Source organism: Myxocyprinus asiaticus, chromosome 7 (assembly GCF_019703515.2).
Source record: "Myxocyprinus asiaticus isolate MX2 ecotype Aquarium Trade chromosome 7, UBuf_Myxa_2, whole genome shotgun sequence".
Classification (NCBI taxonomy): Eukaryota; Metazoa; Chordata; class Actinopteri; order Cypriniformes; family Catostomidae; genus Myxocyprinus; species Myxocyprinus asiaticus.
Window position 1 is genome coordinate 44,135,254 of NC_059350.1, and position 144,179 is coordinate 44,279,432.

Below are 144,179 nucleotides of genomic sequence, written 5' to 3' on the forward strand. Positions count from 1 at the left end.
ACCCACAAATTTGTGCTGTCTAAATTATGTTTAGCACAGATTTTGTGGATGCATTTGCACCGTTGCCTGATCATCATTACTTTAGTGAATTGGGCGCTAAACCAACGCAAACAGCATTCGCAAATAAACTGCGCTTTTACCTGCCGCAATTCATTCTTAGTGAATTCTCCCCTGTATCCCTAACTTTGTAAACTTTTATTCACTTTCTTTACTGTGGCTAGTTGTATAACCAATATTATTAGTTAGTAGTTAGTTTTACTCAATCAATTTAGTGTATTGTATTGATAAACTATGCATGGTGAAACTGTACTGTTTGTAGTAACCTCTTCAGAATAATATGATGTTGTCTTCCTCCCCTTTTCCTTGTTTTTTTCACCCTTTTTTGCAGTACACCTCCAGCATGAGGGCCAAATATCTGGCAACCAGTCGCCCAGACCAGCCCAGGCCAACAGAATCCCAGAATGGTCTGGACCCCAACATGCGACTAGACCTAACCAGCCGATCAGCTCCCAATAGCCGACCAAATTCTGCTATCCACCGACCTCACTCTGCTATACATTAACCATCTTCAAATATGGAAACCAATAGTCATCTACCTGTTTTCAACCATTTAAGTCTCAATCACTGCAACAGTCAGCGCTTATGAAATGAATGAATTATGTCATTAAAGAAATTCCCCAATGTATGTTCAGCTTAAAGGGATAGTTCACCCAAAAATATTTGGGTGAACTATACCTTTAACATGTAACGGATTGGAATCAGCCGTCCAATCCTCTGTGATCTGGTTTAAGCATCACTGCATACTTGATCTAGCCCTGCTTTGGCTTTTTAAAGACTCCATTCTGCCAAACCTCTAATCAAACTGCCATTTTTACCCCCCTAGTTTCATACAGTGCATCACAGCAACTACACTGCCCTCTTCTGGAGGACTCCTCTCAGTTGTCTGCACAGTAACAGAAAATCTAAAGCACTCCCATACTGTACTACAGAGAGTCTCTCAGGGCAGCCATATTGGCAAGGACTGCAGGACCACATTAACACAGCAGGATAATGGGTTATACCACTGCCATTTTACCATGCAATAAATGTCATTATGACATTTGATTTTATGATGGATTTATATTTTTAAATGTTTTTCAAAATACACTGTTGATTATGTAGTTAAAAAAGGCTTTAAAGATGCAGCTTTTGTGCTTTATCTGCAGTTCCTGGCAATATGGCAGCATTATGGACAGTCACAATTCTATGTATCCATCACTGCTATTTGATGTTAAAGGAGATATTAACTAGTTTACAAATTTTCATGAATTAGGTGCACAGAGTGATTTTTTTTTTTTTTTTTTGCAATTGTTAAATTTTTAAACTGAAAGAAATGAAAAGCATTAGATGAAGACTCTAGTCATATCAGTCTCTGTTTGATACTACAAATGGTGCTGAGTGACATTCATGAGAGCCACCATGTTGAGATCAAATTACTAACCTTATATTTCTCGCTTTAACTCGATAGTCCCCTGTAATTGGACGCTTTTACGTGTGGAATTAATAAATCATTGCCGACTGCGAATAGCCTACTTCAATAATCGCATCAGTTAATGAGATCTTTTCAGTCTGATCTCATGAAAAGTATGTGACTGTGGCAATATTTTTGCATAATGATATTACATGGTTCGTTACATGTATCGCAGCATTTTCTAGATGAAACGTCCACTGAGTGGCGCTAAAAGTGAGTAAAATGTTCTCCCAAACAGAAGATGTTTTTAAGGTTAATGCTCTATCGAGTTTTAAATTAACAAAATCGACCTCCCTACCTTAAACCTAAACCTAACCAGTAGTGTTGTAAAAGAAACTTACTTGTTCATCAGTACATGTATCCTGCACTTTTGCAATGCAAATGCAACACCCTATCATTTGAGCTACCGTTCAATTTGATTGCGCTCAAACAAGCTTGTAAATGTACTTGGCTATGTAACGCAAACGTTAAAATGTATCGCCTTACATGTTATGCGTTGTGTTTTGTGCTAAGTGATTTGATGTCATAAGATAGCATTGTGTGCGGAACAGTGAAAAGTAAATGTTTATGAAATTATTTGTATAAATGGGAATAAGTCATTGTGCTTGTAGCGCCTCTTGTGTTCATTTCACCAGGAAACTGCCACGGTACATACAATGAGCCAAGTAAAAATAATTTTGCGAAAATGTTGGTATAGTAATGTGTGACCAGATTGGAACTTTTACTCTTGCGTAATGCTGAATCTAAGTCACTAGGTGTCAACTTAAACAAAAACAAAAATCACTGAGTGCATCTTTAACTAAATCGCACACTTGTAATTTTGTGGATTAACAGATTTACCTGTCACATAAGGCCATTTTTTGTATTGTACAGTGTAATCTATGGTGTACCACAGTGTGAATTGACAGCCATCAAGCCTTTGAGCGCTTATGCACATTCTGTATCTTACTCTTGAAGGGAAACAATCGCACAACGCACTACCAGTGTGTGTTTGTGTATATGTTGTGCTTGACTTGTGCTTTAGTGAGTTTGTTTTAAAATGGCACAACTCACAAGCTCTGCTCTTTGTAAATAGTCAGTGTTTTTGTACTACAAAATGTCTAAATGATCAACTCTGCAAACTCAGTTGACTAACTAATACGTCTGTGTAACAGTGCATTGCGACTTTTGCCGTGGCTTAGAGCAGCTGTGAAGAATACCTGTATGAAACCTGAAAAAAATGGTTAATGAACTCTGTTATAAAATAATAGTACATGTTTTGTAGACGTATCACTTGAATTGTGAATATCACTCGTGGGTGCTTGTGTGTACGTGCACACTTTAAATGTGAATATTTCTAATGGAGGAAAATTCGCTCAGAGGATAAGAAGATTAATGGATACTTGGACAAAAAGAGAAATGCCTCCCCACATGTAAATCTTTTTTCTGTGCTATTCAGGCATGTTGTTCAGTCTTCTTTACCGGGTAAATTTTTTTATTTTATTTTTAAGGCATATACTTTTTTGATTAATTCAGAATCTGACTTGATTTTCACCACAGTCAGCCTTTTTCTCATTTCTATTTCTACTTTTATGGGGAAACACTTCTCAGTGGAGTTTATGGATCTCCAATATGGACAAAGACATGTCACCAAGATCTGGACATTGGACGTCTCGCACTAACAGGACTTTTGCAGCTTGCTTCCGAGACGCTCTTTCCCATAAGAAAAAGTACAAAAGGGGAGACAAAATGGAAGAAAAATTGAATTTGAAGGAAGTTCCTCCTTGTCATGCGGTCACTCAATAAGACTTGTATGGATGTAGTGTAAGATAACCTAGCTGTCTTTAACAAGTGCAGTATTGTTGGTTTTATTTACTTGCATCCAGTGTCATAAGGCTGTTAGACGTTATCATAACACCTGTCATAAGCAGCAAAAACAACTGATGTTAGCATACAAAAGATGTGATATCTAATGCCATTATCAAAACATCCCACACTTTGATTCATAAACGTAGGAATTTATAGATTAATTTGTATTAATCAGTATTATGAATATCATCATAAATTGCAGTAGCAGGTAGAAATGTCATTTTAAACTGGAAAATCATGTAAGATCTTTTGTGAAATCTTTTATGACTTTGTGACACCCTCAGCTGACTGAGGTTGTGTGTTGTTTGAATCTTTTTGTGTAACAAATGTGGATGATGTGTTTGGATGCCAACAGGAAAGGGCTTGTATTCCTAACCCTTAAAACTTACATGCACAGACAGGGCCGTAGCAAGGTAATCTGGGCCCCCTGACTGTGTATTGCTCTGAGCCCCTTTCCTATTAAAAAATACAGTTTAGAATTTTTCTGTGGGGTCCCCTGAACCTTTGGGCCCCAAGAGTCATTACCACCTTTCACCCCACTAGCTACGGCCCTGCACACACATGCTTTGACCATGTAGTGTAAGAAAACCACCTAAATTACAATCCTAGTTAATACTCATGCACAAAAGCAACACCACGAGTTTCACACAAACACAAAAAACACAGAAAAAGATCTGTTTCACACACTCAAAAGGAAAATACTTAAAGGGATAGTTTACCAATAAATATTTTTTTCTCCAAACCCGTATGGCTTTCTTTCTGCTGTGGAACACAAAAGATGTTAGGCAGAATATTACCATTCACTTTCATTGCATCCTTTTTCCACAGAAAGTGAATAAATTATGACAAAATCTTCCTTTTGTGTGAACCATCCCTTTAAGTGAGTAAAAAAAAAAATGCACCTTTCCACTCTAAATACACAGTGTAAAACTGCACTAAAATGTGTACGTCTTTTACAGTATTTACATGTTAAAAACCACTAACCATCATATAGAGTCAATACAAATGTTTGGGTCTGTAATACAGTTGCATGACTGAAGGGACTATGAGGACAAATTATTTTCCGCCTTTAACATTTTCATACAGTAACCTTTCTTTCTGTAAATGTAGGCCTACACAATTTTATTTTCTAGCTAATCTTGTTAGCTTTCTATTGTATAGACCATAACAAATGAGCCTACTCACTAAATGTGAATAAGAACGATTTGTCATAAATTGATGTTTTGATAACAATTCTAATGATTTTTATTATTATTATTATTATTATTATTTTTTATGTTTTTTTCTTCTCATTTGTGATTAAGATGTTGTACATGTCAGAAAACTGATTTTCTGAGCCTGGATTCAATGTTTTAATAATATATTAAAATGAATTCATCTGCTGTAGGGTGGTGAGTATTAGTGCCTGAAGACAGTAAAAAAGAAAAACACTTCAAGGTATGCATGGCGTTGTGATGGCTCTACACAAAAAGTTGTCCCTGGAATTTTATAGCTTAAAATGGCAAGAAATAAGCTATAAAAGTATGCCAAAGTTCTTGAAAAATAATCTTTAGGCCTACACTTGTTTTTTTTAATGCATGAAATCTAAGAGCAGGCTTACTAGAAAAAACAAAACCAAAAAAATCAGTATGTTGTAGTGTATGAAAATCCCATGGAAACCAATAATTGGGGGTTGATTTGGTTTAGGGCATATGGTAAATAAAATATGCTTTCCTGTTCACTGTATTACGTAATTTACAACTAACAACAACTCACTTTTGGCGCCACCCTATGGACATTTCTCCTGAACATCACTTCCAGATTCGGCCACTGGGAGCTGTTCACCCTCTAATGTATTTCAAAGTCTAAACTGTTAAGCATTTCCTGCACTGTAAAAATTAGCTGCCACAACAGTTGACTCTCTGACTCTCAAAAGTTTGACCTCTTAATCAACAACCTTTGTCAAGTCTCAAATTTAGTTCAGCTGTCAGGTAGGATTGCTTTAAGGCAAGGGTCTTCAACAGGGGGTCCGCAAATTATTGTTTGATCCACCATTGGCATTTGTAAAAATCACTCACTTGCATGCGAGAGAGAGGAGTATGATTTTTAGACTATCCACATGTTGAAATCCTTCGCAGCTGCATGCCAAATCTTAAAGTGTGACTAAAGGGCACAGCTCGGACAAACATTCACACAGGCACTACTCATCACGAGCCCCTCAAAGCGCGACACACATCAGGTTTAGCAGTGCTGCAGTGGAGGGTCGCGTGAGTAAACGCGTCTGCTTTGAGTGTGTCGCGCTGTGTGATTGAGCTGATGACAGCCTACAGTTTTTTTTTATTATTAGTTGCTTTTTGCTTTCAGAACAATAACTTACTTGCCTGGTGTAAATAAGTAGTTACCACTGAGATTATCAAGCTGGCATACACTGTCCTTAATGTTCCACACACACACAAGATGGTGACTCCTGCATGGACAGTGTCTGTCTGTTTTTCTGTCTGTCTGTCTGTCTGTCTATCTATCTATCTGTCTTTTTCTTTCTTTTTGGAGGAGGTTTGGCACAGGGATTAACAAGGAAAATTAACAATGTCACTCCATGTCAAAAATGTTGCAGAACCCTGCTGAAAAGACCAGCTAAAACCAGCCTAAGCTGGTTGGCTGGTTTTAGCTGGTTGCCCAGCTTAGCCAGGCTGGTCAGTTAGCTGGTTTCAGAATGGGTTTGAACACTTTTTAGCTGGTCAGGCTGGGAGACCAGCTAGCCTCCCATCTTAAACCAGCTTGACCAGGCTGACCAGCCAAGACCACCCTGACCAGCTAAGACCACACTGACCAGCTAAGACCAGCCTGACCAACTAAGACCACCCTGACCAGCTAAGATCAGCATGATCAGCTTGATGAGCTAAGACCAGCCTGACCAGCTAAAAAAGTGTTCAAAACCCCTTTAAAGCCAGCCTGACCAGCTACTGTATGAACCAGCTAAAGCCAGCCAACCAGCTTATGCTGGTATTAGTTGGTCTTTTCAGCAGGGCAGCATTTAGTGATTATTTTAATGGCTTTACAATGTAAACATCATGAAGTATGTACATATAATAATATGGTATCGTAGCACCATACATGTTTTTATAGGCATAAAATGCAACACTCAATCTTATACAATATGTAACGGGGGTCCCGGCTCCGTCTCTCTACCCACAAAGGGGTCCTTGGCCTGAAAAGGTTGAAGACCCCTTAAAGTAACATCTGAGTTGGTTGTTTCGCAGAACAACAGAATGCTCAGAACAAACAAGAACTGCAGGAATGAAAGCCACATACAAATTAAATCGTGTGACATTAAAATGAACATGCAGGATCTACATATCACACAGGAAACAGTGGAGCAAACTTGTATCTGAGATGGTTGAACTTCATGATGTTTTTTTTTTTTTTGGCACCATTCTGAGTAAACTCTAGAGACTGTTGTGCGTGAAAATCCCAGGAGATCAGCAGTTAAAGAAATACTCAAACCAGCCCATCTGGCACCAACAATCATGCCATTGTCAAAATCACTGAAATCACATTTTTCCCCATTCTGATGACTGATGTGAACATTAACTGAAGCTCCTGACCCATATCTGCATGATTTTATACATTGCACTGTTGCCACACGATTGGCTGATTAGATAATCGCATGAATAAGTAAGTGTACAGATGTACCTAATAAAGTGGTCGGTGAGTGTGTCTTTGGTATGTTTTGAAGACTCCAAAACAGCACTGAGATTTATATACATCCGGAGAAACAGACATTGACTCTTCAGGTGAGAAACTCTTTTTAAATGTAAGGTTTTATGTTCCTGCTGAATAATATATAACAATTTACAGTGGTTTTAAGGTAATGTGTAATGTTACAAATATTTCAGATGGATTAGCTATTATTCTTTGTTTCACTTCAGTTTTGACCATTTTCAATGACAAAGTTCATTTTAATTAGTTCTTCGGTGTGGTGTATGCATTTTTTTTAAAAGAACAATTATTCTATGTCATCTATAATAATCTAAAATACATGTAATTTGCTAAAACCTGTTTAAAATAGTTTTAAATGGAGTAGCATGTCACACCACATTACAACTTGCCAAATTTCACGGTGTAATTTGGGTAGTTTGGGTAATCACTTTTGCTGTATTCCTCTTTTGTAAGTTGCTTTGGATACAGTTTCCAAATCTCAAGATGTTTCAACATTTTTTAGGATTTCCCATCACTGGCCATCCTCTGTATCAGTGTCTGATCTGTGTTGAGCGTTACCTGGCAGTGGTTTATCCTGTAACCTTTCTGAAGTTCAGACCTCTCAGATATAGTGTGATCTGTTTCACTTGGCTTGTGTTTGTTCTGCATGTTTAGTTTAGCCTCATTCATCATCATTGTATACAGATGGTTCTTCTTGCTGCAGCTTGCTGCTGTACTCTTCCTCTCCATTCAGTTGTTTGGCCTTTTGGCTGTTCTCAGATCTCTGAAGCAGTCAGGACCAGAAGAGAGAGGGAGAGAGAGGACATAAACCACATAAAGAGTAGAGCACTTTATCTCATTCTAATAGTGACCATGATAATCACATATCTCCCACTGGGTATTTCAGTATTCTTTAACATTCTGACAAAACACTTTAGTGATGAACTTTGGTTCACTGGTCTGATTTGTTTTGTGCTGGCAGGTTTTGTACAGCCTGCTCTTTATCTGCATTGGACTGGAAAACTCTCCTGCCTCTGTTCCCCATAAAATCTGCAATTGTAATATTTTTCTATTTTGATATTTATTGGAATTTTGAATTGCAGTTAATTAGGCTACTGTTTTCATTTTAACATGTTAGTGTTATCAAGGGTGTAGATTTGGCTTGAACATCCCCCATGGAATCTACGACCCTGGGTGTGATCCTCTGTCATGCATTGTTCTGTTTATACAAATCGCTTACAAAATACAAAATCGCTTCTCTGTTCATTTATGAGTTATTGTTGTTATATAAGTGGTTACATGTTTGTTGTTTTGTTTTTCCAATAAACACTTAATCAATGACCCAGGCTCACCTTTTCCATTTTGAGTGTTGTCACTTTCCTGTCACAATGTAGATACACTACCAGTCAAACTTGTCTAACACGATGACCTACAGTACTGTACTGTAATTGTCCAGGTTAGATAATGTAGCTTACTGTCCATATATTTTACATTGCTTCTGTGGAATTCCACTGCTGAGAAGTGCCACTGAATTCATACAGAATGTGTAATACGTACAGTGTAATATCTGATGTAATGTGGGCTGAAATAGACTAGCTGCGATGCCCACACACCGCCAGTCTCCGCATGGGCCCTACCTGGGAGCGCCTGCTCTCAAAACTGTTCTGGCGGATTCTGAGGACCCACTTTATCGACCAGCTGTGGTTTTAATGTTCAAAGAATTGTGTGCCAAGTTCAGACCTTTCGGTGGCCTAATCATATCAAGCTACCGCACACTCATATCACATGCATGAATGGTCAAAACACGTCATCGTTTTGCGAATAAACTGTTTCCATCACCTTAATGCGCATTTTAACTAATGCGAAACTCTAGAAAATCCACCTCCTCCTAGCACATTCAATTTTAAGCGAATTTAGAAATGTGTTAATTATAGAAATTATCACGTGCATCGGGAGTCAATATGTTAACCATTAGTTTTAAATTGTGCGTGCTCCTGTGGAATTTTTGCCGTTTAGCGCAAGCGCATTATGAGGCAGGAAGTGAAAGCAAGTATGTGATGAAAACGCGCTGTTTTTTTATTGTTAGATTAATAACCTTCATCTGTTCGAAGCCTCCACATGCGCTACGTCTCCGTGGCAATGCGCTCAACAAACCACGTGATACGATGTGCGGGTTGATGGTCTCAGACGCGGAGGCAACTGGGATTTGTCCTCCGCCACCCGGATTGAGGCGAATCACTACGCCACCACGAGGACTTAAAAGCGCACTGGGGATTGGGCATTCCAAATTGGGTGAAAAAAAACAAAACAAAACACACACACAATTCACTCACCGGTGCTGCGGCATTGCGTTAGTAGATTAAAAATTCGAAGTCAAAAGACTACTCGTTGTTCTGGCAGCCATGCGTATCATCACTTATTTCAGGTGGGCATACGCAAAATCCTAAGAAAGTTAGGTTACTACACTACCAGTTTCTTGACATTTAAAACTTCCACGTCACAAGAATTAGCCAGAAAATGCCGCAGTGCAATATCTGTAAACACATATGGAGCACGGAAATTAAGCAGATGGTATGCCATAAAATGAAAACACTACTGTACAATGAATTCAAAAGAACTGTATGAGCAAAATTATGCCAACAGGAAAACATAACACCATCTTCCGGATAAACAGAGTGGGAGAAAATTAAAAAGATAGCTGTAGTTGTTTTCTTAGTGATGCATGTGTAACCGGTCCTGCTTGACCTGCTCTGAACAGGATTTGAACCAGCCTCTCTGGCATGAGAGGCAGGTGCACTAATGAGGAGGCTAAAGGCTACAGCCTCTAGTGCACCTCTTGAGGCTAGGGGAGTGAGGTTTACATACTGCACAGCTACCTACCAGCTGACTACCATTACGCTCACCCCCCTAAACCTCACTCCCATTCGGGTCATGGCACCACTGTAACCGGTTCTGCTTGACCTGCTCCGAGGTGGGATTTGAACCGGTGTCTCTGGCATGACAGGCACACTAACGAGGAGGCTAAAGGCTACAGCCTCTAGCCTGTTGCTAATGCACCTCTCGTGGCCAGGGGAGTGAGGTCTACACACTGCACAGCTACCCACCAGCTGGCTACCATTACACATGTTACTGGATTTAAAACATGTCTTGAATCACATAAGGGTGAATCTCACAAAATAGGTCGGAGTCATATTTCACTTCAAAAATCACTTTGCCATGTGGGGGTGGTGGTTAGGCTCTCTGAAAATGATCTTCACTGCTGTTTCTATTTCATTCTTAAATTCAATTTATATTTACATAATTTTAAAGTGATTCAGGTAACGTAAGCATCTGGACTTTCTCTTTGCAGAGGCGCACAGGGAGCCGCAGGCATTGGACAGCAGTTTATTCAAAAAGAAAGCACATCTGGGGACCGGTGGCTGCATCAGTGCAACATTTAGGTGACGCTAGAGGGCGCTTGTGCGCAGCGATCTTACACGGATGAAAATAAAGCTGGAACCTCAACTGATAACTCTTCTCTCGTACCAGAGGTCTTGAACAGGTGACTAACGCATCGGCATCGCCGAGCTGGATTTAATGGTCCTGTAACAAATATGTGTCGATTCAGTGAGAAATCTTTCAGCTAGAAAAGACATCTTAACTTTTGACCTGCCGGAATGATCTGACCATTTTTATCAAGACAGGTAAACCAATTTCAAATTCATCTTAGTGTCAAATTAATTGTTTTGTGTCGATTGTTAAATACTGTACATGTATCATACATTAACACATCTTACTATGAATAATATTGACAGTAAATACTTGTTTGTTTCTTTAAATGGCTGCTAATTAATCACTTTCTGCTTTGAAATAATCAGAAATTACAGAGATTTCCATCAGCATACATCATTTTAAATAAAAAAAGTTCACCAATGTTCATGATTATACATTAAATGAGCACTGTAACCATTAAACAGTACTATAATAATTTCTGATGGATATTATGAAACATTTTGTATGGCATTCATTCATGTTAACTTGACTCTGATTTACAGTAGCAGGTAAATTGGTGAACATAATCCAGTCTATAGATGTAGAAACAAAGTGAGAACCTCCTGTTTTAATTATGCACTGCTGTTAGCATTTTAATTTGAGCTTGCTCTATGGTGAATCTCAGCTTTATACACAAATTTAGGTGCGTATCAGTGTGACTAAAAATATGAATAAGTGAAAGGATTTGGAAAGCTTTTTCTTGTGCTTTTTTTCTTAGTTTTTCAGGGGTCATAAGGCAGGATATGTGGAAAGATGTGAACTGTATGTGCATGCATATCTACGTGTGTATCTGTCTCTGTTTTTTTCCTCAGGTTACACATGGTACGGATGTGCTCAAGGTGTGAAATGAGAAAGTGAAGGAACTTAAAAAGACAAAGAAGATGGGCTCCTTTTCATTTGTTGACATCTATGTTGTCTGAGGAGGTAAACATGAATTCTGTCCATGATATTATGTGCAGAACAGATGCTTTGGCTTTAAGCAAGTGGGGAAAAACTAAGAAAGAAGGAAAGAGCGATGGATTTGAGATCTTTTGTATTCCTTCATGGTCTTCAAGCTTTTTGCATGCATGAATGGAAACTTTGGAATTCAAAAAGTAAAATACAGAAAATGGAAAAATAGAGAGAGTGTTACAGAATTATTTTCATGATCAACTGGGACCTGTTCAGAAATTTGATGCTCTTGAACCTGACAGCCCATTCTGTCATGGTGTCATAGTTCACTTCTCAAACCACCCACTGACCCTGGAATACCACTATGAATCTGTTCCCCGATCAGCCGCCAACCCAGCTCTTCAACCTCCCCAGTGCATTAAATCTTCAGCGTGAGTTTCAAAACCAGAGCAGGTCTGCTCCAGCCAGCTTTTTCAACAGCACCTTCTTCCAGGATAATTCTGCTTTAGAATGGCAGCTGTTCCTTACCATCCGAGAGCCTGCCACCATTATCTTGACTGTCCTTTACTCTGTTTCCTTCCTTGTGGGTTTCTTTGGAAATGTCATGTCCCTCAAAGTCTTGTTGGGTCAACATGGAAGTGTGCGTCTGTCAGGTGCATGCGCCACTCGCTGTCTGCTTATAAACTTGGCGGTGTGTGACCTGGCGGTGGTTTGCGTGTGCATGCCCATCACCCTGGGTCATCGGATCTATACACCATGGGTGTACGGGGACTTCCTGTGCCGTGCTGTGCCCTTCACGCAAGCCATGTCAGTTTCTGCCAGCGTCCTGAGCATCACAGTTATCAGTATTAGCCGGTACTATGCAGTTCACTCGCCGCTACAATCTCGCGCCTACTTCACCCGTCGACGTATCCTCATCTCCGTCACTGTTGTGTGGCTAATCTCCTCAGTGATCTGCATGCCAGTCGCCGTTGTTACCCGACGTGATGAAGTAGCTTTGATTGAAGGGCTGGCCATCATACTGCCCATCTGTGGAGAGGTGTGGCCTCAACCACGTTTGCGACAGGTGTACAATGTCCTGCTCTTCAGCGCCCTCTACTGCCTCCCTGTTGCGTTTAATCTCACCCTAGCCTTCCTCACATGTCGTCGGCTTCAGAGCACTGGCAAGGAGGTTAGGTTCACAGAGCTGGACCCCCGCTCACAGGCACTTCATAAAGCAAGACTACAGGGGCGGCGGCAAATCGCCCGTATGGTCGCAGCTTTGGTGCTGCTTTTTGCTCTGTCCTGGTTGCCCATGTATGTGGCTGATATGTGGCTGGACCGTGAGCTACACCATCCACCGGACTGGCTACTGCAGGCCAGGCCCTTTGCACAGTGGCTGGGCCTCACAAACTCTTCTCTAAACCCCTTCTGCTACTGTTTCATTGGAGACCTCCACCGCTCAGCCAAGGCTTTGCGTCTGCGCCTCATTGGCCCGTCTTCTGCCTCAGCACTGGCGCTAGCTTCGCTCCCCAAAGTCTTCCACCTGCATAATCAAGATAAAGATCCAGAGGATACCACTGACAACTCAATCAACTCCTGTGTGGAGGATGCTGGGAATCTGAGTCTGTCATTTTGGTGGACCCAAGCTAGTACGTGTGAGTCAATAAGTTTACCATACCACCTGACGGAATCAGCTACTGCACTTGATGCATAGTAAAATTGATATATTGCTGAAAATTCAGAAATAGAAATAGAAGAGTTGTGCTTTGTATTTTGTGATTCTTAAAAGCTAAAGCTAAATATCAATAATTGTGTTTCCACTCTTCAAAACAAAAAAAAGAAGGAAAAACTGGCAATCTTGTACTGTGGAATACTCAGTGGATTACTTGTCAGTTCCTAGTCTACAATCATTGTTTTTTCATACATATACTCCATTGGGAATAGTGTTTGCTGAGCACTGAGTGTAACACCATATATTGATTAAATATTTCACTTTCCAGTTGAAGTAGATGTAACTCTATGTACAGTGTTGAAATCTGATGTAATTGTACTAATGAGATGTAATAAATGTCTTAATATGGACAATTATTAGGGTCTGTGTAAGGAATCCATGTCATAGAGGAATAAAAGGGTTTAATGTAGAATGTGTACACGTGTGCGATTGTGCTGTAAAATTTCGCCAAGAGCAATGCCTTAAGATTTATCAAGTTTAACGTCATTAAATGCTGTGCTCTGGCAGCACAATTTAATTTAAATTATCATCAGAGTAAAACCCAGACATACGCTCACACCTTCTCCTACTCCATGGCGAAGAAACATATGCAAAAGTATTTCTGTGAAGGTTCACAGCTTCTCGCCTCCTTTGCTAAATGTGGAAACCATCTGCCTCTTAAGTCATCAGTGTCATCTTAATGAAGTGTGAGCAGTTTCTGAAACTCGGAATCAGATCCTAAATCATGTAGAAACTGAAATGGGTTCACTGGGACTTTCAAATTGATGTCATAAAGCTTTTTTTTTTTTTTAATTGACTGTCTATATTTTTCTTGCACCACACTATGTGATGTACTAACAATTGCCTTTGCAGTTTGCACTCATTACTACAGTGTTCTGTGAGGGGGAATGTGCAATATCCCCCAGTGCCAATGTTCAATATTTTATGGGCTTGACCGAAATATTATAGCTGGAGTTTCATAAGAAGCTGACTGAAAAGGTAATTGACTGAGGCAAAAAGTAAAAAAAAAAAAAAAGTCACTTAAGCTTTAAAGATATATCATGACTGACATCTGCCCTAAACAGCTAATATAGTCAATCAGAGTTATTGCTTCTTATTTCAAATTTAAGTTTGTTTACATTTCAGCAGTTATTATAAATATGTATTCAATATTTGCAAAGGAAGTACCATCATAAAGACTCAGACACAATAACATAGATAGAGATTCTTCCATTAATGTGTTTCAAGAGTTCTATGAATATACGTATATATATTTTAAATATAGTTAAGCCTGTGTACATTACCATGTTTACAGTATAGAGATGTCCCAGTAGATCAGCATAGCAAAATATGTATTGTTCAGTTTTAATTATAGATTCTGAGAATAAATGTAGAAAATATTGAAAAGGCTAAAATACAGATTCATCCTTTAAGGATGTGACGTCTGATCCATTAGATTTGTTGAAAAAAAAACAACAACAAAAAAATCCTACTATATCCCTCTGATATGCTTCTTCATCTCATTCTTCTGAGCAGTCAGAAGCTCTCAAGTGTCCTCGAGTGGAGTCTGGGGAAATTAGCTAATTGGATTGATAGAGTCTGACAGAGTGAATATGAACAGCTGATAATATGTTCATACAGAGATAAATTGTTGTGCTGTTTGCAAAATGGCAGGGTTGACACCAATGTATTTAGCACACCCATGTACACGTCTAAGTCACCTGATGGTTGGAGGAGTTCTTACATACTAACACACAACAAAACTAAAGTAAAACCAAAGAAAGGTTGCCAAAAATACTGGTGGTCATATGAGTGGCTGAAATGTAGAAAAGAGAAAACAGTTCCAGATTCGACTGCTGTATCAAGAGAAAATTCGATACGATACGATGATAACTATAAAAAATTAGCTCATTCTAAAAACCCAACAACAAAAGAGAACCGCGTTTACAGGACATAATGAAGGGTAGTAACGGATTACATGTAATCTTTTTTACATAATAATCAGATTACATAAATTGAGAACTTGCAATTGAATTACATTTCATTTTATAGTGTGCATAATCAGATTACTGTTACGTTTTAATAGATTACATGAAAACATTCTTGATTACATTACCAGGATGGCAGAAAATTAAGGCCACCCCTTCTCATGAATAATTATAAGGAGGTACAAATTGTACATGTCTATATAATATAGTCAAAAACATAGAAACATTCTTTTGTTGATTTCAAAGCCAGATACTGAAAAATCCAGTCCCTATTCTCAATATATATATATTTATATATATAAATTCTCTTAAAAATAAAATTCAAGCATGTTTTCATTGTCTTGGGCAACATAGTTTTATTTTTTATGTCCCATTAAGCAGCTTTGTTTTTCCCAGCAACTGACAAATAGCAAGTTTCTGTTTGATTTTATGTTTAATGAAAGGAGTGTTAATTGGTACTTCATACATTAACAATTAATTATTAGATTTTGGGAATTGGGCATTCCAAATTGATGAGAAAATGGGAGAAAAAAAAATAAACATAAAAAAAGAGTAATTATTAGATTTTAATCAAAATATGCAATGAGTAATCCAAAAGTAATCAGATTAGATAACCTAAAAGTGTAATCTAAAATATTACGTTTCTGGCTACAATTGAAGTCGTGTAATTTGTAATCAGTACCATATTACATTTCAGAAGTGCACTTGCACTGACAAGATATTTGAAATTATCATTTTTTTCCTCCCTTTTTTTCCAAAAAGGAAACAGGCATATGCACAACACATGCCTATTTGTTTATTCGCCAGAACGCTAGTAAATTTGTTTACATGAAACGCGTTATCGCGGTAATGCCCAAAAATCCATGTGTGCAGATTGTTTTTTGCTTAAAAGGTTTATGACCTTTCCCCGAAAAAAGTTCTGTTTATGTGTAAACATGCTCACTGATATTTGTCTCTATGTTATTCTGTCTTGCTTTGCTTAAAACATTATTTAAACCCAAATTGGCATCTCTGCTGCAGCAGTGGTGTAATGTTGACAGTATCTCTGTATGGTCCCATCAAGTCACATTCAATATGCTTGACACTGTTTTTCTCAGTACTGATGTGAAAAACTTGCCATTTAAGCACAGAGCATTAAGTACCAATAGTTCTAGACTGAAAATGGAGTAAAAAAGAAACATAAATGAAGCTCAGGAGTTTGTAATGTACCTGTATCAGACATGTCCATGAAGTGATCCTGAAAACTTTGCAGTTTTTTCCTCCGTTTTATTTTATTGATTTAACTTATATGGTAAAATATGAGCATGTGCATTGCACCTTGAGCTTATTGGCTGTCTGTAAATTCTGTGTTCTGCCTCTTTCATACATTATTAATGAGTCCATCTTCATCAGCACAGCCCCTGCTTAGATTTATAGTGACATTTTTCCCAAGAGACAGAGTGTGGATAATCTTTAGGATGTAGATGTATAGGCCTGTGTATGTTTATTAATACACATACCCTGTTGGTTAAACAACACATATCATAAAATGAATGTACACTGGTGGCCAAAAGTTTGGAATAATGTACAGATTTTGCTCTTATGGAAAGAAATTGGTACTTTTATTCACCAAAGTGGCATTCAACTGATCATAATGTATAGTCAGGACATTAATAACGTGAAAAATTGCTATTACAATTTAAAAAAAAATGTACTTAAACTACTTCAAAGAGTTCTCATCAATAAATCCTCCTCGTGCAGCAATGACAGCTTTGCAGATCCTTGGCATTCTAGCTGTCAGTTTGTCCAGATACTCAGGTGACATTTCACCCCACACTTCCTGTAGCACTTGCCATAGATGTGGCTGTCTTGTCGGGCACTTCTCATGCACCTTACAGTCTAGCTGATCCCACAAATGCTCAATGGGGTTAAGATCCATAACACTCATTTCCTATTATCTGTTGTCTGTGTTTCTTTGCCCACTCTTTGGAACCATTTAAAACCTGCAAGTTGCAGCAAAGTTACTGAACTCTTTATTAAAGTTTTTCTTGTTGTTTTTCTGTTTAAAAAGTGGCTATTTTTCTTTGCAATTCTTCCCATAAGGCCTGCACCCATGAGTCTTCTCTTTATTGTTGTACAGGAAACTGGTGTTGAGCAGGTAGAATTCAATGAAGCTGTCAGCTGAGGACATGTGAGGCGTCTATTTCTCAAACTAGAGACTCTGATGTACTTAACCTCTTGTTTAGTTGTACATCTGGCCTTCCACATCTCTTTCTGTCCTTGTTAGAGCCAGTTGTCCTTTGTCTTTGAAGACTGTAATGTACACCTTTGTATGAAATCTTCAGTTTTTTGGCAGTTTCAAGCATTGTATAGCCTTCATTCCTCAAAACAATGATTGACTGACGAGTTTCTAGAGAAAGCTTTTTTGCCATTTTTGACCTAATATTGACCTTAAGACATGCCAGTCTATTGCATACTGTGGCAACTCAAGAACAAAGACAATGTTAAGCTTCATTTAACGAACCAAATAGCTTTCACCTGTGTTTGATATAATGGCAAGTGATTTTCTGGTACCAAATTAGCAATTTAGCATGATTACTCAAGAATAAGGTGTTGGAGTGTTGGCAGCTGGAAATGGGGCCTGTCTAGATTTGATAAAAAATGACTTTTTTCAAATAGTGATGGTGCAGTTTTTTACATCAGTAATGTCCTGACAATACTTTGTGATCAGTTGAATGCCGCTTTGGTGAATTAAAGTACCAATTTCCTTCCGAAACAGCAAAATCTGTACATTATTCCAAACTTTTGGCCGCCAGTTTATATGTAGCCTACGGTTGCAATCAAAATTATTCAACCCCAATGACCAGCAATACATTCTGGTGATGTGAATTAAAACACATAAACTAAAACCTCAGTAAACAGTCAAAGTAAGTTTTTAATAAACATTTGAGTGATTTTGAGAACAAATAAAAAATAATGAATTCTCTCCACAAATGTCGTCAAAAATATTCAACCCCCAAATTCAGTCATTTGTGGAGCATCCTTTATCCTTAATAACAGCAAATAAATGTTTCAGGTAAGTGTTCTCAGGCTTCGGACACCTCTCTATTAGAATTTTTACACATTTCTCATGAGCAAAATCTTCCAGCTCATTGACATTCTTTGGTTTCTGTGCTGCCACTGCTTCCTTGAAATCCCAACAAAGGTTTGCAATGGGATTTTAAAGATGGACTGAAAGGGCCATTTAAGGACATTCCACGACCTATCCCTGAACCAGATTTTGGACAACTTGGATGTATCCTTGGTGTTATTGTCTTGTGCAGTGATCACCAAGCTTCAATTTACACACTGAAGGCATCACATTTTTCATGCCAAAATGGCCTGATACCTGAAAGAATCCATGGTGTCAGTCATATAGTCAGGATAGCCATTTCCTGCAGCTGCAAAACACCCCCATAACAGGACTGACCCACCTCCATGCTTGACTGTGGGGATGGTGTCATTCTTGTCATCACCATGTCATCTTACTCCAGACCTACTGCTGACCCATGGGTCTAAAACTCATTTTCAGTTTAGTGTCATACATCTATAAATTCTTCTTCCAGGACTCCACAGGTCTTTCCTAATTATTTCTTGAATATTCAGCCAACTGGAGTCAACATTTCCCTTGGTGATGTTTTGCTTTCTTCCACACCCCAAGAAGGTTGCTGTTGTACCATATTTAAAAAATGTATGAATGGTGCTGCCAACTTTGTCTATTGGAAATTGAAGTGCCATGGAAATGTACTTTTAGCCATGACCTTTCTTGTGTAATGAAATAATCTCCTCTACTAGCTTCTGAGACAGCTTATTTTAATTGCATTTTTTGCATAGAAATACAGTTTTGCTTACAACGCTAAACTTACATTTTAAAACTTAAATAAGTGCCATTGCAGATTGATAACTTAATTTAGTTTTAAAACAATTACTTAGCCTTACATATTTAAGAAACAGCTACATGCAGTAGGGGTTGAATAATTATGACATGGCTGTATTTTAAAAAAAATCCTGCTATTTAGAAATATTAGGTTACATATTCACACTATGACTTCGAATGTGTCACTCAACTGATATAGATGTAAAGTTTAAAAATTCTGGGTCATCAGAAAAGCTTATCTTTGTAAATCCTTACTGTCTTGGGGGGGATGAATAATTTAGATTGCAACTGTATACTGTATGCAAGTATTTTTTGTGTGCACATACTGTACTCTAAGTATAAAATCTGACAAAAGCCACGTGTTTATATGTATATACTGTATGTTTGTGTGTGTGTGTGTGTGTGTGTGTGTGTGTGTGTGTAGTGTACCTGCTGCAGACCTAAATCTGCCTTCCAGTCTCAGCATCAAACTGCCAGTGTTGTGTAACTTTTAGGTATGAGCAGAATCTACGATGGTTTGGTCAGGGTTGGATATTTAGAGGCTCATATGCACTGTGTATGTGCATGTATGTGTTTGATTCCAGACTTTTAAATATCTGTGGATACTGCAACACTGCAGCTCTGAAAATGATCATATTAGTTTCTAAAGTATTTTTCACAGCGAGAACAAAAGCTGCAATGTCATTGAGTGAGACCGAAATGTGCAAAATACTTCTGCACTGTCAAACAAAGGCACTTACGAAATATGCAGCAATTATATGACGCAAGTAAACAGCATCCAAAGAGAGCAAAACATTTGTTTGCAGTTTACAATGGATTGGATCATTTCAACTTGAAATACACTCACTGAGCACTTTGTTAGGAACACCTGTACACCTACTTATTCATGCAATATAATCAGCCAGTTGTGTGGCAGTAGTGCAATGCATAGAATCATGCAGATGCTGGTCAAAAAACAACCAGTGAGCGGCAGTTCTGCGGATGGAAACGCCTTGTTGATGAGAGGGGTCAACGGGAATGGCCAGAGTGGTTCAAGCTGAGAGAAAGGCTATGGTAACTCGGATAACCACTCTGTACAATTGTAGTGAGCAAAATAGCATCTCAGAATGCACAACACTTCGAACCTTGAGGCGGATGGGCTACAACAGCAGACGACCTCGTTGGGCAAATTTTTAGGACCATAGTGTTTCTATTAAAGTGCTTAGTGAGTGTCTGTTAATTGTTAACAGATTGTCTCAGGACTCTATGTGATTATGTGATTGGTTGAGTCCACCAAAAAATAAATAAATAAATAAAAACAAGAAAGAGCTGTGAAGTCTTCACAACTTTTTGTCAGGCTGCCAAGTTCACTGTACATCTGTACCGTATCTGAAAATAGATGTGAAAATCCTGCAAGTCAATTTTCAACAGCCTGATAAGATTGTAAATGAACACTGATGATGATTATGATGTGAGTGCTGAAATGACTGTGCTTATCTGTGCCAATGCCAAGTCAATAATTATAGATAATTAAGGAGCTCTCTAATTAAGGACACTGTGTTTTTCTCTTTGTACTGATTGGAGACTCAGTGTCTTGTTAGATCACAAACTAATAGTTTATCATCCTCATGATTTTACATACTTTACGCAAGTATGTGAACGCAGGCGCTTCTAGCTACGCAAGCTTGATTTCATGCGTAGTTGCATTCCAATATGTGTCAGATGGCAGTTCATAACATAGTGTAAGTACACGTTTCATTCTTAATGTTGCCACAAGGGGTGCTATGGCAATATTAGTGTGGACTGTCCGCTTCTACGGTGAGTTAATGGGTGCATCTCGTTTCTGAAATTGTGCATCCTCGTTTCTTTTCTGTGCTGCCTTTCCTCGCTTCCTAACTAATCCCTCTTAGGAAACGAGGAAAGGATGCAAGGAAGGGCAATGAGGACGGAGGAATCGAATTAAGATGGATTTGTAAAGCACCGTCTCATCTCAGCTGCATTTACTCAGAACGCTTGCTGTTATGTTGTTGAAACTTGATTAATTTATATTTTCATAATAAAACCTAATAATTCAAAATGCACTGTTAAAGTATGTGAAAAGTCTTTCACATAGGATGCTCCTGTGCTTCCTTCCTTAAGCGTCCTTGGTAAGCTTCCTCCAAGCTTGTTCCTCGCCTCCTCACGGTGCATTTAGAGAATTAATGCGTCCTTCATGATGGCAGACTTTGATCGGTTTACGGCTCACAGACTTGAGGACGGAAGAGCGTGGAAACGAGGATACACAATTAAGAAATGAGAAGCACCAAATGGGTGCATCTCAATCAGTTCCCTGCTTCAGTAGTTAGGGCACTGATCAGGGAGTCAGCCATTTCTAGCACTGTCCCAGTCGCAAAAACTTTCCAGCGCACAGTCCGGTCAAATAAAAAAACGAGATATTATTCTGTTTGCCCGCAATTCTGTGGGTATTTAGTTGCTTGACGTATAGAGAAAAAGCTTAAAGATGGTGAGTTTTTGACTGAGAAACACAGAATTAAGCATGTTTCTTAGAGAAACATTCCTCTTAAAGGTGATGCATTCCTCTTAAAGGCTATTCAGTGGACGACAGATAAGGGGTTTTCAGGTATATTTTTAAACCTGTACAATGAATGTTAATAAAAACATTTATTAAAAATGGTTATATTTATTATATTACTGTTTATTACAAAGCAGGAAATAAGAAAATGCATATTCTTTGGTGTTGGAGTTTTAGAAATGGCTATAATTTATCGTAACATGAATATTAGTTATCAAAATATGTCATTATATCAAAATGTGTTATGGATATGGGGTTGATCATTTTGCACTTCCTTATGTTTAAGTTTTTGTTCTTGTAAAACAGTAAACAGTCGCAGACAGCATTCCCATGGGTTATTCACAAAAATAAATAAATACTAAAAAATAACAACAAGCATGATGCATATTGCAGCAAAAATGTTAAAAGCTGTCAGTAATTCTTTCTGATTGTCCGGGTGCAATACAACTAGACAGAGTGGACATTTTTAATTTTTTTACCAGTTTATCAGGTAACAAAGTTTTGTTTAAAAGTTACCAGGTGGCTACAGCACCTCAGTGAGGAAGAACAAGAACAAACAAAACAACAAAAACTGTTAGATTTTTGGTTAGATTTGCCAAAGCGTGCAAAGTTTATGGCAATGAAACTTTGAAAGAAATTATGCTGTTTGAAGCAGTTATGTGATTAAGTGATAGTTGAATGAGCTACCACTTTGTTGCATGTCATTCCATAGTAATTAAGATAATTAAGTACAGTATAAAAAAGATTAGACCATCCAAAAACACTTCTGACCAATATACATTACTTCAGTCTGCGCAGGCCTACATAAACTATTTTAATGTTAACTGTGTGAACTACTCTGGAGTAAAACTCGTGTTTTCATTACTGCTCTAACATATTACATTCTTTTAGTTTCCAAATCAGAAATATATTTTGTGAGAGGAGGGGGGCCTCCAACATTAATTTTGCCTAGGGTATCTTAATGTCTAGAACTGGCCCTGACTTGCATAGAATATGTTTCAGCCTTAAGTCTTGATTTCATTTTTTTCGTTGATCACTTTATACTGATAAATCTTCATGATGTGCTGTTAAATTAAATTGAACTTTGGATATACAATTCAGCCCTTTTTTTTTTTGTTGCAGGGTTGTGTTGCTTTGAAACCATTTAAAACCTGCAAGTTGCAGCAAAGTTACTGAACTCTTTATTAAAGTTTTTATAATTCCACAGGAATGATATGTGATCACAGTTTTTCAGATGATGAAAAATGATCAGATTGGCATCCAATAGTGCTTTGATCTGGTTAAAAAAAAAACTTTTATATTTTCACCTACTTTGAGATAATTACTGATTTGTTAATTTAAAGGAATAGTTCACACAAAAATTCTGTAATTATTTAGTCACCCTCATGTTGTTCCAAAACCTTATGCTGTTATTTTTTCTATGGAACACAAAAGAAGAATTCTTAATGAATCTTCACACAGCTCTTTTCCATAAAATGAAAACTGACCCTTTGCTTAGCTCCGTCCTCTTGGTTACCATTGCTTGCTCTGATAAGCTTTGCAGAACTTCCCATAGGAATAAATAGGAGATTGAAGTGAATGGCGCTGTCTCATAAAAGGAATTGATAATATTCTTATGTGAGCTGGAATGAAGAGTGGCATTTTAAAGCATATTTATCTGACATATTTTGTGAAAGAAATTGGTCAATTACACAGTAATATGATTGAAAACTGTGGATACTGGGAATCAGAATTGAGGCAAACGATTATCACAGTCACTTGAAAAGAGAAAAGCGTAATTTGATAGCGATTACACACCTGATAACATTAGTGTAAGTGAACAGAACTGCTCATAACGTCTCATAAACACACAGCTTTATATCAGATACTGGCCATCCTGCTCTCTAGATATCGGTACAGGATTCGGCCATTGAAAAACCCATATCGGTCAACCACTAATCACATAATACAATTTAACAACAGCAAATCAGATGTAAACAAAATTTCTAAAATGAAACAAACACTTATTTTATGCAATAGTTGCCCAAATTTGCATAAACTTTAAAAGAAAAAACCTTGAAAACAAAAAATTTTGACTATCCATTTACAAATCTATTGGTAGATTTTAGAACAGACACAAGGGAATTTTAACACTCCTGTTAATCGGCCTGGCTGATATATGTCTATCACTGACTATAATGCTGTGAACTCTTTATTTACTATCACCTTTACTATGACCTGAATCAATATGAGTTAACATTAAGTTATTAGCTTTAATTTACCTTGGAGAAAATGTAGGTGTCCTTGCTGATAATATACGTGTTCATTTGGGTATTACGACTGAAACAGTTTAATCCATAGCATGCTTTTTTGAGGTGTATTTAAAGATTTAAAAAAAGAAAGAAAAAAACAATGCAAGGATCCTCTCTAGGTACTTCGGGTCACTCTTACAAGTGACCAAGCAACAAAGCTTTTTTTTTTTTTTTTTGGATCATTTCTATAAAATTCAACTTAAAACTGCTCACATTACTCCTGTAAACTCTCATTGGAAAACAGCAAGCAATTGTCAGAGAAATGGTGGATGTCCACAGTTACTAAGATAAGATTTGTCAGAAATGCTGTTAAGGCGGGGCTTAGCGAAGGGTCAATTTGTAGTGACCACGTCTGTCAAGCAGTTTGTCAAAAAAAAAAACACAAACTAACACCAAAATGCACCATATTCCAAGTCATCTTATTTGTTCTTTTGCTGGTAAACTAAAACTACAAGACAAACCTAGTTAATTTACATTAGTGCAAATTATAGTTTATTTTGTATTTTTTATTGCAAACCAAGAATATGCCCTCACAAAAAATATTTATTTCTGTATGGGCTATTTATGACCTTTTTGTTGCTGGTTATACATTTTTTGCATTGTTCTTGTATACTTCTTGCCTAATGCCATTTTAAGATTCTCTGACTGAATCCAGTTTGCAGTACTGCAGTATATTTAATGTGAGTTCTGCATTCAGGACTGTGTCTTACTTGAGTACTTAATAAACACACTCAGAAATTATAGGCATGCCATTTCCTAACCGTGAGGAGGAAGTACTGAGTGAGTCACAGGAGGCGGTCCCCGCCATCTCTCTGTCAGCATGGCCTTTTTAAGATGAGGTCACATAAGTCAGCTCTGTCTCTGTCTCCTGAGGATGTAAACTTTATCTGGATGTATGTGCCATCATGATCACAGCTCCTGCAGTGAATTCTCATGAGTTTAAAGGTGCAAGATTTGCTCATTGTTGAACACTGTTGGTGCGTCACAGGAGGAGTAACCCACAACTGTCATAGTGCTAATATTATTCTCTGTAAACTTTATCACACACTATTGTTCTTGCCATGTTTCTATCTGCATTGCAAGAGGGTGTGATATTGCACAAAGTTTGCTCTAGTCTTGATTAGCTAAATAAGGCCAGAAAAGGCCTATATGTGTGTATGCAGGTTCACGTTATCACTTTACGAGCACTTTAGGCCCTGAACAGATGACACACGTCCATTAACACACAAAGCGGGGAGATTAAAGCAAACTTTTCTGTGCAATTTCTTTGAACATTTGGTTTCCACGATTGATTGCTCATTTGTTTAATAAGTTGTGCATATGAGCTGACACCATTACTGTAACAACTGCAGTGATAATAGATAATTTACATCTGTAGATTTGCACACTCTGCAGCTAGCATATACATTTGCATAAATTCAATTGGTTTAATAAGATGTTATCAAATGCTTGCCTAAACCGTGCTGGCTCGTATTTAGGAAAGCAGTATCAATGAACTATGGCCAGAAAAGCTTAAATGCGCTCTCTGGTCTGGATAACTGATGACTGCTGTACATTGCACATGCCAAGTGTTGTTTAACTGACCACTGAATGCTGTTTTGCGTCGTCGCTGAGCATACTTAAACTCACTGATGAGTCAGCGCTCTAATGTTTCAGACTGTGAGATAATTTCATCAAAATCAGTGGGAGGGCAAGATAAAGATGACTGGTGGGTCGCAAGTTGACTAGCCCTGACCTACACTTTTACAAAAGGATTTTTACGTGACACTTTCCTGGTGAAACAACACACTGATCTCACTGTGAATTTGGAAACACTAGGGTGAATGTTTTTCAGCTGAACTCGGTCCTTGGCCGAAGCTGGTAGCATTTTTGAACGTACATTATGGGTACGTGTTAGCTCCAGTTTCTGATTGAAATGCCCACTGAGGGGCGCCAAAAGCGAGTTGTTTTTAGTTGTCAATGATGTAAAACAGTAAAGAGGAAAGCTTGTTTTATTAACTCCATGCCCACACCCCAACCCTAAACCTAACCGTCAGTGTAGTAAAAATCTAATCTTCGAGGGAAAATGGAACCTCCAAGTCGTGCTCATCATTGAATAGGTGAATGCGATTATTTCCTAGTTTCAAAACAGGATGAGAACCCAAGTCTTTGAGGCTGCTGACGCCACTTGCTACCAGTCGCACCACAGGTAAACATATTTGAACTGATGCAGAAATGTCTTATGGGAAATGGTAGTTTTCAATAACTCGGCAGAATGGGGTCGATTTTAAGGTACTGGAACATTCGGTAGCAACATGTCGACTTCCTGTGTGATCATGTTGGAAATAATCACTAGAGGTGCTACATCTTCATTTACTTTTATTAACTTTCACACAAATCACAAGTAAATGGCAGATGATCAGTTCATAAACACGTACTTTTTGCCCCGTTCCTCCTAATATAATTTTGCAAAAATGTCGCCACAGTCATAATTTTCATGAGATCAGGCTGATAAATGGACTTGTAATATTGATTTGAGTTTAAATTGTTTTATTATGTGAGAAGAACTAAGCCACAGAGTGATATGTGTAATGTTTAATGTGTGTGTTCATGTATTTCATATCTTTTTTGAAAAGTCTAGTTCCTGTTTCATGTCGTGTGTCCCTAGTCATGTGATGTCCTGTTTTCCCTCCATGTTCATGTGTCTTGTTTTCATTCGTTCATTGTTTGATTATCTTGTTTAGAGTTCTGTTTGTTCATTTTTTATGTTCTCCCATGTCCATGTATTTAAGCCCTCATGTTTTCCATTGTCTTTTGTCAAGTATTATGTTTAGTAACGTTGCCATGCCATGCCATGCCATGCCAAGCCATGTCAAGTCAAGTTTATGTCGAGTCAAGTTTACGTCAGGTCAAGTCTAGTTCATGTTTATGTTTCACATTTGTAGTTAGGGTTTTTTGGATCTCACTTTTGTTAAATAAATTGCACTTGGGTTCTTCACTCAATTCGTCTTCGTCATTGCCAGTACCAGCAGCTACGTTACAATATGAAAGACATGACACGAGCACAGCGATGTAGAAAGTCATATACCTGGGTCAATTACACAGATTAGCAGTAATAAATAATTTGACCACAGAATGCCTCAACTGACCATCAGAAATGGTGGTACCAAGATACAGTGATGGTGTCAAATGGTAATACCATGGTTTTTTGGAATCATTTTACTGTATGATTAGCATATTCATATGTCATGGCATTTACAGTACAGTACATGGTGTCTCATAGAATACCGTGGTATTACCATTGCCCAGAAACAATGGTTTTACTATATGGTACTGTTTTCAAATAACCATGGTAATACCATGGAACTCTTAAAAAAGTGATGGAGTGCTCAGTAATGACCATTCTACTATTTTAAGATTCGTAAATCTGTATCCACCTTTTTCCTGAACGCGGACGTGTCCCCTGATTCATAAGCCTGTTTTCATTTTCGGTCTCCAGTGTGTTTACTTGCATCGTTGTATGTTTTTAGCTGATAATATGATATTTAGCATATTAAATTTGCACAAACTGGTAAAAAAAAAAAAAATTAAGCATGCGGCTCCATTTATTTAGTTTTTTATTTATGTTATTGTTTTCTATTCAAATCACCTTCCAGCTTATTTCAGAAGATATCAGAATGATTAAAGTACACTAATGAGATATATGAGTGTATGTAGGCATGACCTTCATCACTGACCTTCAAACACAGTCACATCTGACTGATCTGTCACACCCCCTCCTCACACTTTAGATGAGACACTTTCCCACCTGTTCATCCATCCTTGATTCCAGGGAGACTTCAGGCTTCCTTTTCAAGCTTTGAATAGATGTGTGTGTTTGTGTGTGTGTGTGTGTGTGTGTGTGTGTGTGTGTGTGTGTGTGTGTGTGTGTTAACTGCATTGCACTATATAACCTGTAATACTAATAAACACAACTGCAACAGGGATAAGAAATTACCTTGACTAATGTGACAGATGTGCTTCCTCCCTTGCAGGACAGAATATTAAGTTACTGATTAACATATTCTTTTGGGAACACTTTATCTCCTGTCAATCATTTATTATTGGACGTTTATGTAGATTATATGTGATGTCTGAAGTGAATTCCTGGAGGAGAGAGGATGTTGAAATATTACACCTGAATACAGACTCACTCACTCACTCATTTCTTTATACTGGAATTACTGAAGAATCTGATATGTTAGAATTTTGATACATAAGAATACATGTAACTGTAAAAGAACTCAGAACTCAAAACTATAGAAAAAGTAAAAAATAAACATGAAAAATTATCTGTAAAACGGCTTGTTTGGATTGTAGGTCCTATGGCATGTAATTTAACCCAAGTTTTCCATAACTTTTTGGTCACCTAGAAAGAAATGTTTTGATGTTATGTTGGCTGAGCGATCGACATTAAGGTACACAACAATACAATGCATTAAACAAAAATTTTTGTATATGGCATACACCCTGACTAAGATCGATTTAATGCATGATCTACAGTAATTTCCTGTATTTTCTCTCCAATAATTTTTCCTTCCTGCCTCCTAAAACACAAAGATTTAACACAGTCCCCCTCTTCCTGGTCTACCTCTCCTCTTCCATTTTTTTCCCTCTCTCTTTTCTGTCCTGCTGGTTTGTTTGTGTATGAAAGCACCTTCAGCTACGAGTTTGACCATGTTAAGAGGGTGCGTGTCTAATCACAGTCTGAGGAAATTCAACAACAATCACACACAGCCATAAGACATCACTGCCCACACATTTCTACAAGATGCATGCACACTTTGCTCACAGTAACCCTCAGAGACATTCAGTCATCTGACTCACCAGTGATAACTGTTAGGGACAGGAAGCAGTGGGGACAATCCTATGATCATTTTAACAGGCACCAGAGCCCTCAGGCTTAAAATCGGATGCTGTTTTCTTATCTTCTTTGTGATTGCTTAAGCAAAACATTCCCTGGAACTCAGAACACTAAATCTTTTAAAATACTATTCAATTCCAGCATATATATTCCCAGCCATGTCTATTGTACGTTACATATCACTGCTCAGATTATATATTCATCACACAGTACTACTATATATACTTTATGAATTTGTTTGGTAGTCATCTACAAAATTGTTTAAAAATATACATATATTTGCGTTGATTTGGTCACAAATTGTTGAGTGTTTGCGACCAATAACCACATTGCAAAATGCAGTGTAAAACTTAAGAAACGTTCAAACCTTGTGATAAGACTTTGGCTATGTTCTGATGTGTAATATATATTTTATACAACAACAATTCACTTTCACACAAATCACAAGTAAAATGGCAGATTATCAGTTAATAAGCACTTACTTTTCGGCCTGTTCCTCACACTGTGCTATCTGACATCTCAGCACTTTTACGCATTGTTAGGCAATACATTTTAATGTTTGCATAACATAACCGACTACATTTACAAGCTTGTTTGGGCATGATCAAACTGCATAGTAAACTGATATAGCGGATATAAGTCCTGAAGAGTACACGTGAGCTGAAAGTATCATAAAAGCATAAAGTGATGTGGTTATTTCAGCAATTGTGTTTTTCATCTTACATTTGCTTTTTCGGACTCTATTGTTTAGGTTAAGGTTTATTTGATTCTCAGATTGATAATGCACAGTAAATATAAGATTTCTAAGGAAAAACTGCACTAAAGTACACTTTAGTGTACATTGTGTTTAGCAGTGTGGTGTTTCGCGATAAATCGCTCAAATTTTAAAAATGGCATATTGGATGAAACTTGAGACTTTAATCTTTTGACTCAAACAGGTTTCAATGTAAAAACTTAATTAGGTTTCTTACCAGATGCAGTTTTGTTGGCGTTTCTCCCAAAGACAAACTACGCTGTGGTCGGCACCATGTTGTTTTGTCACATGACTCTGTGTGTCAAAAGTTTAACCGTTTACTGACAGTACAGAGTCTCTGAACTGAGATCAGTCGATTTAAATGAATTTATATTATGCGTTGCGTATAGCGAAGCCAAAATACAACGTCCACGCATGTGTATGCGGGGTCGCATGAGGTTATAGTACAAGTATGACAATACAATGAGATGACATAAACCAGCAAAAAAAAAAAAAAAAAAGCATGCTTTTTCTAATCTGGTAGAGGAAAAATCTTAAGGCAAATTATTCAATAGTATTAGCAGGAATATACATATATGAATATTCTGTGGAAGAACACAAATGCATGCCACTGGTTTAGATGGTTGTGACACCACTGCCTTTAGCCAAGGGTTTTCTGCTTGGAATAATTATAACAAAAATGCTTCCCAGAAAAAAAGGAATGGGCCTGAGGCCATAGCTCATAGTCACACAAAACATACACACTTGTTTTAACTGTTACTGGCACTTATTGCAGGACACCACGAGAAACGTACGTCACAAGGTTAAAGAGGTTAAAGAGTGAGGTATTGATTCTGTCAGTGCACATTAAGTTGCCCTGAAATCAAGGTTGGGTGGCTTATTTCTTTAAATGGTTTAAGCAAGGCTAAAATCTCTTTAGGTCGGACTAACAAGAACTCTTATTTGACACTTCCTTCAAGAGACACAAAGAGATCTGTTTTATATTGAAAAACAATCATTTTCTTTGGTTCTCCTGTTGTGTTATAGTGGCACTTAGCTTTTAAACTATAGTTTTAATTGGCTAGTTACATGATATACTGTATATTTTGATACAAAAAGTCACTTTCCTGTAATTCATTTGAATTGGAATATGATTGAATATAAGTATTTGAAAATCAACTTAAAGGAATATTTCGGGTTCAATACAAGTTAAGCTCAATCAATAGCATTTGTGGCATAATGTTGATTACAGTGAGAGACTTACAATGGAAGTAAATGGGGCCAATTTTTGGAGCATTTAAAGGCAGAAATGTGAAACATATCATTTTATAAAAGCACTTACATTAATATTTCTGTTAAAACTCATGAATTATTTTAAAGTTGTTTAATTCGTCATTTTTACAGTCATTTTAGGGTTTGCTGACATTACATCGTCATGGCAAAACATTTGTATAATTGGTTATAACTTTACACAGAAAAGGTTAGTAAGTGATTTTATCACACCCAAATCATGTTAACATGCATATTGTTTATGTCTTGTGGCTATACTTTTGAAAAAGCGATTATTTTAATGGATTGGCCCCCATTCACTTCCATTGTAAGTGCCTCAGTGGAACCAAGATTGTAGTTTTGTTTTAAAGAAAGGACGAGTCGAAATAATTTTTTGTGGTAATCAGTATTATGCAACAAATGCTGTTGATTGAGCTTAACTTATATTGAACCCGGAATATTCCTTTAATATGAACATACAGTACATTGCATATGAATTTGAATAATCTAATGTAATTCATTTTGATTATAAATTGCCTGCCAATACAAATAATATATATATATATATATATATATATATATATATATATATATATATATATATATATATTTTATGATATTGAGCTATCCAGAAAAGTTCAGTTGAAATCCAAAAGCACAAATTTGTAGTGCAAACATTCTTTTCAGCAAATATCCACTGGATTTTGCAGATATTTGTCACTGGGCTTACTGTAACTGTCTATTTGTATATATTTTAACGTTGCTGCATGTTGAATAGATTTCCAGTGTGACCAAGATAAAATTTCAGGACCTCACCTTAGGTTCCTTATTGGCAGATAAAAGGTATTATGGTTTTAAAATGTCACGTTAATTGAGGTGTTGAGAGCACTGAACTATTTTTCTTGTTGATGGTTATTTGGAGCATGTTAACATACATTAATTCAGCTATAAAGGCCAATTTTACATTACAAAAGCTGTCCAGAGGAAGTCTTTATTGAGGCTCTGAAAAGAACCATGCTTTTTCCTACCAAGGAAATGTTTTATTAACAGAATGTGTATTAATTAGATTTGTAAATGACTTATGGCATTTATAGCAACTATTTCACTTGGCAGACTTTTTAAACAGTTTAGTGTTGGTTATGTTTGGTTGGTTAAGGTGCTTGTTAAAAGCCAAACATCACTCTGTAACCACCAGTATAATGTAATTAGATCTTTTCTGTTTTTGGCTTATCTTAGAACTACATTATTCAGCAACACGTGGGATCCCTCTTGAGGGGGTGAAAGAATGTGATGAACTGAAAGAAATAATAGACATGTGTCAGGATGGACAAGGGTCACAGAAAGGAAGAGTATGTACTTGCATCCGGTGCTTGTGGGCGACTGCAGTTGGCCATTAGTTGTGACCTTTATTCTAAAACATCTCTGACTACTTTAAAATAACCTGTCACACAACCTTTCAAGCTGTCATATAGCACAAGTGTATGCCAGCTGAAGAGCAGAGAATTCAGAAGGTTTGACTCAGCTGTGAATTTGCCCTAGACCTTCCAAACAGAGAACTAAACAGAGATGGAGAAGGAGGGAAAGACATAACTTTTTGTGCTTTGTGCAACTTACACTGACCTTTTAATCTTAATTGTAATTAATAAATATTGCGATAAGCAAAATATCAGTACTTATTATTGTATAGCTTATTTTAAATAATTTATGAACAGAATTCAATACCAAAAAAGAACTTGCATCTTTATTATAGTAAAAATTAACTTTATAAAATAAAAAATATAAAAAATATATTCGTACTTTAAGTCAATCATATGGCCAAATAAATAATAATAAAATAAACGTAATTAAAACAATATTGTATATACATAAACTTGCAATTGAAATTCCATATATATACACATATACATACATTTTATATATACACCCTTGGGTATATATATATATATACCCAAGGGTGCCAAAAATATTGGCACCCTTGGGTGACTAGGAACATGTAATTGTTCAGCCATGACTTCCTGTTTCACAGGGGTAAAAATATGAGGTAACGCACAAGCCAGATTCCCTTAGTCATCTATGACAATGGGTAAGACCAAAGAATAAAGTTATGATGTGTGGCAAAAGGTTGTTGAGCTTCACAAAATGGGAAGTGGCTATAATAAAATAGCTAAAGCATTGAATATGCCTGTTTTCAACATCAGGGCAATAATTAAGAAGTTCCAATCAAATGGAGATGTTAAGAATCGGCCTGGAAGAGGATGTGTGTCTATATTGTCTCCACGTATGGTGAGGAAGATGGTTCAAGTGGCCAAAAATTCTCCAAGGATCACAGCTGGAGAATTGCAGAAATTAGTTGGGTCTTGGGGTCAGAAAGTCTCCAAAAATACAATCAGCCGTCACATACATCACAAGAAAAAAGCCTCTGCTCTCATCCAACAACAAACTCAAGCAACTTCAGTTTGCCAGACACTACTGGAACTTCAAATGAGACTGGGTTCTATGGACAAATAAAACAAAAATAGAACTTTTTGGCAGCAAACACCAGAGATGGGTTTGGCACATACAGAGAGGTAGCCATATGGAAAAGTTCCTCATACCAATGGTTAAATATGGTGGTGGATCTTTAACACTGTGGGGCTGTCTTGGACTTCTTGTTTGGATACATGGCATCATGGACTCTATCAAAAACCAACAGATAAAAAATCTAAACCTGACTGCCTCTACCAGAAAGCTCAAAATGGGCCCTGGTTGGATCTTCCAGCAAGACAATGATCCAAAACATCAAAATCAACACAAAAATGATTCACTGACCACAAAATCAATGTTCTACCATGGCCATCCCAGTCCCCTTACCTTAACCCATAGAAAACCTGTGGGGTGAACTGAAGAGGAGAGTCCACCAGCGTGGACCTCATTTGAAGGATCTGGAGAGATTCTGTATGTAGGAATGGTCTCTGATACCTTGCCATGTGTTCTCCAACCTCATTATGCATTATAGGAGAAGACTCAGAGCTGTTATTTTGGCAAAGGGAGGTTGCACAAAGTATTGAATAAAAGGGTGCCAATAATTGTGCCACACATATATTTGACAAAAATTTTTGGTTTTTGATAAAAACTTTTGTTGTGTTTGCAATTGTTTGATTTCCTTTAGAGGATAGATTTTTGTGAATATTTTGAAGGAAAGATCAAAAGGATAAAACAATAGCTGTCATTAAAGGGTTAAACTTTTGAGCCAAGAATCTCCTGAACTGAGATCAGTCGGTTTAATGAAATTAAATTATGTATAACCTATAGCAAAACCAAAACGTAATGTTCACGCATGTGGGTGCAGGGTCTCGGGAGGTTATATTAGGAAGTGAAAGGTCCCTGGATTAAAAATATTGACAACTCCTATATGTCAGCATATTTTCATGTATGAAAGTTTAATTGGATTTCTTTTTTTTTTTTTATCAAATAAAAAACTTTTTAGTGCAATTAACAGATGTATGCACACTGGCGTACAGGTTAATGATTTTCAGGAAAGGTAATTAATTCAACTTAGAAGACTGCAGCGTTATATGCTGAAATCGTTAAATGGCCCCTACTGTCACGGTCTCGGTGAGTCTGCCGGTTTGTTCTAGTTGTGTTGATTCTCTCTCTCACGTGTCTCAGGTGCCACCGGCACACGGAATCGGTGTTTCCATGGGAACCCTGATTGTTTCCATGGGAACGCTGATCATGCCAACTTTCAGCTGGCTGATGGCACCTGTCCCTTGTTTGTTTCGTGCTAACTTAAACTCCACTCTGTTGCGTGTTCATTGCTAGATTGGTTCTGTGTGTGTTGTTTTACTCACCGCGCTCTCTCTGCCTTAGTTGGCCCTGTTACGTGTATTCAGTGTTGGTTGCCAGTCTTCGCCTTAGTGCCCGGACTGCAGTTACCTTCCTGACTGCCTCTTCGCTCACCTTGACTCTTCACCTGAGGATTCCTCATTGGTTTCCCTCTACACTGCCAAGACGCACACATGCCTACGAACACACTCTCCATCTCCACTCTGCAGTCGGTGCAGCCTGATCTCACAGTGAAATCGGAAAGAGTAGACCGACTTTTCTTTCATCACAATTGGTATACGTTGACCTAAATTTTGAAATATTGCCCACAGTGGCCAAAGCGGTAAGTGTTGTAGGGCATATGGGCACGTGTGAGCTCATTTATGTCCAGTATACAATGAAGAGAAAAGCATATATTTATAGATTCTATCCCCCTACCCAAACCTTACCTTAACTATTAGTGGAGTAAAAAAGTAATCGCGCCAGGTGGAAAGGTAAATACATTGAAACCACTGCAAACATGTTTGATAAGAATGCTGCATACAGTTGGCATACAGTCGCTGATTCTAGGGTACCGAAACTATCGGAAACATCATGCCGACTTCATGTATGATCATGTTGGTTGGTGCCGGGTTCCTCTCTGCTCATCAGCCCTGTTTGAGTCTTCCATGCCCATCAGCCTGGTTTGAGTTTGCTCTAAATAAATTATGTTAACTGTGCCTCCGCGCCTGGATCACTAGTCTCATTTCTGACACCTACTGTATTACTTATGTGCAAACAAATTCCCTCTATCTGTTCACAGATAAACACTAATTACTCAAACACTGTTGAATAATTTTGTACAATTTTAAGACCAGAATCAAAAGGTATTCCTGAGAAGAACATTTTATCATATTAAAATACCAGAATAATACATTATATTGCTAAAATGCCAGAAAAATCTAATTCAGTTTAATATTACATTTTAGATGATGTGAAATATTTCTGTCCACATTAATTTTGTTTTTTATGTTTTAATAAACCTTTGCTCAGAGACTTCTTGCTTCCCAGTGTTTCAAATCTAGAGTGTGGTCAAATGTAGCTATGCAAAGAATCTAGGTTAAAGGCATAGTTCACTCAAAAATGAAGATTCTCTCATCATTTACTATAAATTATCCTCCCTGCCCAGTAGGTGGCGATATCCACAAAGAATTAGAATCGCCAAAAATAAAAGAAGAATGTGAAAGTTAAAGTTGAGATTGATAGCAAAAAAGGACTTACTGTAAGTATTGTTCTGTTTCTCACCCAAATCTATCATATCGCATCTAAAGATATGGATTTAACCACTTGAGTCGCATAGATTACTTTTATGCTGCCTTTATGTGCTTTTCAGACCTTCAAAGTTCTGGCCACAATTCACTTGCATTGTATGGACCTACAGAGCTGAGATATTCTTCTTAAAATCATTGTTTGTGTTTAGCAGAGGATGGCCTGAGGGTGAGTAAATGATGAGAATTTTCATTTTTGGGTGAACTATCCCTTAAAAATATGAGTCATTTCATAAATTCTACATTTGCTTTTAGTTTTGTGTTTTTGTTTTTTTTAGCATCAAAGATTCATAAGATCTGTCAAATTTCAAAACTCCATCTGTGGCCTGCTCACATGGCTATTGCACTGCAGTAAATCAAATGAGACACTGCACCCTGGTGGCTAAAACAAATCTATGCACTGGCTTGGTCCAACGAGTTTACATTAACAGAAATTTGCGATTTATAAGGTATATTTCATTTAGAATACGCATATAATCCTTTTCACTGAAACAACTGGCATTGTCACTCATGTAGAAGTGTCTCAGGTTTGTCGTATCCAAATAACCTGAAGTCAGGTTCATAGAGATTGTAAAGTTTTCTCTTTCATCTAAAGAATTGTCCTATTGAGGTACCCTGGAGGAAAATGAATCAGTCTATCCATCTCGTGTTTCTTCAACAAATGTTCTGCATCCTCATCAAGTGTGTCCAGCTTCCCAGTAAAGTCATATTCAGTTTGGCACGGATGGCAGAGTCTGTAAACCTGCCACCAATGCTCATTAAATGGCTACTTCTCAGTCTGAGGATCTAACAGGTACTTAACAAAGTTTGAAAATGATAGACTGATACCTGCAGCGAAGACCTCTTGAGCAGATCCTGGGGGTGTTGAGATATTAGAATAACGCTGAAGCATTACAAAGCCAAACTGTCTATAGACATCCTCATTTGGCTGAGTAAACTTGTTCTGGAAAGCAGACATGAGCCAAAAAGGATTTGGTACAAAAAGGAACTTTTAAATGTCAGATGCATTGTAGCATTGTGGCTGAAGTCTGATGATATGGTCTGATATCTTGAGGTTTTGGCTCATTTCTAGTTGGTACATGCCACCTTGGGCACATAACAGTAAATCACATGATGGCGATCATCCACAATTAGATGATCTAGGGCTTGGTTTGGAATCTGGTCAAATGTCTTAAATTTTCCTGGGAAATTTAGGCTGCTGTTGGCCAAGCAAAGCTGTCTTAAAATACGTCTATGGTGTAATTGACACAGTTTGAGGTGTGTGGGGGAAGATTGTGAGGGGCTCAGCTTTACTTTGTAGGGTCCCTGATGCTTTAAGGGGTATTTTAAAGGAGTTTTGATGATCATTTGCTTTGGTTTGGTTTGGTTTGGACCAGCTTAACTCTTTGGACTGGTCTGAACTGAAGTTCAAGTCCTTCAAAACCTTGTTCCAGATAAATGCATATCTCTTGTTCGCACTCATCCACTGTCCAGAGGACATCATGATAGTGGGAAATGCAGGAGATCCATCTCTCACGTCATACCAGTAAACTATTATGAAGAATATGATAAACACTGTTCCCAACAGAAAGAAACACTAAAGCTGCCTCAGCATTCCCATTTTCACTGGAACCAAGTCTAAAGCAGATCCAAACTTGAATGTGCAACATTATCTTCTCTGGAATGCATCAAGTTCTGGAAATAAATAAATAAATACATTAAATGTACAATAAATCTGAACTTACAATATACTCCCACAAAATATTATCAATTCCTTACCCACTTTCTGGTCTCCCATTTCACAATGTTCTACATGTAAAACAAATGTAAGGACTCTTGACTTGCATTTGGAGGGCAGGAATCCTTTCAGTTACATACACATAATTAAAGCCACACTAGGGTGTGAACGTTGGAGTAACACTCAACCTTTCAACCAGAATGGTATGCTGCTATTCCAGAGGGTGCAGAAAAATTTACCACAACTGTCAACAGAAAACCACAGCTGAAAAAAAAAAAATGCTCAAAGTTAAAGTGTTCACTTTAGAATGACAGTAGATTACAAGTTATTCGATTTTCATTCAGTATGCTCAAATGAATGTAAAATAAACTTTGCTTTGTCAGGGACGATACATTTTAACAGTACAACAGTGTGGAAGTGTTGAACATATGCTGAACACTATAGAACACTAACAAGTTCCACAGTTCCACACTGTTGTAGCCTCTAATTATAATGACTTTTCAGCAAAATTTCAAAAGTAAAACAATAATGATACGCAAAACAATTAATTAAACAATAAAAACGGAAACCTAAAGTAGCCTACAAATATACCGAACAATTTTTTTGGACAGCAGAAATTATAACTAATGACTGTATAAAATGACAACATATAAACCCAACCTGACATTTCTGAAAAATAAAAATATTTTACTTTTTTTTTTTTTTTTTTTAAAGAACTAGGTGTTTGGAACCACTATAGACCAATGAATTCAACATTTATTTACTTGGACTTTTGACTCCTTATAGTTACTTTTAAACCTTATAGTTACTAAGATATAAATAAAATATAGCCCCTTTGACAACTTCTCCCTGATGTAACCAATTGCATTCTGAGATGCTATTCTTCTCACCACAGTTGTACAGAGTGGTTATCTGAGTTACCGTATACTTTGTCAGTTTGAACCTGTCTTGCCATTCTCTGTTGACCTCTCTCATCAACAAGACGTTTCCGTCCACAGAACTGCCGCTCACTGGATGTTTTATTTTTTATTTTTTTTTGCAACATTCGGGGTAAATTCTACAGTGAATTCTACTTTTATGCGTAAAAATTCCAGGAGATCAGCAGTTACAGAAATACTCAAACTAGCCCATCTGGCACCAACAATCATCCATGCGATTATCTAATCAGCCAATCATGTGGCAGCAGTGCAGTGCATAAAATCATGCAGATACGGGTCAGGAGCTTCAGTTAATGTTCACATCAACCATCAGAATGGGGAAAAAAATTTGATCTCAGTGACTTGGGCTGTGGCATGATTGTTGGTGCCAGACAGGCTGGTTTGAATATTTCTGTAACTGCTGATCTCCTGGGATTTTCACGCACAAAATTCTCTAGAATTTTCTCAGAATGGTGCCAAAAACAAACAAAAAAACATCCAGTGAGTGGCAGTTCTGTGGACGGAAATGCCTTGTTGATGATAGAGGTCAACAGAGAATGGCCAGACTGGTTCAAACTGACAAAGTCTATGGTAACTCAGATAACAGCTCTGTAAAATTGTGGTGAGAAGAATAGCATCTCAGAATACTATTCTGAGATGCGGGTTGGCGCTGTTTTGGTGGCACGAGGGGGACTTACACAATTTTAGGCAGGTGGTTTTAATGTTGTGGCTAATTGGTGTAAATACTTATTGTTATAAAACCTTACATACCTATTATTTATGGTTAACTATTCTTAAACTTTAATATTTGCTAAATATTTAGGTATGAAAGACGATTTGGTACCACTTTATTTTACAGTACTATTCTACATTTAGGTACTATATATTTCAACAACTATAGTAATTACTAGGTGCTAACCCTAAACCTAACCCATATTAAGAACATGTTACCTAATATTACTCAGTACTTTCTTGGGTAAGTACAATGTAAGTATACTGAAAGTACACATACTTGAAAATAAAGTGCAACCGACGATTTTACAAATTACGCTTCTAACAAACGATTTGCAGACTAAATAATTGAGTGATTTTTATGAATTATTTTCATGTATTTTCTTTCAAAACATAGTCGCATGTTACTGGAGGGTTTAAAATGACAAACAGTGCATTTAATTAATAGCACCTGTAGTGCGTGCAAATGACACAAAGCACATCACACAATAGCTGGTTAATTTAGTTTACACTTTATGCAAGTTCCATTTTCATTATCTTTAGCATAGGCTACTCTCATTTGAAGTTTGTGATGACGTTCTTTCCATTTTCCCACATTTAGCGGGCAGGTGGAGTAGAGGTTGACAGGGTAGACTCGCATACTGTAGGCCTACAGTATGTTTCAAAAATATCCAAACCAATGCGAGCAATGGGCCTCTTGCGGGATTTGAAAGGGCTTTGTGTGAAAGTAGGACATACACACAAACAGTGAGTGAGCGTAACGTGTAGTTGCTGAGATGAGACGTAGGATCTATTTGCAGGCTTTAATCACAAATGATGACAGTGAAACAACAAACAAGAACTGACAAAGAAGGAACTAAACTAGAGGGCCTAATGAGGGAATGGAAAACAGGTGAGAACAATAAGGAACAGACGGCAGTAATGAGGGCAGTGCATACTGGGTAACGTAGTCCGGGGAAAACACTTCAAAATAAGAGCCCTAGGAAACACGAGGGAGACAGACTGTGACAGTGAGTGAGTGAGTGAGTGAGTGAGTGAGAGAGAGCTCTGAACATTTGACTAATTTAATACTACACTATATTTGGTCTCTAAAATCATTTTTTATTTTGTTCACTTGGTCACTTTCTTTTATTTTTCCTTAATTTATAAAAAAACAAAAAAAACAAAACAAAATAGAAAATATAAAGGTTTACAATTATGCCAAAGTTACAAAATTACACCCAAACTCATTGTATAACCTCATAAAAGTGCAAATAGGTTTTATATTTTCATTATCATCACACATGGTGCAGCCAGTGATGTTTCCTGACTTAGAATACATATCTGATAAAATGCTGAAATAAAATGTAATGAAATGACGTCATTTTACAACGATCTCTGCAGTAACATTTTAATGCAAAATGATCAAAATAGACAAAACATTAAGAATTTTAGTTTTGCTATCTGTTCTCTTTCAGGATTACTTTTTTACAGTTTGTTTGTATTTTTGCCATGCTTCACTCTTTCTGTTGATGTCAGTCATTGCTTTTTGTCTTGCATTTTCATTGGTGGGCTTCTTGAAATTGCCTGGTTGCTGTAGGAGAGTGCTGGTGTAAGAAACATCTGCTGGACCTAAAATAAACAGTTTTGTTAACTTATGTAGGACTTATAAACAATCCACAACAATCCTGCCAATGTCAATTCATAATTATAACAAAGTAAAAATTTTGTAGTACAATCAAATATGAGACAATACTACTCGCCTCTTCGTTTATAGATGGGTTGTCCTCGTTTGACGTCTGTGTTTTTTTGATGGATGGTACTGGGTGGTGTTCCCCTGATCTCCAACTTCTGCAATTCACCTAAGGTCAAATAGTCAAAACATGAAGATTTTCTTTATTTTTACATCAGAACACTCTTACAATAAACACAATTACAAAATACAGAAACTATTCATAATCCACATCGAAAGCTATGAAAATTTCTGATAGTTTGCGGTCAAATATGTTTGTATAATGACCCCCTTGCCCCTGTTGCTACTTTAGGGTGATACAAGACCCTGCACCGTGTCAGGTTACTTTGAGATAACAGGCTGACTGCACCCTTACTGATCCAAAAAAATATTGTATCAAAATTATCTTTGATCACAAGTTACCATGCAATTGTTTACCTCAGTTGCTCCTATGAAATAAATGTTAATCGAGTTTTGAATTTGAAACGGCTTTAGTTCTCTACCTGTATGGTGAGAGACAGGGTTCTTCACTTTAGCTGCCGGGGGTGTTGAAGGGTTTCCAGCACTGCCGTTCAGTGGCTGGATTATGTTCAGTGCTGGTCGAACAAGACAGTTGTCTGAGATGCTCTCCAAAGCTGGATACCTGGAAGGGTTTTGCCTTGGTTTTTGTACCTGCTACAGCAAAATCAAAGCAGTAGTGGGTTAAAGTAGTAAGTTTAGGTTTAAATTAAGTAGTGTAAGGCTGGCACCAGAATGTCTACGCCCAAAAGGCGCTATTTCCAGTAAAAGTCAAAGAACTCTGCGAGAACCAACATCATAAAACTCTCACACAGAAGAGCATCTCAACCTGAGACAACACATCCTACTGAGCAAGGACCATAAAACACAAATCTCACTCACATCTGCCCCCTCTCTCACCTCAGGCCACTTTCTGGTCACCAAAAACTAAGTTATGACTTATCCTGTTCTGTAATGTAAAAGGTTTTCTGATCATACATGTTTGGTATCATTCAAGAGGTCTCAGTGCAACTGGTAAAATGGTCTCATTCCCTTTCAGCAAAGTCAAATCACAAGTAAGATTTAAGAACTTAGTAAAATACTGTATTCTATCCAGGACATGCCCCTCCCAAGTCTCTCACAGGGACCAGATGCTGTATGCAGATTAGGTGCATTCTTTGTAAACATCAAACAACCTACTCAATCACAAGTTTTAAAGGTCTACCTTCAAACCCCTAAATTGTAAACCAAATCCTGAATAACATCAAACACACACATCTGAAAAAACAATAGAATCGTTTGGTATTTAAGGAGAGATGACAAAGGAATCAGGGTCTCTATAGCCAGAAGACCCACACAGAAAACATTGTGTCATTTTTTATCTACCAGGTATGCAATTCGAATTTCTTATGTTTGGTAAATGTTTGAATGGAATGCAACTTTAATTATATTATTATGCTTGGTTCACTGATAGCTTTGAGTTTGATTTAATATTTTAATTGGATTGTATGAATGTATTACTATTACCTGGTAAAATAAATTGTTATAATGATTCATTCTGAAGGACTGTTTTCTAGTATATTTCTTATTAACTACAAATCTATGGTCAGAATTGGCTTAACTAAGCTACTTCAGAAGTAACCCATTAGTTAAGTATGTACTAAAAGTCTAAATGGCGAACCAAGAATCTATAATAGAACTTAGCCAAGTAGAATTAAACGGGAATACTAAGAGTAGGACAGAGAATATGTAAAACAGATTTTAATTGACTGGGGCTAAACAGTGAGTCGAGAATCTATACTGAACTTAGCCAAATAAGACTAAACGTATAAAGCGAGAACCTATAAGGACTTAGTCTAAAACATACTAATATCTGAAACTGATGAATTTGTCGTCCGGCCGGCACAGGACCCAAATAACATTGAAATAACAAATGCAGTCTAGAAGAGAGAATTACTAAAAATAATAAGATACAAAACTTAAATTCAGAGCATAGATACATCAGCGAGGTTTTTCATAATTGGAGTCAGATAAAATAAAGAAAATAATTAATGATAAGATTAATAAAACATGGAACTCAAATCAAATAATTAAAGTATTATTTAATGCACACGATAAGACAGAACACGCAGGAGACCTTCAGCCACGCCATTGGATACCGTCCTTGGGCCAGTGGGTGGCCTCCCCTTACAGTAGGAAAGCCTCATGAATGTGTTTCAGTGTTTCTATTTACACAGAAACACTGAAATTAAAAATTTCTGAAAGCTTACATTTTAAAGTTGATTTTGTTATATCGACAGCTAATTATTTTAATGTCAAGATTTAATTATATCTATGTAATAACTATTAATTTGATTGATTTATTAATTTATTCATTACAATTATTTATTATAATAATAAATAAAATAAATGAGTGAATTCAGAAACAGTTGTAGACACTACAGTGCAATGTGTTATAAATTACAGTACTGTATTATATACTGTACATAAACATCTCGTTCGGAATAATGAGAAACTACTGGAAATGCGATCTGACAGTTCAGACTCAAAAACATTTCCAAATCTTATTTGAATTAGATTTCAAAAAATGAAGTTTAGATCGGGTTTAAAAAAAAACAAAAAAAAACTTTCATGTACACTGCCTGGCCAAAAAAAAAAAAAAAAAAAAAAAGTCGCCGTTTGGATTAAAATAAGCAGATACTTAATAGCCTATGATTGGACCATTATTGCAGTGATTAATATGTTTCATCTGGCAACAATTATTTTAACCCTAACTGATGCAGTGTGTAGGTTCTCATTTCTTAAAACAACCATGTCGGAAGACGTATCCTGTGGGCGTGGAAAAGATGTTACTGTGTTTCAGAAGGGGCAAATTATTGGCCTGCATCAAGCATAGAAAACAACTAAGGAGATTGCTGAAATCACTGGAATTGGGTTAAGAACTGTCCAACGCACTATTAAAATCTGGAAGGATAGTGGTCAGACGTAGTAGAACCATCAGCTTCGCAGAAGAAATGTGGTTGGAAAAAAATTTGAATAATCGTGATCGGAGATCACTAAAACGCTTGAAGTCACGTTGTAAAAAATCCACAGCAGAACTCACGGCTATATTTTATAGTGAAAGTACGAGTATTTCCACATGCACAATACGACGAGAACGTACAGGATTGGGACTAAACAGCTGTGTGGCAACAAGAAAGGCACTTGTTAGTTTTCAGCTAATCTGAAAAAATGATTTAAATTTGCTAGGGAGCATATTGATTGGACTGTGGGGCAATGGAAAAAGGTAATGTGGTCTGATGAGTCCAGATTTACCTTATTCCAAAGCGATGGTTGCGTGTGTCAGGGTAAGAAGGGAAGCTCATGAAGCGATGCACCTGTCATGCATAGTGCCCACTGGAGGCAGTGTTATGATCTGGGGTTGCTTCAGTTGGTCAGGTCTAGGCTCAGCTACGTAATGCGGCAATAAAATGAAGTCAGCTAACTCAATGAATGTACTGATGACCAAGTTAACCCATCAATGGATTTTATTCTTCCCTGATGGCACAGGAATATTCCAGGATGACAATGCCAAGATTCACCGGACTCAAATTGTGAAAGAGTGGTTCAGCGAGCATGAGGAATCATTTTCACACATGAATTGGCCACCACAGAGTCCTGACCTTAACCTCATTGAAAGTCTTTGGGATGTGCTGGAGAAGACTTTACAGAATGGTTCGACTCTCCCATCATCAATATAAGATCTCGGCCAAAATTTAATGCAACTCTGGATGGAAATAAATGTTGTAACGTTGCATAAGGTTGTCGAAACAATGCCACGACGAATGTGCGCCGTAATCAAAGCTAAAGGCGGTCCAATGAAATATTAGAGTATGTGACTTTTTTTTTGGCCAGGCAGTGTATAATTTTTGCTGTTTAGACCACAAACAACTCAACATACAGTATTTGCTGGATATCTGAAGAAGGCCTTAGATTAGGATTTGAGATTTGGATCTGCCATTCAGGTTTAATTAGTATTTTCATTGGAGCTGTCAAATTGAATGCTTTAACACATGCGCTTAATTAAAAAAGTTTAATGCGTTAATTTTTCTTAATCGTGATTAATGTATTTACTGTTAATAAAGCATAAACCAGCATATACACTGGTCAGAAAAGGGTGAGCCATTACACTGACGCACACTCCAAAACACACACACAAAACAGCCTTTCAGTGATCAAATGATGGAGAAAGGACCTCTTACTGTTATTTGTTGTACAAAGCAAGACCAGATGGGACTTGAGACAGAAATCAAGTACTTTTCTGCCTGTGTAAGGTGCATTTTAATAACCACAGAAACACGTCAAGTATTAACTGTCACGAAATTGCAGAATGAGACGTTGTTTGGAAGAGCTTTTCATGTGGAGTTCAAAGCGGCGATTGACCCTGGCGTTGACGCCCTAACGCGAATCGTGAAGGCAGCTTCATGGTTGCTGTAGCAAACGGATTGCCAAAGTCTGTGGAGGATGAGAGTTTAAGAGATTTAATGTGCACTGCAATGAATATTTAACCTATGGTTGCATATTCTTTCAATTAGTCAACCTCCCACTTAGAATTTGCGAAACGTTACTTGAATTTAGTATATTTCTATCTTTATACTGTGGAAGGCTTTGTTTGAAAAATTTTAATAATGCATTATATTGTTACATATTGTTTTGTTTTATTTCCTAAGAAGGAAATAAGTATATACAGTATATAGAAATATTTCAGCACTTTCAAAACCTGCAATTAATCGCGATTAACTATAAAAATGTATGCGATTATTCACGATTAAAATTTGTAATCGACTGACAGCACTAATGTTCGTATTTATAAAAATCCAAACTCACTGAAACATCTAGAACTAGCAACACAGACAGAGGTACACAGAGATGGTACCCTTTTGCTCGCTTCAAAAGATCTGGAGCGCTTTTTGCGTTGGAGTCTATCAGGTGACTCCACCCTGCCCTCTTTTCTCTTTGGATCCTGCTTTGATTGAGAGCTTCTTCCATATCTTGGCGGGCTTCTTTTGACCTCAGAAGTCTCATCTGCCAAAGTAGACACTAGACTGTCCATGCTCAATGAAGACTTGAGCCCTGTGGCCAAAGTCACACTGGCTAGCCTGGAGCTGGTCTCCTTTACTCGAAGGTGGGAGCGGCGTTTTGCTGCGATGACCAAGATACTTTTGGTGTCACTGACAATTTCCCTCAGAGTGTCTGGACTTACAGGTTCAGCAAGACATATGGGAGCAGATTCCTCAACAGCACATTCCTGCTAAAAGACATTTAGCAACACATTGTACTATATGCAACTGAATTTATAGCATCATCTATGCTGTACGAATCCAAAACACCAAAGTATAGTCTAACAATCATACTATATACTGTATCTAATAGATGATGAGATAAATCTCACAGTGTCAAGACAACTCAGTGTTTCATTGCTTCTGTATCTTTACCTTCATGGCAGCAGGTGTGCTAGAAGTTAAGTGGTGCTGTCTCCATGGTTGAATTTTAAATGATGATTTGAAGACTCTGTTACTGTCACTTTCACAATAAAGATGATATGCAATACAAACAAGACGAAAACATACGTCTATTGTTAGTCTCTAGAAAAACAAAACAGTTTACTTTTCTCATTTCATTAGTTTACCTGTCATAATCTAGTCCAGATGAAGAGGAATCAGGGGGATGTTTATCTAAAGGACTGAACTTTGTGTTTTGTTGCTGTATTTTCACCTCTTGACAAAAGTTTAAATCTGAGATGACATCATCAAGTCTCAGTTGTCTGGCCATAATCATAATGGAGCTATCCTGTGAAAATAGAGAAATAATAAATTAATTTATCACCAAAAGCAAAAGAGAGATTGTTAAAAGAGAAAGAAACAGGAAGAAAAAGTAACAAAAATAAAAAAAGTGTGTCTTACAGCTCTGTGGTTTGTGGTGAAAGTAGGAAGGTTGACTATTTGGTCGATGCTTCCGTCACTCAGTTCACCAAAGTACAGTGAATATAGCTCTTGTAATTCCTCAGGGACACAAAATCCTTGTTCTGTGGACAGATTATAGAATACAAATAAGCAAGAATAAAAAATAAATAAAGAATGTTAAATAAGGGAGACCAGAGCTAGCTGTAGATCTTTTTTCCTGGGCAATAATGGTGGAAATGTTGAATAGCCTTTTTGTAGCCAAGGCTTTAAAGTATGTACCTATACAGAATGGAATTTCAAAAAATAAACCTTCTCTGAGAAATATTTATTAGAGTAAAAAGTATGACAACCAGGCCCAGTATGTCAGATACAATTACAATCACCCATTTGCCCATTTTCTTTTCACCTCCCCAAAATAGACAGTTCAGTGATCCACACCTTCAATTAGGGCCTTTTGCTGGTGTATGATGTCATCACAGAGCGCCCGTTGCTGTTCATGGCGCTGAATGATGAAGTCTTTAGTTCTGAGGGTGTTTTCCTTGCAGAGCACGGCTGACTGGATTTCAGTTTTTTCAAGCTCCAGTTCGTGGACTTTACAAAGCAGCATCAGAATCTCTCTTTGTTCATCATTACTGATCCGTTTAGGCAGCAGCTCCTCGATCTTAGATGACTTCAGTTTCATGTTCAATAATTTTTCCTCTAGTTCATGCTGAGAGAAAAGAAAGCAACAAGGAAACATTGTTAATGTGGGTTAACTGTGTGGAATGCTTAACGTGATTTACCCAAGAAGGACATGTAAATGAGTGTACATTATCTACAGGGGCATGGGGCGGCACTAGGGGTAGGAAACCGGGGTTTAAGCCCTAAATATTTCCAGTAAAGCCTAGAATGTTTTTATAATTTTGTACGGATGTCAAAAGTACCAGTGCTTCAGTGTCAAGTTGATAATAAATATAAATATATTTTTAATATTAAGTAATATATATCCATTAATGTCTTTCTACACAGCTTCGATAATGCCAATTACCGACTCAATTCAGTACCCACGCGCTGACTTGTTGGGCTGCTGCTTTGCAGCACTCATTTAGGAAGAGCACTTGCAATTACGGCTGTGTCAATGGAGTCTGTACAGTCAAAATGCTGGTATTAGATATCAGAAACTGTGTTGAGAGTTGTTCCATCCAGATGCAGTAAGTACCAAATATTAAGATATATAACCCTGAAAACAATGAATATACAGATGTGCTCGATTATTTTGCAAACTTTACGTTTTTTGCAAAACTCTTTTATTAAGACACGATGCCATGAACCTCGCAAACTTGCCAATTATTTTTTTCTCATAAGCACCTATTTTAGCCTATTTACAGCCTGCTATCTAAACTAAAATAACTTAACAAAACTAACTTAAAGGAATATTCTGGGTTCAATACAAGTTAAGCTCAATCAACAGCATTTGTGGCATAATACTGACTACCATAAAAAATGTATATATATATATATATATATATATATATATATATATATATATATATATATATATATAAAAATTCACTCATATCTCCTTTTCTTTCAAAAAAGCAAAAATCTTGGCACTTACAACGGAATTGAATGGAGCCAATTTTTGGAGGGTTTAAATGCAGAAATGTTAAGCTCACAATTTTATAAAAGCACTTACATTAATTCTTGTGTTAAAACTCATGTATTATTAGAGCTGTAAAGTTGTTTAAATTGTCATTTTTACAGTCGTTTTAGGGTTGTAGGGTTTGTTGACATTACATCATCATAGCACAAAGTTGTAAAATTGGCAATAACTTTACACAGAAAAGAATAGTAAGCGATTGTATCACACTAAAATCACGTTAACACACATATTGTTATGTCTTGTTGCTATGCTTTTGAAACAATTAGTATTTTAACAATTACGAATTGGCCCCATATTCACTTCCATTGCAGGCGACTCACTGGAACCCAGATTTTTACTTATATTAAAGGAAAGGCGGGGCAAGTCAGAATTATTTTTTGTGATAATCAATATTATGCCACAAATGCTGTCAGTTGAGCCTATAAATAAATTTATAAAAATAGAGGATGTCAAAGAGGTGAGACCGGGATCTAGAAGGCTGTATTACATGTATGACAACTAGCCACAAGGGCTACTGAAACTTTACATCACAATAAGTACTCTAACTTAAAACACTCGTTGAACTACAGAAAGCCGAAAGGGACAAAAATAGTTTATTTTTAAATCATTTTTTAAAGTGCATAGTGTTAAAAGCATGCAACTTCTGATCTTTTGGGGTATCTGGAGCTGAGACAAGAGTTAGTGGGACCTTTTAGTTTTAGTTTCAGTAATATTTAAAGATGTACCTTATAAATGACACCCCACAGATGTAACATTTTAACTTTTTTTATAAAGTGTATTAATAGTGATGCACCGAACTGAAAATTTTTGGCCAAAACCAAAAATCCTGGAGACAGGGCCGAAAACCGAAAATGCTTTATATACAGTATATATATATATATATATATATATATATATATATATATATATATATATATATATATATACACAGTGCGTCCGGAAAGTATTCAAAGCGCTTCACTTTTTCCACATTTTGTTATGTTACAGCCTTATTCCAAAATGGATTAAATTAATTATTTTCCTCAAAATTCTACAAACAATACCCCATTATGACAACGTGAAAGAAGTTTGTTTGAAATCTTTGCAAATTTATTAAAAATAAAAAATGAAAAAAATCACATGTACATAAGTATTCACAGCCTTTGCCATGACACTCAAAATTGAGCTCAGGTGCATCCTGTTTCCACTGATCATCCTTGAGATGTTTCTACAACTTGATTGGAGTCCACCTGTGGTAAATTCAGTTGATTAGACATGATTTGGAAAGGCACACACCCGTCAATATAAGGTCCCACAGTTAACAGTGCATGTCAGAGCACAAACCAAGCCATGAAGTCCAAGGAATTGTCTGTAGACCTCCGAGACAGGATTGTATCGAGGCAGATCTGGGGAAGGGTACAGAAAAATTTCTGCAGCATTGAAGGTCTCAATGAGCACAGTGGCCTCCATCATCCATAAATGGAAGAAGTTTGGAACCACTAGGACTCTTCCTAGAGCTGGCCGCCTGGCCAAACTGAGTGATCGGGGGAGAAGGGCCTTAGTTAGGGAGGTGACCAAGAACCTGATAGTCACTCTGACAGAGCTCCAGCATTTCTCTGTGGAGAGAGGAAAACCTTCCAGAAGAACAACCATCTCTGCAGCACTCCACCAATCAGGCCTGTATGGTAGAGTGGCCAGACGGAAGCCACTCCTCAGTAAAAGGCACATGACAGCCCGCCTGGAGTTTGCCAAAAGGCACCTGAAGGACTCTGAGACCATGAGAAACAAAGATTGATCTCTTTGGCCTGAATGGCAAGCGTCATGTCTGGAGGAAACCAGGCACCGCTCATCACCTGGCCAATACCATCCCTACTGTGAAGCATGGTGGTGGCAGCATCATGCTGTGGGGATGTTTTTCAGCGGCAGGAACTGGGAGACTAGTCAGGATCAAGGGAAAGATGAATGCAGCAATGTACAGAGACATCCTTGATGAAAACCTGCTCCAGAGCGCTCTGGACCTCAGACTGGGGCGAAGGTTCATCTTCCAACAGGACAACGACCCTAAGCACACAGCCAACATAGTGGCTCCGGGACAACTCCTTGACTGGCCCAGCCAGAGCCCAGACTTGAACCCGATTGAACATCTCTGGAGAGATCTGAAAATGGCTGTGCACCAACGCTTCCCATCCAACCTGATGGATCTTGAGAGGTCCTGCAAAGAAGAATGGGAGAAACTGCCCAAAAATAGGTGTGCCAAGCTTGTAGCATCATACTCAAAAAGACTTGAGGCTGTAATTGGTGCCTAAGGTGCTTCAACAAAGTATTGAGCAAAGGCTGTGAATACTTATGTACATGTGTTTTTTTTTTTCGTTTTTTATTTTTTATAAATTTGCAAAGATTTCAAAAACTTCTTTCATGTAGTCATTATGGGGTATTGTTTGTAGAATTTTGAGGAAAATAATGAATTTAATCCATTTTGGAATAAGGCTGTAACATAACAAAATGTGGAAAAAGTGAAGCGCTGTGAATACTTTCCGGATGCACTGTATATACAGTATCTGTCTATCTATCTGTCCATCTGTCCATCCATCCATCCATCCATCTTATGAATAGATAGATAGTTACTTATGAACAAATGACAAAAGCATACCTTCCTAAGTTTTTCTTGTATCTGTCCATCATCCATATTGTCAGTATTGTTGTGAGTGGGGAAAAATAAACTGAGTTTAACTGTGAGAGTGTCACTCACTGGTCCAGTTTCAAATGAAAATGGATTTTGAATTTGTCCGTTTGTGCGAGACCGCGAGCGGCAGATGCAAAGCAGGTTGAATTGGACTGTGTTTGACACAGCTGATTTAAAGTGAGGCTCGGCTCTAACTGTAGATGGGTATATTTTACCATGATTTGTGATGGTGGCTCAAGCTAAAAGGCCTCACAGTCTCTACACACAGAAAAACACTCTTTATGAATGCGCTGATATTCAAGAGAGCGATCGCTTCATTACTTTTGGGAATGTAGACTTTAGGCAACTAGGTAAGGCAAATACCAACAGAATGTGCGTTTGCATTTTAAATTTCACCATAGCGTGCTTTCATAAACTCCTTTGAGTGTTCTTGTGCTACTGCGCTCATTCATGTGGACACACACATACACAAACTGTACAGATGCGCATCTTAATTCTAAGCACAATCTTGTTAACATCAAAATATATAGTTAAACATTAGCTGTTGTTTACATCTTTTTGCATGAAACACTGCATTTTCTTCACATCAGTGTCTCTGTTACTTGATTTTAAAGTAACAGTTTTTGTTCAGATTTTCGGCCAAGATTTTCATCTTTTTTTCTCTTTCGGCTAAAAACCGAAAATAGCATTTTCGGCCGAAAATTTTCGGTGCATCCCTATTATATTTAGATGTTTCATCAAAGTGTGGCCCCAAATATCCACTGACCCTAGAACCGCCCCTGTACAGGGGCGCAATATTCAAAGTGATGCCTTGCTGTCACTTAAGGGATTGAGGAATGAAGTGACTAATCTGCTGTTAGATTACTTTCAGTGCCATTGTCTTTCTCTGTTCAGCCAGCAGGGGGCCGATCCCCTCACGAGCTGCTGCAACGTAATGCGGTTCCTCTGTTCCGCTCTCCTGCTCCTCATCTTTACCTCTGTCTCTCCCTCGCCGAGCACAGCGAGCTCGATCCTGCTCCCAACTTACCAGAAAAGAGAGGGGAAGAGCGAAGAGGATACAATATAAAGATGAAAAGACCAATTCATTTTGTAAACAAATATAAATTGTGCCTACATTTGAATTTTTTTACACTACACAATGACCATACTTCCACTTGTGTTATTTTCATGTTTTTTCAAAACTTTACAATTATTCTACAATGTGTAAAAATGTAAACATAATAAGCAGGTCTGTCCAAATTTGTGACTGGTAGTGTAATTTTTCAGTTGAACTCTTTTTTTTAATGTGTGTTTGAGTTTGTGTTTACTCTGAGATGGTGAGCAGATGTCTGGAGGTGTCTATATGGAGTTCCATGTTACAGTTCTCCAGCTCCATCAGGCTGCGCCTGATCTCCATCTGCTCTCTGAAGGCAGACAGGAGCTGCTCCCGCAGTAAAGCCATCTCACCATGACTGTACTGCTGCACCTCCACTACAAACAACATCACACACAGAGATGACGTTCTGTTGTAATTATTATACACTTACCGGTCAAAAGTTTTGAAACACTTACTCATTCTTTATTATAATTAATTTTTTCACATTTTAGAATAATAGTAAAGTCATCAAAACTATGGAATAACATAAATGGAACTATGGGAATTATGTTGTGACTAAACAAAATCCAAAATAAATCAAAACTGGGTTATATTTTAGCATCTTCAAAGTAGTCACCCTTTGCCTAGAATTTGCAGACATGTACTCTTGACATTTTCTCAACCAGCTTCTTGAGGTATCACCCTGGGATGATTTTTAAACAGTATTGAAGGAGTTCCCATCTATGTTGGGCACTTATTGGCTGCTTTTCTTTATTATTTGGTCCAAGTCATCAATTTCAAAAACTTTTTTTTATTTTTATTAAATTTTAGTTTTATAATGAAATAAATAAATATTATATTTTTGTCTACAAAACTAATTTCAAACATTTAAGCATATGCCTTCAGATCAAAAGATTTTTAAGATCATGAGAAACATTTCAGTCAAGTGTTTCAAAATGTTTGACCGGTAGTGTACATGCTTTTATTATGACCTCAAATTAATTGAAAAACTACATGGAATATTTGGACATTTAAAAATGAATTTGTCACACAGCAGGACTATTTCACTGAACTGCATACTGCATCCAGTCACAGCACCTAAAATATACACTTTCCCATATTCATTCATAAAAATTGAAGACACACCTTGAATGTCCAGAGTGTCTGCTTTATCTTCTTTCTTTTGCTCTTGACTCTGTTGGTCGATCTTTGCACGAAGTCGGTCAATCTCACTTCGCAGATCAGCAATGATGCTGGTGTATTGGGCCAGGTGATAGGAAACATTCATCAAATTACGCTTCACCTGGAAGAGTTTAAAACCATACAGCTAGAGAGGACTTGGGCAGTATCACAATGAAATTACTAATGGCCCCAATGTACTTCATACAAAATCAAAGAACGAATGGGTGTGACATCATTTAGTACAAAATCTGGCCAAAAAGAAAATACATTTTCCGTGATTCGTAATAGCTCGCCTGGGCGAACTTTTAGCAAAACATCTTAACGGCTGCTAAACACCTTCTTACTGCAATTGGCCCACGTCATCGATAGGTGTGACCTGGAGCGCCACCTACTTTGAGGCCAACAGCTAATTCCAGTTCAGTCAGTAAAGATTAGTCAACATGAACACAACGGCGTGCAGTTGTAAGCAAGCTGGTGCAAATTTACCTACATCTATACGATCGTTCGCGTAGTGACATTTTCAAAGAACGTCATGCATTTTTGTGCCTTCTGCAGTGAAAGCCAATCACACACCTGCCCATAGTAAGGTATACCCCACTTATCATCATTCTTTTGTCTGTATACTTCCAATTAACACTCTTGAGTAAAATCGGTGCATACTATCGCCGCATATAGTGTGTTAGCGCATTAACGTCATGAATTCAGAATGTAAAATTGCACATTTTCTACTGCATATATATTACTTTAAATTATCATTGAGTGGTTAAAAAGCATCTTTTACTAATCTAGTGTGAATTCTACTCATAGAATGAGGCATAAAGTAATTGATGACACATTTCCATGGCACATTAGTTAAGGTTTTACTGAGCGTCCTCATATTTAAATGTACTTCTAAATGCCTCCCACAGCGGTGTGGTGGGTGTCTGAATGTTCGCAAACAATATACCGTTGCTCGACTGTTTCTAACTTCTTTTTACCCCTGAATGAAGAACGAAGAAGAACTTCTCTGGAAGTATATCGGGCCTTAAGACAACTCTGATAAACACAATGGGGCAATCAAAGACTGGAAATAAAGGTGATTTATGTTCATGTATCATTTTTTGATATAATAAGTGTAGATTTTCAATATAATTCTGTATTGTGTATAAGCTGTGGTTGATGCCGATTATACAGACAAACACGATTAAGTGTGTGTGTTTACCTTGGTTCTTATATTTTTTGCTTTGTCAGCATAAACCAGTGTGTTTCTTGACTCTTCAAAGTTGGAGCTGGCAGGACTGATATGGGTAATCATGACTGTGCGACTATTTCCACCTAAAGCATCCTGAAATTCACACCAGAACTTACTGCAACTGAGTGTCAGCACAAAAGGAGATGTTAGGCAGAATGTCTAAGTTTCTGTTTTTCATACAAAAAAGCTGATGGTGATTGCCATATGATAGCTTTGTTGGAAATCTTAAATTTTGTTATTCACTGATAATGTACCCCTCTGCCTTAGCTCTCAAACCTCATTTGTGGGTGCATTTTTAAGCATGTTTTGATAGTTCAATGACACCAAACATGGCGCAACACTTCCAAAGACAACATTTTTTAATACAACACGAGTGTGAATAAGATTTGTGAGCTCTGGTGGAGGGGAACATTATCTGTGAATAACGGCTCAAATTTTTATGTTTCTCCTATATATATATATATACAGGTGCATCTCAATAAATTAGAATGTTGTGGAAAAGTTCATTTATTTCAGTAATTCAACTCAAATTGTGAAACTCGTGTATTAAATAAATTCAATGCACACAGACTGAAGTAGTTTAAGTCTTTGGTTCTTTTAATTGTGATGATTTTGGCTCACATTTAACAAAAACCCACCAATTCACTATCTCAAAAAATTAGAATACATCATAAGACCAATAAAAAAAACATTTTTAGTGAATTGTTGGCCTTCTGGAAAGTATGTTCATTTACTGTATATGTACTCAATACTTGGTAGGGGCTCCTTTTGCTTTAATTACTGCCTCAATTCGGCGTGGCATGGAGGTGATCAGTTTGTGGCACTGCTGAGGTGGTATGGAAGCCCAGGTTTCTTTGACAGTGGCCTTCAGCTCATCTGCATTTTTTGGTCTCTTGTTTCTCATTTTCCTCTTGACAATACCCCATAGATTCTCTATGGGGTTCAGGTCTGGTGAGTTTGCTGGCCAGTCAAGCACACCAACACCATGGTCATTTAACCAACTTTTGGTGCTTTTGGCAGTGTGGGCAGGTGCCAAATCCTGCTGGAAAATGAAATCAGCATCTTTAAAAAGCTGGTCAGCAGAAGGAAGCATGAAGTGCTCCAAAATTTCTTGGTAAACGGGTGCAGTGACTTTGGTTTTCAAAAAACACAATGGACCAACACCAGCAGATAACATTGCACCCCAAATCATCACAGACTGTGGAAACTTAACACTGGACTTCAAGCAACTTGGGCTATGAGCTTCTCCACCCTTCCTCCAGACTCTAGGACCTTGGTTTCCAAATGAAATACAAAACTTGCTCTCATCTGAAAAGAGGACTTTGGAACACTGGGCAACAGTCCAGTTCTTCTTCTCCTTAGCCCAGGTAAGACGCCTCTGACGTTGTCTGTGGTTCAGGAGTGGCTTAACAAGAGGAAACTGTAGCCAAATTCCTTGACATGTCTGTGTGTGGTGGCTCTTGATGCCTTGACCCCAGCCTCAGTCCATTCCTTGTGAAGTTCACCCAAATTCTTGAATCGATTTTGCTTGACAATCCTCATAAGGCTGCGGTTCTCTCGGTTGGTTGTGCATCTTTTTCTTCCACACTTTTTCCTTCCACTCAACTTTCTGTTAACATGCTTGGACACAGCACTCTGTGAACAGCCAGCTTCTTTGGCAATGAATGTTTGTGGCTTACCCTCCTTGTGAAGGGTGTCAATGATTGTCTTCTGGACAACTGTCAGATCAGCAGTCTTCCCCATGATTGTGTAGCCTAGTGAACCAAACTGAGAGACCATTTTGAAGGCTCAGGAAACCTTTGCAGGTGTTTTGAGTTGATTAGCTGATTGGCATGTCACCATATTCTAATTTTTTGAGATAGTGAATTGGTGGGTTTTTGTTAAATGTGAGCCAAAATCATCACAGTTAAAAGAACCAAAGACTTAAACTACTTCAGTCTGTGTGCATTGAATTTATTTAATACACGAGTTTCACAATTTGAGTTGAATTACTGAAATAAATGAACTTTTCCACGACATTCTAATTTATTGAGATGCACCTGTATATATATATATATTTTTTTTTTAATTAAACGGTTTAATCAAAGCGTTTACTGAAAATGTTTTAGCCTAGCTGGTTTCGCTCACCTTAAGAAGTCGGGTGAGTTTGCTGTCTCTGTAGTTGACAAACTGAGCACCTTTCCCACCCTTCTCGCTCAAGGCATTGATGCAATTGGCCAGTGCTAACAGAGAGCGGTTAATATGTGCACCTTCTTTCATTCTCTTTCCTCTGTTTTGCGTCTGAGAGGAAGAAAAGCATAAAAAAATGAAGAAAAGTTCATAGAATGTGCATGTGAACATTTGACCTAATGAAGGGCAAGGTGTTAGCTGCTGTATGAGCTGCTCTAATCCCTTCACCAGTCTCTCATTATATGCATATGAACAATGAAGGACACAAAGATTTAAATATTCATTTGGTTGAAAGATGACAAAGGGCGCTGGACTATGAAATATGGCATCCCTAAAGAATCTGAAATCATTTGTTTCCACTTCTACACACACCTGTGATGCTCGTTCAGTTCCTGCCAAGTCTACCATGAATAGTTTTCCCACTCTGACCTCCTCGTTGATATCTTTTACACGACTCTTTTGCTTGACAGTCACCTGTAGGGCACAGAGATCAGGGGATACACACACTCAGAACACTGTGTGCCAATTTGAGGTCAATAACTGGTTAGTGTCAGGGCTCGACATTTAGATTTTAGATTTTACATATATAAACGGGTATAAACCTGTTAATTGGACATGCAAATGGTGTTGTGCCATGTCTCTATAAGCGAGCGATGCAATAAAACTATTGCTCCTGTTTATAATCAACAAAACTGTCTTCATCGCAAGCGCACAACGTTGGAGAGATCTAATTTTGTCTCGACACATCGTGGCGCTCCCTCATAAAACAGCAAGAAACGCTTTTGTGTTATAATACCATCTGTAGAGTGAGAAAACGCTTAAAACAGACTTATGCACCCGTTACATCTCTCATCTTTCTAGAGCTCCATCTAATGTATGTATCCGAGGTATTTTCTCTGCCATGTGAATCAGTCAATTTTAATAAGTATATAACAATATACATTATTGTAATGATGTTGCTGGCGCTGGCAATGACAAAGACGATGGAGTAAAGAACCCAAGTGCAAATTTATTCCAAAGTGTTATCCAAAAACCCTAACTACAAACATGATACAAAAACTTGACTTAGACATAAACTAGACTTGACATGAACTTGAACTCACAACCAAAGTTACATCAACAAACAATACTTGACAATGGACCATGGAAAATATGAGGGTTAAATACATAAACATTGGGGGGGTGGGGTCTTGAAGCGTGGCAAGGCAAGACATGGCATGGGGTGTGGCCTGGCAGAGTCAATGGAAAGTGGGGCCCTGAGAGGCTCGAGGGGCAGAGCCATGGAAGGCGGGCCGTGAGAGACTTGAGGAAAAACACCAGGGAACTTGGTGCCCCGGAGAGTAGCCGACGGCTTGAAGGACCATGGTGGAGCTGGAGGTTCGGAGAATCGAGATAGTGCCCACGGCTCAGAGGACCGAGGAGGAGCTGGGGGATTGAAGGACAGAGGCGGAGCCGGTGGGACTGAGGACCAAGGCGGAGCCATAGGGAAGGAGGTCCCCGGTGGAGCCGCAGGCTCGGATTGACGAAGCGTAGCTGTGGGATTGGAGAGCTCAGGTGGAGCCAGGTGACTGACTGACCAAGGCAGAGCTGGAGGGACAAGGGACCACGGTGAAGCGAAGGGACATAGAACCAAGGTGAATCTGAGGGCTCGGAGAACCAAGGCAGAGTCCAGGGCTCGGAGGGTCTAGGCAAATTTGGAGGATTGGAAGTTCCCCTTGTCTGACCTTGAGGAAGCGTCCATAGGGTGGGTACAAGGGCGGGAATCATCTCTAGGTTCATTAGCTCAGATGTGGCTGTGACATGGCATGGAGCAGGCTGAGGCGTGGCTGTGACATGGAGCAGGCTGAGGATCCGGGGCAAAAGATGGCGCTAGCTCGGCGGCCATGACATGGAACTCCGACTCGGCGGCCATGATGTGGAACTCCGGCTCGGCATCCGCCTCCCCCACAGTGAACGTAGAACCAATAATCTGCAGGGCAAGGTCGATATACTGAGCCAGATTGAGGGGACTGCGACCGCCAGGCATCAAGGAGGAGATCGGCTCACTCAATCCCACCCAGAAAATGTCCTTCAGGGCAACCTCATTAAAGTCCACCAGGCAGGCCAGAGCACAGAAGTCCTCCACATAATTTCTTCGGTGAAGTCGAAGAAGCTGGATTGCTGGGTTCATTTAGGTTGGTTAGGTTTTCTGTAACGTTGGGTGGCACTGGCAATGACAAAAACGATGACGATGGAGTAAAGATCCCAAGTGCAAATTTATTCCAACATGTTATCTAAAAACCCTAACTACAAACATGAATGAAACATAAACATGAACTTGACTTAGACATAAACTTGGCTTGACATAAACTAGACTTGACATGAACTTGAACTCACAACCAAAGTTACATCAACGAACAATACCTGACAATGACCATGGAAAACATGAGGGTTAAATACATGACATGGGAGAACACATGACAAAGAATAACCAATAAACAATAAGAACTCTAAATAAGATAACGAGACAATCAACCAATGAAAACAAGACACATGAACATGGAGGGAAACATTAAATCACGTGACAAGGGAACCACATGACATGAAACAGGAACTAGAATTTCAAAATTAAAGACATGAAAAACATGAACCACAAAAATACACATGACAATTATAATAATATTAATAATATAACATTAATAAATTACACACTATGAAAACATATTATCAATCTTTAATATGCATATCTGTTTTGAATAAACAACATAACTGATTTAGCAGCAAGGTTCTCTCAGGATTTTATCTGTTAACATTTTTAATGCATTTTGTCAATATTAAACAGCCGTTTTTAATGCAACTGGTGAGAACTGACTTTTGCAACTGGTGAGAATTCAAAGAGATGATTTACCCAAAAATTAGAATTTGGTAACACTTTACAAAAAGGTTCCATTTGTTAACGTTTGTTAATTACCTCAGTTAACATGAACTAACAATAAAAACCACTTTTATATAATTTATCAATCTTGATTAATGTTAATTCCAACATACAGTATACTAATACATTTTCATACATTAAAATTAAAAGTTGTATATGTTAACAATAGTTCATGCACTATGAACTAACAATAAACAATTGTATATTTTTTTTTAGTAACTAACATTAACTAAGATTGATAAATGCTGTAAAATATTGTTCATTGTTAGTTCATGATAGCTAATGCATTATCTAATGTTAATGGACCTTATTGTTAAGTGTTACCAAAAATTCTGTGATCATTACTCACCTTCATTTTGTTCCAAACCCGTCTGACTTTCTATCATCCGTGGAACTCAAAAGGAGATGTTAGGGAGAATGTTAGTTTCAGTCTCAATCCACTTTTATTTTATGGGGAAAAAAAGATGCAGTGACAGTGAATAGTGACTGTGACTAACATTCTGCCAAAATTCTAATTTTGTGTTCCTCAGAAGAGAGAAATTCATACAGGCTTAAGGGTTAGTAATGATTTACCATCTTTCTGCACCGTGCTCTTAATGGTTCTTAGGCGTAAATGATGATGATGGAGGCTTTTCTTTTCTTTTTTTCTTTCTTACTTCCTTTCTGTTGTTTTTGTCTCCAGACAAGTAACTTTTTTACACGGACAAGTGAATGATCAATTTACTTGTCTGAAGGACAAGCACATGAAAATGCTTAATGTTGAGCCCTGAGAGTGTGCCTTGTACTGACCTGAAGTATTGCATGAGAACGAGATGACGTCTTGTTTGCAGCGGTTGACTCCTGAGTCCTCTGTTTATTTCCTTTGGTCAAAAGAGCCATTATCTAAAATCACAGGCAAACAAAATGTTCAGAAAGACACCATCCTTTGTCAGGGACAGTGTAAGTAGAGGGCAGGCCACTTCTTAAAAAATCAATGGGAAAAAAGTTTGAGAAAAGAAGTTCCACCTATCAATTAGAAGAGCCATTCGGTCCAGTCCATAATTACAGTCTATCCATAATATTAAAATTAATGTTAAATTAATGTTTAATTTATGCTCTAATTACAAGATTTATGTTGTAATTTTAAAAATATTTGTATTTACTGTACCTCTTTTGCATTACATGTAGAGAATTCAGTGATGCCAGCAATTTGTATTTCTCCTTTTGCATCCTCACGCAATTCCAGGTATCCAGAAGATGGATTTAACAGATCTCTGATCATCTCATTATAGATCTGCAAAAACAATAATTCATGTTTTGCCCTTTCAGAATGCACTCCATTTTGTAAAGTCACACAGCGTTTGCAAAACCTTTATAAAATTTTAATTTAAGCATAATAAAGTGACCAGCATAATATTTGGAAGCTGTAACACAATAGCCAAATTGTGACTTAATATTTTTAAAACACAGGCTAAGTTACAGTATGGGAAAATCAAAACTGTTAACTGACTGTTCACATCAAAAGATCAAGAATGGATTTATTGTAATTTTATAATACTGTCAGATTAAGAAAAAAACACAATATAACCTCGATATATGACATAGAAACATTACAATCCAAGTCCTCAGTGCTGTTCTCAATGGCTCTGAATAGATCATTGAGTGTTCGAATGTAAATGCCAGGCTCAGAATTTAACCCTAACATAGTGTATGTCTTCCCTGCACCTAAAAAAAAGGAGAGAAAAAAAGAAGAAAAAAATAAATTGTCATAAGTTTGCAAAATATATAATACAAAATTTATGAAATACAAAATATTTGGGATTTTGGGTTGAAATGTGAATTATGCTTCTTCACTGTGCTAAACTTGCAATGTGATAGGAATTTTAAATATGTGATAACTTTTAAGCAAACAAGATATCACTTTAATAAGGTAAAATACTTCATTCTAAGTTTTGAAATCTCATGTACATGTATATTGGAATGTATTAGAACCATTATCCCTAAAAAAACACCTACTGTATGTCAAAATTACCTGTGGGTCCATATGCAAAGACTGTGGCATTGTAACCTGCGATAACACCATCAATAAGATTTTTTGTTGTTGCCACATATACATCCTCCTAAAACAAAGAAAAAGGAAGCAAAATAGATTTATGGAAATAAGTGCGACTTGTGTCCACTCACATTTTCAGACGTCTTGGTTCCGTAAGTATTGTTCCAATTCATTTTGTCCATAGGGTTTAAAAAAAAAAAAATAATTAAAGAGTTCTAAGCCATGAACCAAACCAACCAGCTCCGAAGTGAATCACAACATTACAAACTTTTATTGGAACCAAAAAAGTATTCGAAAATTGGACAAAGAGACAAAGGTACAAGACTGTATCCTTAACGTTTTAAATAAGAGAATAAACTATGTACATTCCCAAGCAAGCAAGTTGTTGATTAAGTATATAGAATGAAATAAGGCAGACTGATGCCTTCAACAGAAGCATAAACCATTGATTAACAACCCCAGAGCTCATGGTCTGTCTTTAAAGGTTTAGTTATGTTACCATTAAAAATCTGTTCATCTATGGAGAAAATGAATGGGAGAATTGAGCTGTTGCACTCAATTGTGATCACGCTAAATATTACTGAACCATTTCCAACAAGTTAACATAACAACATTTAACACTGTGAAAACAGATTACTAACTTTCTTTCAAGAATTGCTCCTAAAATGCAAAATGGACATATACTCTACGATGTCAATCAGCTCATGATCTATAGAACATTGTAAAGCTTTAGTTTAGAGGTGCAGATAAACTACACACCTGGGTTGCAGTATAGTCGAATGCCACATCAAACATGTATGTTTTTTCACGTGAGCGGTTGGCCCTCAGAACATCGTCAGGGTCCTCACAGGGGTCCATTAACACCACCATCTAAAGACGGTAATTAGTAAAGTGGATTGACTCTAGCTATTAGTAGAATAGATCAACTCGGCAATGTTTTGATATTAACTCACTGCAGAATTACTACAAATTTATACTATGAACTGGGTTGAGACTGGCTGGTCCATGCTCTCTGTAACTTGCTTAATTGGGAAAAATGTCCATGCCAACTGTTTTCAAGAGTGCCATTATGGAACTTTTAGGAAGTATTTTTAACTGAATGTATATACCGAGTAAGAGACAGTTAGGAACAGATCAGAATAGATCTGATATCTGCAGCAAGTTTGTTTGCCTTATTAGTTCTTTTTCTTTTTTAGAATCTGAGACATCTTATCAAGCATAAGCAAAGACGACAGTAAACCTTATTTACTGAGTGTAAACAGGATTTACTGCAAATGTAAGGGAAGATTAAGTCTTTAGACCATCATCCACTATCACAAGTCAGCAAATCTGCAAGAAACTCCTAATGAGTTTTGAATGTTACTTACAGTACAAGAATCTATATTTATTTTAAACATGCAAAACATAAAAAAACAATGAATTCAGCCAGCATTTGTTTTAATAGATAATGTGGGGTATGTGCCTAAGTTTTACGTTTTCATAGCTTACCTGATGGTCAAACTTATGCGCCACTATGGTTGCTCCCTCCTCTTTCTCGGCATCATTCAGTGGTCGAATGCGCAGCGCAACCTTAAATTAATGCACATAATCTTGTAACATAACTGTAAATAATTCCACCTTCATCTCCTATTACAGGTGCATAACGCAAAGTTGTTTTAACAGATTGTTAATGTGCAATTTTGACACCGGGCTAGCTTTCACTAAGGTCCTTAACACTTCAATGCATTTATACTCTTACCTTGTTTTATATTATGTGTACCCAAAAAATAAATAAATAAATAAATAAATAAAAAATGAATTCCTTGTGTACGTGAGAACACGGCAATAAAGCTCATTCTGATTCTGATACCTCGGGTCTTTAGTGACCCGGGACCTCGTTCCATGCCCTGTAACTCATCGTTTTTTTTGTTTTTTGGAGTTATGCCCACACCTCTTTAGTATTTCTCTTCTGAATAGTATAAAAAATTGAAAAATTAAAAAATAATAATAATATATTTTTTATAACTGCTTAATTACCAAAAGTGTAGATATGTAATAGTGTTTTTTTTATGTGCTTCCATAAATAATATTTATTATGATTATTTCATATCCATACTTTTTACTATCCCATGAAATATAGCTATTTCTTTGTTTATTACAAGACAGATGAGCACTATATTCATACAAATGACTTCATCACATTAATTTCTGTGACAATGGTGAATTAACAGTATTTCATATGAATGTACACATACATATTATACATGTTATTTCTTACTCAAGGTGGCGCTGAAGTGTCAGCGATTGAATTGATTTACATCTGAAGAAGAAGTAACATGGAAGTAAACTATAGCAAGTGTAACACATGAACAGCATGATACGACTAGTGTCATTTGTGTGTACTACTGAAATTATGGAAGTTGTGCATTAATTTAGACTCCAAAAGTCCCTGAGAAAACACATATGTGTCGTTTATGTGCAGATTATGTATAGCTCAGTATGTGTTTGACAGCCAGTTGCATCTCATGAAATTTCAGTGTGGAAGTAATGAATCCTGTTCTGTATTTGTTGCATCATCTCTTTGATATAGGAAAAATAAAACATCAAAATATATCAGAATATGTTCTATTCTATTATTTTCTAATTGTCTTGAAAATGTTTTGAAGATCTGACACTATCTGGGCATTCTGTAGATCCGTTTGTGATAGATATAAGTGCTGGGTCTCTAAAGACCAGAGTATATAATGGTTTGATCTTTTTGTTACATTTTCTATTCTTGTTATTTTATGAATTATTTTGTTTTTCAAAAATGTTAATTAAATATTTATTTATTCAATTAAATATTTATTTTTTAGCAATTCAATTTGTATTTAAAAATAATATTCTAAACAGCAAGTTCCCATAGTGACAACTTACCCCATATAGTGCATCAACAACAACATACTCCACCATCAGTGAGTATTGAACATTGGTTGACTGAACATTATCTTTTCTCCTGAGCAATAACTGTTGCAATGTACAACAGCTTTTTTTCTAGCCAAGATTTTAAGGAATGTGCCTATACGGAAATTGATAATAAAAATAAACCCACCCTGAGAAAATGAGTAAGAAAATTAGTCAGCTAGCAGTTATTATATAGTTGTAATTTTGAGGGACATTCAAAAGAAACGCCCAATTCCCTCGTTGAACCCCTTCTGTTCCATATGAGCCACATTAATATGCAATTCTTGAAAAAGTGCATACATTTCCCACAATAATCTCCGCGAAGTGACAGGTGTTCAAGCCTGTCGTTTGGGGCTACTGTTGAATGAATTGTGGTAGAAAAAGATCAAGGCGTGTCAAAAACCCTACCGTGAGTTGGTAGTCCTTCCAATCTCCCGGCAAATCCTTCATTTTTCCCCCTGATATATATTATTCCTCCCGAGTAAATTCCTTATATAAGCCACGAGAAGCCTTGTAATGCCGCCCCAGAATATACTAGTGATTTAACGGGAGTCAGTTAATCTTGTTGATTGCTGTAATCTCATTCTGAGGAAGGACTGTGCGCTGTCCCATGTGGAAGTACTGTAGTCACGAGCGGGCTGTTGTCAACGGTAACAGAAGCCGTTGAGGTGTGAAACGACCCCAGACCGACGCGTTATTGCCTTTCATGGACTATTTCAACCCATTCTTTTCACTACAGTGCAACTAATATAAACTTTTATCAGTATTTGTAGAAAAGCATAGCCCTCCACATATTTACGCACTTACGAGGCTGATATTTAAGAGCGAAGGTTCTGGTTAAAGCAAGTGACGGATAAAGTTACCAGCGTCTGCGCCTCTTTTAACGGTTACAGCGCGTGCTGGCGCGAGGCAACTGTTAATGTTGCCATGGAGTCAAGTATGTTTGTCAATAATGTTTGTGTGACATAGGCTAACTTCTAACTGTATCCTCCTTAATTAAATGCACACATTTATTCTCAAATTGATAAAAAAATAAAATTGTATATATATATATATATATATATATATATATATATATATATATATATATATATATATATATATATATAATGTATTACGCAATAATAAATTAATAATTCTATATGTATTATTAATTTTTTATATAATCATGCATTACTTTATATTTGTTTTTTTTTATAATATATTTTTTTAAACATATTCTTTTATTATTTGTTAATTTATTTTATTCTGAGGCTTTTTAGCCTTTATTTAAAAGATAGTAAATTAAAAAAGTTGAGGGAGAAATAAGGAGAATGGTGTCAGGACATGATGCAGGCCAGACTCGAACCTGCACCCCCATGAGCATGCAGATTTTCTTGTGAGCACTACCCACTGCGTTACAGCTCTGACCACAGGAGGGTATTTTAATTGGAGATAGACTGTTTGTAACTTTGTCTGTACCTTAAAGGACAGAGGGGCATTTGAGGACATGATGCTACTGGGTTTCTGTTATGCAATCACTACGTCACAACGACACACTGCAATTTAAAAATATTATAAGGACAGAAGCAACATGTTTACTTCATTTATTTTATAGGAGTAAACATGCATAATATTTTAGATGATGCTTGCGAAAGTTAGATTTATTTACAGAATGACTTTGCCCATTTAATAAATTTCCATATAATTTTAAAATGATTTTTACTTAAAGGGATAGTTCACCCAAAAATTAAAATTCTCTCATCATTTACTCAGGCTCAGGCCATCCCTGATGTGTATGACTTTCTTTCTTCTGTATAACACAAAAACAAAGATGTTTAGAAGTATATTTCAGCTCTGTAAGTCTACACAATGCAAGTAAATGGTGACCAAAACTTTGAAGCTCAAAAAAGCACAAAGGCAAAATAAAAGTAAATCATAAGACTCCTGTGGTTTAATCCATGTCTTCTGAAGCGATCCAATCAATTTTGGGTGAGAACAGACCAAAATATGACTTTTTTCACAGTACATATTTCCATTGCAGTCTCAAGACACGATCATAATTTCAAGCTTGTTTACACTTCCTAGTATTTGACACATGTGCAGAGCACTAGATGGTGCTAGGAAATGTAATCGAGCTTGAAATCATGATCGCCAAGGAGACGGATGATGTCAAGGTTTATAGTGAAAAAAAGTTATATTTTGGTCAGTTCTCACCCAAAATCGATTGTATTGCTTCAGAAGACATGGATTAAAAAACTGGGGTCACATGGATTACTTTTATGCTGCCTTTATGTGCTTTTTGGAGCTTCAAAGTTTTGAACACCATTCACTTGCACTGTATGGACCTATAAAATTAAAATATTCTTTTAAAAACCTTTGTCTGTGTTCTGCAAAATAAAGTCATAAACATCTAGGATGGCATGAGGGTGAGTAAATGATGAGAGAATTTTCATTATTGGTGAAATCAAGTGCAGCTTAGAAATGAATCATAAGTCAAGAAGTATTTCTTCTGGAATGTTGTTGAAAGGAAAAATAGTGTTAAAGCTGAAGCATGTAACTTTTTCTGTGTTAAAATACTTTCTCGTATCCCATTTTAATATGCAGAGATAACTAGTAAGCCATTCATAGGTTAATTTTCTTGAAAACTGTAAACACTGTCTCTGTGGCGCTATAAAAATACCTCTGTTTGTTTTGAGCAACCCGTCTCATGAAACACAACAACATTAACTCTTCCAATGGTGTGAGTTGGGAGCGGTACAATCTGTCAGGACAGACAGAGGTGTTTTTAAAAGCTGTTTTGAAAAGAATGGTTATTTTTGCAATTCTGTTTGGTGGCGCAAAAATTACACACTTCAGCTTTAAGAATAGATTTCCCTATTTAAAAATGTCCTATTATGTGAAACACCAGCCCACAGTACAAACATTTCTCTCTTAAATGTTCTTGGAGAAACCGTAACACACAGACGAGTACCATTGTTTTTGAGCATAATAATACAGTATCCTTCTCTGTCAGCAGAAGAATTTCTAACAATAAATCTGTTCACTGCCCTTTACTCCCTTCAATGAATGCTACATGAGTTTGTGATGCCTGAAATGTTTGAAGGGGCATTATGACAAGAATATGAGCTCTGAATCTGAATTCATATTAGAAATGAATAAAATATTCTGTGCATTTCTCATACTCATTATGGACCTTTGGTGCCCTCTGTGGATAAGTGTTGCATCACACAGTTATAAAAACAAGGCTGCTTTTACTGCAGATCTACTCCAGGTCTCCAAGAGCTATGATATCTTCACTGATAAAGAACTCAATGGTTTCCTCTTCCCAGTCCTCCACATTACTGTCCAGCTCATCTGTGTCCACACCTGAGAGATTGAGAGTTGTAGTCAAAGTTGGAAAATATTTTTGAGAAGCACATTAGAATAAGCCCACCCCATAAATGTATATAGTACTGAAGTACCATAGTGAGACAATGTAAAGAAAGCATTCACATACAAGCAGCATTAACCCTAATATTAGTTTTATTTCACTTTGTTAAAACTTAATAATTATTATTTTAAATTTTTTATGCAGGGAGTGCCCCCCACTAACCTGATATGAGCTCAATTCAATGAATCCTTCTATCAATATATATATATATATATATATATATATATATATATATATATATATAAAACATATGTTAAAAAGAAAGTAGTAATTACTGAAAAAGAAGTTGACAAAAAGATATAATGCAATATCTTGGGATAATACAGTATATGCAAAATGAATTATTTATAAACAATCATAGTGGGCTGTTTATTTTATTTTTGACTGGGAACACAAGAGGTGTTAGCACAAATGACCACAACACAAGGGTTAATCTGTGGAGAAGAGCTGCTATGAGCAAATGTAGTAATTTAAAGGAATAGTTTACCCAAAAATGGAAATTCTCTCATCATTTACTCACCCTTATGCCATCCTGGATCTGTATGACTTTCTTTCTTCAGCAGAACACAAATGAAGATTTTTAGAAGAATTTCTCAGCTCTGTAGGTCCATACAATGCAAGTGAATGGGTGCCAACATTTTGAAGCTCCAAAAATCACATAGGTCAGCATAAAACAAATCCATATGACTCCAGTAGTTAAATCAATGTCTTCAGAAGCGATTTGATAGGTTTGGGTGAGAAACAGATCAATATTTTAGTAAATCTTTACTATAAATCCTCCTCCATGCTCAGTCAATCTCCGCTTTAACTTTCACTTTCTTCTTCTTTTGTTTTTGGTGATTCATTCTTCATGCATACACCCCTTACTGGGCAGGGAGAAGAATTTCTCACCCACACCTATCATATCGCATCTGAAGATATATATTTAACCACTGGAGTCTTATGTATTACTTTTATGCTGCCTTTATGAGCTTTTTGGGGCATCAAAATGTTGACACCCATTCACTTGCATTGTATGGACCTACAGAGCTGAAATACTCTTCTAAAAATCTAAATTTGTGTTCTGCAGAAGAAAGAAAGTCATACACATCTGGGATGGCATGAGGGTGAGTAAATGATGAGATAATTTTTATTTTTGGGTGAACTATTCCTTTAATGGTTCTGAATAATTACTCTTTACAGTGCTAATTTGATTTAATCACTTAATAAACTATATAATTAGGTGCATCCTAATTATAGAGAGGTGAACAGCTGAGAAAACTGCTATGGTTTCAGACAAGGATATATCTAGATAGAAAAAGAGAAAGATAGAGAGAAATAAATACAGAGATGGAGACAGAAAGCCATGTTTCTCACCTCCTCTGAGCTGGAGGCGCAGATCTCTCTGTTGGTTGTACATCTGAGTGGCACTATCTCTGTACTGCCTGTATTCCTCCATCATCAGTCGACGCTTGTCCACCAATTCCTGCATCAAGAGTGTTGCAGAAACATTGCATCAAAACACTTATTTAGACTTTCACAATAAAATAATCAAGTGCAGAGCAAGTATTTAATATTTGTTCTGCATTTTACAGATTAAAATGGAGAAAAAAATGGAAGAATAATCAAAATGCTTAAAAAAGTGTGATTTATAGCCAATAGAATTAGGTGTCATAGTCAAATCAGAGGAAACAACTGACCTTGGAAGCCTTGGACTGGCTCAATCTGTCTTTTTGCTCAAAGATTTTAGAGTACTTCTTCAGGTCCTTCTTAATTTCCTGTTAAAAATGAGGAACCAAAAGTGTCCATAGTATGATTTTTCAATTTAACAAAATAGTCTGTAGACTTCACAAATGAGTGGTAAGGCCATCACCTTTATTTGCTCTTGACTGAGTAAAGTGGGAGGGCATGGTCTCCACAGCAACTGACAGAATCTATCTTTGCTGTTCTTTTGCAGAAGGCGCCCCTGGAATGTCCAAAGCCAGTATGCATTGTCTACCTGTCAAATAGCAAAAAAATAGCCACTTAGTAATATGGATGCACAGATGTAACAGCTGCTGATATTTATTTGCCATTTATTGACCAAATTAAAACCCTCAGCATGTCGGTTATTAGCATGAAAATGCTGATATGAAAAACATATGGTTTATTTATAATTAAGTAGTAATACACTTTGTAAAAAATCTGTGAATTCAAATGCAAAATCAAGAAATAATAATAGCCACAATATGTAGAAGGGTTGGCACTCCTAAGAACATGTAATATTTTTATTCTTTCTCATTTTCACGTTAATGCGGAAAAACCATCATAAATGGACGTGACACCTATAGGCCACATGATGAGGGAAAGCATCTAAAATACTTTGAAAGCAGCAGACTTTGACTTTCTGAGACATTATTATGATCCATTAATGCTGCATGATTGATTGAATTAAGATTAAAATCGCAATTTGCGCAGCAACTAAACCTTAAATGGCTGCATTTTAAAATATAGTCTGCATTCATCACTTCAGTCAGGGCTCCAGTAAGCACTGTGTGAGCAAGCGGCACCCTCTAGCGGTCTAGACAGCATTATCCATTATACCACTATAATACAAAATTTAAAAGGGGTTTTTGTTCCTGTGGTTGACATTTCTGTTGAACTGCCCAACATATGCATATTATGAATTTGTAATGCTCTATTACATTATATACAGTAAATACATGTAACATGTGAGTTCTGTTGTTTTGAACTGAAAAAACAGAAGTGCAAAAATTTTTTAGAAGTACAAATTTATTTATTTTTTTCAAATCAATCATCATGTTATCATATTTAGTTTAGTTATTTTTTGTATGTGAAGATAAATCAATATGAATACAAGGAAGTGAACATGTCAAATTATTGAAGGGTCATACCTTGTGGCTCCACCAGGAAACAGAAGTAACCACATATCTGCCTGTAGGGTCCCACTCCACATCAGAAGCCATGTAATGCTCAGCAATATTCATAATGGTGCAATCTGACGTGTCCACAAATGCAAGAGCACCATTCATACTGAGCAGAAGAAAGAATCAATCACTTGTGTGAGCCAAGAAATTCAGTTTAGACACATTAAAAAACATTTACCAACAGACTATCTAACCTCCTTAGTCCAGCTAGTACCATAAACTGACCCTGGGGACTCCAAAAGATGCTGTTGGCTTGCTGCTTATCAAACATCTCTGGAAAACCACAGAATAACCACAAAGAACCGATAAGTACCTTCACCAATTCATCTATTTAAAGTCTATAAATATGACACCCCTAAGTGATGTGTGATATTACATGCATATGTACATTTATATCAATAGATCTTTGCATATAATAATTGTATATACATTAATTATTTAATAATTGTTTAACTTTGAGTGTAAATTTTAAATTAGCACTTACTAATAAGCTCTATCTTGCCATTGCTTTTGACATGGTAGAAGGAGGCATTAATTCTAGGTGATTCTCCATGTAGTACTGCAAACTTATTGCCGTTAGGCTCCCAGGCAAATGCAATAATGCTCTCTAATAAAAGATCAGATGTTCCATTTAAAACGTAAAGTTGAACATTTATATTTTGTTTGTATTATACAAAATATAATATATGAATATTTTGTTGAGACCTTAATCACCTTTCATTTCTACCACGTCCACAGGAACCTGTTTCTCTCTCATGCGGAAAATCTCAAAGTTAGTGACGACACCCTATGGAAGAGAAGAAAATATTTCGCACAGTTCAAGGATGGCTGATAAAGGAACTGAAAAGCTGTTTGAAATGATTAGAAGACTCTCTACTGACTCTTATACATAATAAATACACACCTGTGTTCCTCTGGGTGTTCGGTCCACTTTCACACATAAGTAATCACCCTGTCGTTGCCAGTGGAGTTTGCAGTCCACCACGTTAAAAAGATTTCGCACCCGAATTTCCAGACGGGATGGGAACTGCATTAGCGTTACTCTTGCTGGAATGTCCTTGTCTTCAGGGACCCAAAAGGCGATTATGTTGTCCCCCGGTGACCAAGAAAAATCTCTATCAGACAGGAAAAAATGCATAAGTTTAACTTTAAGGTTGCATTTTATAGTAGCCTGATTTCCTGGTACACTAATGCTCTGTCCTAACCAGGCTTGATAAAGCAATATTCCAACATCAAGCAATTTGTCTATTCATGCTGAATGAGAAATTACTGTGACGCAGGGTTGGGGAGTAACAGAATACATGTAACTGAATTACATATTTAAAATCCAAAATATTAGTAACTGTATTCCACTACAGTTACAATTTAAATAGTTGGTAATCAGAATACAGTTACTTGAAAAAGTATTTTGATTACTGAAGAGATTACTTTGCCTTTTATTGTCATTTGTTTAATTTAATATTTAGTCCTTTCAGATGGAAAACATTTATACATATAAATGATGCGATCTGAGGGGCATTTCAAAAGTGGAGAAACACTTTCTTAAGATGTGTTACATTCATACAAGCAGACAGAGAAGTGAGTTTGAAGTTGGTTTAGAACCTTGTGTAAATTGTCTAGTGAACATTTAGCCTTATGCTAAGCTAAAATGCTATTTCTAGCCGTTTTACATGCACCTATTACCAGGCATGATCATATTTTTTCTATCAAGAAAATTCACATTAGATCATAATCTTTTTCTCTAGTAAGACCTTTGATATTAGGGCAAAAATCTTAGGTATTCATAACGTGTATTTTGTCTTACTGTACTGGCAGATTTTCTAAAGTCAAAACAAGTGAAAAAAATCTACCAGTGCTGAAGAAGTAATCCAAAATATTTAGATTACATAAGTAATCTAACAGAATACATTATAAATTACATTTTAAAGCATGTATTCTGTAATCTGTAGTGGAATACATTTCAAAAGTAACCCTCCCAACCCTGCTGTGACATGATACACAGCCAATCAGACACCTTCTGGGCCAATGAGATTCCACAGAGGGCGGGGGTAACCAGCATGAAAAAATGTCCTGTCGCTCTTTGCTTGTCGCAGTCGTGGCTGGTCAGGACAAAACTCATATTTACACGCTTTATTGCATTGCGCCTGGTAAGGACACTGTGAACGAGAAATTTAGTGATTCAGACATATAATATTTTAAAAGAGAAGTTCACCCAAAAATGAAAATTCTGTCATTATTTAGGGGTTGTTCAGACTGAACGCGTTCTTGCTTTGTAAAAAGATAGATACAGTACAATGCATATAACAGAATGCAGGAGTCTCGAAATTAGTTTTACTTTGATTAAACGCCCTATTTTAAGAGCAGCGCTATGCTTTAAGTCATAAGCGCAATGTCAGTGGGCATGGCCATGAAGTTTTAGTATTTTCGTGCAAGCATGAGCTAAGTCTAGGTGCAAGTGGGTTTGGCAAAATTACGTGTGCAAAAGCTAATTGGCTGGGTCAAGTGCAATTTAATTCTGAGGTTATTCTCTGGTAATTGCAGCGTCTGTGTCCTAGTCCATTCTCTCAAACACCAGTGATATAAACAAAGATAGCCCATTCATAAGAAATTGGTAGTGTAATAAATGAGTGACTGTGTGCAATAAAAAAGGTAAATAGAAATAGGGATTTCCCTCTTTTCTGCATTAACAAAAGAATGTCAGGCATATTTCTATGACAGTGACATGCTCCTTTTACATGCATGGAAAATGTGTTTCTCATCAGGATTTGGATTTACGCTCCATTAATTATAGAGAATGTAAGTATTATTAATCATTTTCATCTACTGATACACAAATCATGGCTAGTATGAACAGTGATTGTTTTGGAACACACTTCACTTCTACCGGTCGATTTTGATTTTGAAAAATGCAAATAATTTATTGAAACATGAAAAAATTAAAAACCAAAAATATTTCTAAATTCAATAAAAAGAAAATATAATCAAAATAATGAAGAGGTAAAACAATCATACCAAATACAAACATTTTACCCTCTTCAACTTCTTCCACCAGCCCCTTTTGCAGTAACTTAAAAATCACTCTACGACAACAGGTGGAAAAATACCAATACAAATTAGATCATAAATACAATTGTAAATATGAACATAATGATAATAATAATTGAAAAATAAACCATGACATATAGATAGTTTAACACAAATCTAATACATTTTTGTTTCATAAAACGGCTATCGGGACATAATTTGATGTTCCACCATATTTTCAGAGTTTGGCCATGAACTTTATTACAACCTGCTGGTGAAATCTCCAAACTGCAAATGTAGGAACTACATTTAGAAATGTGCATTTTGCGCTGAAAACAAATGTGGTTTTGATACATCTTAGCATAATGACCTATTTCCCAGGAAAATAGCCAATTGTGCTTTGCGCCACTTCATTACCATACAATACACCCACAGTTTGCGCGCATACACCCACAGATAGTGCAAATACTCCCACCCACACCCCCTTGTGCTTTGCGCTTGCATGACAATTACGCTTAGAATTAGCACTCTCACGAAAATTGGATAAGACGTAGCACACGATCTTTGCGCGCATTGCTGCGCTTTGTGCAATCACGAAAATAGAGCCCTAAGTTTAAAAGTTATTTTTTTAACTGACAAGGTGTCTAAAAAACACGCCGCTCCTCCACAAGACGCTGAAAAAAATAGGTGGACACGTCGCAATGGTCAAAGATGTCCATCTAGCACATTTACATAAAAAAACAATGGTAAAAGTACGTAGAGGGACATAAAAACACATTTGGTGGGAAAAGCCCTTTAACCACCCTCATCTTGTTCCAAATCTCTATGACTTTCTTTCTTCGATTGTAAAGACAAGCCAAAAGCAGCCTGAACATTCTTCAATGTTCATTTACTCACATTAGGGTGAGTAAATGACGATGGAATTTTCATTTTTTGGGTAAACTATTGCTTAAATGCTTTTCTTATGTTTAATTTAATCACATTCTACAAGTCTGAAGAGGTTTGTGAAAACTTACTTTATTCCACTTATTTTTAAACTCCTCTTATCTAGCAGTCCCATTGACTGGAAGAGATCAACAAATATCATTACAAACCAGTCCCAGAATTTATATATTAACTGACTATTACTTGAATATTGAAAAGGAGAAGGCTTATCTCACAGGGGTTTCATAGATGCTCAGAGTATCTTGTGTCATTCTAGCAAAGAACTTTCCGTCTTGACTCCACCTGCAAGAGAAGCAATTTTGAAAGGCTTAATCCCTGAGTGACAGATAAATAAGAAAAGACTAAATGGAGTAAATGGCAATTAAAGGACTCACTTAAAAATAGGCCAGTGTGCAGAGCTCTCACAATGGAAGCCTCGTTTCTTATGTCCGGTCAGGATGTCCCAGATGATGATGGCTTGAGGGTCTTCTTTAGTATCCATCAGTGGACTGAACGTCACCACATACCTGACAGACATTATAAATGTGTTCTTACACATTCGTAACTCTGTGATAACAGCTGAAGTAAGGTGATAAAGCAGAGAAGTAAACACACTGTGTGTTTCTATCTATTTTTTACCTTTCACATGGAGAGAAATCAATGAGAGAAACACCCTGGTGGCTGAATCTCTGTATCTGCTTGAACTTCTCTCCACCCCACAAAGCAATTCCTCGTTGGTGAAAGGTGGCCAGGTATGTGCCTTTGGGTGACCAGCGGATGTATGTCTCTGTCCAACGCTGTAAACAATCAGACTCCCCAAATTAGTACACCACAACATGGCTTACATCACAATTATTTGTTTGGTAAGATAACAACATTGTAAAGAAAAACTTTAATGACAGCATTCATTCATAAATTACACATACTTTATTTAAATTTGAATAGATAATTAGGATAATATAATAATTAATTATATACAGTATGTTGATCATATATAGTATAAAAATCCTTATTCTTTCAATAAAATTTTACATGTACTTTTCAAGTTAAGCAAATGAATTTGGAAGGCTTTTAAAGGATAATTCACCCAAAAATATTAATTCTCTTTTCAATTCTCATTTACTCACCCACATGCCATCCTAGATGTTTGTGACTTTCTTTCTTCTGCAGAACACAAATGAAGATTTTTAGTAGAATATCTCTGTTCTGTAGGTCCATACAATGCAAGTGAATGGTGGCCAGAAATTGTAAGCTCCAAAAAGCACACAAAAGCAGCATAAAAGTAATCCATAGACTCCAGTGGTTTAATCCATGCCTTCTGAAACAATTCAATCGGTTTCGGGTGAGAACAGGCCAAAATGTAACCCATTTTTCACTGTAAATACTGTCATTGCAGTCTTTAGGAAAGATCATGATTTCAAGATTGATTACACTTCCTAGCGCTTGATGCAAGCGCAGAGCGCTAGGTGACTCTAATAAGTTTAATCAAACTTGAAATCACGATTTCTAAGGAGACTGCTAATGTTTAGATTTATAGTGAAAAAGGAGTTATATTTCGGTTTGTTCTCACCCAAAATCAAATGGACTGCATCAGAAGCAATGGATTAAACCACTGGAGTAGGGGTGGGCAATATGACCAAAATCTTATATCACGATATCACTAATTTTATATCAGGATAACGATATATATCACGATATAGTACATTTTTTCCAAAAAAAAATAATAATAATAATAATTGGTTTATATATTAAATAACAATACTGTAATGTCTTTTTTTTTTATCCAGTCATTGAATTAAATATTTTATAAATGGAAACTACTTCCTCTTATATAATTTTATTTTTATTTGGAACTTTACAAACAATTGGTGGTATTCAAAAAGTGGTAATCAACCTTACCACAATGCTAAATTTCACATTTCAGTCTGATGTTGTTGACTAGTATTATTATTATAAAACACTTCATTAGGCTCTTAATGGTTTAAGTCATATCTGTAGACAATATTTTAATATCTGAAAACAAAGCCGGTTTGTTTTCTAATATCTAACATCACTCAAACTGAATTTTATTACGGGTGATTATGTGTAGTTTAAAAATCCGCATGACAGATGAAACATAATTGTTAGCGCATGACACATTGTTTTAGCTGTTTTCCTCGTCAATGTTGGTTAGAATGTCAGGCTCTCTCACCGTTTGAGATATTTGACATCCTCCATAGCGCTTTAAGGTAAAAAACAAAACAAAACTCAAAACTCAGTACAATTCAAATGGGTCACGCATGTCTTGAAGTTTGTGCCGCGATAGAGCTGAGTAGCGCAAGTGTCTGCGGAGCCCAATCTGGAAGTCTTCTAGACTCGCACGCACTTTTCATGCTTCAGAGATAGCGCGTGTAAGTCACCTGAATCACAGGTACGTGTGTCTGTTGAGAAGCATATTCAGAACGTGAGATTAATGTCATTGAATTTGCTTCAGCGGCCCGAAATTTTGCTTGGGCAGCTGCCGAAAAATTGTCAGTACCTGAAAAACCCTGTTTCTTGCCATGCGGAGGCAGTTTTGCGTAACCACGATACAGACAATAATCCAAAATGTATACCGGTTGCCAAATTTCTACCGGTTTATCATGTCTACCGGTATATCACCCAACCCTACACTGGAGCCTTATGGATTACTTTTATGCTGCCTTAATGTGCTTTTTGGAGCTTCAAAGTTTTTGTCACCACTCACTTGCATTGTATGGACCTACAGAGCTGAGATATTCTTCTAAATATCTTTGTTTGTGCTCTGCAGAAGAAAGAAAGTCAGACACATCTAGGATGGCATGAGGGTGAGTAAATGATAAGAGAATTTTTATTTTTGGGTGAACTATACCTTTAAAGGTACTCACAGCTCTCTCCTCAACCAATATTGGCTCCTTTGGGTCATTGGAAAATATGGCGGTTCGCTCTCCAGATTCGTAGATTACACTGTATTGATCCCGACAGTCTGGATCTTCGAGCCAGTGTCTCATGTTACCCTGGTAAACAGTGACAAGAAATGATCCACATGTATCCACAGCACCACCCAATGCATTAAGTTGTAACAGGCAAGATACAGGTGAAAGAGCAGTTTCATTGTTGCCTACAGCAGCCAAAAGCACAAAGGAAAATCAAATTGCAATATAATCGAGCGGTGTTTTTACTAGTCGAATATTTAAATCTGAATGAGTACTCGATTAGTCGATTACTCATGCACATCCCTAATCAAAACTAAGCTTGAAATCCAATATTTATGTTCTGCTAAAATATGGGCTTGAAGAATACTTAATGCTATATTGGAATCAAATTCACTGTGTGCATATTTTATATATACACAGAACCACATACAAAGTCTTTAAATGGCTGTTTTTCTGGAGTCTCCCACTGGTCACTGATGTTCATATACCTGAAACAAACATGGATGAACAAACTGAATCTCTGTATATGTTATAGTAATTTAAAGTTTTATTTTTTGTAAATAACATTTTGGAAATGAGTCTAACATACTCAGTTACAGCTTTATTATTGTTCTGCTTCCAAAATCATGCAACTCAACGCAACATGAAAATTATCCCTAAAGTGTTACATTTGTAATTTAAATTTATGCACACTCTTGAAACATACTTATCAAAATCAGTGAACAGATTGACTCTGAATGTGTGCTGTTTGTCCAGCTTGTAACCATCTGCATTTTTCACTGCTTCCAGAGCGTGGTTAGGGGACGCATATTCCAGAAAGATATACCTGAGAATGAGTAATACAGCAAATGTTTCACACTTATCACTATGTCAAAATGGAAACTGTTTAAAAATACTTCATAGTTTCCTTTTAAGGTGTAAAATGTTAAAGCATAAGTGGAAATCTAAAACTTACCCTTTGGTGGTCCCGGTTACTTCAGGGTAAAATTCATTCGTAATTTTTCCAAACTTGGAGAAGATTTTATGGATCACATTTTTCAGTTTCTCCAGACGCTCTGGGCCCACCTGGGGAACATTGTCCACCACAACCACAGAATCAATACCATCGGCCTCTAAAGGTCTTTCCCGCAAAACATCTTCCAACAATTCTGCAATAAAGATAGGTTCAAATAATCACGCACAGTGTTATACGTGCATCATTACGATATTGGACGCCTGCATTAAAAAAGTAAAAACATTTATAATCGATCTAACATTATGATTAGTCCGTAGAGTGTCCCGGCAAAACAGTACTGTGTCAGTACCACGGTACATTAATGGAACTGGATGCTAATTCCATGACGTTGTACAAGTAATTGTACCTTGATATACTTTGATGTACATAGTACCAAGGAACTGAAAGATTACCATATTCTTGTACCATGGTATTCCAAGGTACTTGAATACCAAAAATACCACAGAATTACCATGGGACTTTTTGTTGCTTAACTTGCTTAGCCACTATATTGTCATCAAAAAAGGACATTCCATATTCATGTAGCCTATTATGATTTTAGAGTAATATATAATTATAGTAACAGTGGTATTTAGGAGGAAACTATTTACCATGGTAAATTTGTAAGAGCTTAAAGAAGTAAAACCATAAACTTAAATTAAATTAATGTAAAACTAATCTCAGAGGTAATTCTCTTTGACAAGATATACAGAGACATTTTATTCCATATGCATGGCAAATAAACTATAATGCATATGATCAGAATAGTATTAATTAATTTTTTTTTATTTATTTTATATATATATATATATATATATAATTATTATTTTTAAACGCAATTCCTTGTAACTTAAGTGAAGTGTCTGGCCAATGGATGAAAGTGACTGAGGCCGCGCATTTTACCATCATCATCGATGTCATCCACAAAATCCTCCTGATCGCTGAAAGAAGGCTCCTTTTCTTCATCAAATTCAGATTCAGCCGCCATGTCTACCGTATCTTGCATTTGACGCGCTGAAATCTATGCGTTTGAAAGCGGTCTGTCTGTAAAGAACTAGTGGAGGTAAGACACTGATGATGCTGGCTGCCTCCTGACAGAGTGCGCTGTAGCCATGCGTGGGGCTGTGTCTAGAAGGTAACACCCCCCGCAGCCGAAGTCTCGCGAGAGTATCATTCGCTGTTACTAAGTTTAGGTTTAGCAGCAGGGTTGGATTTATTGGTAAGGTTAGGTTTAGGAGTAGGGGTAGGGTTTCTGTAGGACTCCAAAATAAACACAATAAACACAGGATGTGAACGTCACATGCGGCTCTCGCGAGACTTTAGGTAACCGTGAAGTTACCTTCTAGACACGACCCGGTTATGCATTTGGAGAACATTAAAGTGCGCAGCATTTGCGCATACATAGCTAGAAACGTCAACGCTCAGCTTTCAGGCACAAATGTCCTTTCCAGCACGCCGGCCGTACACAATGCAGACAACATGTGCTATGAAGCTACTGTAAATGTAAACATTTTATAGTAAAATTAGGAGTATTAATTGTAGATGTTTTCTTAAGTTACTTTTGAGTCTCCTGTTGCACAGTACAGCTGTGTTGCTGCTTACTAAGACAGACATAGAAACGTTTAAATTATTTCTGGTACTTTTACCCTATTGTTATGGTCTCATCATAGTTTTATGATGTAAATACTTTTGCCACTTTCAGTTAGATTTCATAAAGCGGTACATTAAGGAACTTTATGTTTTGTTTTTTTTTTTCGCAGAGTGTTCATCTCTCTTTTTTATTTATTTATTTATTTTTTTAATTTTATATAAACCTCAAAAACATGCCTGCACCATAATATATTTTCTTAGAATATCCTGTGGAAGTACACTAAATACTTACACCTAGTGTCTCTTTGTTCTGTGTGTACTTCTACTAGTGTACTAGACTCAAAAACATTTGTCGTGTTTATGTATTGATGTTCCTATGTTGCTATGTTTTTTTGAGCACACTGAAACTAAACATCTTGTTTTTAAGGCAGCAAATTATTTAATCTTGATTCTTGCATGTTGTAGGCACTTCTCAGGAAATCCTATGTAGATATAATCCTGGGATGTTGGTACCATGGACAGTGACTGCTTATCCTGGCTGCCAGCAGTCTGTGTGGCCCTGGCCAACCCAAAGCAGTCTCCACCTGATGATACCTCTTTAGAGAAGCTACTGGATTGGTTCAAAGAGCTGCCCAGCCAAAGTGAGTCACATTAACTCGAATTTATACAAATGATGAATTTTTGATCCAAGAATAGTATTTTGTGAAATAAAAACCTACTGTAGTTGAGGGATATTTTGGTGGCATGCCCTTAATGTTTGCCAAGCAATTAATGTGTTGTCCAGCTGTTTTCCAACTTTAGTGGCTTTATTGCACATATAATGGTGTTCAAACATGTAATCTGTATGATGCGTGTTTCCTTAGGTAATGGAGAGTGTCTTGTTCAGCAACAGCCATACCTCTTGAAGTTCATATCCTGTGTATTTAAATGTAAAACTACAGATACCACTATCCTTTCTTTCACCCTCAAACTCACTGGACTTTTGGCTGCCACCAAAAAAAAGACTTCCACTTGCTTGAAGTGAGACTCAATATAGCCTTCAATTTTGACTCCAATGCAGGGACAGATTATGACTTGCAAAGGCCCCTGGGCCAGTTATCTCCAAGAGCCCCCCTCCCCTTCCATAATTTTTTCCTGTTCTTTCCCTTAGCTGCACATTCACAGTAATAGAAAGTGGAAGTTATGATGATCATGAATATTCAAACCGTTCTCACTCCGCGTCAAATGCCTGCGCTACCCCTGCGCTAAAAAAAGCATTTGTATACATTGTACAGGGTTTACGGAATCAAGGTATTTTTCTCTCTACAAATCTAATATTAGCTACACAACGAATAATCAACAATGAGGCAAATTAAGGCGTATGAAACACACGTCTTTAATGAATTAACTGTCAAATATACATGTATTTAATGCATCACATGAATAAAAAAATTATTTGTCACCATAAAACCACCCTGTTTGCCCCATGCCTGGCCTTAAAATACTGCTCTTATGTGAACCCATCCTTAAAAAACAAACTAAATTATTAAATCTATAAAGCCACATTTGGCACACAACGATATGAGGGTAAATTAACAATATTTAGAGGTTAGTTTTTGTGTTTTTTTTTTTTTTTTGGGGGGGGATGAACTAATGAATACGTTTTCAGCTGTAAACATATTTAAAACATCTTCATTAACAAATTAAAATAACTAAGCAAGAAAACACTGAAAAAGAAAGGATAAACTGAAACCGAAATTAAAATGGAAAAAAACTCAAATGGAGTTAAATCAAACATTGAACATTGACAAACAAAAATCACAACTATATTAACCTTGGTCTGAAGCGCCCATTTTATGTTGTTGCTGTGGGTGGTCTGTGCCTGCCGGGTTGCGGGAGATTTGAGGTACCTGCTCTGAGACTGGTAGTGATGGGAGTTGGATCTTCGTGGAAATTATCATCACATTCACAAAAAGTGGTGATATCCTCCTTTTTTTCTTCCTCAGAATGGGAAACGGTAGCAGCCCCTTCCCTTCTAGTGCAAGGCTCTGTGCTAATGTTAGTGATTTCCTCTTTGTTGTTGAAATCCAGTGGTTTTGCAAAGAAATTAGAAATTGAAGGAAACCTCTTAAAAAAAAATAGCTTCCTTCGCTTCTCTGATCTTTTTGGATTTTCTTTTAAAAGCACCACTTGTTTTCCTTAGATACATTGTTATGCATTAATTAGCAAACAAAAATTAAGTGAACGTTTCGACATCACTAGTCTAGCGGTAATAGGTATTACAATCTGATTGGACCAGTCATTTCAAGCGCCTTAGCCACTAAAATATGACTGGACCAGTAAAAAAAAGAAAATCTGTAATTTCAAATATACACCCTACTTAATTGGCTGTACTTCTATATTTGAAGGAGGGTCTTTTATAGTCATTCAACCAACTGTATTAAAGTGTGTAAGTTTTGACAGTTAACATTTTAAATCTTAACCATGCTAAAACAGACTCAATTGCTCTCTCTATGCCCATTTGTTTTTTTTTTTTCATTTAGAATAACAGTTTAGGCAAAATAAAAATAAAAGTGATGTTCGGATGGTGGGCACAGCGTCTCCATCTGTCTTTTCCTTCTTTCTTTCTTTCTTTATACACTTATAATAATAATTGTATGTACAGGTGTGCTAATTTGAAACAGGATGGGACAATGGTTCTATAAGAGGTTTGGAGGCCTTCATATTCACAGGGCCCAATAGTAACAGGAGTGCCAGCCAGGGAGCCCTCATAGACCAAGAGCGTTGTTTAAGAGGCCTTGTATAGGCTATAGGACCCATATATTCAAGCATAAATAAACATTTGGTTTCATTGTTGATGGGTTTTCTGTACCAAACTGGATCACGCTACCTTAAAGCCCAGGGCCCCCCCAGGCTCCTGGTAGTCAAGGGCCCCTGGGCACTGGCCCCATTGGCCCGGTCAGTAATCCATCCCTGCTCCTATGAGCCATGATAACAGATAGAGATTAAACAGAAATGTCTTTTTTGTCCTTTTACCATTGTTTCCTGTTAAAAAGGGATTGCATTTATGGCATGAACCCCAGGTACAGTGCGGGATTCATAATTCTTGTTTTTCTGTGTTCTCTGTTTTGGGGTTGATCAGGAGGCAGATCTGTTGGTGTGTGTGACATTTGGGGAGATGCCTCTGTGCACAGTGGCTGGCTACAGGGACTGTTGAATATGCTAAAACACCAGCAAGCCCTAGACTTCGTCTGTCAAAAAGGTTTCACACAAACACATACACGGTTTAATATTAACATTCTTAAATCGAATAAATAAGAGTTATGGTCCAGTAACTTGTTAAAGGAATTACAACATTAAATATACTGTACAATGTAAGGATGATGTTTTGGTCATCAGTGATTGTATTTTTACTTTTATCTGGTGTGAGTTAAAGAGATACAAAAAGATGGAAAAAATCAGTGACTTTTACCTCATTGAAAAATGTACCATCAAATGTTTAGCAAGGAATCAAAGTTTTTTTTTTTTTTTTTACATTGAGCACATTGAGCCAAATTGAAAATATGATGAACAACATCACAGTGTCTTGATGTTTTGTTAGAGGAATATGCAGAGGAAACAGTTAAATAATTAATTTGTCATCAGAAATTTTTTTTAAATGAGAATAAAAATAGACAGTTTCATGAGCATAAATAAATATTTATATTAATTCATCAGCCATTGACAAGTGACACAAAAATGTTGCACCCTGCAACTCGCTGTCCATTTCATTTGTGTGAATGTTCATCACATACACATAAATGCACACAATAGCAGTAGATACTTTAAATTAATTTAATCTTGTAATGTATATTTTATACTTCAGTTTAAAGCCTGATAGCTTAGCTCTTTCAGTTTTAAACAATTAGGGGAATTCAGCCTTCAGTTTTATCATATGCATTTTTATCCACAGTACTCATCAAAGTGATTCTCCATCTGCAGAACGACAGGAGCCTGTTTGTCTCCTCTTTGGTCAATCAGGTTTTAGTGCATATCCTAAACCTCTTCACATCCTCAGAGATGACCATCAGCAGTGATGCTGTAGGGCCAAGTGATCCTCCCATGAGGTCTGGTTGGGTCTCGGTCACCTCTGAGATTATGGGTGCCAATGTTGAGCTCAGAGGAACATGCAGGGTTTACGGCTGCTCTCATTGGTTCTATCTCAGTGTGAATAACCTATGAGAAGCATGCCATGGAAAGATGTGTTAGGACCTCTGGAGATCTTGATCAACAGGGGATCTGAATTATTGACACTGCCTCTTATGACTGTCCTCCAAGCTGCTGTAAGGTGAGTTAAAAAGGACACAGTATGATTTACAAAGTTTAGCATAGGGCTTTCAATAGATTACACAATAATGAATTGAGATTGTGATATGATTTCACAAAAATGAATTGCCTCTTAATATATGCTTTTTTCTATTGATGTGGCAGAAGTCCCTTTGTGATCTTTTCAGTAGTAATGTTAATACCAACGATGGTGTGTTTCAATTATAGGTGATATTTCATACTAGTTGCAAACCAGTATATCAGTCATTCTAATTCATTGCGTGACATATTTCGGTCAGGCCGATTATTTGGCAAATCTGATATTTCTTACTAATTATAGACCGATATATTGGTCAGGCCGATTAATCAACAGATTTTATATTTCATACTAGTTATAGACTGATATATCGGTCAGGCCGATTAATCTGCAGATATGATATGTCATAATATTTATAGACAGATATATGGGTCAGGTCAATTAATGGGCAGATATGATATTTCATACTAGATAAAGACCGATATATTGCCCAGGCCGATTAATCGGTTGATATGACATTTCATGCTAGTTATAGATTGATGTATTGGTCAGGCCAAATAATCGGCAGAAATGATATTTCATACTAGTTATAGACTGATATATCGGTCAGGCCAATTAATCGGCAGATATGACATTTTGTACTAGTTGTAGGCCGATATATGGGTCGAGCCAATCAATCAACAGATATGATATTTCATACTAGTTATAGACTGATATATCAGTCAGGCCGATTAATCAACAGATATGATATTTCAAGCTAGTTGTAGATTGATATATGGGTCAGGTCAATTAATCGGCAGATACTGTATGATACTTCATACTAGTTATAGACCGATATATTGACCAGGCCAATTAATTGGTTTATATGATATTTCAGACTATTTATAGACTGATATATCGGTCAGGCCGATTAATCAGCAGATATGATATTTCAAACAAGTTGTAGACTGATATATGGGTCAGGTCAATTAATCGGCAGATACTGTATGATACTTCATACTAGTTATAGACCAATATATTGGCCAGGCCAATTAATTGGTTTATATTATATTTCAGACTATTTATAGACTGATATATCGGTCAGGCCGAATAATCGGCAGATATGATATTTCATACAAGTTATAGACTGATATATCGGTCAGGCCGATTAATCAGCAGATATGATATTTCCTACTAGTTGTAGACCGATATATGGGTCGGGCCAATTAATCAACAAATATGATATTTCATACTAGTTATAGACTGATATATCGGTCAGGCAGATTAATCAGCAGATATTATATTTCATATTAGCTGTAGACCAATATATTATCCAGGCCGATTAATCAGCAGATATGATATTTCATACAAGTTATAGACCAATATATGGGTCAGACCAATTAATCGGCAGATTTGTTATTTCATATTATAGACTGACATATTTCCCAGGCCAATTAATCAGCAGATATGATATTTCCCACTAGTTATTGACCGAATTCATATTACAAAAGCAAATCCTAACTGTAGTTAAAATAAGATAATGCACTTAGGAAATGTTATTCTGTAATAGCTTTTGTCCTAAATGAGATCCTATCTGAAATTGCCATGGTTACTAAATAGATAAGATAAGATTCTAAAGTTAGGATCTTTCTGTAATGCGCCCCCTGGTGAATATATAGGCTATAAAAAGCTTAATTTGTTAAATACTTGCATATGGAGCAGTCTTTTTTTTTTTATTATTTAAAATGCAGTGTATATAAGGCTTGTTTATAGTTAAAAATCTTAATTTTTCTGGTCATTATTGGAATTTTTGTTGTACAATAAAATGCTTTTGGGATTTTATTCATTTTGGACTTTTGTAGTCTCAGTGTTTGTGTCTGTCATAGTAATGAAAGACTAAGAAATCTTTGATCATTCTATACAGTGCATCCGGAAAGTATTCACAGCGCTTCACTTTTTCCACATTTTGTTGTCATGTGCCTTTTACTGAGGAGTGGCTTCCGTCTGGCCACTCTACCATACAGGCCTGATTGGTGGAGTGCTGCAGAGATGGTTGTTCTTCTGGAAGGTTTTCCTCTCTCCACAGAGAAACGCTAGAGCTCTGTCAGAGTGACCATCGGGTTCTTGGTCACCTCCCTGACTAAGGCCCTTCTCCCCCAATCGCTCAGTTTGGCCGGACGGCCAGCTGTAGGAAGAGTCCTGGTGGTACGAAACTTCTTCCATTTACGGATGATGGGGGCTACTGTGCTCATTGGGACCTTCAGTGCTGCAGAAATTTTTCTGTACCCTTCCCCAGATCTGTGCCTCGATACAATCCTGTCTCGGCGGTCTACAGACAATTCCTTGGACTTCATGGCTTGGTTTGTGCTCTGACATGCACTGTTAACTGTGGGACTTTATATAGACAGGTGTGTGCCTTTCCAAATCATGTCCAATCAACTGAATTTACCACAGGTGGACTCCAATCAAGTTGTAGAAACATCTCAAGGATGATCAGTGGAAACAGGATGCACCTGAGCTCAATTTTGAGTGTCATGGCTGTGAATACTTATGTACATGTGTTTTTTTCGTTTTTTATTTTTAATAAATTTGCAAAGATCTCAAACAAACTTCTTTCACATTGTCATAATGGGGTATTGTTTGTAGAATTTTGAGGAAAATAATGAATTTAATCCATTTTGGAATAAGGCTGTAACATAACAAAATGTGGAAAAAGTGAAGCACTGTGAATACTTTCCGGATGCACTTGTAAATCAATTAAAAAAAACTGTTGGCCTAAAACTATACCATCTAAGTTATAGGTATCAGCAAAATCCCCTTTTGGTCAACCTCTACTAGTTAAAGACCTATATATTGCCCAGGGCGATTAATTGGTCCATATGATATTTCATACTAGTTATAGACTGATATATTGGTCAGGCCATTTAATACACAGATATGATATTTCATACTAGTTATATACCGATATATGTGTCAGGCCAATTAATTGGCAGATATTATATTTCATACTAATTATAGAACGTTATATTGCTCAGGCTGATTAATCGGCAGATATGATATTTCATACTAGTTATAAACAGATATATGTGTCAGACCAATGAATTGGCAGATATTATATTTCATACTAAGTATAGACCGTTATATTACTCAGGCCGATTAATCTTTCGATATGATATTTCTCACTAGTTATAGACTGATATATCGGTCAGGCCCATTAATTGGCAGATATGATATTTTATACTAGTAATGACTGATATATACCGATTAATCAGTCGATATGATATTTCATACTAGTTATAGACTGATATATCGATCAGACCGATTAATCAACAGATATTATATTTCATACTAGATATAGACTGATATATCGTCTGATATTTGCCCATTTTGAGATTATTTTAATTGGGTGATAACTGAAAACAGTGCTTGATTGGCCAATTAACAGGAGTGTATTCTTAGCGATCCTTTGGTAACCAATGCATTGTGATTTTAACACTTATTGCAAATTGATTTGTCTATCACAGAAAGCCTCTGCTCAGCCAATCAGAGTGTAAAGTGGAAGTGCTATTGGAAAGGATATTGGGTACTGGAAAGGAATGTTTCCAGTATGCTGCATTAATCATAAAGATGGAGAACTGGTAACTACAATAGACATATTTTCACACTTACATAGAGCAAAAAATTTGAACTAGTAACATTGTATTGTTCACATCATTTTTTAATCTCTTTATTTCTCTTTCTCTCTCCTTTATCCCTTAGTCCAGAAGCTTTAAAGAGGAAGGCCATCAATATCATCTCACATCCCCTGCCATGTTTGTCAACACAACCTCAAGGTGCTGGTGTCACACATTAACAGAACTGTTTTATTTGAAACCATACTGTTGCACTTAAAAAGTCTTCATATCTCCAGCAGCAAAGGAACTGAATTTAGTCAGGAGCAGCTGTCCCAAAAGGCCTAATGTATTTACCTGCTCATTCAGAGTTTAACAGCCATAGAAGAGCTGGCACACACTGTAAGTAGATCTCTGCTTCAGTCTGCTGTAACTCCACTAAATACGCTCTCATAGAGTTTGATCTTACAGATTGAATTCCTCAAGGTCATAAATATTATTGATGTAAATTGCCTCCTGAAATAAGTTCAGAAGTTGCTTTTCCTTGTCTCCTTCCATCAGCCTTCCAAGCATTTCTTTTAAAAATGTTTTAAAACTTTGTATGCAAATTTAGGGTCTAAATGTGCTTGTAAGTCATTTTTAAGATTGTCTTCTCTTTATCCTTTGTAAGAAATACATCTTTTAAAGAATTTCCATTCGATCAGTCACCTCCTCTGTGATGTTACTTCTGAGGATTTGCTGTGGACATTGCCCCTCCTCTTCGCTGCATATTAATGCTTTCACTCACATGATTGGCTGCTTCGAGGTTCAGAGGTGTGGTCTGGATACATTAGGTGCCCTCAGCGTATATGAAGGTGAGGAGTTTGTTAACGTCTTATAAAGCTTTTTTAATATGATAACTAATTCAACCAAAGGTAGTTACGTACATGCTGTTGCATACATACGTCATCATTTTAGCTTTATCCAGGGCAATCTAATATCAGTGATCCTGGTAGCGACTTGTATTGAATGACTCTGATGTTTGAATAATGTTTCTATGCATAGGTATTTGCTTTTCTCTTTGAGTATATTATATATATTAATTGCTTTAGAGCTTTGCTGTTAAAGCTCTTCTGCTGTTAAAACCCCTTATTTACGGTGATTTCTGTGATTCCAAAGACTTGAAGAAGGCATTCTTAGCCACTGTTAGGTGGATTGGTGGGTGTTCATCTTTCCCTGATCTGCTGCAGTTTATTAGTCATGGTGAGGACTGTTTCTACATTATAAAATAACTCTTCGAGATTTCCGCCATTTAGGGGACTATTGAAATTATCTCTATACAACAGTATAGTTAGTCGCCTTGGTTCTGGAAGTATTTTTCCCATTCACTTTTTCCAAAGGGACTTAATAAAATCCTTCATATAAGAGTTCTAAGCTATGAACCAAATCAACCAGTGCCAAGGTGAAATTACAACATAAACTTTGTATTGAAGCAAAAGGTATTTGAAAATTGGACCAAAAGACAAGTCTGAATCCCGTGAGTCATTGTGAATGACATAATCAAAATAAAAATGATGGAAAAATATAAAAAAAAAATTATTTAAAGTGAATTAAAACAATATATTTTAATTTAATTGCAAAATATTCAAATATATAAGTAGTTTGAGTGTAAGATGATCGACTCGATTGCATTATTAGCCATGTTTCTATCCAAGTTGCAAATTAAATTTATGTGAAAAACCATAATGTTGCAAAAACAATGTGTGAATAAAGCCACATTTCCATCCCATGTGTTCAAAAGAAGAAAATGGTCATTTCCGGAGAAATTGCAGCCACTGTGACTCTTTTATTAATAAAATACTTGCAGTTTAGAGCACGCAGAAAAAAAAACTCTAAAATAACTTGTCTCATGTCTGGGAATGACAGCACATCACACATTTTAATTTTGTATTAGACTTATCTGCTCAGCAAGCCTTATTTCAGGATGACCAGAGCAACATTTAAGATGCGATGACTGGTCCGCTGGTTAGTCCAGTTATGAATGAGTTATTCAGTGCATCTTGTATTCCTAATAAATAAGTTTATTCTGTAAATATGTTTCCATCATAGTTTATGCACATTTGCTCTTATCAAATAAAAATGTATCCACCTCAAGCGAGCGTATATGTTTTTTATGTGCATTTTGGAGATTTTATTCGCATCTTGGTGTTTCCATCCAGCAGTTTTTATACAATATCCCAAAATGTGCATAAAAATACTTGGATGGAAAACACAGTTATTCACAGTATGTCATGGGAGTGGGCTGCAGGGCTCAAATGGCATGCTGTGTTTGCTGCGGTTCTCTAATTGGTGGATCATTTCCCTTCAAGTTCATGGGTAGTGTAGTTCTTCACCAGAAATTCCACTATTAAACAAGACTTTAATGTAATAACTTGGACTAATGGCTTCAACAGAAGTTTATTAAAAGGGTCATGAAGTGCTTTTTTTTAAATAATTGTATTATCTTCCCTGAGGACCAATGATAATGTTATAAAAGTTTTTTGCACCAAAACGGTCACAATTTAGTCATATATGATAATTTTCCACCCTGTTTTTGGCCGTCTGTCTGAAACGCTTGGTTTTGGCCTAAGCGGGTCCTTAAAACTTCAACGTAAACGGCCACTGTTATGATTGGCTAACATAAAAAGCCCCTCAAATTCAGCAAACTCAATCAGAAGAGAATGAACCTCGACATTATAAAACAAAATTGCAAGGGGGGCCTGGGTAGCTCAGCAAGTAAAGACGCTGACTACCACCCCTGGAGTCGCAAGTTCAAATCCAGGGCATGCTGAGTGACTCCAGCCAGGTCTCCTAAGCAATCAAATTGGCCCAGTTGCTAGGAAGGGTAGAGTCACATGGGGTAACCTCCTCGTGGTCCCTATAATGTGGTTCTCACTCTTGGTGGGGCACGTGGTGAGTTGTGCATGGATGCTGTGGAAAATAGCGTGGGCCTCCATATGCGCTATGTCTCCATGGTAACGCGCTCAACAAGCCATGTGACAAGATGCGCGGATTGACGGTCTCAGACATGGAGGCAACTGAGATTCGTCCTCTGCCAACCGGATTGAGCTGAGTCACTACACCACCACGAGGACCTAGAGCGCATTGGGAATCGGGCATTTCAAATTGGGGAGAAAAATAAATAAAATAAAACAAAATTGCAGGGTTTACACATAACACACATCCAACACATTGCATCTGAATATATTAAACTGTTCATCTCAAGCACAACTGTTAACACAGGGCACTATCAAACAGTCATGACATTTGAAATATTTATGAATGAAACAGTTTACTTACATTTTTGAAGTGTTTTTAACTGCCCCATTATTCAATAACAGTTCCTTTGCAAAGCTTGAATCGTATTTTGTCTGTTCACAAGCAATCGACACTGACATGAGCCGAAAAAAAAAAAAGCACATACAGTTGAAGTCAGAAGTTAACATTCACTTACAGTAGGTTGAAGTCCTTAAAACTCATTTTTTTAACCTCTCCACAGATTTAATATTAGCAAACTATAGTTTTGGCAAGTCGTTTAGGACATCTACTTTGTGCATGACACAAAAACATTTTCAGACAGACTGTTTCATGTTTAGTTGACTATATCACAATCCCAGTGAGTCAGAAGTTTACATACACTAAGTTAAGTGTGCCTTTAAGCAGCTTGGAAAATTACAGAAAATTATGTCAAGCCTTTAGACAATTAGCTTCTGATTGGAGGTGTACTGAATTGGAGGTGTACCTGTGGATGTATTTTAAGGCCTACCTTCAAACTCTTTGTGCCTCTTTGCTTGACATCATGGAAAAATTTAAAGAAATCAGCCAAGACCTCAGAAAAAAAATAATAATTGTGAACCTCCACAAGTCTGGTTCATCCTTGGGAACAATTTCCAAATGCATGAAGTTACCACGTTCCATCTGTACAAACAATAGTATGCAAGTATAAACACCATGGGACCACGCAGCCATCATACTGCTCAGGAAGGAGACACATTCTGTCTATTAGAGATGAATGTAGTTTGGTGCGAAAAGTGCAAATCAATCTCAGAACAACAGCAAAGGATCTTGTGAAGATGCTGGAGGAAACAGGTAGACAAGTATCTATATGCACAGTAAAACGAGTCCTATATCAACATAACCTGAAAGGCTGCTTAGCAAGGAAGAAGCCAATGCTCCAAAACAACCATTAAAAAAAGCCTATTTGACAAATGTTTTAATTGAAAGTCTGTGCAATGCTATTCATAACCATTCTCGCTATAATGCCAGGTTACTGAAATGTTTTCTTTTGGTTGGCTGTGTCACATTTGACCGTATGTCATGAAACCACTTAGTGTTTGTACAAATAATTAAATCTCAACAATCTTTCAAGACCATCCTCTGAGAAGACAGTGGGATTGGTGCTTGCTCGTTTTTGTTTTATGTACAGGCAGCAAGAATCAGATTTTTGATGTATTCGACTCAAATCTGCAATAGTGCGAACAAAGCCATAGTAGAACCGAGAGAGATTCTTTAAACACAGGGTGCAGGATTACTGTGGTGGAGGGATCTTCTCTATAAGTCTTTTAAAGCCGACAACAGCTCCACCTGTGCTTAACTGCTGGCTTTGCATATGCTTCTCACTGGAGCATGAAGTCTTTGAGACTTCTCTGTAGTAACATGTCTTTAACAGTGTGGAACACAAGTCGAATGTTCTCCGTGTCCACAGCCGTAATGAAATGATGGAAAACCGGCTGTCTGTTGTTCCCTCTCTTCCGGTCAAAGCTTTGGACCAGGAATGCCTGCACATCCTCCAACTTGTGGGGATCACCTTGAAACTCAGGAAAGTTCTTCCGAATATCCACAGTCTGTATTTTCTCCACCAGCAGGTCCATTTGGTTGAGGAAGAGGATGATGGGGGTGTTGAGGATGAGCCTGTTGTTGACAACGACCTCAAACACATTTAAGGATTCTACCAGGCGGTTCTCCTCAAACCAGAGTTGGTCGTATTCACTGGAGGTAGCCATGAAAATGATGGAGGTGATCCCATCAGGCGAACCGGTCCATCTCCACAAAAACTGCAAGAAAGACATATTTGTGATCATGAAGGGGATTTCACGAAACACAAAATATGTCTCTGCTATGGCTTTATTGGATTTGTGAGCATAAAGAATGTCCTGATTGCTTGGCAAGTAGTTCTGCAATCATGGAGAGAGTTCTTGTTATTCAGTGGAAAAGAGGAATGACTTCCTCCCATATGCATCATGTGATTTTTGAATGGTCAAGTGCAATATCAAGTACATTGATAAATGATCCATTATTTTAGCTGAATAAGTACTAGCATTTAAATTCACTGCTGCACGTGTAAAAAATGGTGATTTACTCAAATACTCACCAGATTGCCAATGTGATGAATGTTGTCAAAGAAATATTTCACTGTTTCACACTGCAAAAAAGAAAAAAAGATGTCATGGTTTGTGCCATGCACCCCCACAGACACTCATTGCAACAGTGTCATTCTACTTGCACACTCAGAAAACAAATGACTTAATAGTTTAAAAAATTGACTCCATACTAAATGTAGGCATATGCATAAATACTTTCAATGTCTTATGGACTGAGAATTTTACATCAGACAAAAAAACATAACCTAATGCTTACCAAATGAAATCCATTTCTCCTCCTATACGTTTCTTGAATTCCAGAATCCTTCCAGAGAGAGTCAACAGCATTAATGTAGACTTGAAATGTACATGGCTCAAAATTCATTGTCCAGACTTCAACAGACATCACCAACTTCTTATGCATCTCATTGGCTGAGTTTTGCCAAGGAATACCTAACCTATTTCTTTCTACAACCAACACTTGCATTCCCTATACATGAAGAAAAAGAGAGAAAATTGTTGGAAATTAAGGTGTTTAGTTTAGTTATCAAAATGTATACTTTTAAAAAGTACTGTGGCAGTATCATGGTACAGTTTGTGTCAGATAGTAATACCATAATACTGAGTGATTACATATATGTGTGGTGATTAGGGTAATCTGGCAAAGACAGTATTGTGATATGCCTAAATTCTTGTATTAACATTACCATATTGTAGTAGCTTGTCTGTCACACGATTAGAACATGCTGAATTTATTTGTTGGGTAACCACAGGCTGACAGGAAGAAGACCCATGCTAACCAGTGCCCACTCTTCGAGGAAGGATTTCCAATAGATGGCTGTGGGGATTTACTCCCCTTCAGACACAAGACCATCAGGTACATAGTATGTGTCAAGAAGCAATAGTAGTAGTAGCCTACTATGGTGCTTGTTTTATGCTAATGTGCTTTAAAAAATAAAAAAAAAGTCACTGGCAGAGAGCGTTTCTGATTGGCTTAAAAAGTACTGTGATTCTCAGGACACCTTCAATTATATTTGTCAGGCAATAGGAAGATTTTATGCCTGGTATTTCAAAAATCACTTACATCACCGTTAATGTTTTATATTATATCTTCGTTGTTAACCCACCTTTATGATGTTTTTGTAAATTGCCTCTCTGAATATAAGCCGCTCTTTGTGGTTGAACTCTTCTCCGTTAATAATGCGCATTTGTTTGAGGAAAGTGGACTTGCCGCTCTCGCGGGTGCCAGACAGTACGATTATCCCCGGCAGAGGTTTGCTTTTCTTCTCACGCTTCAGCATTGCATCGATCTCGCGGCTCCTCCGACGTGCATCGCGCTCCCGGTGTAAATTCGGTAGAAAACATAGGGTCAGATTGCTCATTACTCCCGACATGTTTCGGCAAACGCAAATCCAGTTTAAAAATGATGGATTTCCTTCTTAAAGAATGGGCTAAACGCACAAAAAAGTTTCTTAAAAGGCTTTGAAAGCACGACCACGTAATGTTATTCCTTCCCTGATGGTAATCAACCAGTAACCACACAGGAAACAAAAAGTGGAGTTAGCTATCCTTCCAGACTGTACGTGGTTTAAGAAATCAAAATACGTCAGACTTAAACATCAAGATGTTAAATTACATTTACAAAAAATAATTTGTAAAAGTGAGTATCAAACGGGAAAACTCACTTCTACAGGAAGTAACTTAAGTGGGTCAGATCAACACTTTAATGGCAGGAGGGAGGGAGTGTTTTTATAAGGGACAGTGTGTTCGATTCCTCCTTAAGCCAGCAGTTTTCAGCTTGAGTTCCGCACCATTTTATACTTCTCTTAATAACTTACTGGCAACTGACTATCAACTGTCAGCTGAATGTCAACACAACACTTCATATTTATTTCCGCTGATTACATGTATACAGTCTTCTTATTTTGTGTATATTGTATATTATTATTATTTTGTTGTTGTTGTTGTATACAGTCGTCTTATTTTGTGTATACTGCATATTATATATTATTAGGTGTATATTGTGTTGTGTAACAGATGTGTAAACTGTGTTATGTGTAAATCAGATTTTTATTGTAACTGTCATAATGCTATGTTGCTTGGAACTGCACCCAAGACTTTCACCACTGTTGCACTTGTGTATATGGTTGAGTGACAATAAAGGGATTTTATTTAATTTGATTGGGTGCTAAAAATGATTGTACATGGATATTCGATCCAATTTGCACGCAGACCACCTCGCTTCTACAACGTTTTCTCCTCGACGGTTCCAGCATGGGACGTGCCTGTATTATGTGCAGAAATTCACAATCACAATTCACAATTGCAGCAGAGGTTGTTCTGAGCTGCCATGGCCGCAAAGGGTTTTATAGCTGCTACCCTTTCTTTCTGAAGAAAGACGGCGGGCTTCGGCCGAACCTAGATCTGAGATGCTTGAATCGCACATTGGCAAAACACCCATTCAAGATGTTAACTCAGAAACAGATCTTATTGCACATCCACCCACGGGACTGGTTTGCATCAATAGATCTAAAGGACATGTACTTTCATATCCGAATTGTACTGCGCCACACGCTGTTCTTTTCTTTTTCTTTTTTTTTCCTATTTGGAATGCCCAATTCCCAATGTACTCTAGGTCCTCGTGGTGGCATAGTGACTCGCCTCAATCTGGGTGGCAGAGGACAAATCTCAGTTGGCTTGTTGAGCGCATTACCGCGGAGACATAGCGCGTGTGGAGGCTTCACGCTATTCTCTGCAGCATACACGCACAACTCACAACGTGTCCCACTGAGAGTGAGAACCACATTATCGTGACCACGAGGAGGTAACCCCATGTGACTCTACCATCCCTAGCAACCGGGCCAATTTGGTTGCTTAGGAGACCTGGCTGGAGTCACTCAGCATGCCCTGGATTCGAACTCACGACTCCAGGGGTGGTAGTCAATGTCTTTACTCACTGAGCTACCCAGGCCCCACAGGCTGTTCTTGAGATTTGTGTTTGAAGGGATGACATATCAATTCAAAGTCCTTCCCTTCGGATTGTCGCTGGCACTGTGTACATTCACGAAATGTGTCGATGCGGCGGTCGGCACTTTGAAGATGAATGGCATGCGCATTATAAATTATCTCAATGATTGGCTATTACTGGCCCAATCAGAGGCTCTGCTATGTGAGCACTGGGTCATTATACATCACCATTTGAACAGCCTGGGTATCAATGTCAACTGGGCAAAAAGCACACTTTCCCCCTGCCAACAAATCTCCTTTTTGGGGGTTCAACTCGACTCCATGAGCATGTGTGCGCACCTCAAGAGCAAACGCGTCCAGACCATTCACCAGTGTCTGATTCAGTTCAAACTGAGAAAAACATTTCCACTAAAGTCTTTTCAGAAAATGCTGAGTTTTATGGTGGCCGTCATACTGTTAGGTCTTTTACACATGAGACCTCTCCAGTGCTGGCTCAAACACCATGTACCGAGTCACGCCTGGCGTCAGGGGCGCATGCGCATCATCGTGACTCGCCGCTGCCTGGCTGCTCTAGCACCATGGACTGCTCCAAACCTTTATCAGCAGTGTGTAATGCTGGGTCAGGTTTTCAGATGAAAAGTGGTGACCACGGATGCGTCTAGCATGGGTTGGGGTACACTGTGCGATGGACGCCTGGTTTTTGGCACTTGGACAGGTGCGAAACGAGCGTGACACATTGCTTGGAAATGATAGCCGTTTTCTTTACGGTGAAAGCTTTCCATTCCGACATAGTGAATCATCACGTTCTGATTCGTTAAGACAATAAGTCAGTGGTAGCGTACATAAAAAGCCAGGGTGGCACATGATCACTACCAATGTTGAGCCTGGCGCAACGCCTCCTAGCGTGGAGTATGTGCCATCTCCTCTCCCTGCGCACGACATATGTCCCGGGCCATTTTAAATGAGGAGTGGACATGCTGTCGTGCCAGGGGCCGATGGCAGGGAAATGGAGACTTCATCCTCAAACATTTATGAACATTTGGGAACTATTCGGCAAAGCGGAAGTCGACCTATTTGCCTCCACAGAAACAGCCTGCTGCCCTCTTTGGTACTCCATGTCCCAAGCCCCGCTCTGAGTGAACGCCTTGGCCTACAAGTGGCCGACGACACACAAATATGCGTTTCCCCCGATACGTCTCCTCTACGCGGTCATCAGCAAAGCCAGAGAGGACAAGGAAACGGTTCTGTTGGTTGCACCGAAATGGCCCAACCAACCATGGTTTCCAGAAATGATGGCGATATTAGGCGGCCCTCCATGGGAAATACCGCTGAGGAGGGATCTGCTCTCTCAAGCATATGGCACGATTTGGCATCCCCAACCGGAGCTGTGAAACCTACACAGTATTGAAACAGTAAACATACAGTTTTAACAAGGCACGGCAGCCCCTCAGTACACTAGAGCAGAACGGAAAAAAAGCATTGACACTGTTTATGCGCTGAAATTTTACTTGGTGCAGAACAATCTGGAATAATATGAAACAATGGGAAAACAGAACAGATGCATGCAAAAACACGTTTGGTGTGAAAAGTTACAGCAGCGGTACTCGCTCAATGCTGGTTTAGGATACAGACCATTGTAATGAATATCTGTCTTTGGAAAACAACATGAACTTTAATTTATTTAATTTAGGGCTATGGCCAGCAGGGGGCACATTATCAGGTACAGAGGTGATATTCATTTTGATTGAATTTACAGCCTTCCAAAGACTTTCAGGATTAGAATGAGTGTTTGTAATTAGATCAGTGTGACCAGGAGGAGGGCGTGTCCAGGCCGTGAGGATACACGCCTGGCGCTGAGTTGCCTAATCAGCGGGAGGGAGATAAGGGAAGAGCCGGGTACGCCAGAGAGAGAGAGAGAGACACACACGCGTCCACTCTGTGTGTGTGTTTATGTTGCTGTTTGATGTGTGTTGATTGTTAATTTGGTTCCCGCATCCTCCTTTCCCGAACTGTTACAGTCAGGTAGTAATTTGATTTGGCTTTCCTGACAGTAGATGTACGCTACTGTGCCAAAGTCCTAGGCCACCCTGAAAATTCTTATTAAAGCCATTTACCTGAGAAGTGTTTAGCTAATTAGTTAAAACACTTTATAACATTTAAGTAAACATAAAGATACAAAGAGAAGTAGCTTATTATTGTTTTTTTTTCTAGAACCACACACATACAGTAGTTTATATCTACAATACCTGGAAATAGTCATGCAAAAAATAAGGGACATGAACACTTTCAACTGTATATTACAGATGCTCCACAATGATTACAGCAACAAGTAACCTGGATTGTTACTGAGTAGCTTATTTTACACTTCATAACAGCCAGAATTAATTTCATGACTGCTTTTATGCTGGTTTAGCAATGTGACGGAAATGGCTTACTGACAGAATTAAAAGACTAGGACTGAAGATGGGACTGATGTGATTCCACTGCAAACTGCTCAAGACTCCACGACTGGAAACAAATCAAAGGTGTCACAAGGTTTAATGAATGAGGAAGCGGAAGATGGTGATTCCAACTCAGGTCTGTCACTCTTTATTCTTATGAACAGAAAACATGTTAGCACAAGGCATAGCGATGAAGCTTCAAAGGAAAGTCACTATGGCAATGGCCAACACACGGTTTCTCTCCCAGTCTCACGCGTGCACACACACAGCTTTGTGGTGACAGTTTCCCTCTCTCCACTCTATGGACAGGGCACCTTTTATTTCCCCCGTCTCTCACTGCGAACATAGAAACAGCAATTACCAGCAATTCATCTCAAGTGAAAACCCTTACCGCTTCCTCTCTCCCCAGATGAACGCTCAACCACGCCCACGCCTCCACATACACCCACCCCCACCACCCGACTCAGGCCGGGGGAACCGTCTAGACTGCCGAATACATCCGAATACTTAGGGACAAACCTTCGATAATAGCCAGCCAGCCCCAGGAACTGTCTCACCTCCTTTTTGGTATTGGGTCTCGGGCAGGTCGCAATCACTGCGGTTTTATCAATTTGGGGCTGCACCTGACCATGACCCAAGTGGAACCCCAGATAGCGTACCTCCACCCGCCCAGTTGTGCGCTTCTTCGGGTTTGCTGTGAGCCCTGCTCGTCGCAGCGACCTTAGAACAGCCCCCAGATGCTGCATGTGCCGGTGCCAATCATTACTATAAATAATGATGTCATCCAAATAGGTAGCGGCATACGCAGTGTGCGGTCTGAGGACCCTGTCCGTAAGACACTGAAACATAGCCGGGGCCCCAAACAAACCGAACAGAAGGGTCACAAATTGGTGTAAACCAAACTGTGTGGAGATGGCCATTTTCTCATGGGACATTGGTGTTGAGGGGATCTGCCAATATCCCTTTGCCAAATCCAGTGTAGAATAAAAGCGAGCCACGCTAAACCGATCAAGCAGAGAAATTCATTTGTTAATTTCACTGCCCTTGGGTTATTCACATTTTCTCTTTATCATGTCTATTCAGTGCCAATGCGTGGTCACACACACACACACACACACACACACACATATCTGGTGCTGAGCAGTGTTGTTAGGTATGATATTACAGAATTCAGATGGCTATAAGCGATGACTCTCCATAACTCTTTCGTTTGATCAATATGATCAGGCTCCTTTCATTTGGTTGGCAAGCATGTGCATGCATAGTGAACAGACAGCAATCAAAAAACATAGGCAAAGTCAGAGACAATAAGTGCACTCTCCAATGCCCTCCCTCTTGTAATGTTGTGATGTCCGTGGCTGTGAATCGTTTTGAAAAATCTGAATGAATCAACCTTTGTTGAATGATCCGCAAACTGCCCAGCGCTACTCACAAGAGAGGAAAGTGCGCTCGAGAGAGTCTGTGTCTGCATGCACTCTGTACAGTATGTGCTCTATTTGCAAGCACAATAGCAGCTCTACACAGTTCTAGGCCTTTGCACAATGCATGGTATCAGACCCTTTTAACAATTACATAAGCCAGTACAGAGCTGGAGCCTTCATTTAAACGTGTCAAACATCCAACCTGCGGAACAAAAAATCAACCTGCGGAAACAGTTTAAAAGTAGCCCAATTCCATGGGAAAACCGAGGACTTGGCAACCCTGAGGTAGGCAACCCCTAGGCTTACAGAAATGATTTAACCCTAGTCCTCAGCAGCCAATGGGAACTTATGACACTCACCCATTCAAGTGGCCAAATGGCTCAGAAGTATGTGAAATTGAAGTGCTGTTTGCGCATTGTCAGTGTGTTGTTGTATAGCTAGTGTGCATGTACGTTAGTGAGTTGATTGACCGGCGATGTCTGTATCTAAAAGGTGATTGGCTCTTTTACCTGTAAACGGGCCTTCCTTTTTACATCCGTTGACTGTTGGGCGCGAGAGCTTCTTGGTTGGGCATTCCAATTTCTCCCATTCATTTTAATAGAAGTGGCCCGTCTCTGGTATATATTAGTTGGTTTGGCTTCATGGTATGAAATACACAGAGTTTAATGAGTATTATCCTGAATGTCAAACAATAACTTTACCACACTCAGTATGATGATGTCAGGAGCATGTGAATGAGATGAAATATCAGATAGAGAGATGAGAGAAATGTCTCTGTTTATAACAGTGTCCATGGTGCGAACGATCAGACATGATTTTCCCTGCCCTGCTTCTCATGCTGGAGCTGCACAGGTGTGTGAGAGAGCGAAGCTGGCTGCCAATGATTTTCTCCGCACACATGCTGTTTACTTGCAATAATGCAGAGCTGACCCAAACAGACACAGACAATAACGATGAGAATTTATTATCTTATTATTATAGTTATTTATTACCGGTATAGTCTATGACCAGTATCAGCTTGAATATCTCAGTGAATATGCTTGACTCAGTCCCATTATGCCTTCCTTAAAGTTGTCAGAATGTTAATTAGAGCTCTGTAGAGTCACATAAAGTCAGATCAAACATTTACATGCTATTTAATTTGTATGAAGTCTTTGATTTCAGCAGATCTTGCTTGTATTTCCATAGCCATTGTTGATACCGGAAGCCAGAAACACGGAAGTGTGAAAAAGGCCTATTAAACACCTTCAGTTATTTTTGTATGGTAAAAGGAACATTTTATGACTGGTATTTCAAAAATCACTTACATTACCATTAATGTTTCATTTTATCTTCATTGTTAACCCAACTTTATGATGTTTTTGTAAATTGCCTCTCTGAATCCAAGCCGCTCTTTGTGGTTGAACTCTTCTCCGTTAATAATGCACATTTGTTTGAGGAAAGTAGACTTGCCGCTCTCGCAGGTGCCCAACAGTACGATCATCCCCGGCAAAGGTTTGTTTCTCTTCTCATGCTTCAGCATTGCATCAATCTCGCGGCTCCTCCGACGTGCCTCGTGCTCCTGGTCATTTGATTTGTTTGGTAGAAAACACTGGGTCAGACTGCACATAAAGGCCCAAACGTACTCTACGCAAGTATGTTAACGCAGACGCACCTTGCTACGCAAACTCAATTTCACATGTCAATGCGTTGTGAAATGTGTCGGTGCTCAATTCATAATCCAATGCAAGTATGCTCTGCATTCTCTAGGTTGCCGCAAGGGGCGCTAGAGTGGATTTTCTTCTTTCAATCAACAACTGTCATGGCAGACTCGAGCAGAAATTTGAGTTGAAACTTTTCGAAAAATGTATACAACTTTTTGTCCCCAGTCCATTCAAGTGAACTTGTTTTTTTGTCTGTACCTGTACCTGAGACCTGTTCACCTTATTAAGCCCCACCCCTTTTCCGCTCTCCGCTCTAGGTTTCAACTTGTTAATAATTTGTGTTAAAATGTGTTGTTGAGATCAAATTTCCAACATTGACAGCTCATTTTATTACACATGCAAGTTCAACATTAAAGAAATTTACAGTTGTTCTTTTTAAAATTAATTTGTTATCCTACATTTTTAGAGGCTAAAATGTGATTTCACATGTGTATGTGTGTGTGTGTGTGTGTGTGTGTGTGTGTGTAAATATAGTAACACCCCTTCCCCTGTCCCGGTTTAACGCTCAAAAAAATCTGCTAACCTTAACTATAATGCCATGGGTGAATGACATGAGAAGATAGTAAGGTGTCTTACAGAGCTATTTTTAATGACTTTGTGTTGTTTCTTGTAGTTTCATGAGCACAGAAGAATATCAGTACGTCCACAGCTTGAAGGTAGGATCTTGTGTATTTAGGAATGAAGTACTGTTGTTTTAAAATCTCCCTGGTCTGCTTCCAGTTGTTATGACATCCCTTGAACACTTTAAAATACTCATGATAGCTTTTGACAACTCAATAACCTGTAAATCCACTTCGCTAGCTAATTACACTTTGACATCAACACTGTAGATATCTATATAGCAACCATTAGAACGGAAGTTCAGAGACAAAATTTTCAAGATGGCTGCACGCTAGTTTCTGTGGCGCACAAGGTGAACACGGGTTATGCGCAACAAACTTCCACATCGCTGAGGGTGCAGGTCCTCTGTACATGCTACGTTGAATATGGCAATTTTTTACTCAAGATGCCTTCAGGAGCTACCATAGATGAGCATAACTGATGTCAGAAATTAAAATAAAAAAAAATAAACAATAAAAAATAAAAACAGATATTAAAATCAAATAAAACATCAACAATGAAAAGCACTAGTTAAGTTAACTGATTACCTTAAAGTCCATAGCTATTGCCGTCCGTTCATACTGCTGTTACCGCCTTCTCTGACAAGTGGATGTGATGAGACCAGTGTTCCGGTTTGATCATGTGACATCCAACAAAAAGCCTATTTAGAGCTCCTTGCCCAAGATTGAGATTCCTACTTTCACTGGATAGTTTAGAAACGCCCATTCCGGTTTGAAAACACCCATTATTGTTCTACAGAGATCTATATTTGGAGATTGTGTGACACGACCCTACCCAACCCAAATGGTACTGTCAGATTTTAAGCCCCAACCCTCATTTTCTTTATAATTTCTCCTCCAAGCAAGTATAGGCTGTATATTATGTAAGCATTATAGACAACATTCGTAACAGTATTGTAACAGTAAACATACACAGTTTTAAGAAGGCACAGAGGCCCATCATCACACCAGGGGGAGAAGGAAAAAAAAACATTGTCTTACTGTTTATGAAGCACTAAAACTTTGCTTGGTGGAAAACAATCTGGAATCAAGTGTAACAGTGTAACAGTTACACAAAGTCCTCTTTGAAGACCAAACCCCTTCAGAACATCGAATCTTTGTGACACTTGTGCTCAAAACAAGCTAGACGCAGTGCAATGAATGAAATAGAACGCAGGTGTCTCGACATGCGTTTTTGAAAGTTAAAGTTCTTTTTAACTTGACACATGTCTAAAAAATGTGGTGGTCCTGCGGTGCAACAAAGATGTCCATCCAGAACGTAACACAGGAAAACAATGGAAAAACAGAGCAGGTGAGCTTTCAGTGTGAATTGCCCCTAACTCCTCTGTCCGCTCATGTCTGTGTGAGCGTGTGCCCAAAACAAGTTAAGTAGGCCTGTATATTTTATCATTAATTACAAACCTGAACATGAAGTCATACTTGAAAAACTGGTGGTTTTTCAGGTCCCAGTTGGGACCTCTAGATTCAACCTCTGTCATGCACATGAATTCAATGCCCTCGTTTCTGCTGCTTTTTTTTTGTTTTGTTTTTTGTTTTTTGGAAATGCTTAATTATTTAAATATTATCATAAAGTCTGGTCCACATTGCATCTTATTGTGGCCAAGAACCGCCAACTTAGACATTAACAGACTGTCTGACCAACTAGTAATTCAACCAGCCACATTGGGTGGGGGAATATAAATCCATAGGACAAAAATAGACTAGCAAGGAAAATCTCAAATGGGGAAAGACATAAAATCACTTATAAAAATGTGCCAAGGGATTCCATTGCTCAGTTTCATACAGAATGAACCTACAAATAGTTCCCTTCCTAGTGCACTTCATGTCGTTGGAGTTCTACCCTTTTGAGACTGCCCCTAAAGCCAGAAACATTCAAAAAATGCAGGCACGATTTTCACACATGCTCTTGCGTTGCTGTGGCGGTAACAAACATCAGTAGCCTACTCAAGGGGGCGATCGAGTTACTCTCAGATGTCTGTACCTTAAACCACATATTTTGTTATTCATTTAGCTTGCTATCAACTCCAGTGTTTGGTAAGTTACACAAAAAAAATAGTAATTAATTACTTAGTGCGTCTCTAAAATTATAGTCACATTACTTTACTGAATTACTTTACTTTCAAGTTACTCTGTAAAACACTTTTCATAGAAAAGTTTGTTTTTCCACTCAATAAATTCAAAATACTGTTTATATTTCCTCCATGTTCAATTTCACATGCTAGTAAATTTAAAATGTAATGCATTACACTACTTTTTTTTTCACTTTAAATGTAATTAGATTACACTCTACACTGATCAACTCTAACTAAATTGCGGCGCATGATTCTCTTCAAACTGTTGCACTGACATGACAGAAATTTACCTGAAAGAGAAAAGTGGCAATTGGATAAGACAGTTTACACTAATATCAACTATAGCACCCCTTGTGGTAACACAGAGTATAGTACACTTGTGATGTGTTATTGCGGTCTGAACGCAACAACTCACAACATCGAGCTTGCATACTGTGGCTAGCTAGCTATGCACGTTTGTGTACTTGCATACAGTATTTATTGGGCCTAAGGCTGGGGCTTTGGAAACAGTAGTTATTGACAACATCCAGTAGATTGCATTACTGTCAATGATGAAATGCTATTACAAAATAGCAACTCGCACATAGTTACAGACAACCCTTGCAGCTGTGCTATTAACAGTTATAAGGTCCTGCTCATGCACATATACATAATGCTGGGTGCTTGTGTGTGAATGGGAACTAAGGAAAGCTGCTAACGTAAGTATTGTGTATATCTTTGTTTGAGAAAAGAGGATGCGTATGGAAGACTTTTTGAGTGTCTATGCAAAAGAGTAACCACATTATGTAAATGTGGAGAAAAGAGGGTTTTATGTGTCATAAATAGCTTTAAGTGGAATTCATGTGTGGAGAGTTGTGATACACAGGTTGTAAGAAATAACAGTTGGATTTTATAACACTTATGCGATATAATTCCCTATATGTATTATGTATGTCTCCTTTTATTGTAGCAGATGGCACTGTTGTCAAGCTCATGCTTGGTTACTTTGTGTTATTGGCATTATTAATGTGTTTTAATAAATTATGCTTTTAATAAATTAGTTAAATTATAAATTAGTCATTTATTTTCTTATAAAATAAAGAGTTTCCTTTTACGGAGTGACTGTTTACACCCAGGTGAAAATAGAACCTGCCACATAGTGTGGCTATTTGCATCCCAATAGTCTATTGAAATCACTGAAACTGACAACAAACTGCATTCTAGGAGTCGCTGCAGTGGCGTGGGGTGTAACGCTGGTGCGAATGTGCATTTTCGACCCGGGTTCGATTCTGCATTTGTCGACGCTTTTTTCCATTCTGTTTCCTGTCTTCACTCTTAATATTTTCTTTAATACTACTTATAATAAAAAATAAAAAAATTATATAAGTGTAGTTTTACTATAGTAATATCGTAGGAACCATGTTTTTTTGTTTATGCGGAAACCATAGATTTGATGCAATTATCAATGGTGTTACTACAGTAATACTAAAGTGTTAATACAGTAACCTTGTTTCATTTTGTGGTTACAATTATATTTCTAAAAATAACATGGTTATACTATGGTTACTGTAGTAAAATGATGGCTATAATTGTGGAAGGGAAGGTTATAGGGTTAGGTTTAGGGGTTAGTGTAGTGTGTCTGTGGGACTCTAAATAAACAATAAACATGCTGCAGTGATGCCCTATTTAATTAGGGGTGCAAATAGTATCTACTGTTATTTGTAATATTATTTGTATTTGCGCTGGGGTGTAAAAAGCGTCTACTGTACCTTTATTTACACCAGGGTGCAAATAGCATTTTTTAAATAATTGGCAAATAGTATATTTGCACACAAAAACACAAAGTCTTATGGTCACTTGCACAATTTATTCTTAAAACAAAACATATTTCTGTAGTCAGAGGGAGCTACAGAAAAGCAACAATATTTCATTGTATGAGTTTTCACCATTTTAGTATGATTATTATGGCCATTTAATGACCAATACAAGACCATAACAGTGCTGAGGCACAAAAGCTCATCAATATACAGTAATTATCGTAATCACTATTCTGCCATTTTACTAAAAATGTTTGCTTTATTTTGACTGGTTGTTTCACTCTTTATGGCATGAAAAGACTCAACAACTTGGAACTTGTTCAAATAAGTAATGTCGAAATGAAACGTCGTTTTAATTCTGTAATCTGACATAATTCTGTAACACTTTACAATAAGGTTCCATTTGTTAAATGGATAGTTCACCGAAAAATTAAAATTCTCTCATCATTTATTCGACCTCATGCCATCCCAGATGTGTGTGACTTTCTTTCTTCAGCAGAACACAAATGAAGATTTTTAGAAGAATATGTCAGCTCTGGAGGTCCACACAATGCAAGTGAATGGGTACCAAACTTTTGAAGCTACAAAAAGCACATAAAGGCACTATAGAAGTAATCCATAGGACTCCAGTGGTTAAATCCATATCTTCAGAAGCGATATGATAGGTGTGGGTGAGAAACTGATCAGTATTTAAGTCCTTTTTTAATATAAATTCTCCTCCCTGCCCAGTAGGTGGCGAAATACACGAAGAATGCGAATCGCCAAAAACAAAAGAAAAAGAATGTGAAAGTGAGATTTATAGTAACAATGCTTTTCACTGAATTATGAGGTTTTTGAGGTTCTATTATTGTCTATTATTATTGTTTCGTTAACATCATGGAACAAAAACCGAATGTTCTCGGTGTTCACAGTAGTCGTAAAGTGATAGAAAAGCAGCTGGCTGTGGTTCCTTCTCCATCTGAAGCATTGGACTAAGAAAGCCTGCACATCCTCCATCCTGCGGGGGGGGTCACCTTGAAATTCAGGAAAATTTTGCCGGATATCCACCTTGCACACTTTTTCTTCCAGCAGGTCTGTTTCGTTGAGAAAGTGGATAATGGAGGTTTTGAGGAAGTTGTTGATGATGGTCTCAAACATGTTCAAGGACTTAACAAGGCAGTTGGTACAGTTGTCCTCCATTCGTATTTGATCAAACTCACTAGAGGATGCCATGAAGAGGATAACATTTATGTTATCAAAGTAATGGAACAATCTTGGCTTCTGAAAGCACAAGCCACCCACATTGGTTATCATAAAGGAGATATTGCGGAACATAAAATAATGCTCTGCAGTGGCTTTCATTGATTTGTGTGCATAAAGAATGTCCTGATTGCTCGGTATATACTTCTGTAAGTGAAGAGAGACTGTGCATAAGTGAAGGAAAAAAAGAAAGGACTTAATCCCATGTACACCAAGCAATGTTTGAATGGTTTATAAAATGATTGATGATGATACACTGTAAACCCTAATGTTGTCATTACTGAAAAAATTAATTTCTCTTAATTAAACTTTACTTGAAATGTCACGTTTTGGGCTCACAACTCAAATATCTATGCTCCTTAAACTTATTTATCTTAAAAATCCATAACTTAAAATTGAGGCTATGGGGAATGTGCTTGAAATATTTAATTATGTTTCCTTGGTCAAAGATAACTTATAGAGGCATTTAAATAATTGTTATTAAGAATTCATAGAGGTATTAGCTCTTTTGTAGTATTATGTTTTTTTGTTGCAAATAGTTGTTTCGTGTGACGTCACCATCGAGTCAGTTCAAATCTTTATTTGAGCTGTGTTATTGTGTGATCTAAATTTGAGTCAATTCAATTAAAGTGATTAAGTAGAAACAACAATATTTAAATAGCAAATCTGAGTTAAGTCTATTTGCATCTAGTTACCTTAACTTAAATTGTTAAGTTCATTCTACATGAATACCAAGTTAAGTGAACTTAATTGCACAAGTTTTGGAGACACCATTACTCAGTTCAATTGAAGGAATTAGTTTACTCAATCCATTGAGTACAGTCAACTTATTAGGGTTTTTAGTGTAGATGACCCATCATTTAATAAGCGTTGGCATTTGACATCACCTGAACATGCTGAAGTCGGTGGAAAATTCACCAGTTGGCCAATTCGATGAATGCTGACAAAGAAGTATTTCACCGATTCACACTGCGAAAAAACAAATAAATAAATACAGAAATGGCATGGTGACCACAATTGTGTGTACTAGTTTCAAAAGTGATTAATAATAAATATGAACCCAAAACCTGCTTATGGAGGAAATTTGCAAGATGAAAAGTAATATTTTTAGCTTAATTTTTTAAAACAGAAACAAAGAAGGAGAATGTGATTTCATAGGCGAAGCAAGTTATTACATTTTGTTGAAAGATTTCAAAGCCCAAAATGTTTTTCTCCTTTGGAATAGCATGCACAGATGAATCATAATTTGTGCCCAATAAGACCAGGAACGTTAAGTAAAGTAAATAGGATACATTTTGATTTCATGGTTACTTTAACATACTGCAAAGATCAAGACTTTGTCCCTACAGACAAAATCTAATCCATAAAAATAAATAAAAACTTTCCAACACTTATCAACTGAAATTCACTTCTCCTTTGATATGTTTCTTGAATCCCAGAATCTTTCCAGAGAGAGACAATAGCACTAGAGTAGAGTTGAAATGTGCATGGTGATGTATTAAAATAGCCTGTACTACATTTTAAATAGGCTACAGATGATGTGAAAGATGGCTTTATTTCAGATCAAGTTCTTTTCATTTAGGTGTGACCAAATTATTATTATTTTAACCCACCTGTATTATGTTTTCGTAAACTGCTTCTCTGGATTCAAGCATCTCTTTATGGCTGAACTCTTCTCCGTTAATAAGGCTCTCTTGTCGGAGGAAAGCAGATTTGCCGTTCTCACCAGCTGATGTTTGCTTCGAATGTCTCGCTTCAGCATCGCATCAATCTCGCGGCTGCTCCGACGTGCATCGTGCTCCTCGGCCAGCAGAACGCAACAGCTTAAACTTTGCATCATGTTGGAGCAAAAGTATGATTTCACGGTTTCATTTTACTATCCAAGGGTTTTCATGAAATTTAGATTGCCCCCAAAGACATACATTTCCTTTTGGTAATCGACTGGGGAAAAGATAAAGGAAAATAAAGAATAGTTAAATATTATTTCAAACCCTTGATGTGCTAAATGTAAAATATGAAAACAAATGCGCCATACTTAAAGCATCCACATGTTCACCGAAAAATTCCCTCAGAAAAATAGGCTAACTTCTGTACAACTAGTCACAGAGGTGCAACAAACGTGTAATTTACTGTGCGCTTTTGGCTTGTGTATCGAGATGGTTTAAAAAAACCTTTTTAAAACGGTTGAAGTTATAACCACTACCATCAACCACTACCATACAAATGAAATCAATTAGTGCTGCAGCTTGGATTATCAAAGCCTATTTCCACCACATAAAAAAAATTCATAGTTTTGAGATACTAAGTCATAAAAAGTAATAATTATTAAATTCAGTGTCATATTTATGACATAAGGAGTCAGAATTATTAGATAAAAAAGTTATAAGACAGAAATTCATATGAGATTGTGACATATTTGTGATTTTTTATGTTATAATTATGACTTTTTATCTAAAAATTGTGACTTTTTATCTAAAAATTATGACTTAGTATCTCATAATTGTGACTTAAACTTAAACTACTAACTGTGAGCATAGTCTACCAAATTATTTTATTTACTCTAAGCAGTGTAATTACATTTACAAAGCTAAGAGGACATTGATAAGAGCTGTATACTGTCACAAATCAGTAGAGGCAGGACCCAAATGCAGAGTAAAAACAAAAGGTTTATTTAATAAGAAAAACCAGATAACAAATACAAACTACCCCGAAGGGGAAAAACCAGGTACTAGGCAGTAATAACAAAAAGGGCTGGGCTCAGGGCCGGAGTTAGGGGGATGGGGGCCCCTGGGCTTGAGTCATTTTCGGGCCCTACCTATGCTACAATTTACTTTAAATAGAACAACATGTATCATAGAGCTATGTATCATAACTCTAAAGCAGTTACATAAGTCCAGTCAAAAACTGAATCATTTATTTATATGACAACTTACTGAAGCTTGAAAAACCTTTTCCAAAAAATAATAATAAGTTCAAAGTGATCCTGACTTTTGTGCATTGCAATAAACACAACTGTTTCTTTGACAGAATGATAAAAAAAAAAAAAAAACGTCTTTACATGGAAAACAAACAAAGACCTTCTAAGGTTGCAGTCATAACAAAGAATTTCTATAACATGTAAACAGCAAGTCTTTAATGAGTGTATGTTCTTGGTAAGTGCTGACATATTGTATAGATTGTATACATAGGCAGCGTTAGGCTGACTCACACCCATGTATGACTACATCCCATCCCTGGCAGTTTTAGAGTATAATCTATAACAGAAAAGTAAATGAGCATTTCCTCTCTCTCATTATCATGGCATTTTAAAGATAATTTAGTGTTGGCACCTACAGCTGTTGGTTCACTCTAGCAAACAACTACAAATTGCCTACAAACTACAAACTGCCTAGCTTAGTTAAAATTTTAGGGGTAATATTAGATAGCAATTATAATACAATATAATATAGGAAGTGCTCTCAGTTGCAAGAAGATATAAAAATAACACATTGAACAAAGTGCAAGATAAAGTGAGTTAAAGTGAGATAAAGTGGTTGGGTGTGTATGTGTGTGTTTATGTGTGTGTGGGTGGGTGTGTGTGTGTTGAGTAGGTAAGTGAGTAGGTGGGTGAGTTTTAGCAAACTTGGAAAAACATCAAAACCATGCACACAAATACAATAATAATAATAATAATAAAAAATAAATTACAATAAATAAAAAAATAGTACACTGTCTAGCCCCTTCGCACAGCTTAAACAAGCATGACAACATACAACAGCAGGATCCAGATGCTGATCATTTAAAACAACAACATGCTATAGAGAAATAGGTAATCAGGTTTTGACTTCATGTATGTACTGTCTGTCATCTCATTTTAAAGATATTTATGTAGTACAAATGATGAGATTGAGGCTTACTTGTTAGAAGTGGCGTCTTCTGGATTTCTTAGCAGCAAAGTCTTTGATCAAATCAGCACGCACACTCTCATCAATTTTACACCAGTAAGCTGGATCTGTGGCTAAAGAGTCTGTAGAAGTTGTAGGCTTATCTGGTTCAGTAGCTGAAAAAGTTGCCATTTCGTCCACCGAGCTAACGGCTTCTGACTGAAGAGATGATGATCCATTGATGGGCTACCCTGCTCTTGAAGTCAGATCGGCTCCAGCGGTTTAGAAACATCAAACAATAGACAAAACAAACAGAACGAGTACTAACGCAAAACAGAAAAAAGAACAAAAGAAAGGGAGGGAATGGAGTGAAACCAAGGAGGAAGTTTAAGGAAAGGGGCGGTGTCAGTGGCGTATCCAGGACATTTTTACTGGGGTGGCCAAGATGGGGCACAGACCTAGTATGGGGTGGCGATACCGGAAGAAACTTTATGAATGGCACATGATCAAAATGTGTAAATATCGCATTGCTTTGCTTCAACATCTACACATGTAGAATAAATGAATTCTTAAACTCATGTTAGCATTCACTGAATTGTTTGTATTCAATATCAGACTGTTGTTTTGACATTTGACAGTTTTCTATTCTTGTTCTATTTCAAACTATTACAGTTTCTGGGAATCTCTGGTTATTTTAACATAACATCCATTTTTAAATCAGTAATTGTTTAGGAAAGGTCAGTTACACATTTTTAAGAGCTATTCTCATTGTAGAGAATTAATCTGCGTATAACATCAGGTATAGTGTATAATCATAAAAAGATACAAGTACAGGTGATAACTGATTGAGGCGCAATTCAATCAATCATTCAATCAATTATTCATTCATTCATTTATTAGCTATAACTGCACTGTCCAGCAGAAATATTGTTAAATTGGGTACAAATCAGTGTGTGAAATTGGCTATGAGGGCTTATAGGTGTCTGTCTGGAAACCCCAAATTTGCAGATTGAGCTCTGAATACAGTAAAAAACAAAACTCTATTTACAGTGTCTACTCAGGTTTATTTTCCACATGTTCTGATAGCTTCAATTACTTTGAATATTACCAAATAAAATAGTTAGTCAAATCATTTGCGGCATTTAAGTGCAGTTTGCCCTGCCTCTGCATATTTAAAATGTCAAATAAGGTATAAAAACTTTGAAGATTTCATTGGTCTGACTGACCAATAATACACAAAGAGCTCATAAATAACTCATGTAAAGATTTAAAGTACAGTCACAGCACAAACCCTTCCATTTCACACACAGGTTAGCCATATATATATATATATATATAATTTTAGCTATGAACATATACATCTGTAAAACGCTTTACACACCTCCGTCATTAAATCAGAAAACATGGCATTTCATATTTCATGTCAATATAAAGATAACATGCTGAATGTGGTGTAGGGTCTAGCTTACTCTTTAACCTAGCTACTGTAACAATGAAAAAATGTTTTCACATTCACATGGAAATTCGGGATAAATAAAACGATAGATTAGATGAACATACCTCTCAAATAACAGCTTTCTTTTTGACCACAAATCGACGTCGTCAACTCATTGGAAGTTGGAGGTAGACGCTAGCTCGTGTCAGCTTCGTGCTTCTGACCGACCGTTATACTCCAGATCTGGCGCCCGCTGCCCGCGACCTGCGGCACCTGCCTGGCCACCCGTGGCCTGCCCCTCCCCCCACTGATCAAAGATCAGCTCACACAGCTTCAGTCCCACCACTACTATAATGGTCAGAAATATAAAACTGACCCTGGGTCAGTGTGGCTTTAAATCAACAAATGACCTGAGATGTCATCTTTGATTGACAGGTGTTTCTATTGGTTCTTCGTTCTTGTGTTGATGAACATGATGAACTACCAATCAGTTCTGGGGTGGCCACAGGGTGGCCAATGAGATTTCAGGGGTGGCCCAGGCCACCACAGGCCACCCCCTAAAATCGCCACTGGGCGGTGTCTGGGAGGAGGCCTCAGGACAGAGGTGCGGTCCGGTGGCCTTGGAGGAGACCTCAGGTCAGAGGCGGGGTCCGGCGGCCTGGGAGGAGGCCTGAGGGCATATACAGGGTCCGGCGGCCAGGGAGGAGGCCTCCAGCAGGTTGTTGTCCTCTGGATTCTCTGCTTGCACATCAGGCTGTGGTGTCACAGGTGTGAAAAATCCAGTGATCGTTTTCATTTGTGGGCTTCCAGAAACAAAAATCATGTTAATTTTCTCCATGAGAAATTGATTTTTAATGATAACATATACCTTTCTAGACAGACTAACCATGAGCTCTAAGGTTGTTAAAGCGATGGTATATGCTTCAGTAGAAGCAAAATGTCAGTGTGATTTCAAATTAATTCTTTTAGAATTGTGTTTAATTGTAGAGTTCCTGTTGAAGAACTATACTACCCATACTCTGGAAGAGACTGTCACCAATCAGAGAAGTCACTGTGACCATGGGGGAAAAAAATAATTTCAAAAGAACTCAGGAGCGACAGCCTTACTTCCATGAAGCATTGCGGATAACATAATCAGACTCCCTATACTCCCTAAACTACTTATGTATTTGCAATAAACTTAAAGTATATTGCTTTATACTTATAGTCAGTAACACTTTACATTAATGCTCTCTTTGTAAAGGGTTTACCTGTATAAAGGGGTTAATTATGACTAATAAGTAATTTATGAATACTTGTAAATCTATGAATATGCAGTTAGAGCAACGTGCATAAAAGCAACTTGCCAAATAGTGGTCATTTTAACTTACATGTTATAAATGCTTAATACATACACTGGTGGCCAAAAGTTTGGAATAATGTAAATTTTGCTCTTATGGAAAGAAATTGGTACTTTTATTCACCAAAGTGGCATTCAGCTGATCACAATGTATATTCAGGAGATTAATAACGTGAAAAATTACTATTACAATTTGAAAAATTGAACTACTTCCAAGAGTTCTCATAAAAAAATCCTCCATGTGCAGCAATGACAGCTTTGCAGATCCTTGGCATTCTAGCTGTCAGTTTGTCCAGATACTCAGGTGACATTTCACCCCACACTTCCTGTAGCACTTGCCATAGATGTGGCTGTCTTGTCAGGCACTTCTCACACACCTTACAGTCTAGCTGATCCCACAAAAGCTCAATGGGGTTAAGATCCATAACACTCTTTTCCAATTATCTGTTGTCCAATGTCTGTGTTTCTTTGTCCACTCTAACCTTTTCTTTTTGTTTTTCTATTTCAAAAGTGGCTTTATCTTTGCAATTCTTCCCATGAGGCCTGCACTCCTGAGTCTTCTCTTTCTGTTGTACATGAAACTAATGTTGAGCTGGTAGAATTCAATGAAGCTCTCAGCTGAGGACATGTGAGGCATCTATTTCTCAAACTAGAAACTCTGATGTACTTATCCTCTTGTTTAGTTGTGCATCTGAGCCTTCCACATCTCTTTATGTCCTTGTTAGAGCCAGTTATCCTTTGTCTTTGAAGACTGTAGTGTACACTTTTGTATGAAATCTTCATTTTTTTGTGTGGAAATTTCAAGCATTGTATAGCCTTCATTCCTCAAAACAATGACTGACTGATGAGTTTCTAGAGAAAGCTGTTTCTTTTTTTGCCATTTTAGACCTCATATTGACCTTAAGACATGCCAGTCTGTTGCATACTGTGGCAACTCAAGAACAAAGACAATGTTAAGCTTCATTTAAAGAACCAAATAGCTTTCAACTGTGTTTGATATAACGGCAAGTGATTTTCTAGTACCAAATTAGCAAATTATCATGATTACTCAAGATAAGGTGTTGGAGTGATGGCTGCTGGAAATGGGGGCTGTCTAGATTTGATCAAAAATGACTTTTTTCAAATAGTTATGGTGTTATTTTTTACATCAGTAATGTCCTTACTATACTTTGTGATCAGTTGAATGCCACTTTGGTAAAGTACCAATTTCCTTCAGAAACAGCAAAATCTGTGCATTATTCCAAACTTTTGGCCGCCAGTGTATACTTATTCATACTTATTTTAATCAAAAACATAAAATGCCCTAATTCATGATTTATGTCACAATGTAGAAAAAAACTTATAGTGAGGTTAAAAAGAGGGATTATGTCATTTTGCTACAGTCTGCTTTGTGTTTATATTCATTGCTGTAATGTCTTGACTAACTTGTGTTGTCACTTTCATCATCAAAAGAATGTTGCTACTCTGAGTGGTGTCCCAACTTAACTAGTCCTAGTTATCTTAAGTCCTATGCTAGAACACTTTTCAGGTCTTCATGCTCATTCACAGCATAAACCTTTTTATAAATCCTGATGACCATAAAACCATACTAAACATTTATGTACAGGTTTCAAATGTTGGCAACTAATTTAGAAATCGTTGAGAGATAAAATGTTTCCCTTGAAAGTCATGAAAGTCACACTTTTTATGCATCAGTTATAACTGTATATTAATAGTTTATAATGCATTTGAAAATTACTAATTAGTCATTCATGAACTCATTTATAAACACTTAACAAAGTAAAGGATACATGTGTAAATGTAAAATGCAAAAGGGTTAAAGTGTTACATTATAGTCTTATATTGTAACATTGTTTTTGATTTGATTACATGATGTACAAAGCTTCAAGTTATGAGTAGCTGATATCCTTATCAAAGACATTTACATAGTCTTATCTTTTGTCTTTTTTGTCTGATGCTTAAAGGGCTAGTTCACCCCAAAATGAAAATTCTCTCATCATTTACTTACCATCATGCCAGATGTGTATGACTTTCTTTCTTCGGCAAAACACAAACAAAGATTTTTAGAAGAATATCTCAGCTCTGAAGATCCATATAAAGTAAAAGGTGGACAGAACTTTGAAGCTCCAAAAAGCACATAAAGGAAGCATAAAATAAATCTATACGACTCCAGTGGTTAAATCCATGTCTTCTGAAGTGATATGATAAGTGTGGGTGAGAAACAGATCAATATTTAAGTCCTTTTAACTATAAATTCTCCTCCCTGCCGAGTAGGTGGCGATGTGCAAAAAGAATGTGTATCGCCATAAACAAAAGAACAAGAATGTAAAAGTGAAAGTGGAGAGTAAAAGTAAAAAAGGACTTCCCCACCAACACCTATCATATTGCTTCTGAAGACAGGGATTTAACCACTGGAGTTGTATGGATTACTTTTATGCTGCCTTTATGCGCTTTTTGGACCAACAAATTTCTGGCCACCATTCACTTGCATTATATGGAACAACAGAGCTGAGATCTAAAAATCTTTGTTTGTGTTCTACAGAAGAAAGTCAAACACATAAATTATACATTAACATTCATTTTTGGGTGAACTATCCCTTTAAGATCAAAGCTTGTTATTTTTCTATTCATCTTCACCTCGGATTCATCCATTCGTTATATGTTTTATTATATTATATTATATTATATTATGTTTTGTTTTTTTAAGGTCCTTCGTGGGTACTCAGTTCCAGACATTATTTATTTATTTTAATTAGTTATTTATAGCTGATCACCTGAACTGTAAATGGCATGAAACTAATCACATAAAGACTGTCACAATGTCAACCTCTCTTTATTTAGTCATGGAGTGCTGCAGTACCTGGTTTTGCCAGTGGATGGAGCAATATGCCCACATATCCAATCACTGGCGCACCCTAAACAAACTCTTGCCATTACACTGTCTTTACAACTCTGCCCAGCCATTCATCCATCCATTTTACTCACACATAACCATTCTATCACATCCAGAATCAGCCAAATTATTCAAAGCTCCATAATGTTTATCAGTTGGGAGGATATTGTCTCTGAGTGAATAAAATATGGTCTTATTTATTTATATTCAGCACAATGCCTTTCTTCATTTTATTTTATTTGTGATATTTGTCTTAATCTCCACTTGTTTCCAAACACTGATGTTCCCTATTAACTCCAGATGTAAAATAACAAACTCAGCTAATATTTTTCTATAAGTCTATGCTTAATTTAAATAATTGAAATATCAGCACAGTAAGAGGCTCATCAGAGTGAAAAGCAGTATTTTAACTGTTCATTCACTGGTTTATTATGTTTTAAACAAGAGCTTTGCTAATGAAAAAGCTTTCAGGCAAATTAGCATGTATGAGTGCTTTTGTGACCCACTGACCTTGTGTGTGCACATGCTCATGTTACATGCATGTGTGAAATACATCACCTAAATATGGCTTTTTTAATGACTCCCAGTCACACACAACTCTGGTGACCAACAAATAAATTTTTAAAAATATCTTTCATATTAATGTGCTCCTTTTTTCCTGTTGTTGAGCCTTAATGGAATTTTCATCATGTTCTTTTTACCACTGAATGATTGATGACTGCAGAGATGCATGCTTTCACTCCTGGTCTGCAGGTCAGATCGCAGCTCGGTGTGACCCAAGGGCACCGTACAGCTATGGCATGATTACAGTTTCAGCACTGTGGAGGTGCAAAGTGCATCACTTACTAACTAGGCTCAGAAAGACACTGTAAGCCTCTTCTCTAAGCCTGCTTTATTGGACAGTTTATTGGAGCAATGTGTATAGACAAGAATTCAAATGAAAATTTCTGATTGATATAATTTTTTTTAAAGGGATATTTCACACACACACACACACACACACACACACACACACACACACACACACACACACACACAAAGTAATATTTTTTCACTCTCATGTTATTCCATACCTGTATAACCTTGTTTCTTACGTGGAACACAAAAAGAGATGTTAGGCAGAATGTTAGCCTTAGTCACCATTCACTTTCATTGTATGGAAAAAAAGATTAGGGGGTGAGTAAATGATTTTTCTCCTTTCTGTTTTGGAGAAAATTCCAAACAACCATTTTGTTCAGGTAAAATAAAACCCGTTAGAATACATCAGATATACAGCACCTCCCTTTTTGATCACCCTCATGCCATCACTGATGTGTATGACTTTCTTCTGCTGAACACAAACAAAGATTTTTAGAAGAATATCTCAGCTCTGTAGGTCCATATAATGCTAGTAAATGGTGGCCAGACCTTTGTAGCTCTAAAAAGCACATAAAAGCAGCATAAAAGTAATCCATACAACTCCATTTGTTAAATCCACATCTTCAGAAGCGATACGATAAGTGTAGGTGAGAAACAGATCAATATTTAAGTCCCTTTTTACTGTAAATCTCCACTTTCACTTTCAGATGAAAGTGAAAGTGAAACTAAACAGACACCACCTGTGACTTTCAGATGTAAAATTTAAAGTGGAGATTCAGATTAAAAAAAGACTTACATTTTGATGTTTCTCATCCACATCTATCATATCACTTCTGAAGATATAGATTTAACCACTTAACTCATATTAATTACTTTTATGTTTCCTTTATGTGATTTTTGGAGCTGCAAAGGTCTGATCTCCATTCGCTTGCATTGTAAGGACCTACAGCGCTTTAGATATTTTTCTAAAAAGCTTTGTTTGTGTTCTGCAGAAGAAAGAAAGTCATACACATCTGGGATGGAATGAGGGTGAGTAAAAGATGAGAGAATTTTCATTTTTGGGTGAACTGTCCCTTTATGTAATTGTATTTTAAGATAAAATACATTCTCAATTCAATTCTTAATGGCCCTAGTGTTTTAAAGTGTTTATGAAGAACTTTCAGGTCTCGGAAATGAATATCTGTTGATATACTATTGTCTATTGTGAGTCACCATATGCATTTTAGTGATGCATTATGATATGAAGTGCTCAAGTGAAATAATGTACATATTTTAGGAAACACACAACATGCTCATTTTCAAAACTGCATTTTTCATAGCAACTTATGTCATTTTTATCAAGTGCCGAGTGTAGTTTAGAAGCATAATGTAAGATAATATTCAGGCTGCTTGGCAGACTCTGCAGGCGAGATATTTACGCTCTGTGTGGATGCTTCCGCTGAGCGCACAGTGAGGTGCTGTTTCATTTACAGTCACTCTTCTTTCCTTCTGCTACTATGAACTTCATCACACACCTGTTTGTGCATGTCTGTGTATGCACGCACACAATGGATGTCACAGAAATTATGTTTGAGCATTGGTCTGTCCATATGGCTTTGTGTCAGTATGTATGTACGTGTGCCTGTGACCTGATATCCATGTTGTAAAAAGAAAGACAGATACTTGTTTGTATACAGCAGAGTTTGTAGCCAGTAGCTGGCTTCTTATTGAAAGTATTAATTAATAGGGACAATCCCCCTGGAGCAACCTGGGGTAAAAAGAATAGTTCATCCAAAAAAAAAAAAAAAAAAAAAATAAAACAAATCTGTCATTATTTACTCACCCACATGTTGTTCCAAACCAAATGCTGTTGTTATTTTTTCCTGTTAAACTGATACAAAATTAGAAATTCTGAAGAATCCATAAGCTCTTTTCCATACATTGATAGCTCATAGTGACCACAGCTGTCAAGTTCCTAAAAAGACACAAAAAACAAAATAAAAGCATCATAAAAGTAATCTATGTGACTTGTTTTATATTGCAAGTCTTCTGAAGTCATGTAACTGAAATTTAAGTTGTTATTCACTGATAATCTTCTCTTCACCAATAATCCACTAATAATGATGAGATAATTTCAGATTTTAACAGAACAGATTCTTGTAAATTTTGTGTATACAAAGACTTTTTAAATTAAGATATTTTATTAATTCATTTTATTCATTCATTGATCTTATAAAATGCCACTAATTACAGCAAAACCCAGTTTGTAGCTACACAGTGTCATATCAACAACCATCCAGTAATTACTCTGAATTCTTGGCTCCTTTGAAGTTGAACATGACGAAATGAATGACTTGCAGTTCAGTACGTTTTTTATTAAATAAAAATAACGGTCTGATAAAAGTCAAGTTGTTCTGTAAAAAGCGCTGTACACTCAGCACTTTATTAGGAACATTATGATCCTAATAAAGTGCCCGACGTGGTCTTCTGCTGTTGTAGCCCATCTGGCTCAAGGTTTGACGTGTTGTGCATTCTGAGATGCTATTTTGCTCACAGAAATTGTACAGAGTGCTTAACTTACCGTAGCCTTTCTTTCAGCTCGAACCAGTCTGGCCATTCTCCGTCGACCTCTCTCAAGGCAGAACTGATGCTCACTGGATGGTTTTTGTTTTTGGCACCATTCTGAGTAAACTCTAGAGACTGTTGTGCGTGAAAATCTCAGGAGATCAGCAGTTATAGAAATACTCAAACCAGCCCATCTGGCACCAACAATCATGCCACGGTCGGAATCACTGAGACCACATTTTCCCCCCATTCTGATGGTTGAGGTGAACATTAACTGAAGCTTCTGACCTGCATGATTTTATGCATTGCACTGCTGCCACACGATTGGCTGATTAGATAATCGAATTAATTAGTAGGCGTACAGGTGTTTAATAAAGTGCTCAGTGAGTGCATGTTTTGCGGTGTAGATTCAGAAGAACCGGCTCAAACATAATCTGTCTTTGCTGGTCTCATTGTATATTACATGCTGTAGATTAAAAATAAAGCATCTTATAAGATTCATCCATTCAGGAATAGAACTACATTGAATGCGCGCTGTATGTTTTGCACTGTAGATTGAAATAAACCAGTTCATTCAAGTCATTCATTCAGGAATCAGACTACACTGATTGCACTGTTTTGCGCTGCTGAATCAATAGCGGTGTTGCAGTGCCGCTGAAACGTAGCACAGGACATTTTAAATATTTTAGCAAATGTTGTGTCGGGATCGGCAAAAGAATGCATATTCGAGAACCGTTAATGTACCTGAAAGTCAGCAAAATCAATCGGTTCAGGTATTTTATTTTTTTAATGGAGCTGTTACCAACCCTACTAGATTGTATTTTTACATAATGGTGGGCATCTGGGATAGCATATGAGTTCATGATAGGAGTGGCCTCACAAAGGGATATTTTACCCAAAAATAATAATTATGTTAAGCAGAATGTTAGCCTCAGTTACCATTCAGGTTGTATGGAAAAAAGATGCAATGACGGTGAATGGTGACTGAGGCTAACATTCTGTTTAGCATCTCATTTTGTGTTCCTCGGAAGATAGAAAGACATATTGGTTTGGAACAACATGAGGGCGAGTGAACGATGACAGAATTTTCATTTTAGGGAGAACTATCGCTATAACTGTGTACCCAACCTTCTGTTTTATCCCAGTTAATTACACCTAAACCTTATTAGAGGTTCATCGAAATCTGTGAACCTCTAATACTTTATAGATTAAAGTAGCAGTGTGTGGGGGGGTGTCTGCGTTTATTTGCCCATATCTGTCTCTGTGTATCACCAAAGATAAGTTGAATTCCCATTCTACAAGCTGATTAAGAAAGGCAATTACGGAATGTAAATAACTTTCCAAGATCACATGTGAGTTTACTCTAACAATGATACTGGAGGTTGGGACACGCACACATCCAGACACGCAGATACACACACCCGAGGGAACCCCATCCAGGCCTCCACCACGCCTTAATTACCACCCGCTCTGTTTGTCTGCGATAAACCCAATAGGCACCAGATTTTTGGTGAAAAAAAAAAAAAAGAAAAATAATTTTACTTTGCATTAGAGACTAATTATATTCAGTTTACTATGCTTGGGGGTAAGAGAATGGTTGAGACACTGATATGTGTGTGTGTGTGTGTGTGTGTGTGTGTGTTTATGTCTGTATTTGCAAGCATGCTGTCTTGCATATTTACACAGGATTCTACCTTACCAGTCATGATTAGTTTTTACCAAGTGTCTAGTGAATCACACCTTGGATGTAAAGCAGATTTGGAATTCTTTTCATTATCATTTCATTAGCATTCTGCTGTGTGTAAACAGACAGACAGGAAGTTAATGGATGCTTTTGTGCAAGCCAATGTTGATCCATGAAAGCCCCAAACTTTGAAAGAAAGTTGAGTATTACAGTCTCTGGTTGCATTACAATTTAGAATTTTTATTGATTTTCTGACGTGAAATAGCTGTAATAACAAAAATGAAAAGAAACTTTTGAAAGTACTTTTTGGCACCTATGTACCACAATGCAAAATAATCCAAAAACTACCTTATCTTAAAGATTATCAATTTCTCCTTGAATTAAATTAATATTTCTTTAATTAATTCATGTATTTATACCTGGAACTCCTACAAACTACAAGCTGAGTGATCATTATCATGTTTTCTTCAGTATTGTCAATGTCATGTTCACTATTACTAAAGCCTAGCTCATCCTCGCTGTTGTCATAAGAAAGAACGAACTTTACACTCTTCTTGCCCTTTCCATAAAACATTGCTGTGTTCACTTTATTGTCTGAAAAGGAGAAATACAAATCATGATTGTGTTATTTATGCATTAATGCAATTATATTATGATAAAAAAAAATGTCAAATAAATGAATAAAAGCAATAATATAATTGATGCCACTATCTATCAAAATTCCCAAAGAGAAAATGCACATATCGATTATTGATCGGCACGTTATTTTACGTATTTTACGAGGCATTGATATATTTAAATTAGCCAACATTTAAATTAGAAACCTAATTTGCATGCTTTCCAGTTCACTCATTTGGCCTCTGTTTAACAGTCTGCCGTAATAGCGTTTGGAGACCAAAAGAGTGTGATGTCATATTTACTGAAGCAGGTCGCAAGCCACAGGAATCACAACACAGAGGACAAGCTGATGCGGTGCAGCAGATGGCAGTCCAAAGTTTTGAAGGTTTTTGTATTGTTTCAAGAATGAACAACGTGACGGTGATGAGTTTGCAGGTTAGTGTATGAAACTGGTTTAACTGCGCAAACTGAACGATCAGAAATGGCAAAATTTGTTATGCAATTTCTCTGTATGTTGCCTTTAATAGATTCAAGCTGTCATACCACAAAACGACATTTTTGTAACTGAAAATACATTGTGTTGGCTCTATGAAAGATGCATATAAACAATATATCATCCAGTGATGGCTAGGGTAAATAATCTTTGTCATTTGATAATGATTTGGGTCAAATTTTATGGAAAACTATGCAAGTTGAGCTCCATGGCACTTCAGAATTTTGCCATTCTGAAGTGCCATTGTAGAAAATAATTGTTTCTAATTTTAGAATGCATCATGTTGTCTGCCGGAGGCGTCCGGTGTGCAATCCCTTTTAATTTAACTTGCCACTCACACTTTACCAAAGTTGTGTTGAAATAAAAAAGGTTTGAAAAGAAAAAAGACTACTGTGCAATGAGCAGCCCAATTTATATCTGGAAAAAATATATATTGATAATCATCGGTAAAATTGTATTGCACGAAAAGGCATCGATCCCAAGCCTACTGTTCATCTGTCAAAGTTTTAGCAGTACGTTAGCATATACTCTAGTTGGCATCAAAGCTAATACACATGAACTAAAAACCACAAAACTCAATTTTGATTTTATGAGGTCTTTAAGACACCACATGTTTGACCTGAAGATCTTGACTGAGCTGAACTTTTCAGCACTCACATAGGCCTACCTTCATTAATATTATCATTCTTTATATTCCTCACTTGTTTTCTGCATGAAAACACACTCTGCATGCCGTTTATCCTCCTGCATGATTGCACACACACTCATTCACTTGAAGATTGCTTTGGTTTTCCCTGATGACAAAGGCACGACAGCCACCAGTCTCTGACCTATGTTTCAGCGTTTATTTATGCTCCCTCTTTCCATCTCTTTGTTTCTCGCTCACCGTCAATCTGTCCCTCTAGAAAATGCAATAAAGCCTATTATGAAATATTGAAATGTAAAGCTTTTAGCATTTCATGGAGCAGCATGATTTCACAAAAATAGTTAAAGGTTATTTTAAAGAACATTTAACAAAAATGTGCTCTAGATTGATTTTCAAAAATTGTAAACAGAATTGGCCCATTTGGAGACAATATACCATATGACATATATAAGGGATAATGTAGTCAGCTGGTTATTATCACAACATAAACCCCAGACAGGGTGATCAGGATCTTGTATCACCTTAAAGGAGTTTATTTTGCAATTATGACTGAATGTACATTATTCTGCTTAATACCCTATGCTGCTTACCAATAAATAAATAAATGAACATGAAATTAATTTTAACTTAAATCATGTGAATCAACCTACACTTGGACTACTTATTGTTATCCACTGGGATAGAAGAATTATAACATTGAAAAAATTACATGACCTTTAAGTTTTCATTGTGAGTGTTATTTGTACAATGTAGTTTGTTTGTGTTAAAGAAAAACTATAAAGCTTGCCAAAAAAAAAAAAAAAACAGAAATATAAAATTGCTTAACATGTCTGTCACTTGAATACATTTCACATCATAATTATTACAATCCAAACTTGTAAGTTTGGAACTTCCCAAGAGGATCTGAAGGCATCCAGTGTGTAAAGAATATCCAAGTACTAATTATAATTGCATTATAATGTCTCTTGTATGTTTAAGCATAACATGCACACAAGAGTAATTATTACTGCCAGTGGAGACTAGGTCAGCATTCGTTTAGATTTGGTGAGACACAGGGGATGATAACAGACAATTACAGCATTCTGGGAGCGACTGTAACATTGGCCTGCCTGTTCTGATCAATTCTAACAGCCCAACGTCTTTGATCTCATTCTTCACTTATGAGCAGTGTTGAAACTCTGCTAATCTACACAGATATACATGCAGATATGTCAAACATGTGGCGAATATGGTGCATCAAAGGTAAACAGGGCTTGGAAGAGGAGAGAAAAAGAGAGAGATGTCTTTATTTTTATTTTTTTTTACCTTCTCTCCATCTTCTTTCGTCACGCATGTTCTTTGAAAGATTTATGGGTAATTAGTACTGCTAGTCTTCCTTGGCTAAACCCAAGCAAGCTATAGAGAGAGTGAGAGACAGAGATTGTGGGTGGACAAATTGAATAAAGACACAGGAATAAAAAGCAATAAACAGGACATCTGGGGGTGTTGTGGGTTGTAGGATTCTTGTAAAATAGTGTAAAAAACTGGGATACAGGTTATAAAATTAGTATGGGGTGCTGACAGCCATCCAAGCTCTTAAAAGAATAGTTCACCCAAAAATGACAATTCTGTCATTATTTACTCACCCCCATGTTGTGAGATTTTAAAGAATATCCTGGCTACTCTGGCTATATGATGAAAGTGAAAGGGTACTGAGGCTGTCATGCACCAAAATGACTAAAATAAAATAAAAGAAATTTATGGCGGCATTAGACGCATTGCATCAGGTTTGATGTTGATGACATTTAGTCACCAGACACTTTACATCCAACGCTGGTGTCAATGACATCAATGCACCATTTTCATAATCCCATGACTTTTTACAGTCCATTTCAGAGCACTGGCAGAGGAGAAGATTATCACTGAATAAAGACTTAAATGTTGGTCCGTTCCTCATACAATGCTATTGTATGGCTTCAGAAGACTTGGAATATAGTGCACCAGTCATATGGACCACTTTGTTAATTCTTTTATGGTGCTTATTTTTATTATGGAGCTTCAAAATCTTCCCAGCTGCTGAGATATTTTTCAAAGATTCACCTTTATACGGGTTTGCAATAACATGAGGGTGAGTAAATGATGACAGAATTTTTATTTTTGAGAACTGTCCCTTTAAAATGCATCATTTCTAAACTAAGGTAGCAGAACAATACCCATCTGTTTTCCATCCAGAATCAGATTTTTTCTCGGTTCTCCCAGGTGGGGAGGAAGCCAGTGAGCATCACCATAACAACAGCTCCCAAACAGCAATCACAAAAAGATTGGAATACAGCTGTTGAGTTGAAGAGAAGCATTTTAAACATGACTCATAAACGTCTAGAGCAATGATCTGTCACTTTATGCGTGTATTAGCACTTGTGATAAGCAGACCAGGAGCTCTTACATCGTTCTTAAGATAAAAGAGAACATTCACCATCACGAACACAATCAGTTTTTGTTCCAAGCCAAATCCTAAACCTGATCCATCAAGACGCTTTTCCCTTCAGTAGACAGACATTTCATAATACTTCAAGAATACCAAATAAAGATAAAAATTTAATGAATAGTTGTTCATGATCTCTACTGAAGAGGACCTCGTCTCACAGAACTTGATTAGACCATCTAAAATGATTGATTTTATTCTGCAGTATCTCTGAGGCTCAGCAGGAATCTGGCTGTAAAAGGGTAAAAAATACTATTTCCCAGCCATAGAGTCAACATGAAATGGCAGTCACTACCAATGTTTCCTTTGTAACTGATATTCAACAAGAAAAAAAGTAGGGCGAGATTGCAGGTTGCACTTTTTTATCCAAATAGATTGGATTATATAAAGTGGGAGTTCCACACCACAAAAGAGCCAGACCTGAATGCAAATTTACAGCTGATTATGAAATACTCATCCCCTCCTGAAACATCGCTGGCACCCACTTTTGAGGAGGCTTTTAAACCGGGACGTTGAGCTGAATGCTCGAAAGCATCTCAACGTTACCCAATGGTAACGCTTCTTTGTCAAATCCATTGTATTAATATCTATAAATGTTGTTATTACATTAACTGCCATTAAATTACCATCTTAACTATTGACAACAATTGGCAACCAATGGCAAAATAGCCATTTGGCTCTTGGTTAACATATTTTCCCACCTGTGCGGCCTATGTGATGTCAGTCAAGATAAGCTGTTTCAGGGGCGGAGAAAGTTATTACATTTTGATGAACGATTACATAGCCAAACTTTTTATGCTTCAAAATACATTACCTTGACACAGCAATCTAGAAATGCTGTGTTTATGACGTGGTGTAACCAAAGTTATATGCTTCAAAAGTATCCGTCTGACGCATGTGTACATTTACGCGTCCTTAAAAAAAGCCCTTATAATAAATCTATCTCTGAAAGTTTGACGAATTCAATTGCAAAATGTATTGCTGTGGACTGCAGGCCAATGATAAACAATATATTGCCTTCTAAAGCCACTTTTTGTATTGTCTTATCACAGTCGTCTGCCACAACAATGTAATGCCTTTTAATTAACTTAATTATTATATTTATAATAAATATTATATTTCAAATTATTTAAATATAATAACAATTTATAATAATTTTATAATTATATAAAGATTTTTTTAGGCCCTTTTTTAGCAAATAGTTTTTTTTTTATTATTATTATTATTATTATTTTTAATGCAATTAATTGTGATCAATTCGATTAATTAATCGGCATAACATGTTATTAATTAAATACTTTTAACTGAATGACAGCCCTGCTTTGGAATGATGTGCACAATAAGACCAGGAATGTGCATTAAGAGAGTAAATAGGGTCAATTTTGATTTAATTCTGAATAGCCAAGTCCTTTATAATCATTGTGCTGTCAATTATCATTGGCTCGTACAAAAACTTAGGACTTTTACTCCTACAGAAAAATAAACAAACCAATAAACAAACCAACAAACTATGTTATTACAATTTTTCCTAAGTTTAACCCCAACTCAACACTAAACCTAACCAAAAATCTAACCCTTTAACAAAACTCTAAACTTAACTTAACTGTGATTTCTAAGTTTAACCCCTAACCCAAACCTAAACATAAACCAAACCATAAATTCTAAACCCATTGCCCAAACCCTAAACCTAACCATGATTTTAATAGGAAAAAAAAAAAAAAAAACTTTTGGAACAAAATGAAAGAAGCATATTACAGGTCATTGACATATATCAGTCATTTATTTGCATAAATAAATATGAAATGAGTAACTGAATTTGTCCATGGATGTTTCTTTTCTTACAATGAAGTGTTGGCTAGGAGGCTAACTAAAATTTGAGGCCTGTATAGTATCGTTTTGAAATCCTGTTTGTTGATCAGTTAGTCTCTATGGAAATAAAAGTTTGTACTTTTTCGTATGAGCCAAGTTGTACAATACCTAACAATTTTACCATTATGTACAAATTATTATGAGTTGTCATGACACTATATTGGGGGAAAAATCTTGATTGCATTTAGTTTAATTTTATAAATTAAATTTAAGAACAATTTTAATAACAAAAAAATTAAACATTCTATTTTGGTAACATCAAACTCCAGAATCTTCAAGTGTTTGTTTTTGATCCATATTTCTGAATGTAGCCTCTTATGACACCGTAACTGTCACTCTAAATTTGCAAAGCTCTTTTGCAGGCATGTCAATCATGAAAACCCCAGAATGAGTGGCAATGATTACTTCAATGAACACAGAACAACAAAACCCCTCGCCTGAGCAAGCGTCTTTAAAACAACATCTAACAGAATCGCTGATAAGCCACAGCAGAGGGGAAAATGGGGAAGCAAGACCCCCACCACAACTTCTTCCAAGTTACAAACCATGTCAAGTGAACGCATATTTATAGAAAGCTCTCTATTCAGGGATTCTGCTGTGATAGCATTCTGAATTATAGATGTGATATGATGCATTCAACAGGGAGTGTTAACCTCCTCTTTTCGGAGTGAATTGTAAATATTTAGAGGAATACCACGATCCAGTGTTCTCTGGAATGTTGTAAAGACCAAAGTGAAATGGATTCACAGGGAATGTTATGTCTGACAGCATATGTGCATTGTTGCTGTTCCACTGATCTTTGCACTGATGTTTTTCATCTTTTGAATTGTGATGGGTTGTAACATATAAACTTGGGATATCAGTCAGCCTTTATGAAAATACCAAGGAATTACAGTTCTATAATGAATTGCCACCATAATAAGAGACCTGTGTGCAAAAGTTGCTGTACCTCTGGGAAGGTTCAACACATGGGCGGCACTAAGGGTGGGGATCCGGCATAAATTATACAATATCATTATTACAATGTACTCACATTGTAGTCTATTCAACAAAGTGGAATCTCACTTAAATAATGGCACAACATCTTCACCCAAGATATTAAAATTTTTTGATGACTTTGTGGTCAAAGTTTCCCTTCTGACAGAAATAATAAGCACCAAATATTTCACAAACATAACTCTGAAAACTCTAAAAATACATTTGACCAGGTCTGAGACTAAGGCTAAGGTAAGTTGACCATTTCAGTTGTTTAATTTATTTGAACATTTATTTTAAAGCATACCATTTTCCACTATTTCATCAAAGGAATGGTCTCCATTTCAGATATCTGGGCTAAGCTCTGAATATTCACTGACCCTAGAACCACCCCTGGTCTAAGTTATAAGCTATGGTTGGAATAGAATACAAGCTACAACTTATTGAACACTGTGCAGTATTAGAGAATGATTAGCCCAAGACAGACCACTTGTATTAATATGAATGAGAGATATTGGAAGACCCAATATAGCGGGTGTAGAAAAGGTCCCGCCCTCACCTTTTGCTCACTGTTAGTTAACTCAAGAATGCTTATATGCATTATCTGGACCAGCCGGTCTTCCCCATGCAAGTGGATATTTTCCGTACTTGCCACTTGTATCCATAGAAAATAGCTGCCCATGAGCATTGCCAAGTGGCTGCTGAATGGACTGACTTGCCTGAAAGGGACTTTGACAGTATGCACTGTGTGCAAAAAAATTATGCAAGTATGCAAAACAGGTATTATGCAATGATTATCATACAGTGTTGTCACATGACCTTATCACATTGCTTTTTTAAAAAAAAATGTGTTAGACTACTTGCTACCCTATAGAACATACACAGATATACTGAGTTAAGCAGATGGACATGCTGCTGCTCAAACAGACATACATACAAACCCCATGTAGCAGACCTAGACATTTGGAGCTGGGGTGGATGTGGGTTTCAGAGAAAAACTCTTGTAATGCACTGCACTGGACAGGCTTATCTGCAAAACTAAGCTAATTAAATGTTAGACAAAGAGAGAGAAGTTGGTTGACTACTCTTTTACATGACAAAGGACCTATTTTATATTATCTTATACCATGTGAGCCGATTGGCTTAACATGTGACATGTAAGGGAGCCGATTGGCTACCATACTGTACAATAAGTTCAAAGAACCTGTCAGCTTGAGCCACATAAAGTTACATGGCTGAACTTCAGTCATTTCTATGGTTAAATTAGTATTAATCTGTATACTGGTTCTACTTTGCTACCGGGGTACTCAAGCTTCCAAATACCGGTGGTACCATGTGTTTTTCATTAATTACAGTTTTACAGTATGTATGGTACTAATATTCCAAAATAGTAGTGGTATTCGTTTGAACTCTGGGTTAAAGCGACATTTGCAGCTCAGACTGTACCTCATCGCGGTAACAGCATGTATCTGAGCACAGTACAGCAGCAGCAGTTGTTCATATGGGAAGCAAGACAGAGCACAACAGAATGGAACAGAAAGTGAGGATCTCAAGGCTTTTTTAAAATTGATCTCCTTTACTTACACAGTGTTTTAAAAACGCATTACTTATGCCACGAAATGCTGATAAGTGAGCAAGACGCAACGACCAAGTCATCGTCAGTGCTTGGCACACAAATAACATTTGAATACACAGTTTTAGCATATGAATGTGCATTTTTATCGTAAATCAGCAGAATATTCAAATTTCGAGTTTTAATTTGACAGCCTTAAAGGGAAAGACCAAAATCTTTAAAACTGTACATCAAGATCATGATTCAATTACGTATGTCCAATCAGCAATAAAATTTGAAAGCACTGTATGGTTTTTGCTATTTTAATCATGCTGAAAATTTTTATTTTTCAGGCTGGCCCAGGTAATGTGCATTTATGTTGTAGAGCAAAAAACAAACAAACAAACAAATATGAAGCCTCTCTTGAAAAGGTTATTGGCTCTTTGAACGATATGGTGAGGTTTTCATTTCAACATCTGCCATACTGCAGTATCACCCTAACTGCCATACAGTATGTTGTAATTTCTCCCATTTATTTTTCTGCGAGTGGTCCATATTATTTTCAATATTTCTCTGTCCAAGATTTGCTGCATTAGATAGTATTGCTAGTAAAATTATTTGCCTGCTTATGAGCTCAAACTTATGAGCAAACTTACAAACACATAAAAAGTGTCAGTTGTTTATGAGAATGTCAACACGACAATAAAAGGTTTCATGAGATATGAGATGAATTTAGGGAGGTGTTCTATATATCTTCTGACGTTTGATCAGCTGCAGCATGCTATGGCACGTACGCCCACATAGCCTTATCTGGATTTATATGAGCACATGATTTTGGAAGTATGACAAAAATCAAAAGAATATTTAAAATGCTTGAAATGATGCTGCTGATGAGTGCAGTTCAGATTTATGCCTTCATTCAAAGACAAATAATTTTGCAAGTCTCTTTTCTGCAACTCTGACTCCTAAAAAAAAAGAAAAGCAACAACTCAGCAGGGGGGTAGAAATGTAGAAAAAAAATTAGGTTGCTGCAAATCGTTGTGGTTTGTGTAAGCAGTTGGCTTTTGGTTTGATTTCCTGCCTAAAGGTGCACCCACTCAGAAATGTTTTCCTAATTAAAGAAGTTTTACACTTAAGGAAATTAATAGTGCCTTTGTTTAAAACGATGTACAATCTCATGAGATAAAGACTCTAGACATATCAGAAGCCTAATAAAAACGTTTTCATTTTAGATGGAGCTCTGTGATTTCTCCCATTCAAGTATACAAATGATTTGTCTTCTATATAATGTCTCAGGCACACCTTTAATACATGTAAGACACAAAAGTTAACTGAACTTCTTAAATTATGTAGCCTTGTGGACAATTGTGATGGTTGAATTGATGACTTTCTAGAATTATACTTCCTTCATTAGTTTAAACAAAAATGAGAGCTGACCTTCATGTAACCTTGGTTATCTCTGTATAGAGTGTATTATTGCGACACTCGCTTTCTTTATTGAAAAGTCTGTGCGTTAAGGATCATTGCTATTTGGCATGACCCCCATTTTGTTTGGCTTCAGTTCACAGAGACGCACTGACATTCTCCTAATGTAAGTGGCTTCTACAGGGTACCATTCATTATTCCCTCAGTCACTGCAAACCATGATACTTGCTCCATGATACTATATGTTATAGTTGGAGTGAAGTTGTTTTTAAATATAGACTTTCTTATATATGTATGGCATGAACATTGCATTAGCCAATGAGAAAGCGGATGCTATTCTGGGGTAATTGTTTGGCATCATGTAATATTATATGACAGAGATTTTAGTAGGACAATTAGTCCTAGAAAGAGTAACAATTTCCACACAAGTTTCACATAGAGCTGATGAGGAAAGAGTTTATATACTATGCTACTAATTTATTTTACTTCTCTGTTACATTTGACTAATCAGAACCATAACATTTATTAAAACTACCTAAATATGAGACATTTTTAATATGTGCACTGTTCACACAGCCCAATAATTGAGTCAAAGTCATTCTCTTTCACAGGTAGCTGATATAAGAGTGGACGGCATTGTGCTTCTCTGACATTATGAGAAAAGGGTAAAAAGACAACCTCGGGAGAGACTTGTGAAATACTAATGAGCAGGGAGACTTTCAAAATACAAAATCAGAGACAGACAGGGTCAAGCTAGAATGGGTGAGTGAGAAAGACATGAGGAACAGGGCAGTGAAGTTTTCTTAAAAAAACCCATTCATCATACAGGCAGCACGGTTCAGTTCAGTACACAGAAGCACGAGCATGTTTGTGTGTAACCGTATGTGTATTAAGTGTTTGCATAAATGTGCATGTGTATGGGGGTATGACATGGAGACTGAGAGAGTGATGAATGAGTTGATTTGCATGGAAATGTTTTGCCACAGCCCCCCTCCGCTCAGTATGCAGTCAACATTGCTCACCTGTTGTTTGCATTGTGACGGGTTGATGCACTCTGTTTGAATGTACATATGCTAGTCTCTACAGTGATATACAAAATAATAAATGCAGTGGGGTCCAAATTGAAAATCTGGGATTCAGTTTAATTTAAAACTAAATTTAATTTAATTTAGAACTTTATTTCCTAATTTAAACCTGGAAATAAACAGTTTAAGATTATGAAAATTTAAATACAAAAAATGTATGCTGTAGGGGCATTTTATATGTGTTTTTTTTTTTTACATATTTTTGTATTTGCCACAAAGTTTTGGCACAAGTTTTAAGACAAAACAATGCAGCTCTATGGACCCCACACTGTGATAATGCAATAAAGCTCACCAACCAGTAAGTTAAAAGCATAATCATTTGTCCGGAATAGGTCTACCATATAGACATAGAGCAACTGATATTATCACTATCTAAGAAGTGATATGGCAAGCAGCTGGTGTCAAAAAAATGGGAATGTGTTTAATATACAGTACCTGACATATATTTCTATGTCACTATATCTAGGGTGACCAGATTCCTGCTTGTGGAAAATGGGACAGCCCCCTCCCAGCAAAACTGAAATTGACATATCCTTACCTAGGCACAGATCAGTGCAAAGTAGAGGGTGCCTCCGCATCTGCAACTGTTGTCACCTTGTACTTTTCACTGGCAGCAATTTTTCTCAGTGTGCGCTTGCCTTTCAAGAGTTTATCGTAAAAAGCAGAGCAGTCCAGTCCAAAATTAAGAGTCGAGATTTATCTGGTGGTTCATTAATGAGAACAAACACTCTACAGATGCAGATATCCCAGGCAGGCATAAAACAAACTCCATGACATTGGCTAAGACTCCGAAGTTGATGGTCTTGCTCTCCAGCTCACGGAAAGCATCCAACTGCTTTTTAATGTCAGAGGGTATGAATGATTCCTCCATCCTGGCATGCAAGACTTTTCTCAGGTCATGAATGTGCAAAGCCACTTCTGTGGCTGTTATGTGGTCTTGCTCTACTATCTCCAGTGCATGGTTAAAAGTGGCTGTTTGCTTGAGTGAGAAGCCAATCCAAAGTTTAGTGCAAGTATCGCTGAAAATGTCTCTTAGAAATTTTGGCCATTTTTCTTAAGAAAGATTGTATGCACGCAGACCACTGAAAATATGTAATATTCTTTCAAGAGCTGGACCAAGAGAGAGGAAACGTGTGTTGCCATGCTGCAGTCATTTCTGATAGTCCAGCTGCACAAAAGCGAGTACGTTGCATATGACAGCTTCAGATTTGGTATGGGCAGAAGAAAAATTACAGTTTATGTAAAAATTACATACAGTTTCTTGATCAATTACGCAGTGCAGTCAGCCGACTGAAAACTATGGCTGTGCACAACAGAATGATAAGCAAAAAGTCCTTCATTCCCCTTCTGTCACTCACTTGATGTTGTGTCGATGTAGTGACACTAGGGGTCGCTCCTGGGAGCCCCAAACACCTCCACTCTTTGAGAAAAGGCCAATGAGAATTGGCAAGTGGAATTTGCATGCCACTCCCCCGGACATACGGGTATAAAAGGAGCTAGCTTGCAACCACTCATTCAGATTTTTTCTTCGGAGCCGAGCGGTTGTGTGTCAACGAGCTGAATTCCACTGCCGGTACATTCACCTCAGATAGAAGTGAATGCTGTTGGATATATGGCACATTTCAGTGGCTTTCTCTCCTTCTGCATGTTTAGTGGAGACTACGCCCCTGGGCGCTTCGACAGCGCTACTGAGAGAGTATATATTTCTGCAAAGAGTATATTTTCCTCTATCAGAGCAACACATCGAAGTGAACGTCTTTTTAAAGATGCGTCTTTTTAAAGATGCCTTTCCGTCTTTGTGTGATTCCTGGATGCAGTCGTTATCTCACCACCTCCGACGGCCACGGGCGCTGCCTCATGTGTCTGGACCGCGGTTACACTGAGGCAGCATTCGTGGATGGTTCGTGTTCTCATTGCGAGAACATGACCATGGCAACGTTGCGGTCGCGGCTTTCCTTCCTTCAAGGGAAAGCCATTCCAGCCGCTCCCCATGCTGCACTTTCTATCTATGGGTACGAAGCCAGCCCAGCTGGCGCTGGAGGCGATTTGGGGATTTCAATGGCCGTGGTCTCGCCGGGTAATTCCCCATGGACCTCCCGTTACCCAGCATGCTCGTCTGCCTCTATTGAGTTCCGAGATGAGACCAGCTCGCCTCACGGCCAGCCTAACATCTCTCTCATGGCTTGTGAGAAGGATGAGTCCTTGATCGCTGTGTCGGAGAGCGCACTGGCGATGTCAGATGCCGAGGACTTGACTGGGATGCCACATTCGGGTCTGCCCCCCCAGTCTGAGGCTGACGCAGAGCTGACCGGCATGCTTGCCCGGGCTTCCGTGAGTGTCGGGTTGGACTGGAACTTTCCACCCTCCCCTGAGCCCTCGCTGCTAGATGACTGGTTCCTGGGCTCGGGGTGCTGCTCATTAGCCGCACGGGATTGGCGGCCCCCGGGTACGCGGATATCCCTCTGGTGGATAAGGCGGTTGCGTTGCATCTCTGTCCGCAAAACACCGCCACCTGGTGGGATTGTCCGGCGCTCCCCTCCAGGGCCTGTAGGACTACGTCGTCTCTAGCGACTAAAGCCTACAGTGCCGCTGGACAGGCCACCTCTGCCCTGCATGCCATGGCCCTCCTGCAAGTACACCAGGCCAAGGCACTGAAAAAGCTGCACGTGGGTAGTCCTGATCCCGATGTGATGCAGGAGCTGTGCTTGGCGACCGATCTCGCCCTCTGGGCGACGAAGGTCATGGCGCGAGCACTCGGGCAGGCGATGTCCACCTTGGTGGTCCAGGAGTGCCACCTGTGGCTGAATTTGGTCGAGATGTGGGACGCTGACAAGGCTCAATTTCTCAATGCTCCCATCTCCCAGATTGGCCTATTCGGCAACACCATCAAATACTTTGCCCAGCAGTTCTCAGCGGTGAAGAAGCAGATTGAGGCGATACAGCACACCTTGCCCCGGCGCAGCTCAAGATCCCGTACCCTGTCTGCTTGCCGAGGGCGTCCCCCTGCAGCAATGAAAGCCCAAAAAAAAAAGTTAAAAAAAGAGCGGTTTCCTCACTCCTTGGGTCACATCGCAAACGCGGGCCCCCTGCCTTCGCACGCCCGACCGCAGCCGGGCGGTTCTGACAAGTTACGAGGACGGTCAAAAAGTCCCTCCTCCCCTGTCGCCGACCTCCCCCGACGCTGGGTACATGGAGCAAAGTAAGTGCTTCGAGGGCCCCCTCAGCGCAGCCACGAGTTTGAGACGAAGCAAGGCTCCTCGACGAGGCAGCTCTTGCCCAGTTAAGGGAAGTGGGCGTCCGCATACTCAACTACCTCGATGACTGGCTGATTCTAGCTCACTCTCGAGTCCATAGAGCTCTGTTGTGTGCTCAGGCACCTCAGCCATTTAGGGCTTTGTGTCAACTGGGAAAAGAGCAAGCTCTCCCCGGTTCAGAGCATCTCTTTTCTCGGGAAGGAGTTAGACTCAGTCTCCATGATAGCGCGCCTCACGAGCGAGTGCAAGCAGTCGGTGCTGAACTGCCTGAAGTAATTCAGGTGGAGTGCAGTGGTCCCACTGAAACAGTTTCAGAGGCTCCTGGGGCATATGATGTCCTCGGCGACGGCTGCGCCGCTCGGGTTGATGCATATGAGACCACTCCAGCACTGGCTTCAGACTTGAGTCATGAGATGGGCATGGCACCACGGCACACATCGCGTGGTCATTACGCCGATCTGCCACCACTTCTTCAGCCCTTGGACAGACCTTGCATTGTCACAGGCAGGGGTTCCCTTACAGCAAGTTTCCAGGCACGTCATGGTAACGACAGATGCCTCCAAGTTAGGCTGGGGTGCCGTGTGCAATGGGCACGCAGCCGCTGGCTCCTGGACAGGACCGCGACTGTGTTGGCATATCAACAGCCTCATGTTGTTGGCGGTACTGCTCACCCTGCGGAGACTTTTGCCATTGATCCAAGGCAAAGGCATGTTGGTCTGGCCAGACAACATGGCGACGGGGGCGTATATAAACTGCCAAGGCGGCTTATGTCCGAGTCGCATGCCACAATTTGCCCACCGTCTCCTCTGACAGAGGTTGCTGCGGACCACTCACATCCCAGGTGACCCGAACCATACAGCGGACGTGCTGTCGCGGTGGGTGATGCTCAGGGGAGATTCGAGACTCCACCCCCATGTGGGCCAGCTGTTTTGGAGTCGATTCGGCAAAGCACAGGTAGACCTATTTGCTTCCCAGAAATCCTCCCACTGCCCGTTCTGGTATTCTCCGACGGGGGCTCCCCTCGGCACAGATGTGCTGGCACACAGCTGGCCCCGGGGACTGCGCAAATGTGCGCCCCCCCAGTGAGCCGGCTTTCACAGACTTTGTGCAAGGTCAGGGAAGACGAGGAACAGGTCACCCTTGTGGCGCCGTACTGGCCCACTCAGACTTGGTTCTCGGATCTCATGCTCCTCACGACAGCCCCTCCCTGGCAGATTCCCCTGAGGCAGGACCTCCTCTCTCAGGGACGGGGCACCATCTGGCACCCACGCCCAGACCTCTGGAATCTCCATGTCTGGCAAGCCCTGGACGGGATGCGAAAGACTTTAAATGGCTTACCACTGGCAGTGGTAGACATGGTCACTCAGGGCAAGGCTCCCTCTATGAGGCAGCTATTTGCCCTGAAGTGGCGTTCGTTCGCAAATTGGTGTTCTTCCCAAGGTGAAGGCCCCCAGAGATGCGCAGTCATTCAGTGCTTCCCTTCCTGCAGGAGAGGCTGGAGGGGCGGCTGTCCCCCTCCACCTTGAAGGTGAATGTGGCCGCCATAGCTGCGCACAACGACGTGGCGGACGGTAAGTCCTTGGGGAAGCACAACCTGATTATCAGGTTCCAATCAGGCTGAATCCTCCTAGGCTATGCCTCTTTCCCTCAGAATCTCCCATGGTCCTTTTGGGCCTTCGGAGAGCCCTGTTTGAGCCCCTACAGCCAGTTGAGCTGAAAGCCCCCTCTTTGAAGATGGCCCTGCTCCCACGCTAGTTACGTCACTTCCCCCCTCTGGGATGTGGGGAACTACATGATGTCTTGTGGGGCGCTGGGGGAGGTTACATGCGGACTGATGCACCTGCTATTATGCACGCAGCAGCTTGCTTGCACCTGCATCGGCAGTTCACATAACATGGTCCAGCTGTTGTGCCGTTTTTCTATAGGGACCCCTAGTGTCACTACATCGTCTAGTGGTCTACTAGTGTCATTGTGTCCCTCTTGCCACAATGCTGTACTATCCGCTGAAATGGCCGGGACCTTGTCTCGGCTCCTCAGACCTAATCCTGAATGAGTGGTTGTGAGGTGGAGGTGTTTGGGGCTCCCTTAGTGTCACTACATCGACACAACATCTTGTTCCCTCCATCAGGGAACGGAAGTGTGGCAGCGGGGGCGTGGTCAAGCATCTCTCTGGAGAGAGAGAAAGCGGTAAGGGCGCTTAAACCTGAGCTAAATTATGTCTAACACCTGTCTCTAATTTCAGTGAGCACGGGGAGAGCGGCATAAATAGAGCCACACCGCAGGTAGACGAGAGAGAGATCCTGGGCACCAAAGACCCGATTATGAAGTCAAAAGTTTATTATTGCAAAGTGGAGAGTTTATTTTGTGAAGTAGTTTGTGGATTTTTAGAGTGCGTTATTGAACAGCGTAAAAGCCTTGAAAGACTGTATTTTCCGCAGTGAGGAAAATAAACGCTTACCTGAACCAGGAAATCTGCTTCTCGCCTCCTCCTTCCACTGAGAAGTATTACAGGAAGTTACAACAGTGACCGAGACGCTTGCGTGCACCTTGTCAGATTCGGAACTTTGCTTCACAAAAAAATCGCTAACACTTGGTGTGGCACACTTACTTTTAGCAGCGTCCGCATTTTTTGTATGTACATGCTGCACGATGTTGGTGCGGCCTCCATGGGCGATGGAAAAGCGAGTTCCACAAATCTCACACCTCACTTTACTAGGCTCTATCTGTGGCTTCTTTTTTAGAAATGTAAACTCTTTTTGAAGATCCTCATTAAATGTACATGCATGCTTCCTTGACATTTTTCCAGCCGCGATTTCATCTGTGTGCTGTTTCAAACTGACTCTTCAATCAATTCACTAACTGGACATCTATTGATAGGGGATTGTGATTGGATAGTTTAATCCAATCATGTACTTCAAATAACACAGTGTGATTTTACTGGTTTTACAAGCTGTATCCTTGGCTACCTTTGATTAGAATACTCACGTGACTGAGAAAGCCGCATAGGTGATAGAGAAATTTTAGGAGAGGGGAAATACGGGACAAAACATGATTTTTTTCAGAATAAGTCAGGACACTAGAAAAAGTGCTTAAATACGGCACTGTCCTGAAAAAAACAGGACGTCTGGCCACCCTAACTATATCACACATTTTCACTTGCTTTGTTCCATTTTAACATGCCTGTGGTTACATTTGATTTTTGCAATTATTTTGCATATAAAATTATTAATAAATGATCAAAATGGAACACTTTTGTATTGGTCAAGACTGTAGTTATTGATATTCTGATCTTTTTTTTTTGTTTTGTTTTTTCTGCTGGCCGATCCAAACTTAAAGGGTTAAAGGAATATTTCACTCAAAAATGAAAATTCTGTAATCATTTACTCTCCCTCGTTTTACTCCAATCATGTGACTTTTGTTCCTCCATGAACACAGAAGGTGAAATTTTTATGAATATCCTGGCCACTCTTTTCCATATAATGAAAGAGTATGAGGACTGGGGATGCCAAGCTTCAAAATAATAAAACACCTTAAAAGTATCATAAAGGTGGCCCAAGTCTTCTAAAGCCATACAATAGCGACTGTGCGAGGAACAGACCGAAATTTAAGTAGTTGTGAGGGTGAGTAAACTATGACAGAATTTAAATTTTTGGATGAACCATTCCTCTAAAGCAAGTGAATCTATATTTATTTGTTGAGGTGCACAAACTTTTCATCTGAACAGAAACAAAAAAAAATTGCGTTGGTGTGAATTGTTTTGTTGCAAAGATTTTCATCTGTGATTTACTTTTTTTTTTGTCACTATGAGTGTAAAAATGCCTTTATTCATCTACTGAAGATGAAGAGATCTGTCTGAAAAACATGTTTGAATTTCTAAACATTCCTCTGAATGTTCTCAGAATGACTGATAAGGTTAGAAAGAAATGCATCCTAAAGGGCCCTTGAGTGAATTCCTATTACTCAGTGACAGTTCTATTACAGGGCTCTTTTTCTTCAGTGATGGAGGTATTGCCTATTTGAAAAGTGTTGCTTCACTGGTCATTGTGACATTGCCTTGTCAGTGTGGGTGCTACTTTTGTGTATGAACAAAATTATCGTGTCTTCCCCCCATCAGATAAGGACATGATTCCAAATTAAATGCTGGATCCGTGACTCAGGGGACAAAAGTAGTTATGATCCTGGGACGAATTTGTTGCTGCCACTCTGTTAATAATCTTCTCATCTCATATCCAGATGACATGATAGAAATATATTTGTGTGTGTGAGGATGGAAAATGTTTTCTGCAACCGATTGGACAGGATCTAGTTGAGTCATTGCTGGCTGAAGTTATGTGTTGTGTCACTGTCACCTCACCGCACAACAGTGTCCTCCAAACGCCTCATCAACCCAAAGATGGATTCTGTCCCCTGTGACTGTTGCACATGGGCTAAGTGTATGTGAGCGTGTAATTGTGTGTATTTGTGTGTGTGTGTGTGACTCGAGTAATATGAGGTAAAAAAACGCTTAGGATATACAAGCTGGGAAAACTGCATTTTTTTTTTTTTTTTTTTTTTTTTTTTTTTGCATAATCTGAGGTAAAGAAGCACAACGTATGATTCCAGTGTTGTCTGATTTTACTGCTGACTTACAGTATTTTCTTTGATCGTAATCTTGACCAACCATTTTTTTGATTTCGGTCTTTCCCCATTCAGGTAGATAGGAGCTGCACTTTCATGACTGGAAATAGCATCCTGGGAGCATTACAAAAATGTTTTTGGCTCCATTCTGAGTAAACTCTAGAGACTGTTGTACGTGAAAATCCCAGGAGATCAGCAGTTACAGAAACACTCAAACCAGCCCGTCTGGCACCAACAATCATACCACAGTTGAAATCACTGAGATCACATTTTTCCCCATTCTTATGGTTGATGTGAACATTAACTGAAGCTGCTGACCCGTATCTGCCACACGAATGGCTGATTACATAATCGCTTGAATAAGTAGGTGAACAGGTGTTCCTAATAAAGTGCTCAGTGAGTGTATATAACTAACCACGAAAAAAATCACTTTGCAAAAATGTAGGTATAGTAACGTGATTCTATGAGACCAGGTTGGACTGCACTCACAAACAGCATTTTCTAACCAAAGAAATATATATATTTCTAATAATAAATATAAACATTTTGTCACTATAAACATTTCCATTACTTTTAAAGATGATCTGACTTTCCATTACTTTACCAGGGCTGGAAATCACAATTTTCAAATCCCCTGATATATTCAATTACATGTGAACCCTGCATGTTTGAGCCATGGTGTTCAAATGTGTGTTGTAAGTTTAAATCTAGTCTGAGACTGTCCATTCATTTCTTGTCTTTTCTCTCTCTTCTTTTGAGTACAGAAAAGTCCAAAGGTATAGGAGCTCTTTTTCACAAAAGAGAGGAGAACAAGTAGTCTGGAGTATAACATGGTGCTTGTACCAGGCACTTAGGTTAATGAACCTTGCCAGGATAATCTCTCCAACAAAATATCATCTTTGCAGGAGTGCAATCACCTCTTATTCTGTAAAATGTGGAGACTTAATGTACCATAGTAAGTGACTTTAGTCATAATGTATACCTCCTGCTGGTTGTGTGTAATGTAATATTTTCAGTATCAAAGCTGATATAATTTTTTCAATATTAAAATTATTTATCGTATCCCAGCTTAACATTCAGAGTCAACTAAACCATTTGTAGGTTGATATCACCTAAAACTGTAACACTGTAGCTCTGTTGCATTATCAAATCATTCCTCTGTTTATGTGTGCAGGGCGACCAGCCTGACATAGCAACATTGGTTTAACCAATGGCTTCAGTTTGGGGCAGGATTATCTGTTTGTACAACCAATGGAAGACTCGCAGTTCTATGGAATCTGTATGAAAACAATCATTAGTTTTGCAATTGCGTTTTTGTACAATTTGCAAAATTGCACACTTAACCTTTAACTTCACAGCTTCATTCCTTTAACATTTTTTTTAACATTGTGTGTGTGTGTGTGTGTGTGTGTGTGTGTGTGTATGTGTGTGGTTGTGTGTGTGTGTGTCTGTGTGTGTGTGTGTGTGTGTGTGTGTGTGTGTGAGAGAGAGAGAGAGAGAGAGAGAGAGAGAAAGAGAACTCATTGCAGCAAAAGATATTCAACCTTGAAAGGACACATTTTGAATGCTCAAAGACAAAGCTTTCTGAATTCCAATATAATTTTTTAAAGAAACAGATAATTTTTTAGCTTTCAGGATTGATTTTGTTATACCATAAAAGATCTCACAATAATACTTTTTATAAGGTGGAAGCCGAGAGCAGAAGTGATGTCACTGAGCTCTTCTTAAATGGAACCACTAAAAGCCTGACAGCGGATTCTTGTCATTGTTGGAAGGGGCATACATCTCGTCAAGGTCTTTCACACAAGTATGTCGTAATGTCCTGTTTTGTCCTTCCTTGCTGACCTTCCACTTCACTCAAATGCTGTCATGTACCCATGAAAACAAACACAGGTATAAATGTACAAAGGATTTTTGCTGCTTTTTCAGTTAACACAATTCTAGAACATTTTGTCACAACTTGATTTCATTACGTTCTATACACTTAAATTTGTAAAATGGAAATTTCCTTAATCCATTTGAGTTGGGACTACATGAATACTTTTGGTGGTGTTAGTGCAGCAAAACTGGGTAAGGGATTTCCATTTTCCTGCATGCTTTGCATGGGATGCGATAGGGAAAGTAAATGTTAAAATTAAGTGTTATTTTATGTGTTTTTGTGCAAGATGACTATAAAGGGGATACTTGTTAGTGTGTAATGTTTTGTTATGTTGAGATTAAGAAGAGTTTCTGTTATGTTGGAGTTTTGGTGATTACCATTATGGTGAAGAGTGGAGCTTGTTAACAATGAGGACAGCTAATTGTTGCTCATGTAATTTTTTGCTCGCTTAGTTGAGCAATTGCTGTGCTAACCATAGCATAGTTACTAAAGGTGTTCTTCCATTGCAGGAACTTTTCCTAGTTCCTGGAACTATTTCAGGTTCTTGTTGTTATTCTACCACATGAACTAGTTTCACATATATGAACAAAAGCAGGAACCTTTTTGGTACCTGCTTCTGAAGTGGTACTTTTCTTGCAAAGT

The 144,179-nt window shown here is 37.7% G+C and overlaps 6 protein-coding genes and 2 pseudogenes across 12 annotated transcripts in view; 3 read left to right on the top strand and 5 right to left on the bottom strand.

Moving 5' to 3' along the window:
* The window catches only part of LOC127444336 (protein tweety homolog 3), a 72,112-nt gene extending 67,368 nt beyond the window's left edge, over positions 1-4,744 (top strand). The window contains exon 15 of the mRNA XM_051703632.1: positions 389-4,744. Coding sequence (XP_051559592.1) covers positions 389-562 — 174 coding nt within the window. The 3' untranslated portion in view covers positions 563-4,744. The remainder of the gene's footprint in view (positions 1-388) is intronic.
* A 5,828-nt stretch (positions 4,745-10,572) lies between these two features.
* Positions 10,573-13,567, top strand: LOC127444072 (neuropeptide FF receptor 1-like). Its single transcript, XM_051703241.1, has 2 exons — positions 10,573-10,719; positions 11,380-13,567. The coding sequence occupies exon 2, from the start codon at positions 11,823-11,825 to the stop codon at positions 13,152-13,154; it is 1,332 nt and encodes a 443-aa protein (XP_051559201.1). The 5' UTR covers positions 10,573-10,719; positions 11,380-11,822; the 3' UTR covers positions 13,155-13,567.
* A 22,808-nt stretch (positions 13,568-36,375) lies between these two features.
* Positions 36,376-37,218, bottom strand: LOC127443583 (carbohydrate sulfotransferase 12-like; annotated as a pseudogene).
* Positions 37,219-40,044: 2,826 nt separating this feature from the next.
* On the bottom strand, positions 40,045-65,600 carry LOC127443859 (kinesin-like protein KIF19). Of its 4 annotated transcripts, none has more exons than XM_051702843.1 (21): positions 65,125-65,600; positions 63,283-63,363; positions 62,554-62,664; positions 61,774-61,861; positions 61,330-61,466; positions 60,910-61,035; positions 60,552-60,644; positions 57,221-57,322; positions 56,807-56,959; positions 54,650-54,772; positions 53,413-53,569; positions 52,499-52,661; positions 52,057-52,213; positions 47,326-47,596; positions 46,888-47,009; positions 46,614-46,774; positions 46,420-46,507; positions 45,861-46,232; positions 41,452-41,623; positions 40,980-41,078; positions 40,045-40,848 (listed from the first exon to the last, which is right to left on the bottom strand). In XM_051702843.1, exons 1-21 carry the CDS (start codon positions 65,164-65,166, stop codon positions 40,697-40,699), a joined length of 2,970 nt encoding a protein of 989 aa, XP_051558803.1. In that variant the 5' UTR covers positions 65,167-65,600; the 3' UTR covers positions 40,045-40,696. The 4 variants fall into 4 exon arrangements, 3 of the variants coding, with proteins under 3 accessions (XP_051558803.1, XP_051558802.1, XP_051558804.1); XM_051702842.1 differs by having other exon boundaries at positions 40,046-40,848; positions 45,861-46,235; XR_007897713.1 differs by having other exon boundaries at positions 40,802-40,848; positions 45,812-46,235.
* A 1,444-nt stretch (positions 65,601-67,044) lies between these two features.
* On the bottom strand, positions 67,045-80,176 carry LOC127443860 (eukaryotic translation initiation factor 3 subunit B-like). 2 transcript variants are annotated; one of them, XM_051702847.1, is made up of 18 exons: positions 79,813-80,176; positions 78,871-79,063; positions 78,622-78,741; positions 78,346-78,403; positions 77,868-77,996; positions 75,622-75,779; positions 75,378-75,509; positions 75,219-75,285; positions 75,075-75,121; positions 71,939-72,149; positions 71,749-71,821; positions 71,519-71,641; positions 71,229-71,307; positions 71,002-71,140; positions 69,981-70,106; positions 69,808-69,885; positions 69,485-69,593; positions 67,045-68,064 (listed from the first exon to the last, which is right to left on the bottom strand). In XM_051702847.1, the coding sequence occupies exons 1-18, from the start codon at positions 79,913-79,915 to the stop codon at positions 67,961-67,963; spliced, it is 2,049 nt and encodes a 682-aa protein (XP_051558807.1). In that variant the 5' UTR covers positions 79,916-80,176; the 3' UTR covers positions 67,045-67,960. The 2 variants fall into 2 exon arrangements, with proteins under 2 accessions (XP_051558807.1, XP_051558808.1); XM_051702848.1 differs by having other exon boundaries at positions 78,871-78,980; positions 79,813-79,955.
* A 121-nt stretch (positions 80,177-80,297) lies between these two features.
* Positions 80,298-89,755, top strand: LOC127443862 (BRCA1-associated ATM activator 1-like; annotated as a pseudogene).
* Positions 89,756-90,043: 288 nt separating this feature from the next.
* On the bottom strand, positions 90,044-95,820 carry LOC127443861 (guanine nucleotide-binding protein subunit alpha-12-like). 3 transcript variants are annotated; one of them, XM_051702850.1, is made up of 6 exons: positions 94,916-95,815; positions 94,066-94,278; positions 93,800-93,850; positions 92,195-93,602; positions 91,729-91,819; positions 90,062-91,523 (listed from the first exon to the last, which is right to left on the bottom strand). In XM_051702850.1, the coding sequence occupies exons 1-4, from the start codon at positions 95,180-95,182 to the stop codon at positions 93,045-93,047; spliced, it is 1,089 nt and encodes a 362-aa protein (XP_051558810.1). In that variant the 5' UTR covers positions 95,183-95,815; the 3' UTR covers positions 90,062-91,523; positions 91,729-91,819; positions 92,195-93,044. The 3 variants fall into 3 exon arrangements, with proteins under 3 accessions (XP_051558811.1, XP_051558810.1, XP_051558809.1); XM_051702851.1 differs by having other exon boundaries at positions 90,044-91,523; positions 91,729-93,482; positions 94,916-95,820; XM_051702849.1 differs by having other exon boundaries at positions 91,729-93,602.
* Positions 95,821-106,849: 11,029 nt separating this feature from the next.
* LOC127443584 (guanine nucleotide-binding protein subunit alpha-12-like) lies at positions 106,850-112,102 on the bottom strand. Its single transcript, XM_051702259.1, has 4 exons — positions 112,009-112,102; positions 109,661-109,776; positions 109,437-109,598; positions 106,850-108,191 (listed from the first exon to the last, which is right to left on the bottom strand). The coding sequence occupies exons 1-4, from the start codon at positions 112,100-112,102 to the stop codon at positions 107,631-107,633; spliced, it is 933 nt and encodes a 310-aa protein (XP_051558219.1). The 3' UTR covers positions 106,850-107,630.
* Between the last annotated feature and the right edge of the window lie 32,077 nt (positions 112,103-144,179).

Coding starts and splice junctions, on each gene's coding strand:
- LOC127444072 (XM_051703241.1), top strand. CDS start 11,823: ATGAATCTGTTCCCCGATCAGCCGCCAACCCAGCTCTTCAACCTCCCC.
- LOC127443859 (XM_051702842.1), bottom strand. CDS start 65,166: ATGAAGGATTTGCCGGGAGATTGGAAGGACTACCAACTCACG. Junction 57,323..60,551: donor GTTCTCATGCAATACTTCAG/GTCAGTACAAGG, acceptor TGTGCCCTACAG/GTGACTGTCAAGCAAAAGAG. Junction 47,010..47,325: donor GCAAAAGGCCCTAATTGAAG/GTGTGGATCACT, acceptor ATCTGTCCACAG/AACAAGGATTTTGTGTCCCT.
- LOC127443860 (XM_051702847.1), bottom strand. CDS start 79,915: ATGCAAGATACGGTAGACATGGCGGCTGAATCTGAATTTGATGAAGAA. Junction 79,064..79,812: donor GGATGACATCGATGATGATG/GTAAAATGCGCG, acceptor TCTTTATTGCAG/AATTGTTGGAAGATGTTTTG. Junction 71,642..71,748: donor GGACGTGGTAGAAATGAAAG/GTGATTAAGGTC, acceptor ATCTTTTATTAG/AGAGCATTATTGCATTTGCC.
- LOC127443861 (XM_051702850.1), bottom strand. CDS start 95,182: ATGTCGGGAGTAATGAGCAATCTGACCCTATGTTTTCTACCGAATTTA. Junction 94,279..94,915: donor TTTACAAAAACATCATAAAG/GTGGGTTAACAA, acceptor CTTCATGTATAG/GGAATGCAAGTGTTGGTTGT. Junction 93,851..94,065: donor GGAGAAATGGATTTCATTTG/GTAAGCATTAGG, acceptor TCTTTTTTGCAG/TGTGAAACAGTGAAATATTT.
- LOC127443584 (XM_051702259.1), bottom strand. CDS start 112,102: ATGGCAACTTTTTCAGCTACTGAACCAGATAAGCCTACAACTTCTACA. Junction 109,777..112,008: donor CTGGTGTAAAATTGATGAGA/GTGTGCGTGCTG, acceptor AGCAAACATCAG/CTGGTGAGAACGGCAAATCT. Junction 109,599..109,660: donor TTTACGAAAACATAATACAG/GTGGGTTAAAAT, acceptor TCTGAAATAAAG/CCATCTTTCACATCATCTGT.